This window comes from Paramormyrops kingsleyae, chromosome 10 (genome assembly GCF_048594095.1).
Source record: "Paramormyrops kingsleyae isolate MSU_618 chromosome 10, PKINGS_0.4, whole genome shotgun sequence".
NCBI lineage: Eukaryota > Metazoa > Chordata > Actinopteri > Osteoglossiformes > Mormyridae > Paramormyrops > Paramormyrops kingsleyae.
Genome location: NC_132806.1, coordinates 14,397,516 through 14,537,654, shown reverse-complemented (window position 1 = coordinate 14,537,654; position 140,139 = coordinate 14,397,516). Strand labels below are relative to the sequence as shown.

The window sequence follows — 140,139 nt, the reverse complement described above, 5'->3', positions numbered from 1 at the left end:
GGTGTAGGAGCCCTGCCAGCCAGTCCAGAAAGGAGCCCCATCTCTGGCATTGAGCTTTGCTGACTAGGAGAACCACAAAAGATGCAACAGCTTACAGCATCTGTAACCATATAAACAACTAGATAAATTGTAGAACAGTTTAAGGCTACAAAAGCAGAGTTACTTATGGGACTCAAACCAACAACCTTCAGGTAACATAGTCCTGTAACCTTAGCTGAGTAACAGTAATATTACTGTGTGTTGCACACTGTACAGCTGTAGCTACTGAGTGGACAGGTTATCCACATGGAATAGCAAGGACCAGTGGCAAAAGAGGAGTTTTAAATAAAAATGATACAATTCCTGTGCAATACAGCAAAATATGTATTATAAATGTCAGGGAGGGAAGGTAAAGGGGAAGGAAGGAGAGCAAAGGAACAAAAAGTGAAGAGGAATGCAGCAAAAGAGGAGAGGAAGATGGAAAGGAAGGAAATAATGAGTGAAGAGGAAGGGAGTGATGGAGTGGAAGGGACCAAGGAAGGAAACAAGGAGTGAAGAGGAAGGGAGTGAGAGGGAGCGGAAGGGAAAAAGGAAGGGAACAAGGAGTGAAGAGAAAGGGAGTGATAAGGAGCGGAAGGGAACAAGGAGTGAAGAGGAAGGGAGTGATAAGGAGCGGAAGGGAACAAGGAGTGAAGAGGAAGGGAGTGAGAGGGAGCGGAATGGTGCAAGAGAGGGGCCTAGTGCCCCGTGTGTTCAAACGGCAGGTGTCAGCCCCCCCCCCCCCCCCTTCATAATTTAAATGCTGAGCACAGGCTGCATTCCTTTGCCCCCTCCCTGGAATCCCCCACTGACACTCCCTGCGGAGGAGACGCAACGAAGTCAGGAAACTTTCCCCAGCCATCTGTCCTAAAACACCCCCCGACAGACACCCCCTCAGTGCCGCCCCTTCCCACGCCGGCCCTTTGTCAGTGAATCCTCTCCCAGAAGGGGGCGTGGCTTGTGCAGCCCACAGGGGGTGGCACTGGGTGGCTTTCACTGGCACCTGCAGGGGGAACAAAGGCCAAGCCTATGGGGGGTGGGGGGGGGGGGGCAGAGACTGACTGGGGCTTTGTGCACTTAGGTAAGGGTGTTCGTGCGTTCATGTGTGTGTGTGTGTGTTTGTGTGGACATGCTAGTAAACTTGTGCAAGTGCAATTGTGCATACATTCAGTAGATGTGTGCATTCTTAAGAACATGTGTGCAGATGAGTGTTTGCTCTGTGTGTGATTTTTGAATTTGCCTTTTATATGGTTCTGTGTCTCTTTGTTTTTGCCTACTCTTTTAGATGTTTTTGTGTGTTTTATCTGTTTTGTAGTTTTGGGGGGGGGTCGTTCCCCTGTGTTCCTCACCCTCGGACACTGATGTCTTTTGTCCAAGCGCTACAGCAGAGGGGATTTGGGGTTGAAGGCAGTGGGCCGTGGGCGGGGGGCGTGGCTTGGTAGGGACCCATGGCAGCATCATTCAGCTCTGCGATCGTTATTCATCCTGCAGCTCCAGAGCGTCGGCAGTCAGCAGGCCGAGGCTGCACAGCCCTATCGCGCTTTATAGGTTGTCAGTGCCACAGAGGCCCCATTACACCACAACGCAGCGTGTAGCAACACGGTGAGAATCACTACAGACCAGGTATGATACTCCATGAGGGTCTCTAGCTGTTATCTTCAGCTTAAAATCTCCCTTTTCTTCCATCACTTTCCATCTCTCTTCCTATCCCTTGTTTAGCCAATCTCCCCATCTCTCTCTCTCTCTCCCTCCCTGTTTCTCTCTCCCCTCTATCTCTCATTCTCTCTCACTTTCCCTGTGTCTCTCTCCCCCTTTCCCTATCTCTCTAGGTTCTCTTCTCTCCTCTCCTTATCTATCCCTCTCTGTCTTCCCTCTTTCTCTCTCCCTCCCTGTCTCTCTCTCCCCTCTCTCTCTCCCTCTTGCTCTCTCTCTCCCCCTCTCCCTATCTTTCTCCCCCCCTCCTGCATCTCCTTCTCTGTCTGCTTGTTTGCTGCTCTGCTTTCAGCAGTCTCTGGCTTTTGTAAACACAGTGGCTCTCAGTCACCAGTCTCAGGCTCAGTAATGTGACTGTGCTGCTCCTTTGCTCAGAGAGAGGGACCCATCCATCTGTGATCTCACATGGCTGCCGTGTCATCTTTCGACCTAAAGCTCCTCCTCTGCCCCCCCCCCCCGCACCCTCTTACCCTACCCCACCACACCATGCCCCCCCTCCTCACCCTGCTCCTCCTGAGCCGTAACCCCCCCCCCCCCGCAGCCTGCCCCCCGCACACCCTGCATTTTGCAGTATGACCCCATCCCTCAATAGACCCCCCCAGCATGCCAGGACACAGGGTGTCTACCTGTGCATCTGGGGGTGTCACCCCTTTCCTGCTGCTACATCCCCACACCCCAAAATTGACAGATGTCTCACCGTCCGCGCCACCCCACCCAGGGATTTAGGCCATGATGGTGGGGGCTAGGGGTGTGGGTAAATCCTTACTGTCCCCAGGTGGTAGATGTGTGCACTGTGTAGATGCCCCCCCCCCCCCCCCCCCGCCCAAGAGCACGGTGAGTCTGGTCACACAGACAAACTGCCCTCTGACCCCCCCCCCCCCACACACACACACACACACCTGCGTGCGTCACCTGAAGGCAGCCAAGCTGAGGATTAGCAGCAGACATTCTTCAGCAGGCCTCGAGCCTGCAAGCGCGGGCGGGGGCGCCAGCGAGGGCAGCACCATGGCAACACGCGTGTGCAAGGTGTGCAAGCGGCCGTGCCTTTACACGTCACTCTAATTAGAGGCTGTTAGGATTCCTCGCGCACCTCCAGGCTGTAACTGAAAATGAGCGTGACTCATTCCCAGGAAAAACAAAGTTAAACTGCTTTGCAAACCAGACCAGAGCGTCATGGCTGTAGAGCTTCTTCATCACGCGATACGCAAGTATCTCGAAATCGCATTGGCTTTGCATACATGTGCACTGCGCATTAGCTCAGGGGCAACTGAACACTTTAAGTATGTTTTATGCATAAAAATCCAAGATATTTTTTATTTCATAACAGTTATTTGTTTACAGAGCAGGACCCTTTAACTGGGATCCTCCAAACCAGTAGCACCCCGTGACTGGAACCCTTCAAACCCTTTAACTGGGAACCTCCACACCAGCAGGACCCTTTAACTGGGATATTCCAAACCAGCAGGATCCTTTAACTGGGATCCTCGTAAGCAGTACATTGCACCGGGCTCCTTCAATATTTCATCAACACCAACAATCTACAAGCCAAGAAATGCACAGGACAGTCTTTATGTCACACAAGCAAAGGCTGTGACGGTCCATTTGCCTTTCTCTCACCATCCTTCCATTTTTCTCAGTGACGGACTGGGACAGAGTGCGGTTCCTTTCCTGGGGAAGTGCTTGGCTGAATACGGGGGCTGTGATACAACGACAATGAGCATGAAAGTCTTGGGACTGACGCATTGAAAGTGAATTGACAGTGCACAGAGAATTAGGGCCATTACCCTGTGAATAGGCGCCTCCATTAGTCTTGTTCGAGGAGCTGTCACATCTCACAGAGGAGGTGAAAACCGTCTTTTATCCGTCACTCCCAGGCCAGGAAGGTCAGGCCATCAGTAACCAGCCAGAAGTCAGGCCCAGTAAAAATGTGGAGTATCTGTCAAACTGGCAGAAAAGCAAAGGGTTAATGTTTTGGCACAAATCTGTCTTACGGCAAATAAAACAGACTGTATGTCTTATTATACACATGTTACTGCTTTGGTGAAGTACAGGACCCTCCGGAATTATTAGCACCCGTGGAAAATAAAACCGAATTGGGCAGGACAATGATCCTCAGAATCGGCACGGAAATGTTTCAGTGATCGCTGCCATCTGAGCAAAAACTCCACTGAAAACCTATAGGATGAGATGAAGAGGTGGTCCCACAAGTATGGACCTCGAAATCTGATGGATGTAGAGAGATTCTGCATGGAGAAATGGTCTCATATCCCTTACCATGTGTTCTCCAACCTTGTTAAGCGTTACGGAGGGAAATCTTCAGAGCTGGTATCTGCAAAGTATTAAACAAAGGGGTACGAATAATTGTGGCAGACGTGTTTCACAAAAAATGGTTTCATGATTGTAATTTCTGTTTCCTTTTAATTATTCATTTTCAATTAAAGGTTGGATTTATGTCAATATTTTGCAGGAAATATCAAGAGGATAAATAGTAAGGACTTTATTTCGCAGCCAGTTTTGTTTTTATTTACCAAGACTGCCAGTTATTCTGGAGGGCCCTGTAGCCTGTACTGTGCTGTAGTAATATCTCTTGGGTGTCCACCGTATGTGTCCTCACGCAGTAAACAAGCCAAAGTGCTGGGAGTATGTCAGCACTAAGCCGCAGAAGCACTAAGGAGGCGCCCCACTGTGAGAGCTGGAGCACTGCTGATTCACTGGCCACTGCACATCTCTGCGCCTGTGTCACTGTAAAATGCGAGCGGAGGTGAGGTGCCTCTGTGGAGAATCAGAAAACATGTTTGCGTGTTGACGCACGCAGGCCGTAGCTGCAGGTATAATTAGTTGGCTAGAGTATCTGACATTCCTACTCACGTAAATCCCCCGCATCCAATAAAAGCGACAATGTAGTTTTATTCCTCATATATAGTTTCAAAGCCGCAAAGATTATTATTTTTTTACCAGTTTATGCATCTTCAAGTACATAGAGTATGCAATACCCAAGCAGACGCAACTTGAAATAAAGAGCTTTGTAAACAAGACTTCAACAAGTAAGTTCAAACAAACCCTTTTTTTGTGTCCAGATTTGCAAAGCTCTCTTATACCCCTTAATAAATCACTTTTAATAAGGGCTCTGGAAACCACTTTCAAGATATTTAAAACATTCATCAACTGGTTTCTGTATTGAAGCTTCGATGGTTTTTCCGCTGGATGGAGAAAGTGAATCAAACCATTTGGCCTCATCAATCAGGCCTGCAACGGCGGCTCCAGCTGGTGACAGTGTTATACAGTTAAGTGACAGCTCCAGTGCTGGGCCTTCGTTGTTCTGCGTGTCCAAATGTTCTGCCCAGCAACAGCTCAGGAAGCTGGCGGGGGGACAAAGACCCCCCCCCCCCCCTCCCAAGATCCAGGGTTTGCTTTTCTTCACTCAAATTCCCAGGATCTTTCTTCATTTCCAATTTTTTTAAGATATAAAAAGAAAAACAATAACTTTACAAGTGGTGGACAAAATAACAGAAACACCTGAGAATGTATTAATATCAAAGATCCGAGAAGAAGCAGGGGCAACCTACCCCTGATACCGAGTAGGGTCACCCTATGCCCCTCTAGCTAAACCCCCAAACACATCCTGAACCATGTGCAGTAGGATATGGGACCATTATTTAAGAAGAAGAGTCTCTTGTTCCTTGAGGGAAATGTACTTCATACCCTGAGTTCCAGAACTTACCATAAAGTTTCAGAGATGTTTAGATCTCATGATTAGCCTACAGAAGGTGTCCAACTTCCTCCTGATCTTTCTGAAGCTGCACTTGGATTTATTTAGCAGCATGTATGGAAGGTAGGAGCAGGATTCGTACCACAGGGCTCATGACTCCCATGAAATGGTCTCGTATCCCATGCAGAGAAATCATCCTTTGTCTTCCTTCAAAACCTGTGATGGACTGGCATCCCATCAAGGGTGTAGCTTTGCATCCTGGGACAGGCTTAATGGCCCCCTGGCTGGTTGGTGGATGGGTGGATGAAAAGTTTATTAGTTTAGTTATTTAAAAAATACCTCACACAGGATCTACTGAGCTTAACAGAAACCCGATACAAACCAAACAAATCCTGCGTCTGCAGGCAAGCCAACCTGTCATGTCAAAAGACCAGAGCTCACCAACCGGCTTTCAGTCCTATCAGGTCAAGGTCCCGCAGTGAATTTTTTTTAATGCTGTTGTTACTAGTTATTCACTAGTTCATAAACCCCAGTCAATTGGCACGATGTCTCCCAATCCGGATCCATGTTTTTGCTCCCTCCGAGTTTTCTGCCAGGCAGTTTTGCTCCCTGGGAGAAATCAAGAACATGGACTGCCTGTGGGTCCCCAAGGAACGGATTGAGAAACACTGAATTAGCAGATTTCACTACATTCCACCTAATAAGGCAGGACTGTCCACAACAGCTTACACCTAGACTTCACTTTAACCACAGACACTCAACCTTTAGCTAAGCAGCATCTTTCAGAGGTTCGTGCTGCCTTTGCACCACACACATCACACCCATTTTCACATTTAAATATTTAGCAGGCGGTTCTGTCCAAAGCAACATACAATTGAGGTAAATAGCACATCTCAGACATACATGCTGTCAAGGAGTTGGCATACGTGCAGATAGGGTGAGCTACCAGTTAATGCCCAAGTGTAAGTGTAAGCAGTACTGGACCAAAAATACAACACAAGAACATTGAGCGAATCAGGTTAGTAGAGGAATTTTTGGAACAAATGGCTCTTGAGACATTTCTTGAAGGTATAGAGGACATCTGATGACTAAACGTGGTTCAGCCGCACATCAGGGAACCACAAAAGAGAAACATCTAGAGTGCCCCTTATTGAATGGTGGACGGATCTCCAAGCGCCGATGGTTTTCTGACAAAAATGGCACAGGTCTTGGAGAGCCTTTGGGTACATAAGGCTGTCTGTTCATTGAGGAGCCTGTAAGTGAGCTCCAGATTTGTGTGTGTTTATTTTCTTTTTCATCACACAGTCCTCCTCTCAGAGCGCAGGCTTGGCTAACATGCTAAAGACTAATGATGATAATGAGCAAGGAGGGTGACAGCCCCCCCGTAAAAGATCGTCTTTATCAGGTGGTCAGTCGATGAGAACCTGTCAGTACACCGGCAACCAAAGGCGCATCTATACAATCAGGATGTGCACTGAAATGCACGCTGCTGTTTATAGAGGACTTTATGAAATTGGAGGGAAAATAACTAGTTAGGCTTAATAGTGTAGAGGCTGAAGGCATTTTGGCTGGAAAATGAAGAGTTAAGCTGCCAGTGATGGGTGTGTTTAAAGCCAGGATGGTGGACAGGTCCTTTCTGGCTTTGGGTTGGTGGTGGAGGCTATGTAGGTCCACAAAGCCCCATCACCCGGGTGCAGCCTTGGAATGCAACCACACACAATGGGGGGGAGGGGCAGGCAGGGCTGGGAGGGGCCGGGGGCCTGGAACCACATTAGAGCCTCCGCAACATCTGCTGAAGATTCAGTGGAGCCTCCTGATGTGGTGGCCATTAATCCCCCCCCCCCCCCCCCCCCCCCCGAGCCCTGAGAGCTGGAGAGACAGCAGTCACTGATTTGTCAGGGGCACCATGGGGCCCTGAGGGGGTGTGTGGGGGTGGAGTGTGGAGCTCAAATTGCCCAAGGTGCTGGAGGGCGTGATGGTGCAGAGACTCATGGGAAGGGGAGCTGCCCCCCCCCCCCCAGCACAGCAGCCATAGGCACGTGACTGTCATCCGTCACTGTCACTCATCCTGGGTTACACCTGAAAACAGTAAAAGGCTGGTTGTCATGGCAACCACACCCACATGACGCTCAAATTTAAAGGCACGCGACCCAGGAACGAGCTGGTGCTGAACTGGGGGGACATTGGTAAGGCTCCTGCGTGCCCCTGTAACATTAGCTGACATCGGCAGGCCATATCTGCAGGGCTGTCGGCAGTGATGCCACAGCACGGCTCCCATGGCTACACCCCCACACTCACGCCCAGCATGAAGAAACACACGCCACCCCCATAAAAACATCCTGACGTCAGTGGGGCAGGCAGGGGCGGGGCAGGTGGGGCCAAGCAGGTGCAGCGTCACGGCGAAAATGGGAAGAGCTCCCGGCTACAAGCCCGCGGGCTCCGAGACAGAGACAGGAAGAGCAGGAAAAATCAGGAGAGGCATCGTGGAGGTGAGCCAACATCCTACTGGTGCTACCTGAGGATCATTTTCTGCAAAAGGGGTTTGGGGGCAGAGGGACGTGACTACCTCACACAGACAGTTTTGTTTAGAAGTAAACCATTTCATGGGCAGTTAAATCCCGGAGGGTGGTTGGTCTTGGGGGGCTGAATAGAGCTGCTTCCTCCTCACTTGGACCTGAATTGTGAATACCTGCCTCTCCTCATTCCTTCAGGTGCAGCCAACTGAACGGGACATAAGCCTCAGGACACAACTCACGTGCAACCAAAATTCACGTGCATCTATACACACGGAGGAACGCTCGACCCAGCTGAGAGGGTCCACACTGCCCACTGGCAGAGGAAGCTGCCTCACTGCCTATCAAAAACTACTCAGGACCGGGCTGAGAGGGTCCACACTGCCCACTGGCAGGGGAAGCTGCCTCACTGCCTATCAAAAACTACTCAGGACCGAGCTGAGAGGGTCCACACTGCCCACTGGCAGGGGAAGCTGCCTCACTGCCTATCAAAAACTACTCAGGACCGAGCTGAGAGGGTCCAAACTGCCCACTGGCAGGGGAAGCTGCCTCACTGCCTATCAAAAACTACTCAGGACCGAGCTGAGAGGGTCCACACTGCCCACTGGCAGGGGAAGCTGCCTCACTGCCTATCAAAAACTACTCAGGATCGAGCTGAGAGGGTCCACACTGCCCACTGGCAGGGGAAGCTGCCTCACTGCCTATCAAAAACTACTCAGGACCGAGCTGAGAGGGTCCAAACTGCCCACTGGCAGGGGAAGCTGCCTCACTGCCTATCAAAAACTACTCAGGACTGAGCTGAGAGGGTCCACACTGCCCACTGGCTGGGACCGTCACTAATTTTGCTCTTTGGCAGCTCCCATTTGTTCTTGCTGACGAACAGACATTAGGCTTTTACTATCTGCTGCATCTATTAATCCATTCACAAACCGTCTCCATCCTCCAAAGAACTGTCCCTGAGCAGCTTCCTCTTCTATCAGTCAATGTGAAACGGCCTCCTCCGCATATTGACTCACTCAGGCTACCTAACCCCCAAGCCGAGAGATTCTGTGTGTGTGTGTGTGTGTGTGTGTGTGTGTGTGTGCGTGGATGAGCCTGGTAGAGTGCGCACTGTAGGGTTTCCTACTTCACTCACCCGGAACGGAAAACTCACACACACCCTCTTATCAGGCCGAGCAGGAAAGAGCTGCCACAGGTTTGCGTGACTCTGTGACCCCTAAGCCATCCACTGGGTTAAAGTGCAAATGCAGGAGATTTGAAAGGTTCACCTTTCCCAAGCTGATGTTATCTACACTCCTCAGGTAAGCCCCGAATGACGGCCATAAGCCCCTCTGAGGCAGCACTACTGACTTCCAGAGGATGTGATTTCCGCTGCCAAAAATGAAATCTATCTTATATAGTAACAATATGGTAGAATATCTCTCCTAAAGAACCGCAATGACCTAAATTAATAGGGACCTGATCCATAGGCGCAGCAGCAAGCTAATGATGCTAATAGGCTAACATGCGTAGGATCATGTGGGATTCCTTGCATCTGCCCCCAATCAGCTCACACACTCTACACAAGCTAGTGCCACTAACCAAGGTGGTGGCATGTGGCTCAGCAGGATTGAAAATTGCATCAGTGATCAGAAGTTTGCTGGTTCAGATCCAAGGGCTGGTAATATGATTTCATTACAGGGCTGTTGCTCCAGGCCCTTAATCCCCAAGTTTTCCATGGACCAGCTGACTCTCCTTCCTGGAAAATCATATGTCACTTTGGATGAAAGCATATGCTAAATAAATAAGATATAAGCTATATATACTGTAACTAAAGGGATGTTTCAGGGTCTGCTGTCTCTGTGAGTTTTTTCCTATTTAAGAAAGGCACCCCCCCACCCCTCCCAGACCATCCCACCTGAATTCCCTGTACCTGAGGAGGAGGAAGGACAGCACACCCCCCCCCCACCCTGTGCAGGTGTGTATGTTTTTGTTGGGGGGGGGATTTGCAGTGTCAGATCCAGGATTGATAACACCACCCTATACTGCTCCAGAGGAGGGGGGCACCTATCTCAAGGAATCTCCCCCCATCAGGAAGCAGAGTAAAAATAAACATCTCCTTCTTCCATCCATCTTCCAGCCACTTGGGGTTGGGATGGGACCTGGCACTTCGGCCAAGAGGCACAGGACGCATGGCGGGGTGACGCATGGCGGGGGTATGTCCCACATGGGGCGTCAGTCCATCGCAGGGAACTCACAGACAGAAGTATGTGCCAGTTAGCCCCAAGGTATGTCTCAGGACTGCGGCGGAAGCCCCAGGGAAAACCCCAGCGAGAAAGTGGAAGTGGGATTTAAACCCCACTCCTGGCGGTGTCAGGCTACAGTATTACCCACCGAGAAGCTAAACAAGCCAAAACGCCTTTATTTTTGTATAACAGCCTTTCCAGCATCACTTCTCCAAGGGCTTAGCAAGAACAGTAGCTCCAAATGAGAAGTCCATATGGGGGGGCAGGGGGTGCTACATACCCATTATATTTGGAGTTTTCCAGAAAATGTTATTTTTCAGGTCTATCTGACCATAGAATTTGATCTGATTCACTGCATGGACGACGACGATGGCAGGATGATGACATGCCCCCACCCAAATGACTGATTTAATGGTTCTGTGCCAAGGCCCAATTGCCCCCCTCTCACACCAGGGTCACACCACAGACTGCCCAGTAATCCTCCCCCTACCCCACCTCCCCCTCCTTCTGCCACCGTGCCCTCGGGCCAAACCCGTGTGATGGTAACTGGTTTCAGTTTAATTTGCTGACGCTATAATAAAAAAGCGAGATACCAAATGGACAAAAGTGCAAACCTTCTAAAGGGGAATTTGTGTCATTACATTTGTCTTCAAAATGTATACAAACAGGTGTATGTTTACAGATTTATACAGACAGGTGTATATTGCCAGGTGTATGTTCAGATTTGTATATAGACAGATGTATATTGCAAGGTGTTTGTTCACAGATGTGCACAGACTGGTATATACAAACAGGTGCATAATGCCAGGTGTATGTTCACATATGTGTACAGACAGGTGTATAGAGACAGGTGTATATTGTCCAGTTGTATGTTCACATATGTGTACAGACAGGTGTATAGAGACAGGTGTATAGAGACAGGTGTATATTGTCAGTTGTATGTTTACAGATGTGTACAGACAGTTGTATGCTGACAAGTGTATAGCAACAGGTGTATTGCAACAGGTGTATTGCAACAGGTGTATTTGCTGACAGGATTATACAGACTTAATTATCACCATGTGGATGCACATTAAAAAAAATGAAAATGAAAATGAAAATGAATGACATGGAATGGGGAAAGGCAGAGAAAAAGTAAATTATGAATTAAAGGTATCTTGCTGCAAAAGTGCATAGCATGCAGTACCCAAGCTGTCCACAGATGACAGCAGCAAATTAGCTTCATGACTGATGCTGAAGCCAGGCCTGAAAAACCACCAGAAAGGTGGGTATGGAGAAACTGGGAGAGAACAGCTACCAGACCAACGGTCAGTGACACAGCACTCTGCTGTCAGATGAAATAGCACGGTGCTCCTGAAAGAAATGTAGGAACTCAGTCAGCCCAAACTCTAATACCCTAAGCCTAAACCCTGTTTGTTTTTTTTCCGATATGTCAGTTGGATATTTTTAACATATATTATGGCAGGTATTGATATAATTTTTTCAATAAGCAAATTTCTCTGATCTCGAACACTACATTCTAACATATACATTTCTTTAAGAATCAAATAAGTGGCAGATTCCAACGTTATGCATATTCATAGCTGAGTAATAAGCAAGTGTGGGATGAGTTTTATGGGTAAAATCATGCATCATTATTCCATTATAAGCCATGTGGAAAATAACTTAACAGTGCAAAAACTCTGCTGAATCAACAAAAATATTTTCATGATTACCGACTAACAGGAAGTGAACTTTGTTCTAACTTCAGTGCCTGAAATCATATTTCAAAAGCATAATATGAAATATCGAAAGTCCCATTTGGGATTTTGATATCAAATGTACATACTTTGGCAGCAAATGGCATTTCCTTGTTATCAAATTTCAAACTCTTGATATGTAGTAAAAAAATTATATGAAATGCTGTTATCAAGATAAGCATTGTTTTCATTGCAGACAAGTTATAAATAGCCTCATTGTAAGCAATGCTTTTCACATGGACGATTTTCTTTTCTAATATAGCTCCTTTCAATGGGGCCTTTACCTCAAACCAAAGCACAGCGCTCATAGTACATTTAATTTATTTAGTAGATGCTTTTATTCAAAGCAACGCTTTTTGTGTCTGTCAGACCCTGGACTAACTGGGGGTTAAGGGCCTCGCTCAAGGATCCAATGGGGAAATCACTCTGTCAACCCTGGGATTTGAACCAGCAACCTTCCAATTACAGGCATAGTGCCTCATACCCCAGAAACTGACACCAGACCTGCGTTACTGAACCATGCTTGGGGTTTTCTGCACACCCAGGACAGGAATGCGACCTCTCACTTGGCCTGAGTGCTGTTCACATTTACTTTCGGCGTAATCCGCGGTACAGATGCGGATGTAAACTGTAATTAGAGAGCGGTGACATGGTATTACCGCTCATGGCGACATCAGACAGGCTCCCCCTACCCACGGCGGCCCCAAGATGAGGTGACGTGCACCCGCATGCGAGCGTGCGTGTCTCCGTGCAGCGTGTCCGCTGGGCGGGGCAGAGTGTGAGGGTGTGGGGCTTGCCAGGCTGCCGTGTCAGGCAAGATCCGACCTGTTGGACGAACCGGAAACGACACAGAGTCAAGAGAGAAGGGGCTGAAAGATGGAATGGGAGTGAGTGCTTGTTTCATTTCATGCCAGGAAGGTAAACAAGACTCATCTGGCCTGTAGCTTAATTATACAAGTGGACTTTAGGAGGTGCCTGAGACTTTGTGAGAACTTCACGTATCTCAGATCAGCATTTAATTAGGTTAATAAGGTAGTTGGCACAGAAAGATACAAAAACCCCGGAAACTGAGCCAATACACTTAGAGGACCCTCTGCTCCACATTGCCCCCTATTGTCAGATGGTGTCCCTGAATCCACATCCCTGGGCAAAGCTGCAATCACGTCAAGCCTTCAAGATCTCCAGGGCAGTAACTGCTCCACCATCTGACCCACTCAAGCAGGATCAAACAACCCACAAAGTAGAACTACCCCTTTTTTCCTGCCTTTTTAGAGCAGGAACTCCATCCTGGCACCTGGTCCTTCCACCGTTCCTCCTCGGCCATCGCTGGCCTCTCTGCTTCTCCTCCTCAGTCGTCTACCTCCACACAGGTGAGCTACAATCATCCAGGGGTTCAGGCATAAGACCTGAAAGTCTGGTTCGCCTTGTGTAGTCAGTCTCACATGATGCCAGCCTTGGGAGGGGGGGGGGTGACCATGCTGGGGGGAGGGGCGTCCAGACAGAGATCAGCTACCTGCCCCGGGGCCGAAAATTTACACCGAGAAAGGGGTGCGCAATCCCTCCACAGGGCAGCGGGGCACAGTGCCGGCTCCGAGTTCCCATAACAAGACGCTTCCCGCTTGCTGCCTTCCAACCCGCTCCTGCTCTCACAGCCACACCCTGCGTGTGCAACACCCAAGCCGTCGGGCACGACCTGGCAGAGGCCCCATTGCAGAAGCACGCCACCGCCTTCCATTACCCACAATCCCTCTGCTCTGGCCCCAATGACCTTCACGTCCACAGGCTCTGCTACAGAGGTACGCCAGCCTCTTTATTTACCCACAATCCCTCTGCTCCGGCCCTGTCAATCTTTTTTTGCTGGACTCATGAACTTTTTAGTGAAAAATGAATCTTCAGCCCTACAATGGCCTCTCCCTCTTTGGCCCCATTCAGTGAGGTTCATCTCTCATTATTTGTCACAGGGGCAGTTTAGCTGACTTTTCAGTTAATAGTTTCCATTTAACAGGCACTTTTTTTCTAGGGTCAGTCCATTCCTGGAGTGAACAGGGCTTAGGGGCCCAATGGTGAAGCCAGCCTTTGGACTAGTCACCTACCCATCACAGGCACAGCATGCTAACCTGATAGCCATATAGCACCCTCCACTTAGCAGCTTCCTCTGAATTAAAAAAATTCTGTCTCTTTTCAAATGAGACACTGAAGCATAACTGATGTAACACTGGACATTTTACAGGTATCACATGCTGTCGTTCAGCTGAGAGAGACATGTCACATTGACTTTGTGGGAGGGGCTTCCTGAATGATATTGACCACCAGGAGTAGCACTGAGGGAGGGACAGGACAGGGGGATTACTGAGAGCATACTTAGAGCACTGCACTCACCGGCATCTCCTCGATCCTGTCCCAATGGTCAAGTCGCCATTTTCACAGCTGGTGGTCCAAGGGCCGTGGGTGGGGGACTGGCATCTCCCAGCATGCAGCAGGAGATGAAAGGGGTAATCTATCCCCCAGCACCGGACACAACCTGTACCGTGGGGGGGGGGGAACGCTCATAATCAGGGCCAAATCAGCTGAAGTACAGTAGCTCTCTGGTGAGGAAAGTTGCTGATTGACTGGGGACATGGAGGGGCAGAAGGTGATAACAGCCTGCTTTTCATTGGATGTGAACCAGGAGCCTACCCATCAGCCACCTGGGCGATGTGGGCCACACATGGTGACAGCTTACTAACCTCCACACATCTGCCTTACAGAATCAGTGGCCCTGAACCTAACCTGAAACTGCCCAGAGGGGTTATGTACATATGTCCTACTGTGTGAAAGAAGAATCCAGAATGCTTGGCCATGCTACACGCGTGACTGTGAGCTCCTGGCAGACAGCAAGCGGTAAGCTTTGGCCCATGGAGATAACTTGAGGAGCTCAAGGACCTGGGAGCCAGGGCTCCTATGATGTGGGAGGAGCCAGAGGGAGCGGCCAGCTGGGGGCGCCATTGGGGCGTGACGCAGGAGCGGCATGTGAGGAATCCGTAGCATGATTCAGAAGCGTTCCCTGCAAATAGCTACCTGTAGTTCATGTGCATCTTGGCGCACCCTGAACCACCCAAAGCAAAAAGCACCGAGGAGGGCAGGTGACGACATCAAAGGATTCCACGCTGGCGTTTATGTGGCGCGACCCTATAACCAGGTGGCGCTACGGGTAATTTGATTGGTTTTCATCGTCAGGTCTCGAGGTTTCTGTGATATGTCCCGGTGACCTTCTTCACACTATGTGGAGTGTATGTTATTGCTTAAGGTGAACCTTCTCAGTCAGAGCAGGAAGGATGGGAGGAGGTTGGGGATGCATCTATTGAGCCTCCAGCAGACCCCTCCCCTCCATTCCAGCCGCACTCCCCTCCCCCGCCTTCGTGAGCCTGAGGCTCATTCCACCCCTTTCTGCCACCTGAGCCTCCTGCCTTGGTTAGCACACAAAATGGGCCCCAGACCCTGCCAGGATGAGGTGGGGGCCGTGGGAGGGGGGAGGAGGGACGAAAGCCTCCACCTGGAGGTCACATGACCACCCGGAGATCACATGACCACAATCCTCTACAGACTCTCAAATCTAAATGGCAAAAACAGTGCGACTGGACCGTTATGGTTATCGGCATTATCGATTATGACCTGCTTTGGTCAGGTTAGGTTTCTGTCTCAGCTGACATGATTTAAGACAAAGAGCAGCTTCAGGTATCTGAACTGTTGCGGTTTATCAGTGATTCTTCTGCCTAACGTTTGTCACCAGTGCAAGTTGAATCTGACACCTGTGCTGTGTGAAACACACCTGCTTCAGATGCACCTGTAGACTCCGCCTTCTGGGAGGCTTCGAACCATGGGCCCTCGTTTGCTCGGGGTTAGAGTGCAGGCTCCCGAGAGCACAGAGGAGCAGTCCGAACGAGCCGTTCTGGGGCCGCAGCGTGGCCCAGCGGGTCAGCACTCTGTGCTAGTGATTGAAAGGTCGCTGGTTCAGATCCTATGGCTGGCAAAGTAATTTTACCATTGGGCCTGTGAGCAAGATCTTTAACTCCAGTCTCTCCAGGGACTGACTGGCCCTGCTTTCTCATAAACGTGTGTCGCTTTCAATAAAAGTGTCTCCCAAATACATAAATGCCAAGTAAGGTGACAGGCTTCCTCAGATAACTGGCCTCTCCTCCTTATTGAACCACACACACACACACACACACACACACACAGATTTGATCCATAAAGGATAGCCTGTCAGAAATGTGCAGAAAGTCCTCATCCCCGACAGAGTGCTGTAGACAAAGAGAGCAGGAAAATGTTGGACGTTTGGCATTTGGCACCTGTGGAGACTGAGTGTGAGTGCCCCCTTCAGGGCGGAGGCTGCAATCACCCAGAACATCAGACAATGGGCTCCACTCAAATAGAGAGCAAAAGCCAAACATTGCTCAGTCTTACGTTACTGTCTTTCCACCATATTTTATCATATTCTACACCACAAAACAAATGTGAGGGACATTTGTGGTGATGGGTTTGTTGTCATGGGGAGTGGGCTGGGGGGGGGGGGCGGTCATGAAGAATATGCAAATGGACCCCAGAAGGGCTGAATTTTATGGGTTTAGAATTTAGTGCAGACAACCAGAATAATCGAATGTGGGAACCAGAAATCCCTGCCCTCTCCACCCCCTGCAGCTCCTTTCCCACATCCCCCCCCAACCCTACCCCCATGCCCCCCCCCCCACCCCCGAAGCCCACACAGGGAAAACTCTCATTAACGTCTCCTTACAGGAGCAAGGGAGGGGAACGGCTGGGGGGCAGGATGTGGCAGACTTGATCAGGCTGAATGACCGATGCCTGATTACGACACCATTTTCCCAGCGGGCAGCTGAAGGCCATCCGGCGGCGTGCGGATCGGGGCGGCCAATCCGCACAGCGCTCTCACGCGTAATGACACAGAGCCATTCGGGGCTGCCTCGCTGCCCTCCCCGGTACCGTTATTCCTCTGATACAGATCCTTTCAGGGTGCTGGGCCCTTTCCTCCATCTTCAGTGTCTCTCTTCAGCATTCTTCCTCTGTGTCATCGCTCATCCGTCGATCAGTCACCACATTCTGCATTTACACTTAAAACCTCCCTCTGTTTGGGACGTCAAACTTCGTTTATCGTTGTGTTAGTTGCTGATCTCATGCTCCCCCCCCACCCACCCCCATGTTCACAATGACCCCCTCCTCTCCCACCCCCCCCCCCCCCACTGCCCCCTGCAGGGGGAAAAGCTGCACTACTCTTCCCAAACACACCCCAGAGAGAAAGTGATGGCAGCTCTGGGGAGACTCTTATCCAGCAGACAGACACATGGGGGAAAATCACATGCATTTCACAGCCATTGCATGATGCATCGTATGGAATTTCTCAGATATGATTGGGCAGCCCAATCACATGACCTGGCATCTCGTTTGTGTCACCAAACGCTCCTGTTCCCCTATAAACCTTGGGCTACACCCCCACCCCCAACATCTCACATCACTTCCTTGACCCCCTGACCTGTGGGTCATAAATGGGACCCCCCCCACCCCCACAGGGTCAGCCCTGATTGGTACATTTGAATATGAAATGATTCCCACTGACCCTGGGAACTGCAGGAAGCACAAAGGTAAGCCACCACCCCCCCCCCCCCCCCCAAATGGGGGGCCTCTAATCACCCCACGTCTTCACTAGAGTTTTATAGCTGTTCTATTATTAATAATATCGTGCAGGAATATTACTCGTTTCTCTAACTTTTTTATGCAGATTTGACAAGTGTGTCATTAGACTGATGTGCTTAGGATTTCGGCATCGTTCACACAAACACCCCAGACCAAGGGTCACAGTGGAATTAAGGGAGAGTGAGGGAGGCACAACAGAGCAGGAGATGAGTAGTGGGGGGGTATGAGAGCGGCACAAGAGGAACAGGAGGAGGGTGCATTAAAATGAGGGTCAGGAGGAAGGAAAAACAGAGCAGGAGGCGAGAAGAAGAGGGGCATAAGAATGAGGGCGAGGAGGGAGGAAAAGCAGAGCAGGAGGTGAGGGGCAGATGAGAATGAGGGAGAGGAGGGAGGAAAAGCAGAGCAGGAGGTGAGGAGCAGATGAGAATGAGGGAGAGGAGGGAGGAAAAGCAGAGCAGGAGGCGAGGAGCGGGGGGCATGAGAAGGAGGGGGAGAGCCCCGTCGTGTTAGCATGACAAAAGCTCTGCCGCCGGCGCTACTGATTGGTGTCACGGCTCAGTGCCGAGGCCAGGCCGCCCCCTGGGTGGCTGAGGAGCGGCTATACGCCTGGGGTGTGAAACTCCGGGCCAGTGGGGGTCACAGGGGGGCAGGGGCGTGGAGAAAGGCCCCCTCACATTGTAATTTTGGGGACTGGGACCAAAATGATTTTCACGGAAGGAAAAACGGGGCAGAAAATGAGATTCAGCCTGATGATCGTTGTCTCCAGCAGAGCTGAGGGACCATCATGGCCGCATGGTCACATGACCGCGCGGCCTTCTGATACGGGGAGCTGCCCTGCAGCCGTCACCTTGCCTTTGTCCTCGCGTTCTGCCACTCTCGTGATGTGTCACGATGTCCCTCGACACCTCACCCCGCATAAGAATAGGTCACCCCTGGATGGGGCCATTGGCAGAGCCGTTAGCAGTGCAATGGGCCCTCGTTCCTGGCTACCTGCAGCTACTGTGCAGGGCCGGGCTGACAGGATCACCAGCAGGTCACCTCATTAGCAGGAACAGACCAGGCAGGGGATTAACAGGTTGACTGGTGAAAGCCAAGGCTTCTTCAGTGAGCACATGTTGCGTTACACGTGTTACGGGGTCACATGATCAGTCTTCACAAAAGCAGAACTACAGCTGATGCCTCGGGCCTTTTGCAAACTGTATAGTCTAGGGACAGTGTAGTGGGTGTGGTCAGGATTAACCAATAGGAGACCTTCAGGATTCCTCCACAGATTCCTCTCAGGGGAGAGCCATGTTTTGCCCCATACATCCCCCCCCCCCCCCCCCCCCACCGCTTAACCCCTAAGCTAGGTGACAGACTGGGACACACATCACATTTATTTTGTTGAACACAAGTGAGGCATGGAGCACATCACAAACATACGACTGTCAAGGAGTCGGCCAGGCGTAGTTGCAGCTGGGCTGAGTTTCCAGTGAGTAACAAGGTACACAAGTGAGGAGAAGCCGGCTGGTAGGAGAGGAGAGGTGCTGATCACAGAGACACTCAGCAAAACACGGCCGTACAGGGGAACACGGCTGTCCTCTGCAGGGTCTGGCGTTTAGAGCAACAGATGGCTGTAAAGCAGGCTGAGGACAGTCAAAGAGGGACGATTCAGAATGTGCCGCAGCAGCACCGCCAGCAGGGGGCAGAATGAGGCAGGTGAGCCCCCCCCACAGTAATATCAGAGCTTCCGTGACGACCACGAGGCCCCAGCAGAGCTGTCCCCGGCCTGGCCACGCCCCCCCCCCCCCCCCCCCCGCAGCGTCCTCTAAGACTGACGCAGCAGGGGGTGGTGTGTGCGTGTTTTATACAGTAAAAATGCACCTCTTGACCTGTTTAGCAGGGGTGGGGGGTGGTGATTCCCCTCCCGCACAGAGAATCCACCCATAGCTCCAGGCCTACAAGAAAAATCTTCTCTAATTACCTGTACAGGTTGGTCTGGAAACCGGAGCCCTGAAACCTGTTTTTTATCGCTGCGCCCTGTGCGTCATATCATCTATAATAATCTGCTGGCATGTGGACAGCAGCTGGAAACACTCGCGGATCACAAAGGCAGGGAAGCCAACGGCATCTCTCCAGCGGCCAGACCGTGGCTCACAAATGCTGCCGCTGAACAGGGGCTTCGGCAACCGCCGCACGCAAATGGCCAATGACGAATCTCGAATCGTATATCAAAGGAAACTGACATCCTAAAACATGACTTTCAGAAACACATTTAATCAAGACCCTTGAATTGTAAACTAATATTCTATTCACTGTGACATTAGAGCCAGGGGCTTCTGGCTGATTGGTCAGTGTAGGCAGGACTGACGTTCCAGCACCTTCTGCTCAACTGAACTCAAATGAAACCACGGTGAAGCAACTGCAGCTATAATCAGCCGGAGACATCAGGGTTATGACAGCCTTGTCGTGATGTCCGCCCTATCCACCCTTGGGATCTTGCAGACGGGGATGAAAAGCCTTGGTGAAACTTAAAAGGACGTTGGGTTTCACTTCAGCAGCTCCTCCCTGCCCAGCAAGGAGAAGCATAGAGGGAGAGCATGAGGCACTGGGAAGGTCATCAGAGGTCAGTGGGAAACCCAAGCCCCCTCCCCCCCCACCATCTTCCGCAAAAGGGGCAACAGTGCTGTGAAAGCCTCTGTTTGGTCAGCTTCTTCACTGCATGCCATCCATCTCACCCTGCTCGAAATACCCCACTTCGCCAGCAGGAGGATGGTGTTTAAGGACACATATTGCTAATGTTAAGAATGCCATCATAAATGCAGAGAAGTTCCCACACATCGTCCCTGTTGCACTCTCCACTGTGTAACTGGGAAGCACTGTAAGAAACACTGAATATTGTGGCATCTACATCAGAGGAGGCTTTATTCTCAAACTGCTTACAAGCGAGCTGGAACTGGAGAAATTCCAGTACAAGGAAATCACTAGAAAAATGTTATGGAAGTTGAGGGATGGGTGGATGAATTGATGGAAACCACAGGTAGGTTGGGGTTATGTGGCTGAATGACAAAGGTCATGGGTTTGAATCCCATGGCCTGCAGAGTAATTAAATCACCAGTTGGCCTTTAAGCAAGGCCTGTAACCATGGGATGCTGCCAGAGCCTGTGCTCTGACTCCAAAGTTTCCTCACATGTGCAATGGCAAATACATATAATGTAAACTGTGTGATCTTGTCCCATTACATCATACTCATATACAGTCTTGTTTCTTCTGAAACTCCTGGCAAAATACCATTTTCGGCCGTCTATACGGAGAGACAATGACTTCAGCTCTCCATATATTAGTGGTTTAGCTTCAGAGATTTATTTCACAAATATTTAAGGCAAGCGTTTGTTCTACACCTGTGTTTCTTGACCTAGCACACTTGAACCATACAATCAAGCAATTAAGAACATGGAATACCTGGTACAGGTGTGCTGGGAGCTGGGAGGGTCCCTGAGGACTGGGATGAGAAACCGAGATCTAGACCAAACTGAAAGACTCGGTCATACAGTCATTCCCTGCACTTTATTAGGCTGCTTCTGGTCTAGTGAGCCCCAGACCCCCCCCCCCCCTCCAGTTACAGTTCCCAAACCCTGATGCCCAAGGCCAGACTCTACTCTTTCCTATTTCCAAATTCTTTTCCTGCTCTTTTTCTTTCCTTCCCTCCATCCTTACGCCTCCATGACCAGAGTACTTCATCCCCCCCCCCCCCCCCCCCCCCCCGTAATGGACACCACCCCACCTTGTCCTACAGGATGGAGCCATTATTTAGTCTCACACACCATTTTTGTTTCTAACACATATAATTATTGTATTAATAGCAAAGAAATTCCTCTGGGTTCCATCAAACCAAAAATCTTTATGCCACACAGTTCCGGAATCATCAGAGTTGCGATTTCCTAGCTTTAAATGCGCCTCAATGCGTTATTATTTGAATGAAGTCAGCCTTCATAGCATCAGTATCCACTATCCACTTCAATTTAGGAGGCCAATTAGTCCTTCTTGACCAAATTAAAATGCTTGAATGCTTATCATTAAGGGGTTACACACATTCAATGAAATGTTCTTGGTCTTTTTCTTTTTAGGTTGAATGGTCAAATCTCGGGGGGGGGGCTCAAAAGATAGGCATTTGGGGAAAAACACTCAATTTGTTGAGAATTCAAGTTGCAATAAAATAAAACTGCAGCTTAAATTTCACTTCGAAGCAGGTGAGGAATATCATTATTATTGATGTTTCCCCGTCTAAAACCCACAAGTGGAATAAGATCAGATTCTATCTTATTTTGGTGACATGTCTGTCTGCATCACAGTACGTTTTATTTAGCTATAGATAAAGTCTGGCAGAAAACAGCTGTATTGTCACTCAGTGTCTCACAGCCCCACGGTTGTGAGGTTGATTCCCATGTGGAAGTTGTATGTTCCCCCTGTGTTTGCTGTGGCTTTCCTCCGATTTCTCCAGTTTCCTCCCACGGTCCAAGAACATGTGGTTAAGTGAGCAGGTCTTTCTAAATTGCCCATCGTGTATGAGCGTGAAGTTGTGCAAAATGGATGGGTTTTGTCATCTTGATGGATGGTGCATGGTACCCCACTCATTTCCTGACCTCAGACACCCCATGAACTAAGAGAACAAAATGTCAACAGGAAGGTTATCTGTTAGGCTGGACACAGAGCGTATGATGTATCAGAACTGCGAACAGCGCTGACAGATGGCACGGAATTGAACCCCCCCCCCATAAAAGTCACTCCCAGCCAGCTGAAAAGAGGCGCTCAACTGTTTGAAAAAGGGACACGCAGGATATCAGCATGTTCTGCACGGTCTCTCACGGAGCCCACATTCGCAACGTCTGAGGGGTTTTTCCAGACACGCGGAAAGCTCATGTCTACAAATAAGCCTGGATCTTTGGACCCAACCCCCATTTTTTTTAAACCAAGAACATAGGCTAATAAACTTCGGCTTCCTTCTATTAAACATTACTTTACAAACAAAACTTAGCAAATCATTAATGCGCGCCATTAATACTTTCAAAAAGAAATCCGAAAATAGATTTAATGAAGCAGGCGTGATTTCAGGAACATAAACTTAGAGACTCGGTCTCCACAATCCGTGAATGAGCTTATCTAAAACCCCTAAGCCCAAACCTACAGGCGGCACAGCGTATGTATTGGGCTACCAAAGAAATAACAAAATCTTCACCTGCCCTTAAGATACGGGGAAGTCTGCACCTGTATGTTGTTTTATATGATTCGATAATACCTTAAATTACACGGTCTTAGACCGATCGATCCAGACTTATATCCCAGCAGCGTCGTATATTTAAATTAAACAATGTAATGTTTCTAATTACATCACATATGTTAGTAACCACGGAGTTAGGGGATGAAAACGAAGCACATCCGCTCAACTTTTGTTATGTGACAAATGAAAGGGGAAGAGACCTCCACCGCAGTGATATTATACACCGCCGATTTGCAGAAATAAACCCGGGTCATCGCGGACACTGAAACCATTATCACATAGGCCGCAAGGAGAAAGCAGGACATGATTTTGTACAAATTTATTCATTTCAGAAATGTCTTCAAACATGAAGAAATCGGAGCCGCAATGTCTCCAAGCCTGTGATAAGCGCGTAAAAAAATATCACAGACAAGGTATACAGGAACATGGCGAAATTTAAAAAAGTTTAAAAAAATACTATAAATTAAACGACTCTCGTGGCGCTTTCGTTTAAAAAACTAGTTCATAAAAACAGACAGTACACAGTAGTGTACACCCAGGTGGAGTACTGCCGAGACAAACATGCGTGAACAGTGGTAAACTCCCTCATCACAAAACTACCGAAAGCAAAATGCCCCCGAGAGACACCATCCTTCCCGTAACAGCATTACAATTAATTTTGACAGACAAGTCCGGCTTCCCCCAGGGAGGTACCGCTGGATTTCAAAGTCCATGGGTAGCACGGATGAACACCATTAAAACACTCAACGGGATTAAAAACCATCTCCAAAGCAGTTCAGAGTTTAAGAGTTCAGGTACTGGAGGTGCGGAGTCTTTAGATGTGGGTGAGTGGGAGCGTCGCCGTAACGCCGGCAGCTGAGCTCTGGTAATGCTGGTGGACAGCGTGCAACCTGCTGCTCTGCAAAGCCGGGTGCTCCGCTCCCTCCCCACCCGGAGGGAGATACATGCTGATCATGTCCCGCAGGTCCCCCAGGCAAGCCCGCTGCGAGTGCGAGGTTATTGCGGGTGGAGGTGAGCTAGGCTCGGTCTTGCACACAGAGGGCATGGATCCCAAACCCATGGCGCTGGAGGTCTGTTGCGCGTACGCGGGGGTCATGCTGTACGTGGACGCGGCGTTCATGTATGTCTGGGTGGAGGACATCATGGGGTACTGGAGGCCAGCCATTTCGTACCGGTGCATCTGCTGGAGGTGCGGACTGTTCATGCTGTGCGGCTGGGAATAGCCAAGCTGGTCCTGCATAAGGGTGTAGGCACTGTTGGTCCAGCCGTTCATGTGAGCATAACTGTCCATCCGCTGTCCCATGGAGACGGCGCTGTTCACGGCGCTGGCACCTGGCGCTAGGAGTCCACCGGACAGGGAGTACTTGTCCTTCTTAAGAAGGGTCTTGGTCTTCCTGCGGGGTCGGTATTTATAATCCGGGTGCTCCTTCATATGCATGGCCCGTAGGCGCTTGGCCTCATCGATGAAGGGTCGTTTCTCAGCATCGGTCAGGAGTTTCCAATCGGCGCCCAAGCGCTTACTGATCTCCGAATTGTGCATTTTGGGATTTTCTTGAGCCATTTTCCTGCGCTGACCCCGGGACCACACCATGAAAGCATTCATTGGACGCTTAATCCGGTCCTGGTCGCTGTCCCCGCTGTTCTTGCCGCCCGCGTTGGGCTGCGGTAGCGACGTCTTTATCTCGCTTTCCATCACGTTATACATTTAGCTGTTCTTTAAGGGCTGGATCACCCTTTTAATAAAGGTAAAAGTAAAACTTAAAAGCAGAGCAATGTGAAGCGCCTTGAGCTCGCTGCACCAGGATAAACACGACCAAGCAACTCGGCACCTTGCTGGACCCTGAAACAAAACTCCGCAAACTTGTCCAGCGAGCTCAGCTGTTAATAGCAGCCCGGCGTGTGATGTGATTGACGGCGTAACGAGGAGCGGCACCGCAGCCAATCAGCGGCCGCCTTTCGCTTCGCCGTACAATCCGAAAGCGAGTAAAGCCGCACTCACTGAGTCTCAATTCGGATAAATTCAAATATACTGGCAGAACTTTAAGACTTGATTTATGAATTCAGAGTTTATTGTCTCCATAAATATCCTGTTTTAGGGAACTGGTATGACTTAAAAAACAACACATTTTTACGAAATGTTTAAAAGTCAGTTAATCGGCATTTTTGTACCATCTGTATGATAAAGACTGGTGTAAGATTAAAATGAAAGGCTGATTATTTTCCACAAAGACAAAACTTAAAATGTTATATTATGCAGCCTAATCATAGAACAAATTTCCTCTTCGTTTCTGTAATTAAGTTCAGACCACCTTGAAAGTCCATTTTTGCCGTTCCTATATCAACTGGGTCTAATTAAACTTTAATTGTTCCGAAAATTTGCGTGTTACTGCGAACTGATTTATTTTCTATGGCTAGAAATAGCGATACCACTAAATTATTCTGCATTGCTATTTTTCAATACCAGGTAACCTGATTAAGTTAGACGCGTAATCACGGTGTATTTGTAATCCTCTGTTGGAGAAATAGCTTACTACATAATTACCGTGTAAGTATACTAAATTACATTTAAATTGACTGAAACTGGAATGTTTCCGATCGGGAATAGGAATAACCTGATTTTAAAAGCCACTCACACCACCTAGTGGTGCAAGCGGTTCCCTACAGCACCAGAAAATACTGCTGTTGTCAGTGGGAATAGTCTGCTGGGTAAGACGTCCGAGGCAAGTTAAGATCCCGGGGCGGCGCTTAGACGATGCATTTATATTTGATATGAGAAGGTAATGTAATATAATAGAATTAATGCAATTACAAGGTTTGACATTTATATTCAATGAATGATACCTAAACTGCTTAAAATCCACACCGGGCGTTTGCATCGAGGCATCGTGATTCCTGTATGCGCCGACGATTAGCATAAACTCTTGTTAAACACTTAATCCGATGTCCGGGTGAGTGTTTCAGTGGAGTCCCGCAGATCTTCTCACCTGTTAATGATTATAACGATTGCCCGCAATGGCGCTACTAGCCCATTAACACGCTGGCCATTAAATAGGTGTCAAATATTTCATCATCCTGAAGAAGCAGCGTTTTTACGCGGGCCTCGTTTTTCTTTTTTTAACAACAGTATAATTCTTTATTTGTTTTGTCATCTTTTACCAAAAGCAAGTATGATAAATGTCGTAACAACTGCAGAAAAATGTAAGTACACTGGCGATATTAAACAGGAGTAAAGATTTATCACATATTTAGGTTACTGTACGAAGAGGCGTTAATAAGGGTTTATGGGTTTCATTGGCAGTAAAATAATTGTTTTCTTGGGCATGTTTGAATTTAGGTCCAGAACAATTGATTATTGTCGAATGGTGATTATTTATCCATCCATCGATCAATCCATCCATCTTCTGTAACGGCTTGTCCTGTGTAGAGGTGCGTGGATCCAGGGCCTATTCGGGAAACTACAGGCACAAGGCAAGGAATAACCATGGATGCGGCGCCATCCCGCCGTAGGGCACACACAAAACCATTTACACAAAATTCCACGTGCACATTCATGTAAATGTTAATTTACTTGCAATCCAGCCACATCAAAAAGTCTAATGGCTTTGTAAAACCTTTTTTTTTTTAAATACGGCTGGTAATGCTGTCGAACCATCCGACTGCTTTATACATTTTTATTTATAAATTGAGAAAGGAATAATTATTTGAGATCTTAATGCAGGGTTGGTATCAGGGGGGGGCATTCGCGGGCCATGCCCCCCCCAAGAAGGAGCTATTGAGAATCTCGAAATCCCGCCCAATAAGGACACCGTCATTTATTTGAGCTGAATTTTATTTTACAATAAAGTCGTTCATTTTAAAAGAAGAGGCGCGGCTTCCGATCACAGACGAATTGTTTGGCGCCAACACCGTCTTAATTATTTCTGCCAGGTTTAAATCTAAATCTACACTTTGTCACGCATAAAATCATTTTTCTTGCCCAGGGTGTTATCACACCCTTTCGTATTATCAAATCTGCCCCTTTGTTATGTAATGATGCTTTACGTAAAGTTTCGGTTTGAAAATACGTCACTAAAAACATTTATTTCACTCACACAGGCCACTTACCCCCGCAGGATAAGCAGATACAGGAAATGGACGGATGGAGATGCAGATCACAGCATTTACACGCAGGAACAGTGATTGGCTAGTTACCAGAGCCTCAGTAGTGTGGTCCAGTTAGAAAGCTCTGTATTGTAGACTAACCTGATCACTGGAAAAGCAAATATTACAAAAAGATATTTACTGGTACATCACACTTAACATATTTAAAACCTGTATGCCAATATTGTGTGTGTGTATGTGTGTGTGTGTGTGTGAGAGAGAGAGAGAGAGAGAGAGCCTTACATTTAAAATATGGAATTACGCAGGACAGTGCAGTGGTACAGTGCTTAGCATTCACACGTCTGGGACTAGGGCTGAAGTCTCCACCCTGACTGCATGCTCTCCCCAAGTCGTCATGGGCTTTCCTCTGGGTACTCGTGTCACCCCCCCCCCCGTCCCTAAAACATGAATTGGAGTTGCCTGTAGGTGTGAGTGTGTCCTATGGCGGGTGGGCACCTCACCCTGGGTTATTCCCTGCTTTGAGCCCCTGACCTCCTGTTACCTGAATAGGATGAGCTTGATGGATGCACAGATCTTGGACCGTTTCATAAAAGACAGTAAAATTGACGATTAAATCCTGTCATAAAATGATTCTGGACTTTGATTTGAAATAATCTGTCATGTTAAAAGGCTAATATTGCAATATCTTCATGGGCCAGTAGGAGGCAGTGTGAATTGTCTCAGATTCACAATATGGTACATCACCAGCAGATAAAATGTGCTGGTAAATTAGCTAGTTCTGTAAATAAGAGACAGATATTACATGTGTTACGGATGGGCATGATGAAGGACGAACGATCCACATTGTGGCTCACAAAATAAGACTTAGAACTTGGAAAAAAGAACAGAGAGACCATGAAGGGAGTCAAAAACAAAGTAGGTAAATGACAAAACTAAGGGAGGGAGCAACACGAACAACCGTGGTAAACAGCAACAAACACACAGTGACCAACTGAGGAAACGGGGCAAGGGCAGGCACATATATATACATATGAGGGCTTCAACAAGGGATGGGGGGTTACTACAGAAGACTAAGGGCTATGACTAACAAGAAACCGTGAGCTTAATCAAGAATCACTACAGACGCAAACACCAGGAAAGACTGGAAACATGGGTACAGAACATAACTACAAGCAAGAGATAAGGAGCAAACACAAGGAACTATAAGAGGAAAAACACCAACTTATACAGGGGTATATAACAAATTTATAAACGTTAAATTGTAAGTAGTCGAGGTTGGCCAGTCTAAAAGCACAGGTGGGAGGTCGGCCTCCCTCATAACCACACACTCAGCCCATTGAGCTTAAAGAACAAGAACACAGACAAGGGACTAACAAACCTGGGACATAACAGGAGATGGGTTGCCCAGCGACATGAATGGATAAATGACACATGGACCAGGGCAGGACAGAGACCCGAATCGCAGATCCTGCTAGACCCCATCCCAGCCACATTAGCGCCTTTCCCCACTGTGTTGAATCAGGAACGAGCCCTTCCCTTTACTGTCCCTCCCCCATAAGGTTTAACTGTGATTCCCTCCATCTCAGAATCATTGCTAACCGATGTGTGAGTGACACCGCTGGAGACAAATCAGGCACAGCACCAGTCACCTAAGACTGCAATCAAAGATTGGGCCTGTAAGCCAAGAGGGACATCAGAAAGAGGAAGGGCTGCCATTGCCATGAACATGGGATTCAATGTTAGTCTTCAGTCCGGCTCAAAGAACATGGTTCAATTAAAGGTGAACGTGTCCAGGTGAGCAGAAGCTTCCCGTCCAGGACCTGGATGGTCCTTTGTGTCCCAGTTTTCTGTGCAGACCCATCTCTGTCGTTCCCCATTCACATTTCAATACTGGTATCTTCTCACTGCATCACTTCCATCTATGAGGTTGGTGGCCAACTGTTGGAATGAAGCAGAACTGCTTAGGTAAACTCACAGAAAATGCATTGCTTACTGTACAACCCACTATGCAATACTATTTATTTGAGTCATTACTGCACAATTCTGTGCAATACTGTTACATTACAAAGGTGAAGGTAGATGGAGAGAACCTCAGGCCGAATGGCCTCCTCTCGTTTGTAAGTTTCTTATGTTCTTATGGCAGTTGTGAATGGGGAATTCCCCCAAAGCAGGCTGCGATGTATAATACATGGAATAGGACAGAACCTTGCGTGGACCTGGTGGGGAATTGGGGCAATGACAGAGAACAATGACAGAACGGGAAACACAGGCCTGGGTGGCTTGTATATACAGGACAAATGAGGGACTGACATGATTCAGGTGTTGATGTTACCACATTAGTGGTTATTGGGGATAACGAGCAGAACACAGCTGAGAAGAGTTATGAGGGTTCCGAAGGGCCAGGAGTGACCCCTGCTGGTCATACTGGGGGATAGAGCAGACAGGTCATGATATATTTTTTGTTTCTTTGTTTAACTCTTAAGCAAAGAAACTCTTTGTTTGTCTTAAAGTCTTTGTTTAACTCTTTATTGTTGTCTGTTAATTTATTTTGCTGTCAATTAATGTCTAAATGTCTTTTTGTGCATAGTGCTACTGTAAACTGAGCTTCCTCCAGAAAATATAAAATGTAATTAGCTATCTGTCTATCGGGGTTAGGGCAACTAAAATATTTTTTAAAACAATAAGATATGAATATAAGATGAAATAAATGGATGGGCATCACTAGACCCCTTTTCCTGGGGCATGTGACCCAGCAAGATCTCGTGATCAACTTTCAAAAATCATATGGGTAATGGGAGTCAGGAGCCGTAACTCAGTAGAGCTTTATGTCTAGCAATGCCCCTGTATAAATGTAAATAAATTAAAACATGTACTTACATAAGTTAGTGTGAGTCAGAAGGATGCAAAATAAGCAACTCAAAAAGTGTAGTAACAGTGTAAAGTGAATTTAACATGTTAGCCATTAGCTAAGTCTTCCGTCAGTATGCATGTTGGTGGTATTGTTAATTACATTATTACTGTAACATCATATCATAGTCTAATAAAACACATTTTAGTTTTTGTGCTTATTTTAGAGAATAACATTTACTCCCATAAGTATGCATGTATGGTTAAACTGAGTCACTAGAATAAAACAATAAGAAATACGTGTTAAAAAATATAATCCTTTAATACACGCATAAATGTACAGGGAAAGCGAGAATGAACTTCGGAAATGTTTCCAAGCTGAAGGGGATGGTTCCGAATCGGCACCTGGAGGCTGTATTTCCCCCAATTGACCACAAGAGTGCGCAGACAGTGCGCAGACAGTGCACTTTTGTATTTTGCAATGAATGTCTTTTCACAGGTATCCTTGAAGCTGCTTCACTGTACACGGGTCTTATTTCTAAGATTAATGCAGATTCTTAGGCTATATTAAGCTCCCAGTAGCAGTCATTAATTACTATACATAGTCGTTTTTATATAGCGCCCTTTCCAATATAGTTGCCGATAGCAACAAGGCACTTGTAGATAAATATCTATGTTACAATCTCTGTTGTCAATGACAACAAAAGTGAAGAACAATAAACGGTAAGTGCCAAGGTGAGGTGGGGCTGGGAATGGAGAGCCGACTGATACTGATGCTCAGTGGTTCAGGTTTCCATCTGGAACAGTCTCACTGCAGTGACAATCTCCATATTCCCAACAGGAAGGGATCTGCATTTTTGCCTGCAAGTCATACAGGCTGGAGTATGGTGGTGGGGCTCCTCACAAAGCTGGCTCTTGGTTCTGTGTCCCCCCCCCCCCCCCCATGAGTCATATCAGTCGCCATGACGATGGAGATCACACCCCCTGACTTCCCTGTTTTGTCCTGAGAGGTCCTACCTTTGAATGTTGGTCTTATCACAGAACTAATTTGGGCACAATGGGACAGCATTGAGGATGTTGGGTCAATTTCCTGGACAGAGAAGGGATGAGAATGTCAGAACCATCATCAGCCACCGAGTATGGTGGCTAGAGTGGACGTCAGCTCTGAAGGCTGCCAGTTTAGGGTCCTGGTTCTTTACATGAACTTCCATAGAAGCTAATATACACTTCCATAGAGAGTAATAATATGGGATGTGGGAGAGTGGAGATCTTGTCTGACCACCCCCCACCAGTGTTCCGCCCACCACTGTGCCATCTCTCTGCATCCAGCCCAACACAGCTACTGTTACTTGGCACTGATCATGTGATCATGTATCATATGATCTGACACGGCCAATGCAGAAGAGTCTTCCTCTGTTTCAAAGCAGTTGTGCTAAGTTTTATATCAGTCATCTCCTACTTGGTCGGCTCTGTCTCCGAAATATAATCCTTTCAGGGTCCCCCCAGACATCACACATTTCTAGATAGAAACAGCTGTGTGACTCCTGCACAGGAAACAGCTGGACCAGAGCATGAAATAAGCCTCAATGGAACTGGAAAAATAAAGCAGGCCCCGCCCCCGCACTATGTCCTACACTGTGTCCATTACCACATCCTACAGTTTGTCCATCACTTGTCCTATACTGCGTCTATCACGTTTCCTACACTGCGTTCTTCACTGACTCCTACACCATATCATAAATGAAAATCACAGAGCATCCTGTAAACAGCCTCCTCCTCAGCACGGGATAAACAGGCTGTGTCTCCAAGCTGCAGAGTCTGTTTTGTCGGTCTGCATTAGGCCAAGAAATTCAGCTTAACGCCTTCACCGCCAGAAGAACGTTAGAAAAATAGATCACATTTCTGCAGAGCCTAGGACATGTTCCTCTCACACATGGAGGTGAGACGTTTGATTCCTCATCATGGGTGACACACTGCTCCTCAGAAACACTCAGAACACATTCTATGATTCAGCATGGTCCAGGGAGGGCCTCCTGGGAGGGTTGGCTTCCTTGGTGCCTCATTCGTGGATTCTGCCTTTTCCTGACTCACTTGGCAAAGGAGCACCATGAGCACATGGCATTGTGAGGCATTTAACCCCCCCCCCCCCAGATCAGGGAATGTTGGAAATATGTGGATTGAGAGATCTGAGATCTTCCCAGCGTCATGGTGCCGCATGCGTCAACCAGCTCTACTGCTCAGTGGTCCTCTGCAGCTCTGAAGTATGGGTTTGTTTGGCTGAGGGCGATGTTATTGTTAATGGCTGGCTGGGGCAGGGTACCGTTGGTGGAACGCTTGGTTGCCTGCCTCCGCCAGTTGATGGCCTGCAGTAGCTTGGAGCGGTAATGATCTCCAGCCAGGAAGTACAGGATGGGGTCAATGCAGCTGTTGATGCTCGCTAGTGGCCGGGTGATCTTGTAGGCGAAGTTGACGATGTTAAGCATGGCACACTGCGCATTCAGCACCCGGTACGTGTAGTAAAGCGTCCGCGTAATGTGGAAGGGCACAAAGCATATGGCGAACACCACCAGTACCACCACGATAAGCTTAATGGATTTCATGCGTGAGGCTGCCCCCTTCTGGTTGGAGGACAGGCCGCGCCTGGGCTGGCAGAGTGCCCACGCCATCAGGCAGTAGCATACCATGATGACCAGAAAGGGGATGCCAAAGAGCAGGACCATGACGGCCGAGCAGTAGTTCACGTACTGCTCAAAGTCCTCTGGCAGAGTCGTGTCGTGGCACAGAGTGTCGTTGTCCCGGACACTGGTGGTGACAAAGATGAGGTTGGGCACGAGGCAGATGGTTACGACCGTCCACACCAGGCCGCATGTCAAGTGGGCGTGGCGTGGCTTCAGCACGGCACGGCTGCGGATGGGGTGGCATATGCCCAGGTAGCGGTGGACGCTGATACAGGTGAGGAACAGGATGCTGCAATAGAGGTTTACGTAGAACAGGAAACGCACAGCTTTGCAGAGGCCCACCCCAAAGGGCCAGTGACTGCGGTTGGCATAATAGTAGATGAGCGTGGGCAGGGAAAGCACGTAAAGCGTGTCGGACAGTGCCAGGTGGAACATGTAGACGGCGCTGGCGCTCCACGGCCGCATCCGGAACAGGAACATCCACAGGGCCACCGAGTTGAGCGCCAGCCCAATGATGAACACCAGGCTGTAGGAGACGGGCAGGAGGATGTACTTGAACTCCTCGTCAAAGCGGCAGCTTTCGTTGGCCTCCGGATAGGAGTGATTCCCCTGGGGCGGCTCGGCCAGCATGGTGGTCGTTTTCTGGGGCTGGACAGCGTGCCGCTCACAGATGGTCTGTGAGACACATGAGGCCAAAGATTAGGGGAGACGGTACTTGATGGGTGCCAAGAGGCCAATGAAGATGTTACAGCGGCGCAGATTCAGATGGTAAAAACAGACAGACCGAGGAAAGGCAGCAGAATAAATAAGGGTATAAATAAAGGTACAAATCAATCATTAAACATACCAATGTGTATATAATATGTAAAGGATGTAAATAAATAAAATGTACCGATGTTCATGTACATAAAATGAACTTTGTGCATATAAATAAAATATGAAGATGTGAATAATTACAACATACAAATGTGCAAACATAAAAAAGTATAAAGCCAACACTGTAACAATGAGTATCCATGAATAACCTCTAACTTAGCAGGCTGAGCCTATGGTTGTGTCTTAAACTCTAAGGGCAGCCGAAATGAATGACCTGGAAAGAAAGGAGACCTCCACTGATGAAGCTCCTCTTTACCAGGACAGTCTCGTAGAGCAGATGGGGGGGGGGGTTCTGGTAGGACAAAGTACCAAGCATATCACTACAGATTTGGGCCCCATGAAGGCATATCATATTGAGCCCCCAACCCAGACCAATCCAATTATGTCACCCCTGTCGCTCAGGGGTCCTTGGAATTGTCCTACCCCCTTACATGGCCCCTGCAGTCTACAGACGCCACACGGCAACAGCAAAGAACGATCTTTCCCAGAACATGCACATATGGACTGTATTATCAATACAAACTGCTCAGTTTCCAAGCAGGAAAACAACAGTAACGGGAACATCGGCTATGATGAAACTTTCCGTCAGTTGGTATGATGTTAAAAAATCCCTATGTATGCATGTTACGTTATTTAACAGGGAATACGTGTCTTCTGTCATTTGAAATTCGTTTCTGCACTGAATCACGAACAGCCGTGCTATTACGCTTTTCCTCAACTTCCCAACAAGTCCGTACTACTGCCGTGGGACAACGCTGTCCACTGGCTGGTGCTGGTCAATGATTTCCCAATGTCTGTATATATGTGCAGGACAGATCCCGGTAAGAAAGTACAATGTTCTACAGCGAGTTTTTTAATACGCGGAGCACAAATAATTAGATTCAAGGAGTCAAACAGTTCCTATGATGCCGTAAACATGTATTACATATAGAGAAATAAAACACCCCGTAGCTTTCCTCTATTAGTCCGAATAGTTTTTTTCACCTTGTACTGACTTGTGTCGTTTTCGAGGCGCACAAAAAATTGAAACAACGCGAATAATAATAATAGTAATAAAAAATAAATGCGTTACGATTACTAAAGCAACGAATTCAAGAACTTTATCAATTTCGCCGTATTACAGGGACTTCTTAACTTCTTGAGGAAAATTTAGATATATTGCCCTACTAACGACTTTTTTTCCAGAATAGATAATAAAAGTGCAACTGTTACCCCATGCAGTGACTCCCAGTCGGCCGGCGCTCTCCGCAGTTGTCCCGGTGTGAGATAGCAGACTCTGCGTAAGCGTTACCCCTCCCGGGCGCCCCGCCCTCCGCGCCTTCCGGCTTCTCACGTGTGCTGGTTTCGGGGAGCTGGCAGCATGTTCCGGCAGATTTATTTAGAATTTGTCTACGAATGTCATTTAATGCTCCCCTGGCCAAATGATATAACTCAGCTCAGACATCATTTGATGGTTGTAAATACACGGATATGTTATTTATCGTTATAGTCTATTAATGTGTAAATGTCATTTTTACTGTCTAATGTGTGTTGTGATCCTGTAAACCTGCAATTTCCTTGATATCTATCTGTCTGTCTGTCTGTCTGTCTGTCTGTCTATAAATCCCTAAAATACAATTAAACTTTCTTTAAATGGATAAGCTTGCACCCCTCTTTCGTTTTCCATCCAAATGATGGTGTGCTTGACCGCCTCCTTTCACATTATGGAGCGCTGGTATGCAGCCCTGATCCTGGAGTGTCGGTATGCAATCGGTTTTCCATCCTACCTGATGATCTCTGTCTGAGGTCAGCTGTGGTTCATCAGAGACCCGGTAGGATGGAAAACCTGCTGGATACTGGCAAATAAAACTGAAAAGATCAACATAACCTTTTAAACCTGGCAGGGTTACATGGGCAGCTATATACTGTCAGAAAAAAGGGTACCAGTTTGTACTTTTACTTGTCACTGGGGTTGTATCCTCATGGATCTGCCAATACTACCTTAACTATAGGTATTTGTACCTTTTAGTCTAATGTAAGGTACAGAAATTGACTCTAAGGTAAAAAACAACATGAATACACCCCAATGTTACAAAAATGTTCCTCATAGTTCATTTATGTATTTTAAAAGGTACAAATACCTACAGCTATAGGGTACAATTGGCAGACCCTTGAGGGTACAAGCAAAGGCACAAATTGGGGGTTGTTTTTGATCAGTTATTAAGCCTTGATTCACATATAAAGTCTGTCAGTCACTCTTCTTTTTATCATTTGACAAATCTTTCTAAACTGAGGTCAGTGGTTTCAAAATCAGAATTGGAGATGCCAGTGCATGCTTTTATTTCTTCACGTCTAGATTATTGTAATGTTCTGTATTCAGGTCTGAAAAAATCTCTCTTTTCTCTCAGCAGTTAGTTAAAACGCTGCTGCTAGGCTTTTAACACAGTCTGACCCGAGAGCACATATCACTCCAGTTTTGTATTCTCTGCATTGGCTGCCAGTTCTTTTTAGAGTTTGTTTTAAAATCCTGGTTCTCACTTATAGAGGGCTGCATGGTCAAGCTCCTAAGTATATTGCTAGTCTACTCCAATGCCACACAGCCAGCTGGGCTCTTAGGTCTAGTCAGCAAGACCTTCTAGTCGTCCCCCGCTCACGACTTAAGACACGTGGGGATCGTGCTTTTCAGCCAGCTGCACCTAGACTCTGGAACGCTATTCCTCTAGCTTTGCGCTCTGTTGACTCTTTTAAAATACATCTTAAGACTTTCTTGTTAAAGAAGGCCTTTGATCAGAGCTGAGTTACCACTGCTTGGGCTTTATTCTCTAATATATTTTTAAGTGTTTCTATTACTCATGTTTTTTCATATTGCGTTTGGTATGTTTTTTTTTTTGTTACATTTTTTTTTACAGCACTTTGTGTTGTGTGTCTGTGAAAAGTGCTTTATAAGCAAATTTTATTTACTTACTTACCCTTTCTTCTGACAGTGTATAGCTGGGGCTTGCCAGGAAACGCCACCCCACACCAGGCTCCTGGGTGCATTCTGATGTCCCCGGTCTGGGTTTGATACTCTGCTCTGTATCACTACCTTTCATGGAGGTCTTTCATGGAGCTGATCTGGTCACCAAGGGAGGCTCTACCAGGACCTCAAGCTCCATACGACACAACTCTGCAGATCATCGAATTGCACAGATGCCTTCATCATGCAAAAGACTCAATCTTTGAAGGTGACCTCTGCGGGGCTGCTGGACTCATGCTAAACAACATGGTAGGGGGTTGGAGATACAGAGGAAAATATAATCGTTGCCCCTTTGGTTTGAGAAGTTGAGGGGGGTTAGGGCACCTTATAATAGTGCCACTGGGCAAAAGCCAGGAGCTGCTTGAAGCATTATGTCTCCCAGTTGGTTGGTGGAAGCCTGAGGATTTCCAGGAAAAAGTGAGAGCGTGTGGCCTAGTCTGGGTCTGGTCTGACCTGCTCAGCATGTTTCAGGATCAAGTTCCAAGTTTTTATTTGTGACATACAGTGTGCTCGACCAAATATGTAAAACAACGAGAAAAGCAAAACAGTTTAACAAGACAAGTATGAGTAAGAAAAACAGAATCAGAATCAGAATCTGTTTACTCCCCAAATGTACAGAGTACACAGGAATTTGACCTGGTGATACAGCACAGTAAAAAATGAGATTAAGAATTACAAAGGTTATAATAGGTCTTCAAAAGGAAAAAAAAACAATAACAGAACAGCAATAACAATAAATAGAAAAATGGCATAAATAGCTCAGAAAAATGGGGTTAATGGTGTGAATGTAACCCAGTCCATTGTGGTATCAATGAAAGATTATTAAGAAGGTTTATGGCCTTTGGAAAAAGGCTGTTAAGGTGCCTGGAGGTCCTGGTGCTGACTGAGCAGAACCTGCGGCCAGAGAGGAGCCGGCTAAAGGGGAAGTGGGCCGAGTGGCGCGGGTCCGACACATTCCTGCTGGCCTGCTTCCCGGGTCCCACTCACAGGCACCAGCTCTGGCCTGTGAGCCTCCAGGCTACTGTAACCATACGTCCAGGTTTCCCCAGACACGTCCTCTTTCTGGTCCCTGTCCGGACATCTGGGCGGCTTTTCAAAAATCGACGGGTTTAGCGCTGCAACCTGTATGACTTCAGTGGAGTGGCAAGGGAAGGAAAAGGTACCAATTTTCAATATATGGCAGTGACTCAGTATCAACACACAGTGTTTGCAAGGCTCCTGTACACATTTACTTTAAAAGTTAAACGATATGCCTGCGTGTCACGCTGCTGACGAGTGATGTCAACTTCCAGAAACCACTGGGACTTCCAGAAGCCACTTTACTTTTGCTTTCATATGAAGCGTGGCTTACCGTTTCATAACTTTTGTTGAAAAAAGACTTGTGTACACATATATTGTGTCAATTGTGTGCAGATTGTAAAACGAGAGTTAAGTGTAGGGTTACCACATGTCCGGTTTCCCCGGTTGCGAATTTCCATTTTACGTGGTGGTTAGGGAAACCTCATTAATATTCACAAGAGAAGCTCAACCTGATTGGCCGAAGAACACAAAGTCTCATTAAAATTCATGAGAGAAGAGCTACCTGATTGGTCAGTGAACATGAAAACTCCTTAATATTCTGATTCCCTGACACATCCTCTTTTTCTTCTCACCAAATATGGTAACCCTACTCCTGATTGTTTGCACGACACATTCCAGCCTATGTTTCATTGCAGCAGTGGATAATGGGTACCACACAGAGATAAATGAGGTGAGGATGCAGTGATTCCTGTGTTGAGAGTGAGGTTTGATGATGTGTGTCCCGCCACTTGAACAACCTAGGGCAGGGTTCTTCAAATCTGGACCTCGATTCTAAATCCAGGCCTTGTTTTCAGTTCTCCCGGGTAGTTAGTTTAATAATTACTGATTCTGATTGGTCAGAGGCTTCATACCCGGCTCACAGGTAAAGAAAGACTGGAAAACCAGCAGTGCTCGGACCTCGAGGACCATGATTTGAATAATAGGGACCTAGGGTCTGCTGATCAAAAAGTCCAGGGCCCAGTGGCATAGGTTGGTGGTCAAGCCAAAGTCTCTGAGCTTGCTGATGAGCTTCTGTTAAAAGCAGAGCTGTAATCGATAAACAGGAACGGCACATAGTTCTCCTTCCTGTTATCCAAGTGCAGTGTGCAGAATGAGGGATGTTGCATTTTCTGCTGGTGTGTTTCAAAGATAAGCAAATGGAAGGGAGTCCAGAGTGTTGGGTAACAAACGGCAGGAAGTCATTTGGATGGTCGATGTATCTGGTTTGCTTATCGATAGTGGTATCACTAAGCATAAAAGGTGTCCAGTTTGTTCGCTAACTCTGTGGTCACATTAGCTATAGCATTGGGATGCCCTTTGAAATCCACAATGGACCAAAAACTCCGCCACATGTTTCAAGTCGGATTGCTGGAAACGACGTTCCACCATTACCTGTCTCATCTTTTGCCATCCTTGTTTTGTCCACCCACGGCTTCTGGTTGGGGATGATTTCGATGAGGCATGATCTCCTCCACCAGTATGTGTGGGAATGTGGGGTCACATGACCGCGCTGGGAATCTCAGCTGCAGGTGGGGCGCTGCACCCTTTGTGAAGGTGAAATCCAAACTGTGGGAGGGTATTCTGTGATTACAGAACACAAGCTGCACGATAGACACAATGAACAGCGGGTAAGATCCAAAAAGAGGATTGACGTATGTGTGTGAAGGTAGCAGTTTGCTGGATTTGAGAGTAAAACAATGTACAATACACATGATTGTGGCAGCAGGAAAAAATGAGACAGGCCCCATGGCATTATGGGAAAATGACAAACATCCATCATCAGACAACAGAGGCAATACTCTACCCTTTGTGCCATATAATGTATGAGAGGAGATTGATATCATGAGACATTTTAGGGACTGTGGATTTTCATGCTGAAACAGCTTATCACTATAACTGATGCAATGAACAGCTGAGCTTCTGTCTGTATAAAAGACACATCCAAAGTTTGGTTTCCCAGAGACAGCTTCTGCTTTCGGGTTTTTGTGACGTTTCAGAAATAGGTCTGTTATGAGTTGCAAGACAACTGTGTGCTGCGTTGCATGAAATTCGTCTCTGAGTAGCTTTAATGATTATTTTTCTGCATTTCTCTAATGAACCAAAATCTGACTACTAACAATTATGGGATTCAATAGAATTATAAAGAACATACAATGAATAGAGGAAAAGGAGAATATAGCTTAAAGCATGGCATGATGAAATTGAGGGGTTAATTATACAATAATGCCAATACTAATTTACTAATGTCTAATAACACAGTGTTGAATATAATGCAGACACTGGACAGGGGAACTGATACTGGGCTTGCAGGATGGGGCGATCTCACTTCATGAAGTTGGGAGGAATCAGGAATTGATAGCGAGATGACCTGCGCCAGAGAACAGGTCGAACTAATACTTTTTCTAATTCTTGTACAACATAGGAAAAGGGGGGGGAGACATGTACTCACTGGCTAACTAGAGCAAATGTCAAAATATGTTGTAGTCACGTAGATAGAAAAGTACAGAAAAGGGGGGCCACACCCCAAAAGGCCTATAAAGACCTAGAGCCGACACCTATGGTTCAAGCATCTTCCTGTACATGCTGAATGTGTGTCAGATCGTTGCTCCCTGATTAATCAGAATAAACTGGTGACTTGCAACTACTCCTCGACTGTGCAGTGAATCTCTTCTCATCAACGGACCCGGCGGAGTTCAGACTCTAACACTATCCAATAGAACAAAAATCTGTTCAGGTTTATACACGGAAAGAAGTTCGCCTCTGAGAGGTGTGAGGTGAGCATGCGGCTTCTCCAAACCCCAAGTGACCTGAGAGGTTGAGGGCCCCTTTCCCACAATGCCCCCCTCCCCCCGACCGTAAGCTGCAGATATACCCAGAGGTCAGCCTGTGACTCACAGACATGGAATGTGAGTGGGATCTCAGGGTGGGGGGTGGGGGTGCTGATTGGCCCGTAACTGTCCTGTGTTTCGTAACAAGTCAGTGGCTCCAGCCATCAAGGTTCTCTCTGTTTAATCAGAGAGAATTAGACCATTGGGTGAGCAAAAGGCACTTGTGTAACAAAATCTATTGCCTTGATACGAGGAATTAGGAGGGATGTTTAACATGAAGTTTTGATCACTGATTTCTGAGAAGCAGTAAAGAGTTTTCCACAAAATATGCAAAAAGTGACTTATGTCCCAATTCCTTATTGTATTGCTTATACAAAAATGATTATTCAATGTGCAATATACAAGTATGTGTAATAATCACTTGTCACTCCTGCACTTTACATTAATGTTATTGTTACTGTATGTCTCTTTATTATTTATCTCTTTTATAGTTTGACTATCTCAATATATGTTTATTTGTAATATGTAGTTTACTTCTTCTGTATATTGTTTATGTTACTTCCTATTTGCATTGCATGGAGTTTGGAAGTTAACATCCTAATCTCGTTCTGTGTAACACAATAGCAATAAAACCTTTGAATCTTGCATCTTTCTATCATGTGGGTATTTGGTCTGCATTGGTTGGGCGGGATCCAGGAGTGAATAACCGAAAGCTCACCCGCCAAACCAAGTTTCGTCACATTTTAATAACTAACCAGGAAGTATCTCACGCTACAATTTATACAGAAGCCTTAGCCAAACCGCACACGCACACCCATACACACACATGCACACACATACACACACACACGCGCACATAACAGAGAACAGTCATTTGAAGGTTCTGCAGTGTAATTTCAGCAGGTGAAGGATCAGGATTATTGCTAATATAGGTTTCATATGCAAAAATTGGTCATTTCTGAGTGAAACGTTTCAACATCATTTCCAGATACAGAGCTGGTGATGTCTAACCCAGATACCGCAGTATGATGGTGCTGTATGACGGCAGTATCGTCGGGCAGCTCAGTATTTCTGTTTCTAGCTTCCACAAAAATTCCCCCCGTTGGGTGGTCACTGAGGTCTTAACCCATGCATGGAGAATGTTCACGCAGGGTTGATTGGAATGAAAACATCACACGCAAAAAACCAAAAAGCACAGGAAATGGATGCTTGGGTGGTGGACTTTGGTCCTATGGAACACCATGGCGCTTCCAATGTCTATCACACATTTAGAAAACTGATACTGGCTGCCAGGGTCTAGGATTGGTAGGTTGATGGACAGAAGGATTAAAGGAATGATTATTGTCTGGCTCAGCATGGGATGTGGGAGACCTTATGTTTGTTCTGTGTAAAAATACCCAAGGCCTTCTTTTATTAGGGAGTGCATAAAGTCTTTGGGAAACAATGAACGACATAATCACAACGAGTCTCATGCGAAAACAAAGGGGCTTTTACCAAAAGGAAGCGGGTGGTTTGCTGTAAGTTTGAGACCACAGGGGTGGGGAAGTCCAACCTTGCTGGCCCGAAGGGAATAGGGAACAAAAACCAACAAACACCCGCTCACCCCCAGGGTGAACCATGAAAAGTGCTTATAGTAAGCAAGCTTAGGAGAAGGAGAAATTGAAGTGTCCATCCAGGAGAAGTGAATGTGAAACGACAAGTAGCAGGAATTTCACAACACTTCATGGGCTGGCTTGGCTTCTGTTGGCTTTAAACTGTGAGCTCAGCCTGCAAGGTATAGACCAGTGTGCAGAATAAATATCTTTTTATGGCTTGGGAAGTAGGTGCGGTGCTCAGTGAGAAGAAGCAAACATAAATTTTCAAAGCAAGGTGCTGGATCGCTTTCCCCCTCAGGGGCTTGGATTGAGCATCCTTAACCACAGCAGACACCCAGCACAGCGAATGTGATGCTCTGCGTGTGAATGTGGTTTGTCTACAGCATATAAGGAGCTAATGTTGCATAAGTGAGCTTTACTACTGCTTTCAAATTGACTTGAAAATACACATTGTGGTCCAGCACTAGGCTCATCGATGTAAGAATCTCACACCCAGCTGGGACTCCACTACAAGGAGCGTAGCCATCATCACTGCTGTCTGCGCAGAGCGTCCATGTAAAATCAGATGCGGTGCTTGCAGTGAATCTGATCAGTATTTTACAATCCCGCTCTTATCTCAGTGGACTGTGAACAAATAGCAGCATGACTTTGATGTGTATCTTTAATTTAAAAAAACCATCCTAAAATATAGCCATCAAAGTGCTGTCTGTCTCATATAAAGACAGACTATCTTCAGCAAATAAGCCTTACATGGGTGAATGAAAGAATTGGAACAGAGAATGCAGAAAGTCACATTGTAATTTATGCTTGAAAAACAACAAGACGTACCTTTTACAAACAGTTAACGCCAAATCACTCGCCAAGTGCCATGTCAGTATTGACCAAGCAAACCCATTCAGCTGTAAACAGTATTGGTTCCCATAGGCAGACGGGTGAGTGGCGTCCTAAACCCGACGGCACAGCACTTTATTTTAGAAACGAAGATGGTTTCAGGAGGGTTCTTTAATTGTCTGGAAACAAGAACACGGGAATGTATCACCAGGAACGTCGCTGCCATTTTTCTGCTTTTCAGCTCTTTTCATGGATGCAGTCAGAAGTCGCTGCCGTCACACTCCGGCCTGCTGTGGGATCACATGACCTGTGGAGAGGCTTGCGAGACCCTCTGTGATTGAGGCTGCTGACCTGGCCTGGGAGCCGACCGCTAGACCCAGCAGCCTGGTCCTCATTCCCAGATCCTGGGCAGGTTCTCCAGGATCCGTCTGCGGTGAGCAGGGTTGGTCACTCCAGCTGCCCGCAGGTCCTGCTCTGTGATCTCACTGAGAAATAGGGAAAGTGTTACTTGCTATAACTGTGGCCAGGGGTGGTTCTGGGGGGGCCTGGGAGGGCCGATGCCACTGAGACAACATCCACAACCATCCCATGGCCCCCCTAAATATGCATGCTACTTGGGTCTGAAATGTATTATTATTATTACTATTATTTACATTTATATATGTGGGCTAAAGTTTGGGGACTGCCAAGTAGCAAAACAGTCTAAACCAGAAGTCAGAGTGAGTTACATATTTGTAAAACTGCTAAATGTGACTGCAAAGCATTGCATAAATAACTTATTGGTTTTCAGAATTGTCTTTTGCTTCTTAATGTTGGTAATCTAGTGTAAGTAATACTTCTAAGTAATACTTATGGTCAAATGCATCTGGCCCCCCTAACAGATCACCTGGCCCCAGTCTGTGCCCCCCAGTTGAAATGCCCTAGAACCTCCATTAGCTGTGGGGACCCAAGGTCTGCTTTATACAGAAAAGAAAGCATTCAAATAAATAGCTTCTCATACATGAACAAGCGATGGCAGAAAATTTGATATTTAAAGTCAGTGGGTGGAACCTGTTACTCCATATGCTCTCTCCTGCCTCACCTAAAGTAAAGCAGGTCATCCCAGCCATTGAGACTGAGCCCCAGGGTGTAGCGCTGAAGCCCCAGGCTGCTCAGAAGCTCCCACACGGATCCCGGAGCAACACGCAGTACCGGTGCCTGCAGACAGGTTGGTGATAAATAGCTACAATAAAAATCCTTGACGACAGGCCTACTTTAAGATCATAATTTTTCAGACGCATTGGAACTACAGCATGTTAGTCTATGATCTACCAACCTCTTTCTCTGAAACAGTGCTGAGCTCGTAGCCCAGATTCCTCTGCTGGGCTCTAGGAATGGCTGTGGGGATTTTGTGGTCTACAGGCAGGAAGTCCATCTCACTGAGTGACTTGGCGATCTGCAAGGCTGTCAGAGAGTGGTCCCCTGGGGGGTCTGGCTGGGGTCCGACCGCCCAGGATGCCGCTTCCCTGTGGGGCACCCTGGTGGAGGAATAGGGGTAGAGTGCTGGAGTCTTATGCATGCCAGATGGGGGATCCAGGCTCAGCCGGGGGCTGGTTTTCCGGGGCAGATTCCTGTATGCCCAGGGCATTTCCCTCGCCACAGCTGAACGGTTCCAGTACAAGTTCCTTTGTACAGCAGGGGACCGCGGCTGCAATACCACATCATCCCTGTAGGGGAAGCGTTCTGGGGAATGTGGAGTGCTGTTCAGAGACAGCCTTGAGGAGGGGTTCCCCGACCCCCTGTCCTGGGCTGGAAAAAGCTGGTAGGAGGACGGAGCCTCCCCAGACGGCCGACAGTGGGGAAGGCATCCTGGAATTTCGATCTCCGTAAAGTCAGACCTGCGGGTGGACTTCCCCTGCTGACTTTGGTTCGGGGACACCTTGGGAAGCTGCAAGACAGAGTCCCTGGCCCATACCACCCGGGGGTCCCGCTTCGGGGTGGGGTCCTCCGTCGCGAAACGCTGAATGGGCATCCCCTCAAAGATGAAGTATGCAGGGTTGGTGTAGCTGCTTGGCACTGATGCCGAAGGAGCCTGGGCAGGCTGAGCTGGCACTGGTGTAGATGGTCCAGCTGGGGACCTGAAGGAGGCCAGATGAGGCTAAATGCAGCCTTTAGTGGCTGAGCTAACATCATCACAACCGTTAGCTGAGTTATTAGTAGGAAGGATTCAAAACTCAAGAACTTTATTGAAATGCTTAGTCATTCTGCTTCATTCAATAACGAAAATCTAAAGGCAATTCAAGACAGTGTCAAACTACATGATGATGCAGTCTGTGGCTGATCAAGGCAATAACAGATCAATAAAATGCATGTGCCGTGGATATGACTGTTATGTTTACCAATCCTTAAAGCATGGTATTCTCACCGTGCAGAAGGGCCACCAGTCACTGGGTGGGATGGGCTACCTCTAGCCAAGCTGCTCTCGTCTTTCTCAAAGCAGAACCACTCTGCAAATGACAGGCATGACACCGGCTCTCAGGCAGAATTTTCTCAGGACTCCGCAATGCTGCCTGCTTACCATCTGCGTGGTGCCACTAGGCAGCTAAAGAGATGCCCTTAGCGTATGACCTGGAAGCAGCTCAGGATGCATCTGCTTGCGGTCCGCCAAAGGGGAAGTAGAACAGGAAATCTTGAGGAACTTGGCGAGGAACTAGACAACGCTTACAAGAACGCGAGAAGGAGGGTTTGCCCACCGTAGGTCCGTTCCCGCCTCTGTCGCCGGTCCTTGGGCACATGGACTCGTAGTCTGCCCCGAAGGGAGCCCATCTCCTCACCACGGTGGGTCAGGAACGTCTCAAACGCCTCCGCTGTAGAGCTCAGGAGGCTTCGGAGGGCTACACAGCATTCACCTGCAGGAAAAGCCATGCGATAGGGGTTAGACAATCAAGAACCCCACAGAGAATCCACATCCCCAATGAAGCACAAGAATCAGACAGCAGGAGCTGGAGGAAGTGGAGACTAACCATAGGATTCGAGACCGTCACATGACTTAACCGACAATAGCAGGTGCTGGTCCTGAAGATGCTCCATGTCTGAGATGACAGGAAAGAGCTGATGGAGAGAGAGAGAAAGAGAAGGAAATAATAAATAAGATGGAGGTAAACATATCATGCCATTTCTATCCTTCAGACAACACAAAATTCATAGTTAGCATTGAAGATCTATTGTGATATAACCAAAAACCTTTGGCAGCTGTCTGGAAGACCAGCCCAGTTTGAGGAAGCCCGGTACTTCACAGATCTGGGAATCATTCTCGCTGGAACGCCGGAATTCTGTGGAGAGACACTAGTCCAATGATTCAACTTGGCAATGTTGGCAAAGACTCAACTTTAAAACTGAATGTTTGGCGAGAATTAAGTCTAAACAGAGATCAGAAAGAGTGTCAGAGCACCTTCCAGGCAGTTGGAGTGAAACTCCAAGGAGAATTTGGCCTTGCTGGCTGTCTTGACGATGACCTCCACGCCCTCCAGCTCTATATATGCCCTCTCACTTGGCCCTGTGTCTGTTTTCAGCAGAAACCCCCACATTAAAAACACATAGGCTGTATGAACTTTGACCTTTGACCATTGCTCAGATGTTGGGAATAAGTGTGAGTAACAGGACAGAATAAGGTATGTAAACATGCAAGAACATTGTGAAGAAAGATGTGTTGTGAGCAAGTCAAAAGTGTTATCCACCCTAGGTGTGCCCCATAATGCACTGTGGTTATTGGAGTTGCAGATAAAATACTGAGGACTTGACCTTTGTGTCCTCAATGGTAGGTATGGGCATGGTTGTGAGTAGGGTGACCACCTAATCCATGTCAGGAGGGACACTATGAGCTACTTCAGCTTTTACGAACTACTTTAAAGCTGAAAGGGTTCTGTGCTCTGCTAAAATGTTTGGTTAGTTCCTAGATTGAAAGACTCATCCAGCTGTTTCGCATTAACATTACTGACACATATGCATGATTATAGGAGACTGACCAATCAGCACACGGCAAGAACCCAGTGCTTAAGTGAAATCCTGCTCCTTTTAATTGAAATGTATGAAATGGTGGTTTACAAATCCTGTTGTAGCTCATAGTGTCCCTCCTGACATGGATTAGGTGGTCACCCTAGTTGTGAGTGACCAACCGCAGTCAGGTAAATCACAGGTGGCCTCACCTGGTTTTGAGATGATTGGTGATGCCACCCCAACCTGGAATGTGGCAAAGACAGGGGAATGGTCGCTGGTTGTGATATCATCTGTGCAGCCTAAACAGAGCGAGACAACCCCAGTGGACAGTCACAGACAGTCACAGACAACCACAGACAGCCAAAGTTATAGACAGTTACAGTTACAGACAGTCATAGACAGCTACAAACAATTACAATAACAGTCACAGATGATCACAAACAGTTACAAACAATTACAGACAGCCACAGACAATCATGGACAGTCACAGACATAGATAGTGATATTCAGAGAGAGTCATGAACAGTTATAAACAGTCACAGTCATAGATAGTCACAGACAGTTACAAATAATTACAGACAGTCATAGGTCATCACAGACGGTCACAATCAGTCACAGACAGAGACACTTATAAAAAGTTACAGACATGGAAGCTCATGAGTAAACAGGCTTTATGTGCCATTGGCCTCCAACCAAAACTCCTTCACTTTCACTAGTTTTGCATTACTGACACGCCTCCCGCAGGCAGTGTGTGAAAGACACAGCGGGGCCGTGCAGAGCGGAACTGCAGCTCGGGGTGAGTCACTGTGTGAGAATCAGGCCCAGTGCCCCCGCCCTGCACAGCCGGCCAGCTCAGACATTATTTAATCCCAGCAAATCTGCAGCAGATAAGTGAAGAATTAAAAGTTAAAAAACGGAGTGGGAAAAAACAGAGATGGAGGATCAGATAACAGGCTGAACCCCACGGTATGTGGCCAACCGGACCACCATCCTCCAATCCATCACCCCTGACCCCACAACCCGACCCTTGACCCACCATAAGCAGTGCAGACTAGGTGTGTCTGCGGGTAGGACTTCCAGAGCACGCGGTCACACCAGGAAGGCACGTTGACGCGAACCTGTGTGCACAGGGGTTAGTGCTGGGAGGAGCGAAGGGAACAACAGCAAAACTTTGCACTTTTACTGCTAGTAAACATAACCTTTATTTCCATGGCATATGCACTTTATATATCTGTTACTCTCACATTTTTTATTGCAACTGTCTATTAATGTGTGTGTTCATGTCCATTTATTTGTGTCTGTATCTCTGTGTCTGTCTAACTTTGTCTGTCTGTCTATCTTTGCCTATCTGTCTATCTCTGTGTCTATCTGCCTATCTAACTTTCTCTGTCTGTCAAGTGGCAGAAGAGGTCATTATATAAGGGAACAAAGGAGCTGGCCTGCTTCACTAAAGATAGAAATGTACATAAATACATAAGAATATGAAGAACATAAGAAACATGCAGAAACGTAGCAGTAATTCATAAGGTGTGAGGTGTGGTTGTTTGTACACAGGCGAACACGCAGATATGATCACACATACTCAGAAAGGCTACAAATTCAGGCGAGCATACATGACTGTGCATTTTTACAAGTCCCTCAGCACCTGGCACTGTTATTCAGTGAGTTCTGGTAGATGACAGAGGCCCTATAAACCCACAAGCTTCACCGATCCCACTAACAGCCACATATATAAATAGAACTGGAAAAGTAAGGGTATTTTTGGACCGAACAGAGCCTGCAGCTCCCCTAAAAAAAGACCGTCTTGCTGGGACCTGCTGAAGCTTTCAGCCTAGGTGGGTGTGGCAGCCGTTGGCTCCAAGGCACCACCTAGAGTCCAAGGCCTGCCCCAAGCTCCACCCCGAATCCCACCCCCATGATGAGCATCAGCCTTACACCCGAGGTCTTGTACTTCTCCCACTGGTAGCATTCCCTGGACCCGCGCTCGTACCGGTAGGTGGGAGGGAACAAGATCTTCTCTTCATCTGTGAAGAAAATGCTGGAGAGATTAGAGAGGAGAAGAAGTGAGGGGAGGGACAATAACTGAGACGACCATGCCTGCTCTGGCCTGTGGGTGGTGCAGTGGTCAAGGGAATCGCATTTATGTGAGCAGGGAACTGATGTTAGACAGGGTCGCTTACTGAAATGAAGGAAGACCTTCCTCTTGTGGCGCTCCCGGGTCAGCTGATCAGCACACATCAGAGCCTCAAATTCCCGCTTGCAGACGTGCTTCAGGATGTCCTGCAGGGGAAGACGGGATCAGGACCCCAAAGCACCCCCACAAAGAGCCATGTTGGGTCTAAATCAGGATTTCTCAAGCTTCCAACCACATGGCCCAACTACTCATTATTTATCCAGCCATTGCCCTTGGGGGTGGGGTGGGAAGTGTGTGTCGCCCTCAGTAGAATTTAGATATGGGGGGGGGGGCATTAAAGTGAACTTCACTGATCAGGGGGAGGGGTTCCCAGTTGATGTCGATAATGATCACTATATAATTCAAGTGTTAACCCCCAATGACACCAAAAACAGATCATTGGGGGTATGAAGGCTTAATTTTGGCTTAAACCCTTCCCTTACAATTCAGAACATGAGAAAAGACTGCAACCTGAAATCTACTGCCTTGCTGTTTGTTCCTGGGATCTGGCTTGACATTGCTGGTAGAGTTGTCAATCATCCCATAATGAAAAATAAAATCCTATCACCCGTTTTAAGCCAATATGGGAGGTGATTTGTCGAGTATTTCTTTAGATTGAAAGCAGAAACCCTATTTGCTGGTGTCTGTGACTGTAAGCACTTGCATTCTGTATGTTCTACTGGATGGCAGTGCTTCAAGGGGTGAAATAAACTTGCAGTATTTCCACTGTTTCCGCAGAATTTACAGTGCATCGCACCAGTTTGTTGCATACTGTACTTTGAACTGCAAAAGGTATGGCCACATCAGCCACGTCTTTATCTTGATTAACCACAATATCTCCTTTTTACAGTTTCTTTTTGATTGCTTTGGTGCATTTCTCAAATTACTCAAACTAACTAGTGTAGTCCCAATGCCACAATGTCACTTGTACACAGCAGAACAGCATTTCTCAATGTTTCACACAAACTTCCAAAGGTTTACATGAAATGTGCCAAAGCAAATCGAAGAAAACTGTAAAAGGATGTTGTGGCTGCTGAGCTGTCATTTTTTCACCTGAAGTTTCCCCTGAGCGAGCGTGAGTCTCTCCCATGACTCCTGTACCCAAAGGAAAACATTAGCATGTGTGTCAACTCAGTCAACATTGCTGTGTGTCTGTTGGACGAAGGTTGTCAGTTCTTACAGTTTCTCGATTGGCTTCGCTCATTTTATGAAACATACTTAACATTCTCAAGACCGTAACAGCATTTCTCAAAACAATTAATGCATATAGCATAACACTATGGTTTAGCTGCAAAGGCCTGTAACTTACCAAAAACAATTGACTCATGTCTAAAAATAAATAATTCCACCAATGAATTAGTCAGCAGCACCAAAATGAAAAGTACAATAAGCATTTTAACCATGTCCACGAAAAAGCTTAGATATATTGCCAGTATGTCGGTGTAAGTCTGCTCCTGAGCTACACAATTCTGAATGGTAGTTTTTAGTTGGTTCCCACTTTCTCATTGTCACAGACTTATAATTTTTCTCTAGAAAACTGGTACTTACTCATGTCAAACAGACTAGTTTCAACATCGCAAGGTTCACTGGCAAGAGAAAGCGCTCACATGCACATGTAACTTCCTCAGATCTCAAGACACACTACAATAACAAACAAAAAACACACTGCATAACACAAAAACAGCAAAACAGTGACACAAGAACAAAATGATGTACTCTGGCAACCAAAAACACAACAATGCTGTAAGCAATCGATGGACTGTATCATTTTGACAGCTTGGCTAGCTGTTTTGCATGGGGTGACAAACACAATGATCATACACATATGTAGTTTTGGGTGTAAATTATTACAATGGGAAACTACATAATCTATTCTGACCAAGAAGATTATAGCAACTGAGAATTATGACAAATTATGACAATTGTACAAAACCATTTGCATATATGTACTAAAACATTTGGAAATTTGTGTGAAGCGATGATAAATGACATTCTGCTGAGGTGTGGGGATTACACTTGCTTTGCAAATGTTAATTGTCATTTGAGAAATGCTCCAAAGCAATCAACTGTAAAAAACTTCTATGTAAATGGATAGAATTGCATTTGTTTCTATGACTTGATAGGCTGATGTATGCTATCAAGCAATGTTCATTATTGAATTTATAGAAGTTTCTCATTTTCTGAGAAAGTCAATATATCATTTATACCACCCAGCATGATCCTCCCAGTAAATTTCACCAGCCCGGCAATTCCCGAGAGTGGTGATCCGGTTTGCGTCCCGATATGAATCAAACCTCATTTCCCTGGCAAAGTAGTGGGCCGTGGACTTGTGGCTGAGAAATCTTGGTTTGAATAACCACAGACACATTGATTCTCAGTGTAACTACGTTCACTGTTCCCAAACATAACTTCAAATAGGATAACATGAACTTTTCTGATGCAACAGAGAAATTCTTGAAGAAAACATCAATTCAACTGAGTCAAGGCTCAAAGCCAGGGCTGATAACACCATAACACAATCACTAAAGGGCTGAGGTACTCAGGTCTTCTCAAACTACCAGCAGATTTACCTTGATAGAAAGATAAAGGTTTAAAAAAAAGCCTTTGCTTTGTGGGCCATGCGTCTGTCTTTGAGCAGGTCCGCGGTCTGTCTCAGATGAGTCACCCCCTCACCTGAACCTCCAGGTCCAGCCGGTAGTTGAGGTCTCCACACCAGAAGAGGTGTGTGAAGCGAAGGCTGACGTCGAATGGACTCGGCTGCCAGTCGCCAAGGGACAAGAGCCGCAGGATGTCCTGGAAGTTCTGGTTCCTCCTGATGGAAAGATGGTGTGACCGGAGGAGCCTTGAACCCTACAACTGAGGGGCACTGCCTGGAACGCAAACTAGCAACCTTACAGCTAAGGCAACCATCAGGCTGCATCCTCTGCACATTGGTGTCATCTTCTAAATAACTTCTAAATATGTTTCTCGCTGAGTCGCTTATTAAGACTGGACCTTTTGACGGACCATACCTATCATGTGTCAAATGTCTTCCCTTTAAGATAATTGTTTGTAACTTTTGGAAAGATGGGTTAAAACGGACTAAGCGGCGGCTCAGAGGTCAGTGCTGTGGTGGCTCAGTGGCCAGAGAGAGTCCTCCCTCTCCACATGATGCCAAAAACAGACCATCATGGACGGTGCGTGGCTCCGTGGCTTAAGCCTCTGTACCTGTGATCAAAAGGTCACTGGGTCAAAGCCGATGTTTGGTAAATGCTACTGGGCCCTTGAGCAAGACCCTAAACCCCCTGAAAAAAGCTTAAGGCTGGATAAAAGGCTGACCCTGGGCTCCAGGCTTCTCAGTCACTTGTATATGTCTGCATGTCTCAAAGGAGAGCAAATCGGAAATATAAAAATTCTAGTGTAGTTGTGCAAATAGCAAATACTGTGTCAACAAATACCAGCAGTATGTGTAGTACCTCACAGTCTTCTCACTCCCAGATGACAGGTGACAATTGACAAAGCCCAGAGATGTGCCACTGAAGAGGAAGGACACCCCCACTGCTCCTTTGTGTCCTGTAACCATGGATACGCAGTTCAGGGCTCTACCTCAGCAATGGGGATTCATGAGAATGACATTGTTCGTGTTTCTTTCTGGGCTGTGGGAGCTCGTACCCAGTGTGTTCCCAAGGCCTGTCTTCACACTGGCCACGCTCACGTGACTGACACGCTTCTCATGTTCCGGCCTCACAAACACGGCCAGCCTGATGCTCCACAACGATTGTACTGCCACCTGCAGGACACAGATGGAAAAGCATCTTGAAAATAAGCCACACTTTTATTTGTTCAAGAAAAAATGAAAACTTTGCATCACTTAAGATTAATTTTGTGAATAATTTTCAGGGGATTTGACAGAATAGATTCCACATGACTAGATTGGCCATTATGAAAGAGAGAGGAGGACAGAGAGACAGACTGACCATTATGAAAGATGGAGGACAGAGAAATGGACTGACTATTATGAAAGAGGGAAGAAGAGAGAGAGACAGACCGACCATTAAGAAAGAGGGAGGAGGAAAGAGAGACAGACCGACCATTAAGAAAGATGGAGGAGAAGAGAGACAGCCTGACCAGCTTGAAGTCGATGTGAGTAGCAGCTCGTAGCACCGTCCTCAGATGCTCCACCCAGTCCCTCTCCCCCTGCGGGTTCTCCTGAGTCCCGAAGGCATAGATGTCATGAGGGAGCGTCCTCGTGGTCTCGTCTGGGACGTTCCCCAGGCCACAGCATTTCACCCAGGACAGGAGGCTCCTGGGCGAAGGGGACCCACCTGCAGCAACACGGGACCATGTGACCAGAGTAAGCCTGTCCTCTGGCCTTTGCTTACTAGTTCAGATAAGATAAGCATTATTGATCTTGAGCAAATTCTTCAAAAGGCAGTCAGCCTAACTGTAGATCTTTGGATGAAGAAACATTCCACACACAGAGAGCAGAGGAGGGACCCAAATCTACACCTCTGGAGACATTATCAGAGGCGGACATTTCAGGTCCAGAAAGTAAAAATCCAGACCAAGATTTTGTTTCAACCAATCAGTTGAATATAAAGAGTCACAGTCACAGTACTCAACTGGTTGGTTGAAACAAAATCTTGGTCTGGATTTTTACTTTCTGGACCTGAAATGTCCACCTCTGATTGCTACTGGGCCATTCAAAAGGAATCCTTTATTACCAAACAGGACATGTGGATATGAAACAAGACAGCTCATGGGCTAATGCTTTTCAAAAGGATTTTTCAGAATGGCTTCAGCACAGTGTTTTACTAGAAGGTTCCCTGCTGAAAGCTGTGACAAGATCACAGATCAGATGAGAAGATTCGGGTACTAGCAAACCGCCCCTGAGCCGCATGCCGCTGTGCCCTCACACCCCTGTGCAATCGGGATCCCCCACACGTACACTGACCCATGTTCCAGGTGCCCACGAACACGGAGATGGCGTCCGGGTGGCTGTGTGGGGCCCGTCTGGCCTTCAGCAGCTGCAGTAACTGCCAGAAGGCCTCACACTTCTGTGGATGGGGAAGAGGATGAGGAAGAGGATAGGCGAAGAACAGCAGCCATCGGGGAGAGTGTGTGTGTGTGTGTGTGTGTGTGTGGAGAGGTTGTATTTACCACATTGTGGAGATCAAATGTGGTAAAAACCTGTTACTTTTTAGCCTATTGGGACATTTTTCAGGTCCACACAATATAAACTAAATTAAATAAATAAATAAATAAATAGATATATAATCAGTGACTGTAATCAAAAACAACAAATAGCCAAAAGTCTTGTATTTTGATTGGTTACTTATAGTTAAGGTTGGGTAGGGGTTAAGGTTGTCATAGTTATGGTTAGGATTAGGGTTTTGCCCATAGAAATGACTGGACAGTCTTCACAACGATAGGACTATACACTATAAGCAGGGATGGACGTAACTGGAACGCAAGTATGCATTCACCTTTAAAAACGATACGTGCGACAATCAATTGTTTGTAAAAGTGCAAATCTGTACTTATTTTCTGTGCATTTGCACTGCTATGTCAAGAAAATACCTTACATTTTAGCCTATACATCACAAATGAAGGAGATTTAGCATAATAAGATTAAAATGCATATTATTATTATTTTGTTTTCATATCAGCGCAAATGCACATAAAATAAGTTTGCGTTTACACTATTACCACAATCAATTGTCGCACGTATTATTTTTAAAGGCGAATGCGTACTTGCGTACCAGTTATGTGCATCCCTGACTATAAGGACAGAAGTACTGGGACACCTGGCCATTACACCCACAGAAACTTTTATGACATCCCCTTTCTAAATCCATAGGCATCAATATGGAGCTGGTCCCTCCTTTGCAGCTATAACAGCTGCCACTCTTCTGGGAAGGCTTACCACAAGATTATGGAGTGTGTTCGTGGGAATTTTTGGCCATTCATCCAGAAGAGCATCTGTGAGGTCAGGCACTGATGTTGGATGTGAAGGCCTGGCTCACAATCTCCATTCTAGTTCATCCCAAGGATGTTTTTGACGGGGTTAAGGTCAGGGGTCTGTGTCAGTCAAGTCCTTCTACACCAAACTCACCTAACCATGTCTTAATAGTCCTTGCTTTGTGCACTGGGGCACAGTCATGCTGGAACAGAAAAGGGCCTTCCCCAAACTGTTCCCACAATGTCGGAAGCATAGAATTATTCAAAATGTCTTGGTATGCTGAAGCACTAAGAGTTCCCTTTACTGGAACTAAGGGGCCCAGCCCAATCCCTGAAAAACAACCCCATACCATTATCCCTCCTCCACCAAACTTTACAGCTGGCACAATGCAGTCAGGCAGGTAATGTTCTCCTGGCATCTACCAAACCCAGACTTGTCTATCAGACTGCCAGACAGAAGCGTGATTTGTCACTCCACAGAAGACGTTTTCACTGCTCCAGAGTCCAGTGGAGGCGTGCTTTATACCACTCCATCTGACGCTTGGCAATGCATTTGGTGATGTGAGGCTTGCATGCAGCTGCTCAGCCATGGAAGCCTATTCCATGAAACTCTCATTGCACAGTTTTTGTGCTGGGGTTAATGCCAGAGGAAGTCTGTAGTTAGTGAGTCAACAGAGTGTTGGCAACTTTTACGCACTATGAGCCTTGGCACTTGGGGACTCCGCTCTGTTACTTTACATGGTCTGCTTGTTCCTGAACACTCCCACACTGCAATAATACCACTTGCAGTTGACCATGGAATATCTAGCAGGGAAGAAATTTCACAAAATCTCTGATTGCAAAGGTGGCATCCTATGAGAGTGTCATGCTTGAATTCTCTGAGCTCTTTTGAACAACCCATTCTTTCACAAATGTTTGTAAACCTAACTAAATGGCTAGGTGCCTGATTTTATACACCTGAGGCAATGGGTCTGAATAAAAAACCTGAATTCAATAATTAAGAGGTGTGTCCCAATACTTTTATCCATACAGTGTTTGAACTGAGTGTGTGTGAGCGTGCGTGCATGTGCAGATTAGGTTTAGATTACATTGTGGGGACCAAATTCCTCCACAATGTAATAAAAATCTGTTTCTTTGACATTGTGGGGACCATTTTTCAGGTCCCCACAAAGATCTATGAATGCAATCAAAAAAGAAAAAATGCCAAAAGTCTCGTATTTTGTTTGGTTCCTTATGGTTACAGTTATGGCTACGTAGGGGTTAAGGGAGTCATGTATGGATTAGAGTTTTCCCCATAGAAATGAATGGAGACCCATGATGACAAGAATATATGAAATGAGCGTGTGTGTGTGTGTGTGTGTGTGTGTGTTGGCGAACCCCCCACCTTCTCACTCTCGAACAGTATCTCCCGGGGGGGGTGGGTGTGACTGTCCACCACCATGCACAGTTTCCCTGGATTAGTGTGGAACCTCATCAGCTTCAGGACTGACACACACACAGACATCAGGATTAGCACACGTCCCGCTGCCCCATGGCTGACATGAACCACACCGGAAAGCCTCTCACTGCGGTCATGTGACACGGTCTCCACGCCGAAGGCCCCTGACTTGCGGTCAAACAGCAGGACCCCGTTGTCCACGTCGATCGACAGTAGCTGCCTGCCCGAGTGTGACACCTTCACCTGGATACACACACAGAGCTGAACACACATGCTGGCGTACACAGCTGCGGCGCAGGCCGTGCGCTGGGGGTCCGCCGTGTGAACATGCTGTTACCTGGAAGCTGCATACCGGGACGGGTCTCGCCCACGGCTTCGCTACCATAGCAGTCTCAGGGGGTGGGGCCGGCTGCACGGCCAGATTGTGATTGGCTACAGCATCCTGCAGAGCCTTAAGCACCTGTCCAGTAGGAACAAAGGTAGACAGAACTATTACTTATTCATGAGAAGAGCCTTAGCTAATCATGTAGCGCAGGGGTGTCAAACTGCAGTCCTGGGGGGGCACAGCCCTGTGTAGCTTAGTTCTTTCCTTGTTCCACCACAAATGATTCAGCTCAAGAGCTGTGTGTTAATTAGCACAAGAAGTTGAATCAGATGTGTTAAATGAGGGAAAACCCAAAAATGTGCAGGACCTGTGATATAGAGGATGATCAGCTTACCCAGCAGTAAACGATATACTCCTCTGTAATCATAAGCAGTAGTAATTTTGCGGGTTTATAGTCTGGTGTGTGCAGTCAGCTAGCCTGAGCAGTCACATAAGTCAAGTATTTCTAGGTCAGGGGGTTGCTGGTAGTTATACATAACCAGCAGCACAGAGATATGACACCAGCAGGGGCAGGACAGGGGGTGTGGCTGGGGGGGCGGGTCATGGGCAGGGTATTGTTAGGGCATGGTGCAGCGGGGTGGGGTTAGGGCGGGTCTTGGGCAGGCATATGTACCCTCTTTTCCAGTGAAGACAGCAGGCTGCACAAGGCTGAGATCTTACACACCAGGCTGTCCAGCCCTTGGTCTGACAGCTTCCCTGTATTCTGGAATACAGAGATAGAGACATTCAAGTGAGGAACCACTGGCAGAATGGAGCAGTGACAGCCGATACACTAGGGGGCAGTGTGACCCCTGGACGAGAGGAACACAGTGTCCGATCCCTAGAGGAGACACAGCTCTCCACTGATCCTCATTGGTTAAACTGGAAGAAGTCACTGGGCATGAGGCGACGTTTACCTGAGACTTGGGACTGAGTAGAGGACAGGTGGGGTGGTCAAACACTCTGGCCAGGGTCTCCAAGCTGGACAAAGTCAGGTCTATCTCACTGCATCATGAGAACAGCTTTAGTGTTTAATGGCGAAAGGCCATGTTTCCTTTGAAGAATTCAGCTCATTAAGAGTTTCATCCATGATGAATTAACTCTGCAGCAGGTTCTTTTATTTAAAAATCCTTCTGTTTTTTTTACCATTATAAGTCTCATGTACAAAATTGCAGGTGGTCTTGCATACCTGCGCAGACCCTCGCAGGTGCTGCCCAGGATCCTCTGCAGGCTGTGCAGGCTTGTTCCCCCCCTCCGCAGGCTGTCCATATCCTGAGGAAGCTCAGTGCGTAGGTACTCGCTGAACAGGGCCACCATGTCACTGGCCACACTGCGGGGAACAGCAAGAGGTCAGTTCCATCTCATTTTCTAAAGGCGCCTTCTCCTAATTGCGCTGCCCTACCTCTGGCTGGAGAGCTCCTGCAGTCTGTGCAGGAAAAAGAGATGGGAGCCTGGGCTCATGGTGAGGCCAGGGGGCGGGGCCATGGGCGGGGCCGGGCCGGGGCTCCACCCTGACGACGTCACACCCAGCCTTTCGTCTTCCCCATCTGCAGCCAGGAGGAGAAACAGGACATCATAGCACCACCAGCAGGTCATAATCCCCTTAAACGGTGATGCTGAGATACAATTCAGCAGGATTTATTACATGACCATCCATCTTCCAGTACTTGAAATCTGGGAGGCGTGAGGCTAAACTGCCACCTAGTGACCCATTTTTGAATTACATACTTATACATTTTTCTCCTGTTCTATAGAAATATAATCTGATCCATCCAACTGGCCCAGTTGCTCTCACCAGAGCTCTCATCTCCCAGCTCGGCCTCCTGGCCCACGGGGTACAGCAGTGGGGTCACCAGGCCTTTGTGGGGCTGCTGGTACCCCAGCACCAGGTCCCCCAGCGTCCGGAAACAATTCACCTGTACCCCTTGGGAGGTCTGTGGGAGTGAGCAAACAGTCAGAGCCATCACAGAAAGGAGGGGCCCCAATACAGAAAAAAGAGGCCCCACCACAGAATGGAGGGCCCCCAGTACGAAAAGGAGGGCCCCAAGCACAAAAAAGGGCCCTCCAGTAAAGACAAGCAGGCCCCCAGCACAGAAAGGTGGGCCCCAGCATAGAACAGAGGATCCCTCAGCACAGAAAGGAGGGCCTCCAGTACACAATTGAGCCCCCCCAGCACAGAAAGGAGCCTCACTACTTTTGACAACCTGTAGTAGTCAAAATCACAATCATCTTCACAGCCAGCCTACAGGGACAGAGAATCAGACAGACAGAGACAGAGACAGACGGATACTGATGGACAAGCTTTTCCTGACCCTTAAGGCTGCCTGGTGGGATCTTTGCACTTGAAAGGCATTTTGTGGGCATAACTCCTTGCCAGAAAGGGAGCGAGAGATTACTTGCCTGTTGTAATCAGGCAGCATTGGTGAATTTAGAAAAATATGACAGAAAGATTAACAAAAAAAAAAAAGATTTCTGATGAGAACGAGCTGTTCGATAAAGACCAAGTGAGAACCGTAGCCATGCTACACAAGATTAGTCAAGAGGCTGAGAAATGGCTACCATTTCCAGCCCATCAGTAGGGGAGCTCTGTCACTCGCCACTGTGTGAGGCATCACACCTATACGCATTTACATTCAACTGGAAGACAACCAAAAACCTCAGGAAGAAACCCTCTGCCACACACCCGACTGGTGTTTAAAATAAACAGGTATCTAGATAAATGCACATAAAAGCACAGACATTAATGTAAATTAATTACTCCTAAATACTCCAAATACGAATTACAGACTCATTGGTTACACACGAAAGTCCCCCTCAGCACAGGAAATGATGGCACCCCCCACCGTGTTCCCAATGATGTCATACCACCCACATCCTGCCCCATACTACAGCTTAGCGAGGCTGCATGCTAACTCTGTGAGTCACTGAGTCTGACCCTGCAGTGAGCCCACCCAGTCCAGAGCTGTTTGACTGCTTGCAATTCTGGTTCTGGGATGGTTCGCTTCCAGCCAGAATGACAATGAGAAGCACAAAGAGCGAATCAGGGAGAGGGCAAGGGGGAGGACAGAAGCAAAGAGCAGCAGACATAGAAACCTCTGCTGGTCAGTTAGGTTGTCCAAACTCAGCTCAAAATGTCGAAGACTTAGAAGCCCTGCAGAGTTGAGTGTGAGAGATCTGAAGTCTTAGAGGGCTCCTCCAGGAAGAGGCCATGTTAAACCTCCCTGCGGTTTGAGACGGTTCTGGTTTCATTATACACTCAGCTCCAGTTCCGAGGATCCAAACCAACGGGTGGGGGGAGGGGCAGACATTTTTCTTAGAGCTATGCTAGAAGGTTAAGCTGCTTCTTAAAGACTCAAACACCTAGACAGACTCACTCATAGCTGTGCACAGAGATATAGATAGACACACTCATGACTGTGTACAGAGATACAGAAAAACACAATCATGACTGTGTACAGAGATACAGACAGACTCACTCATCGCTGTGCACAGAGATACAGACACACTCATGACTGTGCATAGAGATACAGACAGACACACTCATGACTGTGCACAGAGATACAGACACACTCATGACTCATGACTATGTACAGAGATACAGACACACTCATGATTGTGAACTGAGATACAGATAGACACACTCATGACTGTGCACAGAGATACAGACACACTCATGACTGTGTACAGAGATACAGACACACTCATGACTTTGCATAGAGATAGACAGACACACTCATGACTGTGCACAGAGATACAGACAGACACACTCATGATTGTGAACTGAGATTTAGACACAATCATGACTGTGCATAGACACACAGACACATTCATGACTGTGCACAAAGCTACAGACGGATATACTCATAACTGCATATAGAGATACAGACAGACTCACTCATAGCTGTGCACAGAGATACAGACAGACACACTCATGACTGTGCATAGCGATACAGACAGACACTCATAATTGTGCACAGAGATGCAGAGAAACACAGGCAGTTTCACTGGTATCCTTTTAACGCAGAAGGTGAAGGTCCTGTTTCGAGCTGATCACAGCGGTTAGATCAGATCCGCATGCAGCAGCATGGTCTGACACATGATCACGACTGGATGCTTGGTTTAGGTTCAGTGCTTTTTTAACCCTAAAACAGCATCATCACTCATTGAGCTACACCTTCATCCAGAGACTTGGGGCATTCCTTACCTGCACTGCCAGGAGCCCATCCGCATCAGGCAGGATCCGGTACGTGTGCACATGGCGCTGGAAGCTGCAGGTGAAATAGTAGGAAGCATGTGAAGTTGTCTAAGTGCCCTTGCGTAAAACAACGCTGATAATGGGACACCCTGCCCACTCCACTGCAAATTGGGCACCCTACTCACTCACAGTCACTCGGTCACTGCATTTGGGAGCAAAACAATAGAAGCTTCCTTATAATTCCTGAGCATACCATTTAGCAGCGCAGGATTTAAGTTTTCAGAAACTTTAACACTTAGTACAGTACACAGCTGTCACGCATTTGGCCTGTTAAATACACTCATGCATGTAGTGTGACAAAGCGAGGAAAAAATAGGCATCTGACTAAACTGCCGCCTTCAATGGGGAGGAGGAGGGGGGCAGCCCTGGGAGATCAGCGCTCAGGAATGTGTCTGCTGCCGGCGGTCAGGGAACCCGGCAAGGCATGGGAAGCAGAGCCCCCTTTCTGGGGCCGGTTGGAGGGAGCGGCCTGGCCAAAGAGACGTAGCTGGGCCCAGTGCCGGCTCTACTGCTGCAGTCTTTGGCACCAAAATTTTCTCTCTCCCTCCCTCCTTCTCTCTCTCTCTCCCTCCCTCACTCCCAGCCTATGTGGAGATCTGCTAAATCCATCTGCTGCACTGATTCACTGCCCCATTTCCCTTGGCCAGAGGATCGACCAGTCGGACCGGATGAGATCACATCCCCCGTCTGTCAGTAGCCAGGCATTTACATCTCGTCCCCTGAATTCCTGGTGAGAGACTTTGAGGTGTGACTCTCTGATGGAAGATTAATAAAATGGCCACTTTTAGCAAACTTTTTCTAATTCATTAGCAGTGGCAGGGAGTGGCTGAATGACAATTCAGCTGGATAATCTGATAGCATGAGGCTGGCGCTGGAGGAGGTGCTTGCCAAAATTTACTCTGGTAAAATACCCAGCTTATCTGCAACTTGTTACTTGTGACCTTAATAAGCGTCAATCACCTCACAGGTTTCCTCTCAGTCACATTGAATTTTGACTCACATGTTTTTTTGGTACATAGGAGATTCAGACTTTCTGAATGCATTATTTCCTGCAGTATCTAACCTAAAACCAGCAGAAAGACAGACAGGGGGTGCAGAGAGTGGGGTGTGTACTCACAGCAGACACAAGGCGTAGGCTTCCGCCACTGACTCACTGTTCCGCACTAAGAAGCTGCCGTCTTGCCCTGCCCGGGCCAGAAGCTCCTCGGCCTGCACACGGCTGATGTCCCGGTGGTACCAGGCCGGCGTCGCCATGGTGACGTGGGCCTCAGGGCCAAAGAAAAGGCCAGGTGAGCGGAGACTCTGCCCCGAGATGCTGTCTCATAGCAACAAGAAGAGGTCTGTCAGAAGTAGGGTGTCCTGGTGAAGAGAGAGAGCATGTGGAGCTCCTCTCTCATTCTGAGGCGGTGGTTCCCCTGGGGGAGGGGGTAAGAGCGACCTCCGGGGCAGATGTGCCGGCGATGAGGTGCAGGCCCAGCGGCACCGCTCCACCGGGGCCGGTGAGCCACAGGAAGACGCCGGGACTAGCAGGCAGACATGACGGCAGTCTCCTCTGACACCAAGGCTCCTCTTGTCTGGGGACGGGGAGCCACAGTCCAACAGAAAAGAACAACAAAGCACGGCCCTGAACAGCCCTCGTGAAGTACCAGAGGAGAGGACCTCTCAGAGAACCACGGGGCAGCAGCAAGAGTCACTCCAGAGCTTCAGCCTTCTGCCGTCCATATAAGGGTGAGGCCACGCCTCCCTGAGCCCGGCCCACTGCTCCGGTTCCCCTGCCCGTGACCTCCAGGGGGCCCTCTCAGTGACACGTCGCCTGCGGAGAGTACCAGGGCTCCCCAAAGCATTCGTAACCTTCCCAAACTGTGATCTCCGACGTGTGTAACAGCACCTCATGTGGAAAAGAGTGGTAATGGCAGGTGGCCCTCCAGAAAACCTCAAAGCAGACAGAGGAAGCAGCAAGTCAGACGGATGAGGAGAGAGTGGAAAGACGCTGACATGAGCAGGCAGGGCTCCTCTGACAGCCGAGCCCTTCAAAGAGCCTCTCTCGCCTCCCTCTCCCTGAGCTCCTCCTCTCCCTGGCGCTCTTTCTCTTCTTGGGGCTCCTCCCTCTCCCCGGTACTCTTCCTCTATTTGAGCTCCTCCTCTCCCTAAAGATGTTTCTTTTCACATTCTTGCTGTTTTGCTTTATTTCCATTGCACTCTCTCGCTCTCTCACTCTCTCTCTCTCCATTTTGCTCTGTATGCTTTTCTTGTTTATCCGGGGGGTGTGCTTCCCCCTCCCCACCAGTCTCCATATGGTTATGATCATCTCATACTTTCTGCATCTTATGCCTCGTGCCCATTCCCGGACCCCGCCCCTCCCCACCCCCTCACCTCTGCCTGCATGGAGTTTTGTCTGAAGTCAGCTGTGTAACCCTGGTTTGCTCCTATCACATCTCACAAGTCAGCAAAAAAAACACCCACATCTACACACACACACACACAAACCCCATTACACCCCAGCCAATGCAGCCCTTTGTTTTCCATCAAAACAAACTCCCTGTGTTTACTCTGATGATGTCATTGCCTTTTACAACTTCACAACCTTGTTGGTGTTTTTTTACAAGAAGTGACCTCACACTGTGAGCCCATTCCACTCTGCCTGTATCAGTGAGCCCCATACTGAAGGATACAGGCGCCGTTCGACCCCTCTGTGCGACAGCACCCCTTCAGAGGGGCTTGTGCTGCAGCTCCGAATGACAGGAATTTGCTTAGCAGGCAACTTTATCCAAAGCAAATTACAACAAATTAAAGAGAGCAGCATTCCTAAATTTAACTGTTTAAAGCGCTGTTCTGAGCTGAGAGCACACAGGGTGGAGCTCCTATTTGAAGGAGTAAGAGACTGACTGCTGTACTGAAATTTGGTAATTAAAAATGTCTGCCTCTAAAATTCGACTGAGTCTTCCCTCTTATCAGGCTAGTCAGGGGGGCTGGATAGATAGATAGATAGATAGATAGATAGATAGATAGATAGATAGATAGACAGACAGACAGACAGACAGACAGACAGACAGATAGATAGATAGATAGATAGATAGATAGATAGATAGATAGATAGATAGATAGATGGACAGACAGACACTACTTACAGAACGGTTTCAGCTCGCTTCAGTTTTCAACTTCAGAAAGGTCAGTTTCTTATAGGCGTTGCCGGCTTCAGAGTTGCCAGCTCTCACGCAACTGATGTGACAGTCATGCTTTCAGACGACTCTTAAGGCAAATCTATATTATTCAATTATAAACCTAAAATTAACTACATCAAAAGTGTTGGGGTAGTTTACAAACACTACACATTATTTACAAGGTAATAAAACTGTTACATACAGTGGGGAAAATACACTATATTGCCAAAAGTATTGGGACACCCCTCAAAATCATTGAAGTCAGGTGTTTTAATAACTACCATAGCCACAGATGTATAAAATCAAGCACCTAGGCATGCAGACTGCTTCTACAAACATTTGTGAAAGAATGGGTTGCTCTCAGGAGATCAGTGAATTCAAGCGTGGTACGGTGATAGGATGCCACCTGTGTAGTAAGTCCATTCGTGAAATTTCCTCGCTACTAAATATTCCACGGTCAGCTGTTAATGATGTTATAAGAAAGTGGAAGCGAATGGGAACAAGAGCAACTCAGCCACGAAGTGGGAGGCCATGTAAAATAACAGAGCAGGAACACTGCATGCTGAGGTGCACAGTGTGCAGAAGTCAGCAACTGTCTGCAGAGTCAGTAGCTACAGCCTTCAGATTAGCTCAAGAACAGTGCGTAGGGAACTTCATGGAATGGGTTTCCATGGGTGAGCAGCTGCGTCCAAGCTTTACATGACCAAATGCAATGCAAAGTCTCGGATGCAGTGATGTAAAGAATGCCGCCACTGGACTCTAAAGCAGTGGAGACGTGTTCTCTGGAGTGACGAACCACGCTTCTGACCGCATTGTGCCAAGTGTAAAGTTTGGTGGAGGGGGGATTATGGTGTGGGGTTGTTTTTCAGGCATTAGGCTTGGCCCCTTGCATCCTGCTTTGTGGGAACAGTTTAGGGATGCCCCCTTCCTGTTCCAACATAACTGTACACCAGTACACAAAGCAAGGTCCATAAGGACATGGATGAGCAAGTCTGGTGTGGAGGAACTTTACTTGACTGCATAGAGCCCTGACCTCATCCTGATAGAACACTTTTGGGATGAATTAGAGTGGAGACTGTGAGCCAGGCCTTCTTTTCCAACATCAGTGCCTGACCTCACAAATGCTCTCCTGGAAGAATGGTCAAAAATTCCCATAAACACACTCCTTAACCTTGCAGACAGTCTTCCTAGAAGAGCTGAAGCTGTTATAGCTGCAAAGGTTGGCCAACTCCATATTAAAGCCTATGTATTAAGAATGGGATGTCATTAAAGTTCATGTGTGTGTAAAGGCAGGTGTCCCAATACTTTTGGCAATATAGTGTAAGTATTTTTCTCAGTAAATATACTTCAAATGGGGCTATTGACATGAAGTTTACACCAGATGTCAGTAACAACCAGAGTAATTCACACATACAAAGAAATCAAAACAAATAAGTCCATAAATTATGTGTAATAAAGCGAAATGACACAGGGAATAAGTAAAGGAGCTGCAAAAAGGCAGGAAAAACCAAGAAACCAGCTGAAATCTGTCAGTATTTAGAAAGCAATCCTGCCCTCTATCAGTGCAAACTGATATCAGCTGGTTTAGTCCTAATTGATGGCCTATAAAAAGGTTTCTCATTACCAAGAAGCATCTCATGATCACATCTGGTGTAAACTTCATGTCAATAGCCCCATCAGAAATATATTTACTGAGAAAAATGTTAACGCCTTCAATACTCATTTTCCCAACTGTACATGTAAATGCATGTGTATATGTGTACAGACTTGTCTCAGATTGAAAGTCATACTTCAATCAGCTGACCAAAGTTGGCAACCCTGTGAGTTTGGAGAACGACAGTAACGTCAAAAACAGAAGCATTTGTAAAGTTTAAGTACTTTTTGACTACTTTTTTAAGTAGGAGGTTTGAAATTTTAAGGTTCCAAGTTATTGGGAATGCATTGATACTGCGCGATACTACTAATATTGAATCATATATCGAATATGCCTTTTTTTACTTCAGAAAATCCATGCATATTGACGCAGAACACCGGTATCTCTATGCATTTCAACCAATCAGATGGCGGTGGTGCAGCCAGGACAGATTGGTCTTGTTTTTGGCACTGCTAGTAAGCAGAACCATATCAGCGCAGTTACAATTTGGGTACGTGGTTGGATAATTTACAATGGAAAACCATCATTACGTGGTATGGCTCAGGTATGGCTTGGTTCCTGGTGGCAGTGGAAACACATCTACACTTTAGGTCTCTCTCAAGTTAAAAATAACCTCTGTGGGGGACTGATCAAGGTGAAGACCAGGGCCGTGTCAAACTGACTGTGGCAAAATTTGCTTGCTCATCTCAAAACCTCAGGCATGCTGTGTCTGTGATGTTTCTCTCTGACTGAGAGCACATCTGTCTGACCATCAGCGGGAGTGGATCATGGACAGCAGCACAATTCATAAACAAATAAACTGCAGTCTGTGGCTCACTGTGGGTTAGGATGCTGTGCCTGTGATCAGAAGGTTGCTGGTTTGAATCCCATACAGAGTAGTGTCACTACTGGGGCCCTCAGCTTCAATTGTTCTAGGGACTGGGTGACCCTCCCTTCTCAAATGTAAGTTGCTTATGATGAAAGCATTTAATGCATGAAATGCAACATATTTTCTTGAAAAATTAGAAGTTAGTTTATATATATATTATACTATGTTATGTATGTTTCGACAGCCTTCTCCCTGCAGTGGTGCGGCAGTTCCCCCAGTGGAGGGCAGAGGATTTGCAGCTCATGCTCAGCTGAAAGACAGATGGGTCATGCGAAAACAGCCCCTGTAGAGGTTGTCACATGATCCTTTCTGCGGCCTCCGTCTGACTGTGGCACATCTCTAAGCCCAGGCGGTGACGGCAAGCGGCTTTTGTGGTTTTGCGTTTGTATGATGTGGCGCTCTGGAGAGTTAAACTAGAATTGAACTAGAATGAGTAAAAGTAGTCAGTTAGTTATCTAATCAAAGGCTGTTAATCTGGGCCAAAGCAACATAGAATCACAAAGAGTGCTGAGGTGCAGCTTAAGAGATCGAGGCTCTGAGGCCGGCGTGACGCGGCCTGGGGAGGCGCCGGCATCCCAGCCCATCCAGATCGAGGCTCTGAGGCCGGCGTGATGCGGCCTGGGGAGGCGCTGGCATCCCAGCCATGCTGGAGGCTGCCACACTGGTGTCACCGCAAGGGATACAGCCCATTCCAATAAACACAGCTTTGGCTAAGGCCCTCAGTCTCTGCCTTCTGACACACACACACACACACATGCATACGTTTCTATTTCCGTAACCCTAATCCTCCTGTGCCCCCTATTGATCTTATTTTTAAACTCACTTGTGGGCTGATAGGACGGTGGGCAAAGAACAGCAGGGGGGCAGGGGGAGGGATAGGAAGGCTATAAAGGCAGAGTGGAGGCCTGTTCTGGGGAGCACACCCCCTGGTCACAAAGAACTTGCTCGCTGCGTGTGGATCTGTCATACTACTGGAGTGACAGCACGTCGGGGCAGAGGTAGGTGTGAGATTCTCAAAGTGGTGTGAAATGAGGGGCCTTGGTGGGAGTAGGTGAGGCGTCTGGCTGCGTGCTAATGGCAGGGTGGTAAAGGGTGGGTGCTAATGAAAGAGTGCTAAATGGCTATGTGCTAAAGGTGGGATGCTGATGGCAGAGTGATAAAGGCTGTATGTCAATAGCAGGGTGCTAAAGCCTGTGTGCTAATGGCAGAGTGCTAATGTCGGTGTGCTAAAGACAGAGTTAATGAAAAAGAGCTAACGCCTACATGCTAATGAAAGAATGCTAATGGCAGGGTGCTAAAGGCTGTGTACTAATGGCTGCATGCTAAAGGCAGGTGCTAAAGGCTGTGTGCTAATGGATGCATGCTAAAGGCAGGGTGCTAAAGGCTATGTGATAATGGCTATGTGCTAAAGGCAGGGTGCTAATGTAATGTGTCAATAGCTGAGTGATAAAGGCTGCGTGGTAATGCCAGCATGGTAAAGGCTGCATGCTAATGGCAGAGTGCTAATGCCTATTTGCTAATGGCAGAATGATAATGAAACATTGGTATGGGTATAGCATGACAGCAGTACTAGCTCTCCCCAGCAGACAAATAAACACGCCCTACTAACATGCGCACATGCAAATAGTTATATCACACAAAAAACCCATTGTGTCATTACACAATTGTGGAGGGATTTTAACATCCATCTTATACACACAGCTGCATGCCACACTACAACCACATCCATGTTATCCTCTACAACTCCATCTGAAGTTCCAGTCAGATTCCTCTCATATTTACAGGTGCATCTCTTACCCATCATGGTTTAATCTCCTACTCCATACAGCCGCAGCTTCACCGGCCACATTATCCTTCCAGGTGTATAAAATTCAGAAACATTCTGGAGTTTTCCATCACTATTAAGATCAGAACAGACTTACAGGTAGTTTGTTTATAGGTATCATTTTACCTTCTCTGGCCCCCATGACTCAAAATTAATGGAAGGTTCCTTCCTAGTTTGGGGTGCGTTTCGGTCTTCTGCCATCTTCTGCCATCTGGTGCCATCTTCTGCCATCTTCTGCCATCTGGTGCTCACTCTTGCTGGGTTTTTTACAGGAATCTCCAGCCCATGAAACACAGCAATGGCTAAGTAAGTCCAAGCCTTGGTCTTATTTCTTAAGAATGGGAACAGAACTCTTCAGTTTGACCTGAGCATAGTATATTAACATGTTTTTCTGGGTAGGCTGGATTAGGTCTTATTTAATGTGATTCAGAAGACAACAAAAAATCCTTAACCTGCCTATTTACCAAAACACACAACAAATTTAATTCCTCACAGGTCAAATACATTGATTATAAACCCAACGAGGAAATACACACAACAAACTGAAGAACCATTACTGTCACAGCTACGCAAAATAATAAATAAACCAAATTTAATAAGTGCGTTAAATAATCCAAATAATCCAGAAACAACATCATTTCATGAATGATTTTACTTAGTGGCCTGAAATCATTAAGATCATAGTAATTGACGTGGTTCCTCTGGAATCTTCAGCATTGAATATCAGCATTCTGTCCCGTCTTTTCCTTCTCAAGAATAACCAGCAGGGGGAGCCCACCATCAATTTTACTGGTTGCCTTTCATTGAGTCGGTACTCTGTAACTCTAATATGTGTATCAGAAGCTGCAAAAGTGAGACCTCTTTAAGAATACGCCCCAGAAAGTTAACAATCAATTAGTCTGCTATGATGAGAAGGGTGTACTCAGCCATCATCCACTGAAGTGAAAGCACAGTGACACAGAGAAGCATGCCCTGCTTTTGTGTATCTGGCCACCCATTGGTGTAGCACGGCTTTCTGCAACAGGCAGTGCTTTCATTAAGAAAAAGAGCTCATGAACAAAATTACACGCAGATATATCCCAGCGTGTTGCCTCCAGAAAGCATGGTTATCAACCATCCTGCCATGATCAGCAACCACAGCCTCCAGCCTACATAATCTCTCCATGGTCACCAACCTCCATCATCACCCTTCATCATCTCTCCATAGTCACCAACCCAACCTCCATCATCACCCTTCATCATATCTCCATGGTCACCAAACTCTCCAGCCTTCAGTATCTTTTTCTGAATCAATGGTGATATGTGATTGAGTGACTAACAAAAGAGATCCCAACATCCACCCACCTAACAGTCTCCTTTTTGCCGTCTCTGTAGGGTCTTCAGGAAAAGGAGTGTCAACGGGTCGGTATGGAAATTCTAGTCATATCATGAATGCTTACTGTACTACACATCTTCAGCCTTATGAATAACCATCTAGCCATATTAGTGTCTTGTTTGGCATGCACGTAATTTTAACTTAATATCTTCAAATTGTCCCATCTGTACACCTCAGCATTTACTGATATAAGTAAGGTCTACAGTAATTTCCTCTCTGGATAGTAAAACCTGAAAACTTCTGATCAAAGTCCAATTGCTTACCAGCCTGCCTGCAAAACAGATGCAGAAAGTGTAAGAGGCTGTTGTTTCCCAGCCCAATAAAACACACACACAGCTACAGTCCGCTGAGCTGATTCACTCTGAACCAGGTCATAACTACTACTCCTTTCTCCTTCTTCTCCCAGATCTCCCTCTACCTGGGCAGGAGGGACTTTGTGGACCGTATAGACACAGTGGACACTGTGGGTGAGTCCTCACTGGCTTTTCTTCTAGTTCTATAAATGTTACAGTACCAGTCAAAAGTGTAGACATGCCAAATCGCCTACAAAGGAGTGTGACAGACTGTTGCATCACATAACCTGGCCACCTGACCTAAACACTGTAGAAATAGTATTGGAGGAGTTTGAACAGAGAGTGAAGGGAAAGCGGCCAATAAGTGTTCAGCATATGTGGGAACTCCTTCAGAGCAGCTGGAAAAGCATCCCAGGAGGCCACCTCATGAAACTGGCGTAGAGGGGAAAGTAGGGTCAGCCAATCCCTGGAGCAATTGGAGTTAAGGTCCTGGCTGAAGGGCCCAATGATGGCATCACTCTGCTGACCATTGATTTGAATGACCAATCTTCTGAGTCCCAACCCACAGAGCTGCCCCCCAACAAGTCAAATCTTTCTTTGATTATTACTTTTTTGATCAGTGCATAATTCCATATACAGCTCTGGAAAAAATGAAGGGTACATGCCTGTGTAAAATATACATATTTTTTTTGCAAACTACGGCCTGGTTCTTCTCTGTTTCTCATGAATGAGGGGCTTCTTCCTTGCTTTATGGGGCTTCAGTCCTGCTTCTAGGACCCAGTTATGAATTGTCCTAGCAGTGCATTTTCCATCTGCACTTAATCTTCTCCATTCCTTTTGAAGGGCACTTGATGTGATCATCTGATTTATGAGGCACTGTCAGGTAAGTTAACGATCATCTCTGGCATTAGAAAGTCGCTTCTGCCTTCTGCCTGGCTGGTCTCTGGTCGTTCCCAGTGTCTGCTGTTGTACCTTGTTCTTGTGTGCTGCTGTCTTTCAGTCTGGAAGAAACCTGCTGCTCAGTGTGTCCTTCTGCCAGCAGAAGCAGGATTACACCAGGATTCAAAACTGCAGATTTTTAAAAAATATGGAGTGGTCTCGTCATTTTTTTTCCACAGCTGTATGTTTTTTACATATAGTTTTGATGTCTATATAATTATTCTAAGATGCAAAGTATAGTAAAAATAAACTTTTCTGTGTGTTGGTGTGTCCAAACTTTAGACTGGTACTGTACTTGTTATTGCATCACAGTCTGTTCTTTTTTTTATTAACAAATCTTAGCACTGCCATGTGTAAGACAGACAAAGTCATTTTTATTTCATCTGCATAAAAATGTTGTTTCCACCATATGCATCTGTAGAATCTGATGACCTTTAATAGCTTAACCTCCGCTTGGATCCCAGAGTCAAGACAGACTGAATTCAAATCCACTGCTATTTGATTAGTCCATTTGGTCAGTTTCTTTATCTACATCTAATCATGTGACCACCCGAAGCCAGTCCTTTGTACTTTCCCATAACTCCCCGTGCTGTAGTAAGCAAGGATGGCAGAGTACTGCACCAGTGACTCGGACGTGGTACTGGATAAGATTGCCTTCTGCTTGCATCCTCTTTCTGTTGAGGATGGTGTCTGACTCTGGCTTCTCTCCCCCCTCTGACAGATGGGGTGGTAAAGGTGGACCCAGCAGAGCTGAAAGGGAGAAAAGGTATGACAGGCAGTGAGGAAGAAACCCGGAGGAGACCCGGGTTGCATGATGTATAGTTAAATATGTGCTCCTGCAAAGCAGCTCGTTTGCCAGCTGGCACAGTGACAGCTAATGACATTCAGAGCTCACTTGGTCAGTGATCACTGCTGTTGCACTGAAGGACCAGAGTTCAAGTCCTGTGGTTGGCAGAGTGAAATCACTACTGAGCCCTTGAGCAAGGCCCTTAACCGCAAATACTTCACAGACTGACTGACCGACCCTGCTTTCTCAATTGTCTGTTGCTTTTAATGAAAACGTCTGTTACATTACATTTAAATGTAATTATGCATAGTGAAACTGCAGGCTCAGCTGTTTAACTGCTTTACCCCACTCTAGCCTGATGCTTTACTCCCACCAGAAAGCCCAAGGTACAGCTGTATGACCTCTGGTTCCCCCTAGTGTGGATACAGCTGTATAACCTCTGGTTCCCTCTGTAGACTGAGAACAGCCATATGACCTCTGGCTCCCTCTAGTGTGGGTATAGCTGTTTGACCTCTGGCTCCCTCTGTAGTCTCAGCACAGCAGTATGACCCCTGGCTCCTTCTAGTGTGGGTACTGCTGTATGACCTCTGATTCCCTCTAGTGTGGGTACTGCTGTATGACCTCTGGCTCCCTCTAGTGTGGGTACTGCTGTATGACCTCTGATTCCCTCTAGTGTGGGTGCAGCTATGTGACCTCTGGCTCCCTCTGTAGTCTCAGCACAGCTGTATGACCTCTGGCTCCCTCTAGTGTGGGTACTGCTGTATGACCTCTGGCTCCCTCTAGTGTGGGTACTGCTATATGACCTCTGGCTCCCTCTAGTGTGGGTACTGCTGTATGACCTCTGATTCCCTCTAGTGTGGGTATAGCTATGTGACCTCTGGCTCCCTCTAGTGTGGGTACAGCTATATGACCCCTGGCTCCTTCTAGTATTGGTACAGCTGGCTTGTGCTTTCCGCTATGGCCGAGATGACCTGGATGTGATCGACCTCTCCTTCAAGAGACACATTTGGAGCCAAACGATTCAGGTCTACCCTGCGACGGGTGAGGCTGATCTGGCTACCACACCTACTCAGGAGATCCTGGTGAAGAAGGCTGGGGACCAGGGACACCCCTTCACCTTCACAGTACCTCTTCTTTCCTCCTTCTTATCTTATAGTCATTCTTCGCTGTTTATCAGTCACTGTTAATTTTTGGTTCTTTAACTGAAATCCATACATGAAGCCAAGTCCAAGAAAACAGTTTCTCCTGCCAAGACACAATTCTCTAATCAGCCCACTGCTTGACAAATAGCCAAACAACATGGGTCAACTGCTAGACACTAATGACCCATAACACAGTTTTTTTATCAGAAGACAAATAACACAAACTGTTGTTTCTCTGTTTTTCAGCTTCCAAAAGATCTGCCCTGCTCTGTTTCTATTCAGCCTGCAGCACGGCATGCTGGGAAGGTAAGCACCCCCAACGCTCTGGGTGCTGTCTTGCTCACTGACTGACATGGGCCCTGACCAAGTGATTTCCACAAGATGAAAACTGACAGCCTTTATTCCTATTGCTCCAGCCTTGTGGCGTGGACTTTGAGGTCAAGGCGTACATTGGAAATGAGCAGGATGGCCTGAAAGAGAAAGAGGACAACATGTAGGTAAACCTAAGACAAGCCGTAGCCTTGGTAGAGGGTTGTAGAGCCTGCATGGACAACCAGCAGAAAATGGTTCATGAAGCTTCATTTGGCCATTATGCCCTTTCATTCTCCCTCCCTCACCTTCTCGGGTTCTCAAGTTCAAGTTCCACAGATTTTTTCACTTCATTTGGCATCAACACGTCTCTGTCTGCAGGATTTTTGATCAAACTCTGGATCTACACTGTGATGGGCAGGAGGCTGGGTAGTACTGTGTGGTCATGAAGGGGTAGTGAAGGGGTACTAAACGCCAGTGTTTGGAGTTTTATGTTATTGCAAAGGTGTTACTCATTAAAAATCACCCAATGATGCTCGTCAATGAACTTTTTAACTCAGAGCAGCTATTTTAGAACTATAATTTGGATTTCAATTTATTACTACATGGAATTAATGCTTTACTTAAAACTACTGGTTGTTTCTAATGTGACATATTTTTTGTATAAGTAATTTATTTTTGTTATAAATCGCCAATATTTTTACTGAATTAAGCAAGTGTCCCAAAATATTCTGTGAGCACAAAACGGTGAGATCAGCAGTCTTGGATCTGGGAAAAGAATCTAGGTTTGTCTTAGTGCCTGAACTCATTTGGGGCTCTCCACAAAGATAAGATTAGCTTCTAAAGGCAAGGACACGTCTAAGTGTTCTTCGACAAGACTTGGACTTTACTTAGACCTAACAAACTTAATGGGACCATATTAAAAACAACCAGTCAGTCCATTTCAAAGGTCCACAAAGTGTGGAGAACAGTGACCACAAGTAAGGGAGAAAGACAAGGTGCGAATGACATAAAAGCAGCATAACCAAGGGTGTATGCTTCATATTAACACTGGGGGTTCAGGGGTGTGACATCACATCGCATTATAGGGCGATTCTGTAGTTAAGCTAAATACAATCCATATTTGTGAACTATTACTGTTACAATTATATGTTAAGTGAAAATCTTTCCATTTTCACTGATATTCACTAAAATGACAGATTAAGTGTGGTAATTTTCCACATTATATATTTGCATGAATTATTAAAATTATGCACAAATCACGAGACTTCTCCACGACTGTCAGGCAATGCGCTGTGGAAAAACGACCTCACTTCTGGCTCCACTATAATGCCCCTGTCACTCTCCTGCACCCTGTCTTCTCTTACAAACCAGTCCTGACTTTCCACAAACAACACACATAAAATAGCAAGTAGGAGATCTTCTCTTAGAGACCCATAAATATAAATATAGGGGATTTACTGGATCTCTTCTTAGTGATAAATGGGACTTTCTGCCAGCACTGTTTATGAACGGAATGATTCTGAGTTTCTAGTAACTGAGTAACTTTATGGCGTTTTCCATGTACATGCCAGGTCTGGCCCTGTTTTTTAATAGACATCTTATTCATTCTTATGCCCTGACAGCAAACACAGTGGGATGAGAATTGTGACTGACACAAAGGCTATTTATCACTGCGATATTATGCTATTTGTGCTATTGTTACAGCGGGGCATGACAACAGAGGGAGAATCTACATAGCAGCTTTCAAACAGGGTTTTATTAACCCATATGGAACACAAAGGGAGAAGCAGGAAACAAAGAAACCACAAGGGGTCAAAACGAGTAGGCAGGAGCAAGAACTAAACTATAACAAACCGATTGTAAACTAACACTAAAAGATACAACTAAGATGACACAGCAATAAGACATGTGGGGACCAAGCAAAGAGCAGAACACTAAAAAGACAGAAACTAACGTGCAATGAGCAACCAAGAAACAGAACAAAGGCAAGTACTTGAATAAACTGATAATGAGGGACAGATGAGAACCATAACCAATTAACCAATCACTAAGGACTCAGGGTGACAAGGAACAGCTGGGGTACGTTTACAATCAGAGGTCCAAATTCATTCATTCATTTTCCAAACTGCTTATCCTTCTGGGTTGCAGGGGGTCCAGAGCCTATTCCAGAAGCTATGGGCACAAGGCAGGAAACAACCCAGGACGGGGGGGGTCACCCCATCGCAGGGCACACTCACACATGCACACCTAATTTAGTAACTTCAATTGGCCTCAGCATGTCTTTGGACTGTGGGGGGAAACCGGAGTACCCGGAGGAAACCCCACAACGACATGGGGAGAACATGCAAACTCCACACACATGTAATGTAGACGGAGACGCGAACCCTGGTCCTAGGGGTGCAAGGCAACAGTGCACTGCACCACCGTGCCACCCCCTCAGAGGTCCAAATACCAAGGAAAATTAAAACAAGGAAAACTAAACATACTACAAACAGGGAACGGAGAGCAAAAACAAAGGACTGTAACTGAAATACGGGAACACATAATAAACCAAGAAAACACACACAAAAAAAGTGAAATAACAGCTAGTTGCTCACAATGAAAGGGGAATCTGGACAACAGCTAACCGCTTAGCCTGTTAAGCCATGGGGCGGCCAGGGAAACAGGGAAACACTAGGAGTGAAGGATCTGGGACGGCCAGCGACACCTGCTGGCTAAACAGGGAACATACATAACAAAGAGGCAGCACGGACCGATCCTGACATCTATGCTATTAACTAACCAAGTTAGTTCCAGCACAATCAAATAAGACAATCTTTATAAAAATTGTTCGACACTAGACGATTAAATTCCACCATTTCACATAATCTTTTATTGATTAACTGTTGGTTATGAGTTAAGTTTATAAAGCTGCACTGTGCTTTTCCGCCCACCACTCTCTACGTCTAATGTCTCCAGGGGCCAAATTTGGTCAGCTGGTTGGAGTGAAATTTTCAATTCAAGAGAAGTATGCACACACATGCACACGCTTGTACTTGTGGGCCACAGTTTCATGACCTTGTAAATAGTCTGAAAGGTTTGCAAACTACCCCAAAGCATCTGTCATAGCTAATTTTAGGTTTATAATGAAATAATACAGATTTGCTGTAAGATTTCTTGTGTGAGTATGAGAGTCTGAAAGGTGTCATGCCAGATGCGTGACAGTCTCTTTGCTTGCAGGTCTGGCTTTGGAAACACACCCTGGAGCAGAAATTTAGACTAAACCATTTTAATGGAGGGTAGGGGTTCTCTAGGTGATAACATAATTTAAATTATGTGTAAATTTATCATGTATATTTTTTTTAATAAACCAAGCATTATTTTATATATGATGTTATTGAAGGAGATACCCCCACATCTCAGCTTTGGAGGGGGGGGGGGGGGTGGTGTCCACAAGTCCCATCCTAAATCTACGCCTAGAAGTGTAACAACATATTGCCAAGAATATATGATTAAAAATACATACAACTGTAAAGACCCAAGTTTCACTGGCCCAGCCCAGCACAGCACCCCCTCTGGTTCTCTTTCACGGTTAGGGCTGCACTGTCTGCGTTAGGGACACCCCCGGACATGGCCTTGTCTTTACAATGTTATTATGGTCGGTGTATGGCAGTCCGGGCCTCCCTTCGGGACTGAAAATATGAGGAATGTTCTGCTCTGTGCTCATTTTTCTCCAGCTGGACCATGAACTGTTACCATGGTGATGTTCTGGCTGTTTTCATGTTTTTATGTTTTCATACTAATTGGACACTTAGTGGCATGGTTCTCTTTCCCAGCAGTCCAGTGTGCAGTGAGATCGTCGCCCTTCTCCGTCTGCCTGTTGTTGCGTTCCAGTGTTTACCCAAGAAATTCTCTGTGATCAGGATTCTCTTTATCACCAGGCCTAGAAAAGTCATGGGGTGCATAATGGATGCCCCTCCCTTTTCAAAATATACCGCCCCCCCCACCACATCTCTAAACTGGACCACTCATATAATTAATTAATTTCACTCATATAATATGGGTTCCGGTCCAAAACACAATTTAGTCTGAACTACATGATTGCAAATTTTATCATGAGGAAAACCCCCTCCCCCTGCAGCTGGCAATTTATATTTTGGAGAACCCCCACCCAAACATATGACCCCCACTAACTCCCTTGAAATACTTTTACATCTACATCACTGATTATAATACATGCCTCCACAATGAACCAGGAGCTAAATTCTCTCTCTCTCTCTCTCTCTCTCTCTCTTCTTTCCTTTCTTCCAAACCTGCCTGAATTTCTCTCTCTTCCCCTTTCTCTTCTTTCTCTCTACTTCTCACTTCTTCTGTCTCTCTCTCTCCCTCTTTTCTTCCTCTCTTCTCCCCCCCCCCCCCCCCTTTTTTTCCCTTGGTCCTCTCTGTCTCCCTCTCCTTCTGTCTTTCCACTGCTGCAGAGATAGCTGCAGCTTCATCATTCGTAAGATCCAATACGCCCCGAGCCGGACCAGCGCGGGACCCAGGGCCAGCATCAAAAAGAGGTTCCTGATGTGCACCAAGGCCGTGTTCCTGGAAGCGTCTCTGGATAAGGAGGTACGTCATCCTGCCTGATGGCCCTGCAGACGCTCCTGCAGGGGACCTTGTGTTCTGACTTCCACGCAGTGCTCGGCTCTAGCAGGCTCCCAAATGCTCATTAGTGAATTGAGCGCCCCCGATGGCAATGACAGCACACTGCACACAGACTGCTTCAGGTGTTAGAGATTGAAAGACATTCAAAAAAGTCCCTTAATGGGACTGCTGGTTTACAGAAATCATTCCGGCTTCCTGTGTCTTCATAATAGCACTGAGTGCAGGTTTCCTGTGTCCAACAATACCAGGTCTACTGCCATGGTGAGCCAATCTCCATCACAGTGAAAATCAACAACAACACCGGCAAGGTAGTGAAGAAAATCAGAATAACCAGTGAGTATGAAATGGTGAAAGAACCAGGCGAAGGAGCAGAAAGATCAATGTTTCTGTCACAACATGTACCAGAATGAATGGGAATCTATTCAATAATACAACACCAGTCAAAGGTTTTTGCACATCACAGATTTTTACCACATTTAAATTTATTTCATAAACTGCAGATTTTTTGTTCTTGTTAAGCATTGAAAAGTTGAATCAACAAGTATAAATGAAAATCAAATAAAACAAGTTTCCTTTATATCATGGAAAGAGAATGTAACACTGCATGTCTGACATCCTGTTGGTTGTGTGATGATGGCATAGTCAAATTCTAGACTGTCCTTTAACTTTAAACGCACTAGTTAATTGTTTCATCCCATAAAACACAGAAGTATTTAATGTCCCTTGTAGAAAGAATCCCTCAAATTTTCTCTGCCATTATTACTTGCTAGAGATGGTTACTCTGATGAATAAAAGGTATGACATTTTCTTGCTAAAAAGATACTCAGATGGTGAACATACTGTAAATTGAGTTGAGTATATTTTTAGTAAATGTTAAGTATATCTTTAGTAAATGTTAGGTGAGTAACATTTACATGTAGAAAATCTCAGTGTGTGCAAAGCTTTTCACTGGTAGTGTTTATGATTTTCTAACCTTAACTCTAAAACCTAAATCCTAAGGTGAAGCTGAGTGAGGCAGAAATAAAATAAATCTGTTTTGTGCCTTAATTTAGCGCAGGACCTGTAAGTGTGTTAATCCCGTTCATTGCTCATAAATTCGAAACATGGTGAGCATGATTATTTTTACATTTTTACCATTACAGGCAGGTCTTGACTGACGTAAGTAATCTGTTCCACAAACAAGTCAATTTTTTCAAGGCGGATTTACTTCCCCATACCATTCAGGACATCTTATACAAATGAAAAAATAACATGTAAATTTACGTAGAGGCATATGTGGCCCTTTTGCGTAAACTCTATGACTCTCAAACTTTTTTTTGCATAAGACGATTTTACGTAAGTCAAGCGCAACCTGTATACTTCAAAAGCACACCATATATATTTACTCATGCGTGTGTACATGCATGTGTGTGTACATGCATGTGTGTGTTCAGCTGTGAGCATGACATGCCGCATCCTCTGTCAATACAGTTGATCAGACCACAGATGTCCTGCTGTACTCCGCAGACAAATACACCACATCGATCCTGTATGAGGAATTTGCGTAAGTGGCATCCAGATCATTCCGGAAAGCGTTATGGGGGCGGGACTTCCACTGCGGGAATCAAAAACCAAAAACAACACCGATCAACCACAGGGCATCCTTAAACCACAAGACATATGAGTCAGAAAGCATGTCACAGGGTGAGGAACGCCCTAGGTATGAAGGCATTCCATTAAAGGTCACATACATACAACTGACTGCCTTCCTGTCTTTTAATTGACTCCACAGTGAGGGGGGGCTGGGAGGATTTGGCCCCAAAATTATAAGTCCACCATTTCATAAGCTTGACCTGCCTACCCTGTCTGAGGGAAAATCTGGTCTGTAGATTTATCCATCAGCAGCACCCCCCCCCCAGGCCCCCTAGCTGATCCTGCGGGCCACCCACCAATTCAATTAGAATTAGTTCATTCTTAGCGGACACTAAAAAGCAAGGTTAGCAAGATTGTTGGAGCGACTGGGGGTTAAGGGCCCTGCTCAAGGGCCCAACAGTGAAATTGCTCTGCAGACTCTAAGATTTGAACCAGCAACCTGCTGACCCACAAGCCGCTCCCCACACAATTCAAAGCTGGAGCAGGGCCTGGAATTAAAATAAAATGCCATTTGTCACAGAGACCAAGTCCACGGCAACACAACTTTCGAGAAGGTTTATCAAGTAACTCCTCTTCTGGGCAACAACAAAGACAAGCTTGGCTTGGCCCTAGATGGCAAACTGAAGGACGAGGACACCGACCTGGCCTCTACCACGCTGTGAGACACTCACCTTTCATACCCTCAGATAGAACTGAACTGAATGTCAGTTAAAAAGGATTTTGTTTATTGTGTGTTCTGTTCTAACGTCACTGCATGCTCTTGGAGGGAGTGACACACGAGAATGAAATGCTCACCTTTGTGCCTCTCTGCTCCTCTCACAGCCAAACGGCCTGGCATGGATAAAGAGATCCTAGGAATCCTGGTGTCCTACAAAATCAAGACCATCCTCATGGTGTCTCGAGGTGGGTGAGTAACACATTCAGAAACACCTGAAATAACCAATGCTTACTGACAGCCTGCATCTCATGGCCTTGTCGTGATGTACAGTCTGTGGGGGTCCTTCTCTAAACACACTTTTCTGTCATCTTTATATCCACAGCCTCTTGGGAGACCTCACAGCAAGGTAAAGCATAGTGTTCATCACAAAGCACACAATGGGCAATCAGCTGTGTGAAAATCAGGACACGAGTATGTTGTTGAGCTCACATGGTATTACACTAATATGATGTCACATGACATTATAGTCACATAGTTTTGCATCCATCTAATGTTATGGTCACATGGTGTTACACTTCTATTACATTATGGTTATATGGTGTTGCGCTCATATGATGTATATTGGACTGTAACACGCATGCAGTGTTACAGTCACATGGTTTTCAGTTCACCTGGTGTTACACTCGACTGGTGTTACTGTCACCTGGTGTTACACTCGACTGGTGTTACTGTCACCTGGTGCTGGGCTTACAGGTTCTATCTTCCTTGTCCAATCAGAGATGTGAGTGTGGAGCTACCCCTTGTCCCGATGTCCCCCAAACCAGCAGGTGAGAATCTCTCTTGTGAAAATCAGGGAACCTGAACATGGATGTGCTTTCAACTGAATAAACAAAATGTCTTTGAAATAAAGTATATACTGAACGAGAAATACTGTGTTAGTGTAGCATAATAGCACTGAGTGCAGAGTGTTCTTTTTCATTCAGGCTAAAAGTGTTTCTGTTTTGTTATTGTGCAGATGCTTTTTGTCTGCTGCTCAGCTATTGCTAGTGGTAACCATGTGCTCTCTCTCTCTCACTGCTGATCACTGCATGAAGATATGTAAGTAAAAATTCCATATATGGCAAAGCTGTCACACCAACGATGAAGACATTGACGACACAAGGCATCAGGATATCAGCACACCTGACAGCCGTATAGCATAGCATGATTGGGCATCTTAAGTCATAATAATATGACGAGTATTTTATGAAGAGCAAGGAGACTGCAGAAGACATAGCTGCCCCCTCCTGTGTGAGCCTCACATGACACGGGGGGAGCTGGAGTGTGGCCATCTTCACTCTAACCTTCAGGCACAGGGAGCTTAGAAAATTGAAGACAACAGATGGAGAAATGCACATCAAACTGCAGAAGCAAAAGAAGAGCCAGACACCAAGCGGGGGGCAGGCAGAACGCCGGGCAGTACTGAGAAATGAAAGCAGCCACACACCCTACGACAGGGCTGCCAATTCTCACGCATCTGGCGTGATACTCCTGCTCTCTGGCTCTCATGCTCAAATCTATATCATTCAATTACAAACCTAAAATTAGCGACGTCAAAAGTGTTGGGGTCATTTACAAACCCTGCCGACTGTTTTCAAGGTAATAAAACTGTTACATACATGTAAATGCGTGTGCATGTGTGTGCAGATATGTTTCGAACTGAAAATCTCACCCCAACCAGCTGACCAAAGTCGGTAAACGTGCCAAGGCAGAACGTAACCAAGCCACATCTGTTACTCTCATTCTCACCTGACAGATACAAACAGCCAACACTGTTTCCTGTACAGCAGGTGGAAAGCTGCAGTCCGGTAGGGCCAGTTTCTCCAGAGCTGTTCAGACACTGAGTGTTGATTTTCTAGTGCAGACTGAAACTCAACATGAAAAGCATACTGACTGTATAATTCAAAACAAGGACCGTGGTGAAGGCACTCAAATATTTATCAAAAATATCAACCAAAAAGGTATGCCATGTAAATATGCCTTGTACATCTATGAATCGTGTGTTAAATAACTGTGTTGTGGATTTAAAACAAAATAATATTATCATAAAATCTACATTTATTTTATGTTGTGGAAATATAACGATCACAGATGAGCCAATGTCTGGGTTCCTTTTGATTTCTTTGACTATTAGTCAAACTGAGGCTTCTGTCCCCTTTATCTTTACTTGGGAGTGCATAATGGGGTACATGATGTAAGGCTTCCGGAAACAAAAAAGTCAGGAATACCCGCCCCTTTTACGTGTTACGTCACACGCTATGACATCATCCTTTTATTACCCCGCCCCATGCCCCGCCCCGCCTCCAGTGCCACCCCTTATTCAAGGTGACGTGATGCTTTACGGGTTCCCATCGCTCCCTATCTCCGCTCCTCCGGCATCTTTCTGACCGTCTCTGCACACCGCTCTCACCCCCGATTAGCTGCCAAACAGCTCTAACGGACTAGTAAAGATGACCAGCGGCGTTGGCGGAGGGGAGCTCGGCAGCCCCCTGCGGAAATTCAAGCTGGTCTTCCTGGGCGAGCAGAGCGGTAAGTGGCCTGGGGATGCCGACCGGATGCGACAAGTCCCGCAGCACCGCGGAAAACATCCGCAAGCCGCTGCTGTGCCTTGCGAGGGCGCCCCCACACGGCGCTGAATGCGGGCGTCGGTGCAGCCGAGAGGCGCTTCCTCGCTTAACTAACTGGCTTTGATTGTTATTAACGGTCCAGTGACTGTACCGGAGATGCCAGTACGGTACACTACATATTTTCAGCAATTCCGGTCACACCGGTCGAGTGAAGCACCTATGTGCTGAATGCGTGTAAAACAGTTATAATAATATATCATATAGATGCATAAACGCATATCCAATGTAGGGCGACGGTGAACCTATAGTATTTCCCAGGAACACCCAGGACAAGGTGCCAGTTTACGATGTCATTGGAAGCTCACGTGTAATGTACTGGATATGAGAAATGCTCTGTCCATGTAGGGTCAACCAGGAATTAGAAACAATGCCTGATTTAAGTCTAAAAATTCAGGGCCTGCCTCAAAGTAGCATGTTTTGAGTGCAGCAAGCTCATGTCTCACAGAACCATAAACAGGGGCTTGATAACGAGGCCAAACCACAGTGACAGTCAGCAATGATAGTAACCCCAATCAGTTAGATCCAAGCGTGGATGGATTAACTTAAGGAACCCTGTGTCTGAAAAAGTAGGTGGACTTTGCCCAGTGATTCGAGTCAGTTAAATTGTTTTAATGAATTGATTTTTCTGTAATTAGGTTACAAATTTAAGACAATGTCTATGAAATGTTCCTGGGAAGCAGAGAATGTGGGAGATCATTGTTATAATTACATAGTTGCCATATTTAATAAGATGCATGTCTCCTGTACTGGACAGTTACCTCAGCCATTTGTCAATGGTCTGTTCAGATTCACCTGATCACCTCTTGTCTCCTTGCAGTGGGGAAGACCTCTCTGATCACCAGGTTTATGTACGACAGCTTTGACAACACGTATCAGGTAACTACGGCCAGTGTCATCTCTGTCGCTTTGTGGACCGGGCCCCCGTTGAGCCGTCTCTCAGAAGATGGCCTACGTTTGCACTAATCCTAGGTCTCCGTCTCCTCTTGCACTGCAGGCCACCATTGGTATAGACTTCCTCTCCAAAACCATGTACCTGGAGGACCGTACGGTACGGCTACTTTTTTCTGTATATTTTTGCTCTGTACGGTCACACTTTTTTCAAAGTCATAATCACCCCGTGTTTCGTTATCATTAGCTGTGCTGTCTCTTGTTTTGTTTCCATGTTTTGTTGTTTCCCAGTTGTCATGTCCCTTTCTTATTCCCCATTTTAAGTTTGTCCCTGTCCCTCATGTCCCCCATCTGCCCCACATGGTACAGTCCATGAATTGCTGGTCAGCAAGTAGGCAATGAGACCCCCTTGTGTTGACACCGGGGTTCCCATCCCTTGGTGCCCCTTAGCTGTCCCCAAAGAGTCGTGCCAAAAGTCAAAGACGAGTCAAAGTATCTTTTGTTCTCAACTTCAGGTATATGATGCATGGAGTCAAACACTGAACCGAAATATTGTTTTAGTTGGTCATAGTGGAAATGAGAAAGTGATAGAGTATAAATATTCAGACATATATACATAATATAAACATGACATTTTAAGACATGGACAAAAGAAATACAGTTTACCACCTAATAGGTCCGGAAAGATGCTAATTTGGCTTGGAAGTTTGCCATGGAAGCAGAATGTGCAATAAATAAATAGATGTAGTTTCGGAGTTCTGAGTCTGTAGCTAGTTGCCCTTTGTGGTGTTTGTGTCAGGAGGGACAGGAGTGTTTTCATTTCCACAATTTATGTAAGGCACAGTGTCCGCTGTAAGCGTGAGCAAGGCGAACCGTATGTCTGTACGAGACACATCCTGGATTGTGTAAGTCGTGTCCTGAGGACCTGTTTAGAGAGGCTGAGGCTGATAGAGTGCCAGCCTTCACGGAGATCCCCACAGGTCGATTTCCTGTTGCCACTCTTTAGCTTCTCCCCTGCCGCCATAACCCCAGCCTCTTACTGTACATCCATGCCTTTCAGGTGCGGCTCCAGCTGTGGGACACGGCCGGCCAGGAGCGGTTCCGCAGCCTCATCCCCAGCTACATCCGCGACTCTACCATCGCCGTGGTGGTCTATGACATCACCAGTGAGTTGGGGCTGAGGTCACAAGGTCACGGGGTCACCCTGGGCGTGCCTGGCGGTGTTCCAGTTGCTGTCGCTGCTGGGTCACCCTCCACGCTTGTCCACCCAGACTCACCCCTATTAGTTTGTGCTTCAGTGCCCCCCCCCGGCACACCTGCCTAACTGTATTTCATTAAGGAACATGAGGGGGTGTCTCTCCGCTTCTGACCAAAGGTCATAACACCCGTCCTGTGGAGAGACGAGTTTGCTTGGCTGGAACCTTGAATCGGACCATTTCTTTCCTCCAGACCTCAATTCCTTCCAGCAGACCTCCAAGTGGATTGATGACGTCAGAACGGAGAGGGGCAGTGACGTCATCATCATGCTTGTTGGGAATAAGACCGACCTGGCAGACAAGAGGTGGGGGGGTCTGCTTCTGCATTCTGTGAGAGTGTCTACAGGGAAGTTCAGTCCCCACTGCTGGTCCTTCCCCTTGTCCTGGTGCCCCCCCCCCCCCCCCGTCCTGCTTCACACACCACCACTCCATTTAGACATCCTTTCCAGTACATTAGTCACTCACAATCATTCAGCTTTATTTTCATTTTTTACTTTGTAGACCTTTCTGCATTTAGTCATATTGTTTGAAAGTTTTGATTTTTTCCACATCTTCTCTCTTCCGCTTTTTTAAAATACCATCCATGCCACCACCACCACCCCCCCACACCCTCCCCCCGCCCCTGCGGACCATGGCAGATGGGTGTCTGTAGCGGCTGCAGAGGGAAAATCCCAGGAACTCACTGTGATGTACTTAGAGGCCATTGCCAAGGTAGGATGTGACGTCAAGCATGTGGGTGTCCACCAATCAGAAACCTGTACAGGGGGGGGGGGGGGCGTGTCTCATCCTGATGAGAGCCCACCCTTCCTGTGGACACACACGGGGGCCAGGAATCACATCTGCACCCAGCAGGCAGCTGAACCAGTATTCCTTGCGTGTCTCCTAGGATTTGAGCCCCTCCTAAGTGACCTTTCCTTTCTTTCTGTCTTGCCCCCCCACCCCCCGGAGCAGGCAGATCACCACAGAAGAGGGTGAACAGAGAGCTAAGGAGCTAAACGTCATGTTCATTGAAACCAGCGCAAAGACTGGCTACAATGTCAAGCAGGTAGAGGCTGAGATGGGCGTGCCCCCCCCCGCACCCCCCCAACCTCCCCCAGTCCCTTTTCTAAGCCTCCTCTCCTCACCTCACTCTCTCTCCTTTGTCCACCGCAAACCAGTTTCTTGCTCTCTTTGTTTGTAAGGGGTGTGAAGCAAGCATGAGCAGAGTTGCCATTCTGCTCCTCCATCACTGTAACCAGAGCCATAGCAGAACCATTATGAATGCAGTCAGAAACTCTATTCTTTTGCGTTATTATCTTAGTACGTAGATTCGTAGAAATATGGCGAAATACGGGGAAAGTGACAGGACTCCCCTCATCAGGGGCCAGTGTGTCCCCCTGTGCCACCGTACTGTACCCTGTCCCCTCCTCGTGCCACCGTACTGTACCCTGTACCCTGTCCCCTCCTCGTGCCACATACACGGCCCCATCTCTGTCCTGTATCTGTCTCCTGCAGCTCTTCCGCCGTGTGGCTGCAGCCCTGCCTGGGATGGACAGCACCCCTGAGAAGAGCAAAGACGACAGTATCCTTCTTATGGAACGTGCCGGAAGGGACCGGGCTTCCTTTGTACCCTGGCGCCATTCTGCTAATCTAAATATATCGAAATGAGTATAGAATGGGCAGCATGGTGGCTCAGTGAGCTGTGGTGGCTCATTTCACAGCTCCAGGGTTGGGGGTTCAAATCCCGCATCCCCTTTGTTTGCATGTCGCTTGCGTGTTCTTCCTGTATTATAGGGGTTATCTACAGGTTCTCTGTTTTCCACCCACAATGCAAAGCTATGCATTTATGCTGATTGGTGTGTGTGTGTGTGCGTCCGTGCGTGCGTGCATGCGTGCATGTGTGCACCAATCCTGTGTGTACCCCTGGCATCAACTCTAGGCTTCCTGCATCCCTGACCAGGTTAAGTGATTAAAAGATGGATGGATGGATGGATGGAGTCCATGGACATTTTCATCCATCCATTTTCTATTCCCCCTTGTCCTGCTCAGGGTCACAGGGATCTGGGGCGTATCCCCGAAGCAAGGCAGGGAAGGAGGCGCCAATCGCAGGGCATGCACACATTCATACCTAGGCAACTCCAACTCCCCTTAGCATGGCTTTGGACTGTGGGGCAGAAACTCCATGAGAACATGGGGAGAACTTGCAAACTCTGCACATGTGGGGATGGAGCAGAGAATAAAACCCCATCGACTGTGCTAACCACTGAGCACCACGCCAACATAGACACGTGAAAAGGTATATTGTATTAAAAATGGCGCTGGGTAATGTTGAATAATAATGAAGCGAAATACTGACTAATGAAGCTACTGTGTTGTGTAGGTATTTCTCCTTAATGTCCCACCTACAGTGATTGATATCAAACTGGAGAAGACCCCTGAGCAGCCAATCACAGAGGGCAGTTGTTCATGCTAATGCCCACCACACCTCCTACCCAATCACCTTCCTCCCTCCCCTCCCCAGGAGCTTGTCTCTCAGTGGATGACAAAGCTCCATTGGCCGGGGCCAATTTGAAGCCAACTGTTTCCTGTTGAGTCAGTGATTTTTGGAGCAATTGTGTGTGCAATTACTATTAAACATTTTAAATGCAAAAAGGTTATGGTGATGTTAAAAAAGAGAGAGAGAGAGAAGAGACTCCACAAGATATGGTGAGAGTTTCATGGCCTTTATTGGGTCTCGCAGCTGCTCTTACTGAACCATTTCCCTGTCTGCTTTTGTCTGCAGATTTGCCACTGTCTCACATAATGTGGGGAAATCAGAAACGCATCGCTAGGGCCCAGCCTCACCGTATGTCCCAGTGCCCTAATACTTTATCTAAGGCACGCTTCTAACCTGAGATGTCTTTTAGTGAGTAATGTGATACACTATATTCAGGGTTGAATCGTTTCTTGCTTTTTAGTGGTTCATTTTATTACGGATTATAAAGGAGTGTTTCCTTTATTCGCAGCTGTGACGGTTTGCCAGGCTCTGTACGCCTGATTAAATTACCAAGACCGCTGCTCTTGCCTGGGGCCCTCCAGTCTGAACCATTTTAAACAGTGCAGTCCTGCCAGCCTGACTGCAAGCTACGCAAACTTCTCTATGCGAATACCTGATTTTCCAGACTATTACAGCTAAAGCTGTGTTTAAATTTCATGAATAATCTGGGAATGAGTCCCAGTAGTGAACCTATTGCTATTATGGTCTGTGTATACCAAATCCTCCCAACTCACACTACAAAAATGCTAAATAAGGTCCCCGTGTGTTGAGGTCCTGTCACCATGGCGATGAGATTCTTTGGCCTGTTTGTCCTTTGCCATCATATGCATGCGTTTCAGCAGAGGTGCTGATCGATTGCGTGAAGATAGAAACAAGCCTGCTGGAGATGCTAACTCCTCTGTGTAAAGCGACACTTCTGTAAACCCGGCACAGACCGAACATTCAGCTTCACGGTGTCTGAAAGGGTTTGGCTCTGAAATATGTCTGTTGGTGTTTAGTAATGTTTCTGTGAATAATGTGTTATCTCTAGTGAAACCAGGATTATTAATTAAAACATGCTACATATAAGATGAAATAAAGTTTCAACAAATGGCATCTTGCTCCAGTGCTCCTTCTGTACGTTTCTGGTGTTGTGGGTACTGAATGATCTCACCCTCATCTTCGCATGATACTTTGTGTAACGTGGTTCTGAGGAGTCAGGATCAGCAGTCCTGCACTTTGTCCCAGAGCCCCGGTCCTCATTGGCACGGACAGGGCTGTTTGGCCGGGACATGGCATTTCTTCACATGCCTAATTTTGTTAGAGAAATGTCCACAGAGCTTTGATTACAAGGGCTTGCTGCTTTAACAATACTTCTCGTTTTTTCCCATTGCTGTATATCACTGTTGAGGAACGTGACACATCAACTTTTTATACTAAACCGGGGTCTAGACTTTTCCACATGAATGTCAAACCGGTTCTGCCAGTCCACCGCTATCTGAGGGAAATGCGGGTATTTCATGACTCAGGTTTCACGCGTATGGGGATTATCGCGACTATCGGGCAGGAGAGTAATTGTGAGCCCCCAGCAGACACGCCTCGGTTTCGATCTTAACGCACCCATTGGTGTTAGGAGACCCACCTGCCAGTCGCAGTACTCTGGAAATCGCCTAATATTTTCAAACAGACATTGTCTTTTGATGCGATAATAATTACATTTTTCATATCTGGGCATTTACATCTTTGCTTCTTCGGAATGCCTGACTACAACTATCAAAAACTAATACAGTATTCCGAGGTGATGTTTAAGGCAAACAACATAAATCACAAGTTATCGCCACCCACATAAGAATTTCTCTAAATGATTATTATTCCATTATCTTTCGCCAAACAAATTAGTCACGCTATCAGTTTTTCTTGACATTAAGAAGCTTGCAGTGGGGCGGTATCTTCATCCCCGGAGATCATGCCGAGAAGCCGTGAAGCGAGCGCGTTTTGCGGCGCCCTGACGCCCAAGGTGTGTGGACACACCTCCGAAATCTGGAGGTATGATGCAGCCCATCCGGCAGCTCAGGAATGTCACAAACATCCCGTCTGTCTTGATATGCTAATCTGGGTGTATAACGCTGATTTAGAAATATCTGTTAAAGCCGAGAGGGCTGGCAGTCGTGGCACAGACGCAGAGGAAACGAGACCTTTACTCTTTTATCTCCCGATCCCGGATCCGACGGTCATTTTAACCAGACTGCTGTGGAAGCAGCCCGGCGAGCCGGGGCCATGTCGCTACAGAGCACGGTGATCCCAGACGAATCCGTCTTTGCGGAGTTCAGAGCCCAGTGCCTGTCCACAGAAAACTGGCTATGCAAATACAACACCTGCGACATGGAGGTGTGGACAGAGATGGCGCCGGGGAACGGGAGCAGCGCATCCAAAGTGCACAAGATCAAGGTAGGTGATTAATAACTTAGGTTGAAATATACTTCGACATCAACAGGTCATTAATGAACACCGGAACTCTTAAAATGTTCAACTTATGTACGATGACAGGAGTCTGAAGTGTTGTTAGCGTGTTACGGGGGACAAAATTAATTCCAGGAACCCGCTGCCGAGTTTATTCGGTTATGCAAGAAATTGTTCATTTTTTAGAATAGGCTGCATTATAAATGTACATTTATAATAAGGAATAAAATATTGTTTCCGAACTTCGGGCGCTTGTTTTCTTCCCCAAATGAGCACAAACTGTATGAAATCATCTTCTTGAGCCTTTCACTTGCTTAATTTTGAACTAATAAGCCTATGCCCAAATGTTTAAATAGACCAACATTTTGAATGTATTTAGAAGTGTTTCTTTGCTTCAAAGTTTTGTATTTAAAACAGGCTATAGCCTCCAGACCTTTATTCAAGGTGAATTAGTAGTCAGCTGAGTCATTCAACTAACCTGGGACAAAAGCTGGGTTGGGGCATAAAGTAAGAAGTAAATTGTTCTGATGAGGGTTTTGACGTCACCTCCTTGTCCTGCGTCCACCACAGTGCAGGAGAGTCATTCAGGACGTTTCTGCGGCCACCATGTATGACGTTCTCCACGACTCGCAGTTCCGCGTGAAGTGGGATCCCACCATGCTAGAGAGTTTCGACATCGGCCGCCTGTCCGCCAACACCGACGTGGGATACTATTCCTGTGAGGCACTGCACACAGAGCTTTATTAAAACTAATGGCTGTCATAGAGCTCAGCTTCTGGGTGTTTTATTGACACTTTGCAGAAATACGTTAGGAAGTGAGTGCCTCTGACTGTCTGGCCATTCCGTTCCCGCTGTCTTTTCAGGGCTGTGCCCCAAGCCACTGAAAAACAGAGACGTGGTTACACTGCGCTCCTGGAGAGTCAAAGATGACGAGTATCTGATCATTAACTACTCCGTCATGCACCCGGTAAACAATATCCTCATGTTGTAAATCTAGATTTATGCAAAAAATATTCAAGTACTGTTAACGGATCATTAACACAAAAAGACCCTTTAAGCAAATTTGCATCTTTTTATTTATTTGATGTGTTTTCGTTTATAGGCCTACTTATTACTATTATATTTTGGTTTATGTGTTTTTTACTATAAGGTGTTCTGAATTGTATGAGAAGGTTAATCTAACTTTAGTAAAATTTCACTTCTGTAAGGCTTTGTAGAACGGATTATTTATGTCAGTTGAAAACTGCCAGTATAATATATCTACTTAAGAGATGTTTCTTTACATGGTAGTGATTCTAGGAGGACTTCAGCAATTATGTTCCCCTCAGAAGCCCATAAACTTGTATCTGTGACATCAACGTGTGAGTGTGACTGAGTTGCAGTTCTCTGGTGTTGTTCACAGAAGTACCCTCCTCGCACGGACCTGGTACGCGCGGTCTCCATCATCACCGGCTACATGCTAAAGGTGACCGGGCCCAACAGCTGCGTCTTCTTTTACCTGTCCCAGGGTGATCCGAAGGGTGAGAACAGCCCCCCCCCCCCCCCCCCCCGTATGCATAGCTGGCTGTGTTAGTGTCATCAGACTGCATTTCACCTGGTATGAAGATGTTTTTTTTCTAGGACTCACAGTATTAATTTATAACTGCATAGTTACTCTCAGGAGTGCAGTAGGGGCATGGAAACCCTGGCACATTCAGGGGCCCGGCACATTCAGGGGGCCCAGCACATTCAGGGGCCCAGTACATTCAGGGGCCCGGCACATTCAGGGGGCCCAGCACATTCAGGGGCCCGGCACATTCAGGGGCCCGGCACATTCAGGGGGCCCGGCACATTCAGGGGCCCAGTACATTCAGGGGCCCGGCACATTCAGGGGCCCGGCACATTCAGGGGGCCCGGCACATTCAGGGGCCCAGTACATTAAGGGGGCCCGGCACATTCAGGGGCCCTTGAATACGAAACATTATATAATGTAAGGGGGTCGGGTGCCCCAGAATCTCTAGCTCCGGCCAGATTCTCCAGTAATCTGTCTGAATTTGGGGGATTGGATGCAAACCATGTTTATCATGCCTCCCTCTTTTATCTTTCTCTCCAGGTTCCATTCCAAAGTGGCTGGTAAACAAAGCCTCGCAAGTTCTGGCTCCCAAAGTAAGACCTGCACTTTATACCTACTTCCCATGCTGTACCATGAGGGCTGTCGGGAGAGGGGGAGAGGGCATGTTCATTGAGTATTTTCACTGTACGCAGCATTTATTCTGTTTGAATATGGGCAGTTTTAATGACAATGTAATGAGTGACACCCCCAGCGTACATATTTACTTTTATCTGACACATTTATCCAAAGCAACTTACAGTACAGCAGTGGTTTTCAATCCTGTTCCTGATTCCCCCCCGGCAGAATGTTTTCATTCCAGCCCGCACTGCTTTTAACCTGCCTGATTAAGGCAGGGTTGGAATGAAAACATTCTGGCACGGGGGAGATGCCAGGAACAGGATTGAGAACCACTGCAGTTCAGGGATTTGAACCCACAGCACTTCTGCTGTTAGTGCAATTCTCTTCTTGCTGAGGTACAATTAAATATTTGCATATTTAGTTTAATTGTGTGTAAAAGACTTGGTAGAGGAGGACGTGAGACTGAGCCACCGGACAGGTCCTGCAGGTTGTGTGTCACATGGTGCACTGACGCGTCACATGACGCACTGATGCGTCACATGACGGAAAGCTGCTGTCTCCTGCTCCATGTGCAACACTGAGATTTGCGCAAGAGACCGGCGGGCGGGAAGGCAACAACCTCCTGATCCATTCATGGCAAAGTGTAACACTGTTTTCCTCTGGGGCACGGTTAAATTACAGACTGTCTGGTATGACAGGGAACAGACAGATAACAGGAAGACAAACAACAATAACAGCGACCGACATTTTAAAATGTTTTGTTAGGTGATTTAAGAAAAACAAGTGCATGTTCTACACTTCTTCATGTAGTTTCAGAATATGGCTTCCAATTTGCCGCCACACGTATGGTTTTGTCACAATTTACAATTAAAGTTGAACATAAATTATAGCAAATGTTACATTAAAGAAAGTTCATCATGTCTTTGCTGGTCAATTAGCTCTGTAAAACTGTTTCCGGTATGATTTTCTTTTGTATGAAGCATCAGGATTTTGTCTTACATACTCCAACAATAATCAGCCATCACATTTACATTCCAACGTCCTTGGTATCTTCGCTCCATTTCACTAATATATCGGTGAAATCTCTCGCCTTGCTCCTCAATATACTCACCCAAATTTTCTGGAAAGTAATCAAGGTGCGAGTCTAGGAAATGCATCTTGACACTCATTCTGCATCCAAGATCTTGAAAACGACATATCATATCCTTGACGTGAACCTCATAATCAGATGACTTCATGTTTCTGAGAAATCCATCAACGACTTTACGGGATTCTTCCCAGGCTTGCCTCTCCACTGTCACCATTTTGGCTGCAAATACATTGTCCTTCAGCAACCTTCTTATCTGTGGTCCAACAAAAATTCCAGCCTTTCATTTTGCATCACTGATTTCTGGAAATTCACTGACTAGGTACTGAAAAGCTTCATCTTCCTAATCCAATGCTTTAAAGAAGTTTAAGGTCGGCGTCAGTGGACCTGCAGCAGCATACCTGTAAGTTTACATAACTGCAAGCTGCCTGTAAACCCTGCTGACTAGTTTGTACAAAAAATGAGCAAAACTAAATATACTAAAAATGTTTGTTTATGAAGGGTGTTTGAAAAATGTCATTTGATATTATTCACCAAATTTGATGCCGGCTAGTATAATTATACAGGGAAGTGCACAAATAACCATCTCAGAATTGACTTGAGAGGACCGGATGTCAGTCTGAGGCGCATTAGCAGAGAGTCAGCAGAGATTTAATTAACCTGATAATCAAAGTTTATCTTCCAAACTAGTATAAGGATTTAAATTAATGTAGTTTTGTCATTCCATGGAATTTTGGAGTCAGTTTTATATTGACCCTGGTGAAGGTATCTGAAAGACAACATAATGAAATAGGAGAATTCTGGGTCAGTTTTCTAGCTGATACTGCATTATAAAGTCCATCCATCTTCTAAACATTTATTCAGTAGAGAGTTGCTGGCCCTGATGGGCAGAAGTACTCTGTACAGGATTGTAGAGTATGTGTATATTACATTGTGAGGACCAAATATCCCCAAAATGTGATAAAAACCTGTGATAAAAACATTGTGGTTACTATTTTTCGGTTCCTTCAAGGGGAAACTCAATTTTATAAAAATATGTGACTGGACAAAAAAACAGAATTGTCAGAAGTCTTGTATTTTGTTTGGTTACTTATGGTTAAGGTTGGCGCTGGGTAGGGGTTATGGTTTGCATAGTTGGGATTAGAGTTTTTCCCATAAAACTGACTGGACGGTCCCCACAATGATATAAATAGAAACATATGTATATGTGTGTGGGTGTCATCACAATGGTTCAATGCTAAATCACAGACATCAGCACTCCGCTTAGGTTTAAGGCACTGTAATTATCCAAAAAGATTAAACGTCTGTTCTGAGATTGATGTTACTTCCTTTAGTTATAGGATATTGCACTGTTTCAATGACTTGGGGGTGTGTTAGTTGACACACACAGTATTTTCATTTGTCTCTGTCTCCCCCTGCAGGTGATGATGTGTCTGCACAAGGCAGGGCAGTGCTACCTAGACTGGAAAGAGAACAACTCTCCAGAGAGGAAGCCTTGGCTGTACCCCGAGCAGAGCGAGTTACCCTGGATGGATCCAGCAGAACTGGTGATCCAGCGCAGGGAGTCGCTGGAGAACGTGGACGAGAGCTCATCACAGAATTCTCCGGGGGGCGAGAAGGCCGAGGACAGTAGCTGAGTGGGGGGGCGGGGCCACCCCCTCACCATCATGGCCCCAAATCACTTCCTGAGCCCAAACTGTAACTTATGGGACGATTCCCCCTCCAGGCTGCCTGCTGGAGTCACTGAGTTATGCAGTGTTTTGCACTCAGATGTCAGGCAGTATTGCTCTAAGTTCCTGTCAACATATTAACCAGATGGGTACAACTGCAAAGAAAAGGTGTCTGCTTACATCTCGCAATGATCAGTTATGGCTCATTTGTACCCATTTCAGTGCCTGACAACGAAGCCTGGAGTTTCGTGATTTTATACGCGGCCATTTGCCTCATTTGTCGCGGATTCAGAAATGAAGTATTTGCGCCCAGATCTTAGATTATGAATAAGATGCTGATGGTGGTAAAAGCTGATCTGAAGCACGTGAAGCTGCTCTTGGGAGGAAAACAGGACCGGTGCATCGCTGAACTGCAGTCTGGGGGGCACACTTTTCTGTGGGGGGGGGGGGGTCTCCATTTCTGAAGCTGGGGCCTTTCTTGAAATCTGATGAGTCTGGGGCTCAGAATAGCCATCTGCATTCAGTTAAAATTATTCATTTGTATGTAACTGTAACAACAGGCTACTTACTGTTTTATGTTATTTTTATGAACTATGCAACTCCCATAAACTGTAAAGCCTTTGATACAGAGAAAAGCCCAGTGAATCAAGGCGGAGCTTGAAGACAGACTCTGTTAGCACCTAGACGGTGGAGCTTTTGAACCTGCTGTCAGACTTTAGACAGCTGTTGGACTGAGATGTCCTTCTATACTGCTGGGACAAACAAAGTCTTGCTGCTTTTCCTGTGTGATTGTGTGACACAGCTGTAGCGAATGTTAACACACAAACGACTATGCAGATGTTGTCATGATTCTTTCATTGAAAGAGGAAACCACTATATTTATTAACATACTCAATAAATGAACCCGAGTAAAATGTTCTTGTTATGCTGTTCAGAGTGTGTATGGCCACTTGTATCGCAACAAACAGACTTTATTTATGATCCCAGCTGGTGCCTTACTCTCTATGAGAAATTAACACTAAGTTACATGGTTTCACAGGTTATTCCTTTGATTTAATTATTACAATAACTGAATGGAAAACAGATCTTTTTTTCTTTAAATAATAAAGGGAGAAACACCCCCACTGTGCTACACACAGTTGCAGGAATCTGTACAAACCCTCCCTATAAACACACTGCACAACCTTAATGACAGTACTGTCCTCTTAAACATGCAGGAGCCTCTTTTGTCTCTCAGTCTGAATGTAATCTGCTCCCACTTCACAGGAGGTCCTTAAATTCCTGGTCCACCTTTGCCTAATATCCTGACACAGCACAGTAGTGATGGGCAAATGAAGCTTCATAAAATAATTGCGGTATTTTTTGACCCCACTAGATGGCGTCCTTGCTTTGGGGCATGCTTTGAGCCCTTTTATGTACAGAGAGCGCCAGCTAGTGGGGTCAGGAAATTCAGCAAATGGTTTGGGAAGCTTCATTTGTCCATCACAACAGCACAGCAAGGCCTTTAAGCCCAGCTACTACAGCGACACTAGCTGACCCTGCTCCATGATCCCCAAGCATTCCTCACCTCACTGTGGATATAAACATCTGCTAAATAAATGTAATGGTTAATTCTTTCCTGTGTCTATACACAGCGCCGTTCCTGCCCGTTAAATGTTTGTTAAGGTAGATGCAGTTGAGCTCGGTGCCAGTAGAGGGCAGCAGTAACAACATATAAAGTTCAGATGAATCAGAGGTCCAGAGTGTTTCTTTACAAACACTTAATGAGCTAAACAGGCACCTTAACCCAGAGTTAGAAGATGTGGCTCACTGCCACAGTGACAGCGAGTGCACAGTGTCCGTGTGCGACAGAAAACAAGGTCACTCCAACTCCACTGTGGCCAAGTAACCCCTTCACACATTGGCTGTCTAGTGGACGGTTCTCTCCTTCTGCCGCTGGTAGTCTGGCGGGGGGGAGGGTAATGACAGATTAAAATCATTGCCAGAATACCTGCAGGCCGGTATCAAAAAGGGAGAAAACAAAATACTCACTGTAAGGGAAGAATCGCACTTTCATCTGGATTTCCCGTGCAGTCTTAAGAATCTCCACCGCCTGTTGGAGGAGCACAGCAGTCACATTACCTAAGATCAAAGCAAAGCTACTGTATCTAACCAGCATCCCATTCCTAGAAGGTTCATATAACCCCAAAAGTTGGGCTTTTCTTTCTGGTACTCACCCGAGAATGCTCAATATCCTGAAAGTCTACCTCATTGACAGAGAGAACCTGGTCACCTTCCTGGAGCCCGGCTCTGTGAGCGTCCGATTCTGGTACCACCTAATGAAGCGCATACAGGGAAGCAGTAAGGGGAGAATCATGGACGATCCAAACAGGAACACTGCTAGACACAGAGAGACAAGAGACCGACGAAAAGAGCCAAATGGACAGGAGTGTCGGCAGCAAGGAGATCACCTTGGAGATGAAGATGCCCAGCTGAGAGGCCTTCCCCCCACGGATGTTAAAGCCCAGCTGTGCCCCCGGGGGCTTCTTTAACAGCACAGTGCGAGGCAGGAACTGAGTCAGCTCGTTGTTGTAGTCTGGGTGGTGGATGCGCTGCTCAAGTACAGAGACACAGGCAGGAATAGTGAACTTCTAAACCCTCCGCTGAATGTGCCTGTGACCTTGCAGCATGCGGGACTGACTGGGCAGCACCTACATCCTGAGGAGGAATCCAAGCTGGTGGATTCTCATAGGAGGGCAGGAACACCACCGGCAGCTGGTAATCATCATAAGGGATCTTCTGGTCCATGGATGTGAGGTTGCGCTGAAATCGAAAGGCCAGCACACAGCCCGATATCAGTCAGAAGAGCTCAATCAGATTTAATTCACAAGACAAAGCAGCAGCAGAATTGCAGGCTATTTAATCAACAGAGATTACAGTACTGCGGTACTCACCAAAAGAATCAGTTTTAAGATGGGCAAGCGGATGGATAAAAATTTCAGCCACTTGAAATGGTGAATTTTGAAAAATTACACTGAAAACAACCATAAACACACAGTGTACCAATCATCAAATAAACACTAATCTGCTTCTGTGAGATTCACATGAAATGCCATCATTAGTATTTACCACACAAACTGTAATGAGTAAGCAGCTGCTTCAATGAGAAAAACGTGACTTAAACAAAGTACACTACCAGTAAAAAGTTTTTGCACACCACAGGTTTTTACCACATTTCCAATTATTTCATAAACTGCAGATTTTTTATTCTTATTAAGCATTTTAAGCAATACAAAGTTGAGTCAACAACTATAGATGAAAAATTATAAATGAAAAGTTAAATAAAACAAGTTTCTTTTATAACATGGAAAGAGTATGTAACAGATGCCTTACATCATATTAACTGGTTGTGTGGTGATGGCACAGTCAAATTCTAGGCTGTCCTTTAACTTTAGATACACTAGTTAACTGTTTAATCCTATAAAACAGAGCAGTATTTAATGTCCATTGTAGAAAGAATGCCTCGAATTTTCTCTGCCGTTTTAACAGCTAAAGGAGGTTCCTTTGTGAATCAAAGATAAGAACATAAGAACTATACAAACGAGAGGAGGCCATTCGGCCCATCAAGCTCGCTTGGGGAGAACTTAACTAATAGCTCAGAGTTGTTAAAATCTTATCTAGCTCTGATTTAAAGGAACCCAAGGATTCAGCTTGCACTACGTTATCAGGAAGACTATTCCATACTCTGACTACACGCTGTTTAAAGAAGTGCTTCCTTAAATTCAGTTTGAAATGTTCTCCCGCTAATTTCCACCTATGGCCACGAGTTCTTGTATTTGAACTAATGCTGAAGTAACTATTTGGTTGAACAGCATCCAAACCTGTTAGAATCTTATAGACCTGGATCATGTCCCCCCTCAGTCTCCTTTGCTTGAGGCTGAACAGATTTAGCTCAACTAACCTTTCCTCGTATGACATTCCTCTAAGACCAGGAATCATTCTTGTGGCCCTACAGTATGCTGCACCTTTTCTAAGGCCGCAATGTCCTTTTTAAGATATGGTGACCAAACCTGCACACAATATTCTAGGTGAGGTCTCACCAAGGAATTGTATAATCTTAGCATTACCTCCCTTGACTTAAACTCCACACACCTGGAGATATACCCCAACATCCTATTGGCCTTTTTTATTGCTTCCCCGCACTGGCGAGAATGAGACATGGAAGCATCAACATACACACCAAGGTCTTTCTCATAATCATCTACCTTTATTTCATTGGGTCCCATAAAATACCTGTACTTTATATTTCTATAGATAGAACGTTATCTTGCTAATAACGGTACTCAAATTAACATACTGCTAATTTATTTGTTAGCAAATAATATCAAGTGTATTTTTAGTAAATGTTAAGTGAGTTACATGCAAATGTAGAAAATCTCAGTGTGTGCAAAACGTTTTGACTGGTAGTGTAAGTGGTTATTTATTAATGGGCAGCCCCGTCTTACACATGATCTGTCAACAGTGAACTTAACTAAACTCTAACGGTGGGCAAATTTCCCCAAAACAGTACTTCTGCAAATACTTTTAATAGTTCCTATTCTAGGTAAAGCCCCAGCCTCCGCCCGTACAACAGAGGATCACCACCGTAAAATGCCACCAACTCCGGGGGTGCGTTTCCCAAAAGTATAGTTGCTAACAACGTTAACAGCTTGCTGAGGGGGGCTTTGGGGAAACGCACCCCGATATAGTTGGTTATTTAGCAAGCATTTACTTATTTGCTTAAAGGGGGTTGCTAGTTAGTTACAGTACATATATTTATCTACCTAATCGGCGCCATTTGTTAATATGTTACAATCAATGTGTGCGTTTATCTAATTAACCGGTACCTTTAACTAGTTACACGACATATAATTTACCTAGTTAACCGGCGCCGATAGTTAGTTATATTGCAGACAAATTATCTACCTAACCGGCGTCGTTATGAATTATTCAGACTCAGACATCAGCCCAGACGCTAGCGATTTAACAAAATGTCGTTTTCGTTACCGCTGTACATAGGCAAATAACCAGTATGTAACCCAAACTACTCTACACCTCACCATTTCTCCACGAATTTGTATATTTTAGTTAATGTTTTTAAAAATCAGTCCATATTTACAGTTACTTACCGGAAATAGACAACTCCTAGAAAACACTGAGCCCCGCCCTCTATGGTCAGCTGACCGGTCACATGATCACATCCATACGCAACTCAGAGATACACTTTACTGATCCCAGGGGATGTAGTGCCGGTGTTCTGACAAAACGTCCTACTTTATCAAAACATCCTACCGTAGTGCTAATCGATAGCCCTAACCCTAACCCTAACCCCCCAAATCCCCCTAAAACGCTTACCTTAACCCTAACCCTAACCCCTAAAACCTAACCCTAATCCCAAAACGGTGGAAGTGCACATGCGCAGAAAGGCTCGATAGCACGTCTCGATAGGTAGGATGTTTTGTCAGAACACCTGCACTGCCGGGCAGGGTTCTCAAGTCTCACGCATTGACCGTGAGACACACGCATTTCAACCAATTCTCACGCCACACTTTGTCTTTCTCACGCTAAGACGTAATGGATAACGCCTATCAAGGCGTCCCCTTATATAGAATTATTGGACGATGCACAGGCATACGTAGTTTTCCGTTGAGTACATAACTCCCGATCGAGTTATACTGAGTTAACAGACACCTACCAGCCAATCAAAAGTAGAATTTCTTGTTTCCGGGTAAATTCCAAAATAACTTACGTGTGATCCCGCTGCAAGCACGTTATTACATGGATGCGCTCACAGATGGATAGCAGAAAAGGTGGACCGAGAGACACTGGTTTCGCTCCTAATGTAATCTCACTCCAAACTTTTAATGAAACGTGAAAGTCTTGCAAACAGGCAAGGTGTAAAGATAGTACACATAGTGCAAACAAATTCAAAAAAGAGCACCCAGTACACAAATAAAATATCCTGGAAAAAGAGACTGTGATACTGCAGAAACAAATATTTAAAGATAATAAATTAATGATGTTATATTTCCAGTTACTGAAAAAATACCAGGGCAGCATGGTGGTGCAGTACGTGGTTAGCACTGTTGCCTCACACATCTGCCAGGGTTCCATGTGTGTGTGGAGTTTGCATGTTCTCTCTGTGTTGTTGTGAGGTTTCTTCTGGGTAATCTGCCCCCCCGCCCCAGTCCAAAAACATGCTGAGGCTAATTGGAGTTACCTAATTGCTCATAGGTATGAATGGTGTGTGAGTGCCCTGTGATGGGTTAGTGCCCCATCCTGGGTTGTTCCCTGCCTTGTGCCCTGTGATGGGTTAGTGCCCCATCCTGGGTTGTTCCCTGCCTTGAGCCAGTAGCTCCAGGATAGGTTCCAGACTACCCATGACCCTGAACAGGATAATTAGTTTCAGAAAATTTATGGAACAAATAGCACTGGACTTTCACTGTACAAGATTGAATGATTTCCTGGTGTGGGGTGGGCAGTGGCCTGTAGGAGAATGTGGTGTAGTGTGTGATGGCAACAGGCAGGAATAATCACCGGTAGCGTTTGATAGTATACTCTGGGGGAATGAGCTGGTGGCTAAATATGCTCCAGGATAGTGCCTCCTCTAGCAGAGGGACAGAATTGTTCATGAAATTGTCCAACATCCTCTTCTCTTCTGCTGAGTCCAATGAGTCCAGGGTCAGCCCTGTGATGGAGCTGGTCTTCCTGATGAGTTTGTTCAGGGTTAGTCCTGTGACGGAGCTGGTCTTACTGGTGAGTTTGTTCAGGGTCAGTCCTGTGACGGAGCTGGTCTTCCTGGTGAGTTTGTTCAGGGTCAGCCCTGTGACGGAGCTGGTCTTCCTGGTGAGTTTGTTCAGGGTTAGTCCTGTGACGGAGCTGGTCTTCCTGGTGAGTTTGTTCAAGTTCAGTTGCTGCACACATCAAAAGACATGAGCTTCCTCAGAAAGTAGAGTCTGCTCTGGCTGTTTTTGTACAGCGCCACCATGTTGTCCGCCCAGTCCAGTCTGCTATTCAGGTGGGCCCACCTCCACGTCCTGGATGGTGACTGCTCTCAGGAGTTTGCTGTTGCACTGGAAGTCTACCACCAGCTCCTTTGTCTTGCTGACGTTGAGCTGCAGGTTGTTCTCTCTGCACCACAGGACAAAGTCCTCTACTAGCCATGTGTACTCTGACTCATCTCTGTTGCTGATACATCCTACAATACCTGTCTAACAACTTCTGTAGATGGCGAGTGCTGAGGCATATTCAATCTGAAAATGGTGTGCAACCTTTTCTTACATTTTCTGGGTTGAACGTCATGTTTCCTTGAAACGGTGTAAAACGTTGTGCAACGGACTTACGGTATGATTTCTCGTTAGGTAGGTGCGTCTGTGGTGTTTACTTAATCAGCAGTGACATTTATATAAACCCCATCAAATTTAAAAGGCTGTTCTCACAATGGATCTTATACCACAGATGCAATGCTTGCGTAACACAACAGGGTGTTCAACGCACCATTGCTTCTGTTTAAATACATATTTTACAATGTTTCATCAGGGCTGAACGTAACCCTGGCATTATACTGCAAGTCTGATGCACAGAGGGTAAACAGGAAGGGAGATAGGATGGTTCCCTGTGGTGCTCTAGTGTTTCTCACCACCATCTCTGACACCCAGTTCCGAAGCCTCACAAACTGCCGTCTGTTACTTAGGTAAAACATGATCCAGGAGACTGTGGGGGCAATAAGCTGCTTTGTCCTGAGCTTGTTCCCCGATCAGGGAGACTGGATGGTGTTAAAGGCACTGGAGAAGTCAAAGATCATGATCCTGACTGTGGTGCTGTCCAGGTCTGGGTGGGCATGGTCTCTGTGAAGCAAGTGGATCAGAGCTTCATCCACACCTGTATGTACCTGGAAGGCAAACAGCTTGGGATGCAGCTGGTCTGCTGCCAGGGATGGAAGCTGTTTTAGTACCTGCCTCTCAAAGGTCTTCATGATGTTTTTTAGTGAGAGCCTCTGGTCTGAAGTCCTTTAAGGGAGCTGGAGTGCCCTTTCTTGAAAGGGGACCACATAGGATGTCTTCCAGAGCTGGGACACCTTCTGCAGACTGAGGGAGATGGAGAACCGGTCCTGTAGGACCCTGCAGAGCTGGCTGGCACATGCCTTTAGCCCCCTTGGGGTGATTGCATTAGGCGCTGCATCCTTGCCTGTGCGGAGTTTTCCCAGTTCATCTGGTCAGCAGAGACAGGCAGCTCAATTTCTTCATTGTGCTAAATAATTAATCAGTAATTAAGTGAGAAGTTGTGCAGTTTATAATATCATGTTACCATGATGTGACACTACTGCTGAGCCCCAAGCAGTTCTGGAAAGTCCGATCATAGCCAGTAATGTTTTATGAAAGTCTATCACTGTTTATAGTCACAGGTTGAGTTATCAGGGGGCACTTTCTAACTGCACGGACAGCAGAAACCCTAACAGAACTGGGCTTTTTATGCTCATGTCCCAGAGAATATTGTGATCTTGTACCTTTGAATAGAATATGTGTGCTAGTCAGTAGGGGGCAGCATGAATCAGTAGATAGCTGTTGGTAAGATGTTGACTTACACCTCCAGGATTGTGTGGGTGGAGTTTGCATGTTCTTACGGTGTTGCATGGATTACCTTCTGTAGTTTAAAGGCATGCAGTGCACTGTATTGGCATCTCTGAATTCCACATAGTGTGTGTGTGTGTGTGTGTAGTATACCAAGGGCTGTCTTTCTCTGCTTAGCATTGCTGTGTTTATTTAGCACATCTATGCTGAATCACTGTATGAAGCAGACATCCCACCTCCCACAAATTCACAGCAGCCCCCTGGCACCCGCCAAGGATGTGCAATGTCCTGAAAATCCGTCCCCAGAGACTTGAAAACGATGGAATGCAAGGGCATGGCAACTGATGGTCTGCCAATCCCCCCTCCCCTCTTACATTCGTAAGGTGGGATATCTGATGGAGGAGGCTACCTAAGCTTTACAAAATAAGCGAGAATCTCGGCTGTCTATCTTTAATCACAACCATGAGAAACTCCAGCACCAGCATGTTACACATGATGGTGGACCCTGCATGAGGGCATTTTTTTTGGAAAGTGTTTCAGAGGAGCAGGATTCTGGGGCTGATAGGGAGCTAATGACGGATGTGTTTAATGCCAGCATTCCTGGCAAGCAGGGCAGAACCACGACTGCAGCACTCACGACATCAGGGCCTCGGGGTAGAATGTCTCCGGTTCCAGCTAGTGCTGCCTCCTCCGGGGCGGACACATGTATTGTGTCACTCCTGTTGACATGTTGCATCGTGGGTTCAAGAAAAACATAATTTTTTTTTTCGTTGTGCATCCATGGCTGAGATTACAATAAATTCAACATTACTTGACTATCCTTGACTTTGTTTATTTTATATATTACTTGCTTCTATAGTTTCAAATATAGCATTAAATAAAACTACAAGCTCCAGGGTGGTGTGTGGCTCAGTGGGTTAGGACAGCATGCCTTTGATCGGAGGGTTGTGAGTTTGATTCCTTGGGTCAGCAGAGTGGTTACAGTCAAGGAGAGCCTGTAGGAAGGATAAGGTTGCTTGGGCATCTCATGATGATGTTGGTTGTGTCCTAGGGGGCAGGAGTTACTCAACTCAGTTTATTTTTATTTAGTGCCTTTCACAACTGAGTCATCCCAAAACACTTTACATGGATACATTACAACATCATTAGAGAGACTAATACAGAACGGGGAAAAAGGAAGTAAAGAAATTATATAAAGTCAGATGACAGTGGAGGAGAGGAACCAAAAACCTCTGGGGGTCCAAGGTCAACTGGCTGCCCAACCCCCCCTGGGCACTAACATCACTGAAAACAGAAAAGATTGGACTAAAAGCTTGGTGAAAGCTGTGATTGAGGATCAAGGGAAAGTCCAGCAATTAGTCCGTTACCCACGTTGGCCTGTGTAGGGTGGCACTGAAGGCTGCACCCACGATTGATACAGTTCATAGGTCCCATTTGCGATGTCACCCCTTCCTGGGACTGATCCAGGAATCCACGTCAGATGGTGCCCGCCCCAGGCACCATCCAGACATGTGGGAAGGCAGAGAGTATGGATGGTCAGAACATGCATTGACACATAATCGACAAGCATAATAGATAAAAATGACATGTACAGCAGCACCAGCAGCCACAGTTATGGTGTGTTAGGTTGCGGGTAAGCTAAACTGTACTATAGGTAATAGGTCTTCAGTCGAGAATAGTAATAGACTGGTAAACCATTCAACAATATAAGGGCCCTGTAGCAGAATGCTTTATATGTGGAACGACAAGGAAACCTGCATTCTGTGATCTGAGTGAACGATGCGGCTTGTAAACTTGAAGTAATTCTGTCAGTTAGGCAGGTGCTAGGCCTTTAAATGCCTTATATGTAAGGAGGAGAACTTTGAAGTCAGCTCTAAACCTAACAGGAAGCCAATGCAGGGAGCTAAGAACAGGGGTTATGTGTTCAGACTTCCTGCTCCTGGTGAGAATTCGAGCTGCTGCATTTTGAATACGCTGCAAGGTGTTTAATGTGCAGTGTGTGCTCCCAGATAACAGAGCATTACAATAGTCTAACCTACCGTATACAAAGGCATGTATCCATTTCTCTGGGTCTTGAATAGTAAGAAATTGTCGCAGTTTGGCGATGTGGCGTAACTGTAGGAAGCGCGCCTTCGATACTGCATCCACTTGTGAATTGAATGAGACGTTTGTATCTAAGATGACACCTAGGTTATAGGCTGTGCTGCTGATGGAAAAGTTCAGCCCTTTGGAGTGGAGTGCAGAGATTATAAACTTCCTATCTGCAGACCTACCTCCAAGCAACAGAATGTTTTTCTGAGCATTTAGTGATAAAAAGATTTCTGCCATCCAGGTCTTGACTTTGTTAAAGCAATTAGCTAAAGTGACAAAAGATGTGGTGTCGTAAGGCGTAACCGAAATGTATATTTCGGTGTCGTCTGCATAGGCATGATAGTTCACATTTTGTTTTCTCATTATCTTTCCTAATGGCAGCATGTAGAGATAAAACAATAAAGGACCAAGCACTGACCCCTGTGGGACTCCATATCTGACTGTTGACATTGAGGATCACTTCAACACCGTTCCACACAACCCAACCTCAAATTGAAATCTTTGTAATTGGATAAAATGGTCAACCGTATCAAAAGCAGCACTAAGGTCCAGAAGCATTAGCACAGTCACGCTGTCAGCATCAGTTGCCATTGTTATATCATTTATGACTTTAGTTAAGTCAGCAGTTTCAGTGCTGTGTCCCGAACAGAAGCCCGACTGGAAACAATCCAGTATATTGTGCCTCTCCAAGTATTAGTGAAATTGAGCAGCAACTATCTTCTCCAGAACTTTTGACAAAAATGGTACGTTAGAGATAGGCCTGTAATTGTTGAGCTCCTGTGGATCCAACCTTGGCTTCTTCCTTAGTGGCCTGATTACTGATTACTTTAGGTTGGTCAGAAACATCACCCGATAACAGGGACACATTCATTATGGCAGTTATAGGTCTTGCCAGAACTCCCAGGGATTCTTCAAGAAGTTGAGTGGGGATTGGGTGCAGTGGACAAGTGATTGGTTTGATTTTAGTTATTATAGTTTTTAACTCCTGTTCATTGATTAGTTCAAAACCATTATGGATGTGTGTAAATTCTGTTTGCATTGGAGTTATTTGTGGGCCATGTGAACATTTTTGAAGTCTAATGTTTCTAATTTTATCATAAAATGTTGGCTACTGAAATTACTCAGTAGCTGAGGTTGAGCCTTATCTGTTAGATGAGGTATTGTTTTAAAAAGGTAGTAAGGGTTATGTCTATTGCAATCAATAATGTCAGAATAACAGACTGAACGTGCCCTACAAAGGGCTTGCTTGTATTGCTGCATGCTGTCATGCCAACTTGAACACCTCTAACCCATAGATTTCCATTTGCACTGTAATCTGCGACACTCCTGTTTGTAAGAGTGTGTGTGATCATTAAACCATGTCTGGTACTTTATAGCACTTTATTTTTCAAAGGAGCAGTTTCATCTGAAATCTCTATAACCACTGTATTGAAGTCATGGGTGACTTCATGACTTTGTACTAGACACGAAGTTCACATTACTTACTGCATTAATAAATCATAGGGAATTTCTATCATTTAGGTGATGTGTCCTAATAATCTTCTCTGACATAGTCAAAGAGGGTGGCTCAGTCACGAAGGTGATTAGAAAATGGTCGGAGAAGGATTTATTCAATGCACAGACAGATACATGATGAGCAGAAACTCCATGAGAAATGATCAAGTCTAGTGTATGATTGTGAACAGGCGTTGGTCCTGTTACATGTTGGTGACATTCAACAGGAGGGACAGGAAGCTTTTGCTAAAGGCATTAGTCTCTATGTCCACATGTATATTGAAATCTCCAAGTATTATAATATTCGCTAAGTTAATAACTAATCAGAGAGAAGTTCTCTCAGAAACAAAGTGAATGATCCCGGTGGTCTGTATACTATAAGAATATAGATGGGCTGGTCGGACACCATGTGAATTAACATTGCTTCAAAAGTTGTAAAATCTTTTAAAATCTTGGGCTTAATTTTTAACAAAGTAAGAGATGATAACTCGCAGCTGGCTTGGTAATGACCTATGGTGCTTTTCAGCTGCCATAAAGAACTGAGTTGAATGGTGAAAACACAAGTTTTCTATTGTAAAGTATGCAAGTTGTAACTGCGCTGACATGAACCTGCTTAGTTAGCAGGGCCACACGTGTAATTAAGCTGAATTGGTTGCATCACCACCATCTGATTGGTTGAAATTCACAGCAATATTGGTGCTCTGCATCAATATGCATGCATCATCTGAAAGAGAAAAATGGCATTTTCTATATATTATTATTCATTATCAATAGTTTTGCACATTGCGATGTATTGATGCATGCTCTGAACTTGAAAATTTCCAACTTCCTACTTGAAAAGATACTATAGAACAGCTGAACGGAATGGATTCACAATGCAAATTCCTCTAGCGTTTGATGCTAAAACAACACAGCGATTCTCACAGACATGCTAGCAGAAATGAGCACATAGTAAATCGTGATGTACTCTGTGTGAACAGGGAATAAGCATCTTTTCGGTTTTATGTCACTGTCGCTCTCCAAACCCAGCAATGCCTTTACCGAGCGGAACCTTCTGCAGTGGAAACCCGAAGTGATCTGTAACCGTGCTCTTCATGGTACAGCTCAGATACAGCTCAGGTACGGCCTGGTACCTCTATGCCAGTGATAAGGCACCATTAGCATATGTAGCCTTGGAAACAGAGGTGTGTGGACTAGTCAGCCCCGACATGCTGCCACAGTGAGCCTCCTTAGGAGAAGCATAGGGAGTGGAATCTGCCTACCTGTTCACTTTTGATTTTCAGGATTCAGTCACCTCCTTCATAGGATGAGGGAATCCTTCTCATTTTTCATATTACACTTTGAGGTTTTACGCTTTCTGAGAAAACCAGCTGTATGACTTATTAACAGAATTTGATATCTGTAACGCTAATGCGAGAGAATGTAAGACAGTTAAACTCTTCCTAAGCGTGTAAACCTAGATTTCTGGTTTCAGGTTTCAAGCTTTTTGATTGCTAATCAAATTGCCTGAGCACTAGAAGTCTATTTAGGTAAAATTTCTGCCCATACAGTTTATTTCCTTACCTGTACTGTTGACATTATTGGCATAAATGTGAGAATAATATGTAATATGATATGTGATGCATTGCTCAGAATGGTTCAGAGCCAGGGATTTTCTGAATGTTCTAGCTGTTTCGAGACCCTGGCGAATAGGCTTTCTGTCTCACCAAGAGCCTGCAAATCAGGAAAGAGAAAACAGGCACTCGCTATGACCCAGTGAATCCTCTTTAGATTAGGTTGCACATCAGAAGCTACAATCATGAGAGAAGGAATGTCTGAATTTCTGTACGATCTGATCAGTAAATGTGGCCCATTCTTCATCATAGTCATTGTAATAAACAGTAAATGAGGATATAATAATAAAAATCAGCATTATTGTACCTTTATTGAACAAACGGTTCAATAAACAAAGCTGTATAATTATTATCGATAAATACAAAAGGAAAGGGAAAGGAGATACACTGACTACTGAAATACTAAAATAAATGATGAAACAGATGTGCAAAAATGCATGCAGAGTCAGTGGGGGAGGGACAGAGGCAAGGGCTATGTTATTGGGGGTCAGGGGGCTCGCTGATGATGACATAAACTGATGACGAGGATGATGATGATGATGATGATGATGATACAAACTGCTGAAGGGAATAAGCTGTTTTTGTGGCGTGCGGTTCTAGTCTTGGTTGACCTCAGTCTCTTGCTGGAGGGTAGTGCAGTCCGTGTCCAGGATGGGAGGGTAGTGCAGTCCGTGTCCAGGATGGGAGGGTAGTGCAGTCCGTGTCCAGGACGGGAGGAGTTGGCCGCAAACGTTTCTGCCCATGTCAGGGTCCAGGAGGGACAGCAGATTGCAGCCAAACACTTTCTCTGAATGTACACTGAATGTGAACTTGAAATTAGGGTGACACATGGGAGTAGGTAGGAAATACGATGGCCACAAATCTCAATTCGCCCCTATAGCTTACCGATTTTTGAATATCAGTTTAAACGTAGGTTACCTTAATTATGTTGGTCACCGGGGTTGGACCTTGGTCGCACGCATTATGTGCGTGCGATCATGCAGCATTGTGAGAGTGTGAAGGTAGCATATCACTCAGTAAGACAAAACAACGATTATTATCTGTAAAAAAACACTCCAAAACAGCGACCTGTCATAGTGGCTGGAGTAAAGATAATTGCAAGAAACATGTTAAATCAGGGTTGCCAATACTTACACTTTCAGAATCTCATGCTCATGCAAGAAATAATCAGGCAAGTCTATATTACTCCTTCATAAACCTAAAACTAGCTGCAGTAAAAGTGTTGGGGTAGTTTGCAAGCCCTATAGACTATTTACAAGGTCATAAAACTGTTACATACATGTAAATGCGTGTGCATGTGTGTGCAGACCAGCCAGCTGATCGAACACGGTGACATTGGTAAACATACATATAGGCTGCTGCGTTTCTTTCAAAATAGAGCAAGTTGAGGGAGGCGTAAAGACAATTTCCCCACGGGGATCAATAAAGTATAGATTATTATTATAACTTTTTATTTATGTATTTATTTAATTATTATTGGATAGATTGGGCTAACTACCATTTCACATTACGTTATTAATTAAAAAAGAAATAATAGACAGCTTATGAAGGGGATGGCATCAGTAATAATGTCCATAGAAACATTTCAAAGCCAAATTTGGATATCAAAACAAGTGTATCTAATGTTATCTTGTTAGGGTGTGTTAAAATCAAGCATTTCTCTTTCATTTTTATCTGTATATAAGGTTACAAATAACCTTAAATAACATCCTTCATACCCATAATATCTTACTGCTCTGTAATGTTCTTATGATATTGACCTAAATTCATTCAGTAAGGCATTATAGGGCATATAATACCTCTACATAACTTGCTATAACCTAAATGATCAATTCATTGATATAAACTCACTGCCTATCCCTCAGAGAACAAGATGTCATTTATTGTCATTTCAGTGTCCTGAAGACTGAACTGAAGAAACCAAGAATTTCACACAACACTCACACAGACACACACATACAACACAGACACACACACACACACAGACACACACACAACACTCACACAGACATACACACACAACACAGACACACACACAACACAGACACATACACAACAGAGACACACACACATGCTCACACAGACACACACACACACACACACACACAGAACACTCACACACACATACAACACTCTCTCACACACACAACACTCACACAGACACACACACACACTGTAGGGAGGGTTAGTTTGGTATGCTTTTGCTCTCTTTAGGTCACCCAGAGTAAACCATTTAAGTTTAAAACTACTCTTACTCTTGACACATACATGCTGTATAGCGTATATTTCAAAATTTGGGTTTTCCAGATTTTCAACAACGATAAAAATGTGCTTCTTACAAATAGAAATAAACCTCCTGGGAATATAATCTGATTGACAAGACCCATCCGCTCCACCCAATCCCATGTGCAAACATGGGAAAAGCTATACATACACTCATTCTGAGAGACAGGGAGCGGGACACACTTACCGGATCAGGTACCATGAAAACCAGACAGAGAGGAGCTTCACTCATTCAGGAGGAAGCAGAGGCGCCGAACACTCGGATGCTAGACACAAGTCGACAATCCCTCAAGCAGAGGAAACCGGCTGAATTGGACCGGCAATTAGCAGAAACTGAAACTAAATGAGACACAGCTGTCAGTATTCAAGGGAGAGACTGGGTGTGTGTGTGTGTGTGTGTGTGTGTGGGGGGGGGGGGGGGGGGCATAGCAGCAGTGCAGGGTCCAAGTCAAACTTCACAGCCATTTGCCAAATAGGTTTTAGATTTAGTTTGTTCATGAGCATCGTCATAACAGCTTACTGGTGAAAAGCTTTTATTGACCTTCATAAAAGAAGGTCTGTGATGAAACACCTCAACCTGGTCTATCCATCCATCCATCAGACCAGGACTTCTACCCAAACACTGCTGATAACAGGAAACCAGAGGAACTGACTGGATGGACGGCTCCAGGATGAGGTGAGCCAGAAGACAGACTCAGATGATAATAACAATAATAATTAATACTTTAGTGATCCCCATTGGGAAAATTGTCTTTACATCTCCCTCAACTTGCTCTTTGTAGAGCAAGCTGTCTGCAAAGGGCAGCCACCTGTTGGAGCACCCAGGGAGCCGGGGGTTAAGGGCCTTGCTCAAGGAGCCACAGACATGCTGAGGCTGGGTTTGAACCAGCGACCTTCAGATTACAGGCACACAGGCTTAGCCCACTGAACCACACACTGCCCACAATGCAGTTGGGCTGAAGACTCTGGACCAGGAAGCAGGTAACCTACAAAGGAGAAACCTAAAACCCAGGGGTGTTTCTCAATAACAAGAACACAAAGATTGCACTTGTAGTCTTTGCAAGACCGGTCTTGCTAATTTGCCTCCCAAGAACAAACTTGGGGCACAATGAATCATGAGATTGGTCTCATTTAACTAGGACGCAACCGATGTATCCTTGATCTTTGGGGCAGGGCAAGAATGACATCTGAGGATTTTTACAGTCCTCTGTACTTCTGTTCTTAGTACTGGAACTGGTCATCGGCAATAGAAGATGACATAAAACGGGTACACAAGAAGAGAAGTACACATATTGGGAAACATCCCACGACATGCATAGGACACCCCAAAGACGGGACACCAGCAACACGGCACAGCACATCAGCTGTGGGACGCCGGCTACTTGGGATCATGAATCCCCACTGCAGGAACTGACCAACCAGAAGCCCAAAGCAAAATGCCGATCAGCATGGACCATGAACCTCAAGCCAAAAACCAACAGGCAAATGACAGGCACTGAGGAAACAGCGGTACTCAGTCTAGCCCCAAAACGAACCTCTGACTGAAAGCCAAGTGAGCCCTGTACTCCAAGAGTAATGGTGACGACTGAACTGCTCGCTGTTAAATAGGGCTAAGCTGTAACTGGCTGCCCAGAGCCGGTTCATTTACCTGATTGGTGAGTCCAGTGACACATTCAACTTCTATTTTGTGAGCAAGGTCATAAACTGACAAAAGAAGAATGTTGGTGGATTGAAACCTTGTTTGAGTGATGTTTGAAAGAAATTACAATGTTTGTCAGTGTAATCAAATTAAAATATGTTTATTTTAATAAACATCGGCATTTTCTGTCATCACTGCAGAACACATACAAGAGAAATAACTCCATAACTTGTGTAGGATGGTTCCAAACAGGAGGGCCCCAAACAGGAGGGCCCCAACCAGGAGGGCCCCAAACATGTTCTCCTGAATGCAGGGGGGGCTTCGATAAAAAAAAAGGTTGAGAACCCCTGCTATAGGTGACATAGGCAGGTGCCTAGGGCGCTATCTTCTGAGGGGGGCGCCAATTTAGCAGATTGCTGGTGGGAGGGGGCTGCTGGCAGTGAAGCTTGCCTAGGGCACCGCATTGGCTTCAGCCAGCTTTGCTGCTTCTAAGTGTTCTCATTAATGAGTGCGCATATGCAGACAGTTTCCAGCCGCCTCTCAATTTAAATCCCAAGTTTGCCCAAATTTAATAAACAGACACCTAGACATGAGTATGGCTATTAACGGGTTCACGGTTCGGTTCGGTGTAATTTCAGTACAACAGGGAAACTGAATTTCTTTTAAAAAAATGTTGTTATTAAAACTGCAGACAATATAGGAACAGTTGTAAACCAAACAAACGGCAATTTGTCTGTCAGCATGTCTGAATAACAGAACCCAACAGCCTATATGCTGTCAGAAAAAACGAGTACAGTCCTGGTATAGTTTTGTACTCCACAGCACATAAACATTATCGTACCCCTAGTAGTACAAAAATGAGTCCATTTCTTGTAACTTAAAAGGCCCATTTACTTACAGCTAAGGGTACAACTGACAGACCCTTGCGGGCACAGCCCTGGTTACAAGTTATTACAAAGTTACAAATAGGTACTTTTTTATGACATTGTAGTCATTTTGTAGCCGGTCAGAACTTTCTGGTAAAAGGCTGTTTCTGCTTTTCTCCAGTCATACACACATTTGGAGGACGTCTCAGATGAGTTTGTGGGACAGCTGTGCTTGCTCTCGCTCTGGATTGTGTAGAATTTTTCTACAAAATCTTCTATATAAAAAGGCTTGGAATATTCAAATATATTAAAATTGGCACCTGAATGAAAAGAAAAGAAAACCTCAGGCAGGGAGCAACCCAGACGCATACAGTTTCAGTTCAATAAGACATGTAAAGCACATTTACAACCCCGTGTAAAACAAGATTTGCAGCAGCCGTGAAGATATTTATTTAGCCTGGGGTGAAGTCCAACATTAAAAATAAGCTACATCCTCTTGCTTACTAGTTTGCCAGCACAAGGTGCAAAGGAAGCAGAGGGGAACACAGCAGGAGAAGTTAAAGTATCCCAGCATGGGAACCTATCCATGTCACCCCCCCCCCCCCCCCCCCCCCCCAAGGGAATGAAAAATCCAATGCATGGGGAAATTCAGAGACACCTTCATAATCCTGTTACATTAGTATGTTGCACAAAGCCCAGTATAATGGGGTTTCCTTGATTTTCTCAGCTACTCTCTCTCGTCAGTGCTGATGTAATATATTGGGAAACCAAAATGTTCCCAAACCACTGATTACGACTAACTGACTCTCAGTGACAATTACAATAATATTTTCCATGTTGAACATCTACTTGTGAATTTAGGTTTCACCTGTGTCAAGAAATGTAGACCTATCCATTCCTGTCATTGCACATCCCAAACCGAAAATGATGTAACCGACCAGCACCCGACAGATAGGTGTACCATTACAGCCCTCAGTCTTCACTTTAAATGTAGACCTAAACTGCTCTTCCACAAAAACTATTTTTAAAAAATCACAATACGAATCAACTCAGCATACAAATATCAATATAATATCAATTCGAGAGGGTCTCTGCCAGTCCCTACCCTTAGTGTCACCTTAGAATCTACCATGATCTCTGCACTTAGTAACCCGAGTCTACAAAAAACACTGAACAAGACTGCTGTTCATGGGAGGTCACTACGATGGGGAACACAGCTCCCCAAAAACAACACCGCTGTCTGTCTCAAATTCCACAGTGCTACTAAAGCAATGCACTGCAGACAGATGAGACAGAGATTAAACTTTCTTGTAAATGTACAGTGTTACGTCTGAAGGAAAGAAAACATAAGAACATAAGAACATAAGAACATAAGAACTATACAAACGAGAGGAGGCCATTCGGCCCATCGAGCTCGCTTGGGGAGAACTTAACTAATAGCTCAGAGTTGTTAAAATCTTATCTAGCTCTGATTTAAAGGAACCCAAGGATTCAGCTTGCACTACGTTATCAGGAAGACTATTCCATACTCTGACTACACGCTGTGTAAAGAAGTGCTTCCTTAAATCCAGTTTGAAATGTTCTCCCGCTAATTTCCACCTATGGCCACGAGTTCTTGTATTTGAACTAATGCTGAAGTAACTATTCGGTTGAACAGCATCCAAACCTGTTAGAATCTTATAGACCTGGATCATGTCCCCCCTCAGTCTCCTTTGCTTGAGGCTGAACAGATTTAGCTCAAATAACCTTTCCTCGTATGACATTCCTCTAAGACCAGGAATCATTCTTGTGGCCCTACGCTGCACCTTTTCTAAGGCCGCTATGTCCTTTTTAAGATATGGTGACCAAACCTGTACACAATATTCTAGGTGAGGTCTCACCAAGGAATTGTATAATCTTAGCATTACCTCCCTTGACTTAAACTCCACACACCTGGAGATATACCCCAACATCCTATTGGCCTTTTTTATTGCTTCCCCACACTGGCGAGAATGAGACATGGAAGCATCAACATACACACCAAGGTCTTTCTCATAATCAGCTACCTTTATTTCAGTAGGTCCCATAAAATACCTGTACTTTATATTTCTGCTCCCTACATGGAGTACCTTACATTTGTCTATGTTAAATTTCATCTGCCAGGTGTCAGCCCAGTCACTAATTAAATTAAGATCCCGCTGTAGCTGCTGAGCCGCTAGTTCAGTATCTGCTACACCACCCACCTTGGTGTCATCTGCAAATTTCACCAGTTTACTGTATATATTGGTGTCTATATCATTTATGTAAATTAGGAACAAAAGTGGTCCTAAAATTGAACCCTGCGGTACCCCACTATGAACGCAGGCCCACTGTGACATCGAGCCTCTTATAACTACTCGCTGCTTCCTATCCGTTAACCAGTTATCAATCCAAGTCGCTACAGTTCCTAAAATACCTGTCGCTTTGAGTTTAAGTGAGAGCCTCTTGTGGGGAACAACATCAAAAGCCTTTTGGAAATCTAAATAGATGACATCATAGGCCTTCTTATCATCAACTTCCTGAGTAGCTTTCTCAAAAAACTCCAACAGATTTGTTAAACAGGATCTACCTCTCCTAAATCCATGCTGGCTATCCCTCAAAATGTTATTTGAGTCCAGGTAATCTACCATTTTCTCTTTGATTATAGCCTCCATAACTTTACCAGTTATACAAGTTAGACTGATTGGCCTATAGTTTGACAAATTACTTCTATCCCCTTTTTTGAAAATGGGCGTTATGTTGGCATGCTTCCAATCAGAAGGTACCACACCTTCAGATAAGGATTTTTGAAACAGTAATGTTAAGGGTCGGCAAATAATATCCCTCATCTCTTTTAACACTATAGGTAAGATGCCATCAGGGCCCTGTGATTTATTTATTTTGAGCTTAGCTAGGCTTTGCAAAACATCAGTTTCAGTTATATATATATTAGTTATAGACGATGTTGAATTAGTAATAAGAACTGGTAAGTTACTAGTGTCCTCGACAGTGAATACCCGTGCAAAACTATCATTGAACTCATTTACTATGTCAATGTCGTTTTCAATTATAGGACCCTTACTATCCTGCAGATTAGTAATTTCAGCTTTTAGAGCTCTTTTAGAGTTAAAATACTGGAAGAAACTTTTAACGTCATCCTTAGCCTCCAATGCGATCTTCCTTTCGACATTCCTTTTAGCTCGTCTAATGTCATTTTTTAATTCAGCCTGTAGATTTAGATACTCTTGCTTTATTATGTCATCATCAGTTATTTTCCATCTCTGGAACAAAGCCCTTTTCCTCCTTACTTTATACTTTATGTCCCTATTAAACCACCTAGGTTGCAATTTCCTAGATTTATTCTTGCTAGAAACAGGTATGAAGTCCTCTTGTACTTGCAATAATGTGCTTTTAAAAAATTCCCATGCCTCTTCAACAGTTTTGTTATTTAACTCCATCCAGTTCACGGTTTCTAGTTTTAATCTCATACAATTGAAGTTAGCCTTCCTAACATTATATATTTTTGATTTGGACTTTGCTCTTCGGGCACTAAACTTAACCTCAAATTTAACCATGTTATGATCGCTACTGTCAAGTGGTTCTAAAACATCTAATTTACCAATCCTGTCCTGGTTATTAGACAAAACAAGATCAAGAATGGCATCTCCCCTGGTAGGGGTGTTAACAAACTGAGTAAAAAAACAATCCTGTACTAATTCCACCATCTCAAGTTCATTTTCAGAAGAGCCAGCAACAATGTCCCACTGTATCCCCGGTAGATTAAAATCACCCATAACTACCACATCATTTTTATTGCTCATAATCCTAATATCACTGTATAACAATCTGCTTTCCTCAGCAGCTACATTGGGTGCTCTGTAACAAACATTGCATGCAACACCTTAACCTGATCCCAGCTGGGGGCTTTTCGGAGGGAGTACGATGGCATAGGGCTGTTGGATGACAGGAAACCACTGAGAGACCCATGTTAATTCTTTTTAAGCTGCATCAGGAAATTCTTCAGTGTCTTGTCTGTCGTGACAATGATCCAAAACACTAGAGTAAATCAGCGCCAGAGCAGGTTTACCTGAACAGCTGGAACTCTGTATATTAGAAGGGTCCTTACCAGTCAAAATGCTGTAGTGCGATTGACAGTTAGAGATCTCGTTTGGCTGAGATGATTACCAGTAAATGGAGTACCTACTGTACCCACATCCTCATCTATCTGCTCATTATCTTAGTCAGAGTCACGGGGTGAGGAAAGCACAGGGCACGAGGCAAGGATGCATTCTGGCTGGGAAATGACCAGTCCATAAGTTAATCATTGCAAGGGTACACATACTTTATCCCGTAAGATTTCGTTTGCACTTTTCACAAACTGCCCAGAATAAGTAGTTTTAAGATGGATGAATGGGAATCCATATGTATGTTAGCAGTTTGTTTAAAAGCGTTCCTTTGATGACTATCAGGTCACCTTTAAGACGCTTGCATGCAAAAATTCCTTGTACAGTAGCGCGCGATAACCTTTCCTGGATTGTTTCATGTTTAGAGTGTTTTGTAAACGTGTTATTCCTTTAGCCCCACGAGTGAGATTGTTGTGTTAGATACTTTATCCATCTAGGGAAAGTTATCCTCCTCCCCTTCTTGTGCGCTCCTCCTCGCTTCGATTGCTCTCAAAAGCCGGTCTTTCTTATAGCCGGGAGATCATTAGCATTCATCTCACATTGTCCGTAGTGTGAAAGAAAAGCGAAAACAGGCGAGCCGGCTCATAGAACATCGCCACGGCAGAAAAACTTCAAATTAAGGGTAAGCTGCACCACCTACGTGGTTCCTCTGCTTACGTGTACCTTGTTCATAATGGTATAACTCGACGTTGTATGACCCATTCGATTCAAACCACGTGACTTTACTATTTGCGAGACACGAACTTGCACAATTCATATTACATTTATGGTGTGGTTGTTGCCCCGCAGACACGAACTGCTGCCATAATTAAATTCTTATTCTTATTCTTATAATAAGAACAATTTCTATTATTTCTATTATAATAAGAACAATTTCTATTATATTGTACTTCGGCATTTTTGTGTGGACAGCAAAGTAAGAATTTCATTGCACAGAGAAATGCACTTTCTACTGTACATATGACAATAAACGCTTTGAATCTTGAATAATTATAATAATTGTCATATTAATAATGGTTATATTAACAATGGTTATATTAATAATAGATCCCTTTTCAGCCTTCTAATTTTTAAATATTGAATGAGCACTTAAACGAAACGTTTCCTAGAAATTGCATTTTGAGTTACTTTTTTATTTTCAAATAAGAAAAAAAATGGAACCGTGTCAGTATGAAACTGTCTGTCGGGAAATAAGTATACTATATGACATAGTTATCGGGGTGAGTATTTAACAAACGCTCTCTTCAGTTTATTTTGTTATCATGGACTTAAATCTAGTAGTAATGTTTCTCATGTGTATGACTGATGTTTAATTAAAAGAGATGATCTGCGGTTCCTTAGGTAACAGAAAATGGGGATGGTCGATATCACTGATTGATCCAATACCAATCTTGGCAGCACCATTACCAATGCCTATATTCGGTGTCAGTCTTCCCTGACGGTAAAATTTGCTGAACGGGAGCTGGTGGGGAGATTGGTCATGACCGCAAATTATGGAGGGGATGGGGGGGTTTACCCCCCCCCCAAATAATCAAAACCAGGTAATACAACCCCCTGGACTCCCTTAAGTGGGTGGAGACCTCAACCTCCCCGATGCTCAACACAAAGTTATTCCCTTGGGGCTGGTGAGGATAAAATATGATGACCTAATGTTAGAAATAGATGGGTCACAAGCTTTTAAAAGCCTTGCTGAGTTTCTAATAGGTTACAAGTTTCATACCTGATCTCCGATAGCTGCATATTTGTACCTGCAGCACCTGTTTAATGTGGATACTTAAATGTGAATATGATTTGAAAAATCTGAATTAAGGTCTGTTAGACTGTTGTAAGTCCAATTCTAATATCGTGCAGTTCTCCTCAGACATTATATTCTGACATGTTTTGGTCTTAGTATCCTGGGAAGACTCTCAATAGTTACTTCAACTTTATGAAAGGTGTTACACACGTGGCTGCGCCAGCTGTCTGGAATACCAGGCATGTTCCTGGGGAGCCAATGGATATGTGAACCTGCAAAAAGGTTTGCTTACTGGGGTGATGAATGATGTCAAACTAAAAAATGGTAGCGTGTTATCAGTCTGTGAATGTGCATTGAAATAGCCTGCATTCTGGAGATGTCGAAATATTTCACCTGTTAATTAAAATATTTTGGCATCCTGTTTGCCCTCCACCAGACCTATCATTAAACATGTATGGTCTTGTCTCTACAGTTTTCTTTTTTCTTTCTGGTATTTAGTAATCATGGGGCTTCTGGTTTGACTTGGACAAGAGAGGATTGGCTGGTTAATATGCACTTAAAATTATCAGAATATTTGATTTGTAATTAAAATATGAAGTTTCTTCTGATGTTCTGGTCTCTGGATTATTGTCTCAACTGGTTTTGATTTTTTGTGAGGAACATGCTGTGATGACCTTGGTGATTGCGAGCCTGGAGCAGCTTACAGTTCATCACTTGATTAGAAGATTGCCATAAGTGAGCTTCTGTGGGTGACCCCCTTAATTGTCCAGGATATGGTCTCAAAACTTGTGCCTAGAGATTCTAGATAGACAGGGGTGGATTAAATGAGAGCACATTCATCCTCAGATTTTGTTGTTATAATCTTAACTTTGGTTTGCCAACGACCTGAAACATTCACCCAAAGCCAGACTGGCTCATAAGCTATTTGTCTGACACCAACCTCAAGACAGTCCTATAGACTGGGGAGCCAATCAGCAGCCAACAATGGTGAATAAAATTTGCCAGAAAACTAAAATAAAAAATCTATCTAGAGCAGCTGACTGTGTCTTAAACAAGTGAAGTTTTTCTTTTCTGGAAGTATTAAAAAATCTTAAAAACTCATATCAAACTGCAGCCGTACCCCTGCCTTCCTTTAGTCCAGTACATTTCCTCTGTCGAATAAATTTGTAGGTACCCCAGTAAAAATGTTATTTCTTAAAGCTGACTGTTACCAATTTTATATACCATCTATCAAGGAACCTTCCAGGACAGGTACATGTTGTCTGCAAACATGCAGACACAGAAATGGTTAAGATACAAGACAGCCCAAGAAGAACCTACAGTGTATTTATAATTATCTAAAACCTGCAACCTAATAAAGCACAAAGTAGATTTGAGAAATCAAAGTTATATAGATCAATATGTAAAAACCTAATCAATATAAATTCCCAAATCATAGCTGATTAGTTGAATTATTAAAATCCCACGTTAGATATAATCTATTGTATGTTGTATCTTTATGTTATTATATAAAAGGAGCTCTACAGCGTGTGTAGATGCATAATCACACAGTGCCTTTGTATTATTATATGCTGATTTAACGTTGCGTAAATATACCTTTAATTAAGTCGATATTCATGGAGAAAGTCATTGTTTAGCCTGAGCCAGATTATCAGAAAGATTATCAGCTATATGTCCAAACTAAGAATATGTGTCCAATTTCCTTTTGGCTTGGAAATCTGGGTGGGAAGCTGGCTGTGGACTTTGGGAGTAATTTGAGGTTTTATCACTGAGGTGATTAAATTTTAGTTTCAATCAGCTGCACTGGCAGCTGCTGATTGTGGAAGCGGTCCAGCTTGTGTTGTCCTCCTCTCTGTGCTCCTCAGAACCAGGATCTGCTCTCAGGCTGGTTGATATGCCGCTGCGGTAATGTCATAAAACGGCTCATTGATTATGACTAGAGGTCATTAATGATTAAGGGTGGTTAAGGGCTACAGTCACTGGTGTAGAAGCAGCTCATATAAAAACGGTCATCAGAGGATGAGGACCCTCTCTATCACCTTCAGTGCTTTCAGGCCAAAACATGCAGCCTGGAAGTCAGAGCAGTGATGCATGATCCAGAGTGTCAGGCACGACGTTCAGGCAGATACTTAAAGTTTAACATCAAGAGGCCGTGGGAACTTAGAAGAAAAGGATGTATGCATCAGGTTTATTTTGGCATGTATGGACCATTTTTAAGATGCTGGATTCCTGGATTTATGACCGAGAAGGGAAAAGGGGATCGATAAGATCATGTGTCAGCAATCGCTGTCACACTGACACAGACGTCACTGGAAGACGTTCTGTAGGTGTGACTGAGGTCTGGCATCTGCATATGCTTACTGGGACAAGTAAAAGTAGGACAGTAAAGCCTACCGTTGTGCGTGACTGAGTATGAGGAAGTGAAGAGATTAATGAGCGAGCTTCTTACCTGACTTCACCCAGTCCGAGGACATCTACCCCCCGCCCCCCCCAAAACCACACTCCTACCCACAACCTGGATTTAATTCAAAATCAAATTCCAGAACAACCTTGTAAAGTCTCCCCAAAAAGCTTGTTTATTTTTGTGTTTAGACACAACCTGTGTCTAAACACATCGGTATTGCGCAATCAAATGCCGTTTTGCATCTTGTTGCTTTGTGTGAGAATTTTTTCCCCATGGAGTAGTGCCTAATCTTCTTTGGACGGAAAGTTCCAGAACTGGCACATCAATGTCACCATGGCAGTAGGAGGCTTTTGGGAGATTTGTGAGGACATTGTTCACACGTCGGCAGGTCTTTCTTGCATTCCTTTATGTTACCTTCTCGTCCAGGGCTGGGCTTTGAGGAGGTTCCCATAGCAGAAGCATTATTCCGGCTATTTGAAGTCCAGCTTCTCAGTGAGGGGGAGACGCAGAGGATCACACGGCGCCGAAAAGACTCTGCTGGAGTTTTTCCTGCACCTCCTTCAAATTCAGTCAACAAAAAGGTAAAAAAAAAAAGAGGAAAACAAAGTTTGAAAAACAGCCAGCGATTAGCGGGGGGCGGGGGTCAGTATTTATTGTGAAAGGCTGTGGGGCTTTTCATAGAAGTCATAGAAATATCAAGAGCATAGGACTGCAGCAATGAGCCAGATAGTCGTCACATAACAATATTTACTGACATAATTACTGCCCTTTGACATCCTGCACTGATGTTTCAGCCACAGACTTGTAACTGTAGGGTGATTGTAGAGTTTCCCATTATTGATACAAATGTTGGTATAATAAGGGGCGTAGAATCCGGGGGAAGGGGGAGGAAGTGTCCCCCCTAATTTATCATTTGGCTTCATCAATCCTCCCCAGTTTAAATGCTTTAAATTTAAATGCTTTCAATTTAAGTTGTGTTCCCCTTAATATCAAACTTCTTCCTATGCTGTTGGGTATAATGATATTTTATTTGCAATTTGTAGGGATACATAGGAATTCTTTGGTTTTGCCTAAAATGACTGGGGAGGTGTCACAATGGTAAAAAGGTAAAAAGTGTTGACCGGGAGGGGGGGGGGGGGATTGCCTTCTCAGAAGATGCCTCCCTAGTTGCCCTTGTAAGGACCCGCCACTGGATTTATTATATACTACTATATATATATAAATATCTTTTTCTTCTATGACATACACATATACAAGGTGAGAGCAGAGCTGTGGGTGAAAGCCAGGTCAGCCATTTATTTGATATCCATACAGTACTTTTCAGGGTTTAGGGGAGAACTGCGATATCATTAATCTGCTGGCCACAGGATTCAAACAAAGAACCTTCTGGTTATGAATCCCAACCTGCAAAGGCACATTCGGTCCCACGCTCCGCACAAGATGCGTGGGACCGGAGACTGGGTGCAGCTGGGATCCTGGCACAGGAACAATCAACAGCACCTAAGCTAGATGACAGCACCTTACTTGTGTTCATGTGAATTCACTTGCTGTACGTCTATGAATGAATCATATTTGACTTTTTTTTTTGTTGCTTGTTAATGCTTAAAATGATATTGTGGTGTGTTGTTTGTGCAGAGGACTTTGTGGTTTGGAATCTGGCTGTGCTGCATTAGCAGTGGGGTGTGATCCACAGTACCTGTTTGGGCTCTTGAGCCATCGCGCCATTGCTAACCTGTTCGTACCTGCTTCAGCTTACCTGCAGGCTAGTTAAGACTTGAACCAGCAGTGACTCGAACAAAATGACAACTTTCACACATGAACAGAAGGTCTTGAGGTCTTGGTGCCAAGGTAAATGGCAACAGCATGACAATCAGTAAGATTCACCCGAAAACATTCACACATACAGCTCCATCATGACGTTGTTGACGTAGCTCGTTTTACTCACAATTTTTCAAGTTTCTACAGTTTTGTATGAAGTCTGCAGAGCATGTGACTGCAGATCTGTCATTATCGCCACAACTTATGTGCACCTTTTGAGCTTTGAACTTTGGTTTCCTTTTAGATATTGCAAGGTTCACTTTCGATGGGAGTGGTATGGTTTCCATGGCGATGGCCTACCTGTACTTTGCAACTGGCACTTGCAATTATAACAATGTCCAAAACAAACTCGGCGTGAAGGACCGTGAGTCTGTGAGGTGGAGGTCAGCTGACCAATTGCCTGTTCCTTTAAAATGAGTCAGCCCATTATAGCTAAAGCCAGGTGGGACATAAGAACATAAGAAATTTACAAACGAGAGGAGGCCATTCGGCCCATCAAGCTCATTTGGGGAGAATTCTACTATTCTACACTCCAACTACACGCTGAGTTTTCTCAAATTCATTTTAAAATGTTCTCCCGCTAATTTCCACCTATGGCCACGAGTTCTAGTATTTCAACTAATATTGAAGTAGCCATTTGGCTGAACAGCATCCAGACCTGTTAGAATCTTATAGACCTGGATCATGTCCCCCCTTAATCTCCTTTGTTTGAGGCTGAACAGATTCAGCTCAGCTAACCTCTCCTCATAAGACATTCCTCTAAGACCAGGAATCATTCTTGTGGCCCTGTGTTGGAGATTGGGGTAGTATTGGCGTGATCTAGAATCTGTCCCTGAGAAGCTCTGGCCTTGGTGAGGGACACTCTAGTTCTGTTCCATTATATAGAGCAATAATGCTACAATGTCTCAAACATGTTTCAAAAAAGTTTCCTCACAAACTCAAGGATAATAACGGAACGGTTAGTAACAGAACTAATGAATTCAACGCCCACTCATATTTAGGCGTCCTCATACATCTGTGATGCTTGTGGCTGTGTGCTACCTACCCCTTACTCTGATTTATACCCCACAGGGTAAAATTCAGTACTTTAGATCCAGCCGCTAAAAGATGGGGGGGGGGGGGGTCAACGTATTTCAGATGCTGTCTACTTCTGTCTTCGCTGTGTTAGCAGCACTCGATTGTAGACGTCAGTAGTAATGAATTGTTGTTGACCATGTGACTTTGCCCCAGTGCCTCCGTCTGGCTCACTAATGTCCTACTGAACTCCTACTGCCTACTGCCTCATGACAAACAAACCCATACTCACACCCAATTGCGTGTGGAGGTCATCATCTGCCTGCGCACATCACACAGATCACAGGACCGCTATCTCTGAACGTCAGCTCCATCCGATCCGACTTGGACCTTCTTCCTCTTACAAAGATATCGGAGCACCACACACCTCTTCCCAGTGACCTCATGACCCCCCATGCTCTTCCAATCTATGGGGGGTCTTCCAATTCATCTGCTGGCTTCATAGGATGAATCAGCAGAGACTGCCGACAGCTGTGCCCTAGAGGTCATTAAAGGCCAGGATCTTGGTTCTGATACAGGACACCCGCAAACCCAGACACTCAGACTTCTCCCTCAGTCACTATATTCAGAGCCGCCAGTGAGTCTCCGAAAATCACTAGAATCATAATGCTTATTGTTCTGAGCTTGGTGCCAGAAGGCTCTTTATTTTTCATCGCTTTTGTTCTCAGGGCAGCTAAGTCATGAGTAGCCTGGCAGAGGTCCAAAGTCATTGTCCGATATGATAGTCCTGAATTATGAAAGCATTATACTTCTGGGTTATAAGAGCATAATTTTGTGAAGGTTTTATGGGCTCTGGTGGGGAGGCGGAGTTATACTCTGTCACAGGACCCAAAAAGTGCCATAAATGATATGTCCCCTTTAGGGTTTCCACTGTTGTTGCATACCTGTCACACTGAATGGCTGCAGATTTTCAGGCACAATTAAACATCAAAGGGAACCTGTGTAAACACAACACATGAAACACATTATTTCATTGATTTAAGGAACAAAGATACCCAACACAGTACTGCCCATGTGTAAAGGTAACAATTTAACCAAATTTTATAGATAATTAAATTCTAGGCTATTCAGTCTCTGCTTGGCTCTGCCAGAGCTCCTGCTCCTGTAATGTGTGGAAGACTCACGCTGGGCAAGCCGCCATTTCTGACTTGGGACTGGGATGAAGAAACTGGGCCTTTAGAGTGATGTAGGCTTAAGGAAAGCAGTAGAAGAAGGTGGTCACTTGGACACGTGCCTGCGGAAGACAGTGAGGGACCCTGGACAAGCTAAACACAGCCATCCATCGACTGATGCCCTGTCGAGTAACATCCCATCGCACTTACGTCCCATAAGAGCCTTAAGAAAAATTATCAAGAGACGTCCAAAGCAGACGCAGTGAACTTTAATGGACATATTTTGCCACTTGCGCGGCATGCGGCAAGAAGCAAAACAAACCGATTGTTCTGCCACTGTAGAGGTTCAGTTAAATATGTTTGACTTTGTAATTTATATTATACAGTATATTTGACTTCTCCCATATAATGACCGAGGTACGTCCAATATGACTGACGTCCGCCTTTCTGGGACAAAACCCGGACATGAGTAGATGGATGCATGTAGTCCGTGATGTTGGGAAACAGGCACACAACAGAGGTGTGTTCATGACCGCAGGACATCTGCATGGGTCCTCGTACGAAGCGCTGCTTCATGGCCTCGGTTTGCTGCATTCCTCTGCTTTGTCACTTCGATTTACTGGATTAATGGCCACTTCTTACAGTAATGCTGTTAGATTACTTAAGATATGCCCCAGGTTACTATTTCAGTATATTTACCCGTATGGCATAACTCTCGTTGTCTCTAGTTTTGTGCCTTTACCCAGTTAGCCTTAATAGCAATCCAGCCTGCTAGTTTTAAATACGATTGCTTCAGTTTTCTGTTCCTCAAGTGCCGTAAGTTCACCGAATTTGTGGAGCTTCACATCCCCAGCAGGGCCGTAAACCGCCTGGGTCACTCCTCTTCCTCTAGTGCATTGATGTCTGCTAATGAGAGTTGGCGTCTCCCAGAGTTTATATGTAAGGTAATATTTTCTCAGGGAGTGCAGCGATACGCTCAGTATGAATCATATGCTCTTGGATCTTCAAAGGCGAATTTAAAGGACAGGTGTGTCCGGTGTGACAACATATGCACCTGCAAAAAAAAGTCAGAAATATTGCACAAACAAAGGGGAAGAAATGACAGAAGAAGGAAGAAATGCATAAATAATGAATGGATTATAGAAAGTCCAGTTACAGTAAGGCAATCGAAACCAAAACATAATCCTAAATCATAACCGGGAAAACAGGCAATAAGTGAAGAGCAAATCAGGACAAGTAGAATCCAAGTCACAATACAAGAGCAGGAACAAGAAGATCAGGGAAGGGATCACAGCACAGTAAGATATTGGACGGTCCTTCATGCTCAGCATGGAGAAAACTCACTAAGCACTCTGGTGAGAGTGGTACGTATGTGACTGGTTTCAGACTTTGAGGATCAGGGTTGAGTCGCTGGTTCAAGCTGGATTTCCAAGCCGGAGTTGCCGATGAGTAACAGATTTGAGATGTCCCCTTTTGGGACCTAGGACCCTTTCTCGGGCCTGTAGCCCTCCCAATCGGCCCAGTTTGGGAGCTATCAATGGAAATGTAGGAGCATTTCTACGGTGTAGCCTTAGGAGGTACAATGGCAGAGGAGTTTCAGTCTGAGGTACTGGTGAATGTATCAGGCTGTAATGGACAAGCTTTAGCAGAGAGACTGGGAATGTAGGAGAGACGCCTTAGTGGGATGGTAATGGAAGGCGGTAGGTGACTGGGTCAATGTGGTGGAGTACCTTGAACAGACTGAGGAACCATGGACTTGCAGAGGAGGCGGAGTTATCTGTCCTGGGTGGAAAGCCAGACCCTCTGATCTGGACGATAAACCACGGTGCTGCTCCGCGACTGTCTTCTGACAAGCAACTTTTTTGCAGGTGTACATGTGATTTTCAGACCTGGACGCTCCGTTGAATCCATCAGTCTGTCTCTAGAACATCTGTTGATCTTGTTTCCCACTGGTATGGGGGGTGGTGGGGTGGGGGTTTCTATTCTAAAATGCAGTGAGGTGTGTATAAGCAGGGATTTACATGATTAGTACGCATTTAAATAAGAAAGCACTTGCAATCTTATGACAGAAAATGACCCTTTATACCGTGCATATGTTCTCGCATATCAATTACGTCATTCCCTGTGAATAAGAGAGTTTTTGAGCGTGGCCTACTTGGGGGGGGGGGGAGAGGCTCTAATTCACCTGCATTTAATTGTCTAAAGCAGGGGTGTCAAATGTTTTTGCTCTTACCAGGAGCTGGGAGGGAGCAACAACATGGACTGTCTGGAAGGGAGCTGGGAGGGAACAGAAACGTGGACTGTGACTGTCTGGAAGGGAGCTGGGAGGGAACAGAAACGTGGACTGTGACTGTCTGGAAGGGAGCTGGGAGGGAACAGAAACGTGGACTGACTGTCTGGAAGGGAGCTGGGAGGGAACAGAAACGTGGACTGTGACTGTCTGGAAGGGAGCTGGGAGGGAACAGAAACGTGGACTGTGACTGTCTGGAAGGGAGCTGGGAGGGAACAGAAACGTGGACTGTGACTGTCTGGAAGGGAGCTGGGAGGGAACAGAAACGTGGACTGTCTGGGGTCCCCGAGGCCTGGATTAGGAAACACTGGTCTAAATCACTAACCCAGTAATCTCTTAACTCTGAGAGCCGTGTTGATGACAGAGCAGTGAGCAATGATGGCTGGGCATTTTGTTTAATTATGTAATTAGGAAGAGGTTTTCATGTTGATATGAATAAGGGCTAAACAAGTGTGAAACTAAGTTGCTAAAAACTGGGATCAGCTTCTCAAAAGCAATTATAATGGTTTGACACCAAATTTCGTCTTGGTAACGTTGTGATGGATAAAGTCAATCAAAGAAACCCTAAACAGTTAAGGTAGAGGCATTTAATTACATGGATGTATGATGTATGTTTGTATGTGACAATGAAATTTGAAATGGAGCTACTTCCAATACCGGTCCTAGCCGATGTGGCACCCTTGCAAGCATCACCGCTGGCGCCCCCTGTCTGAGACAAAGTGAAATTTCCTGGCAAGCTGGTGCCTCTTGTAAGTTGGTGTCCTAGTCATGTCATCTATAGGATTGACTGGCCCTGGCTATTCAATTGCAATGCACTGGAAGGTACCCTGAATGGAAAAGCCCATCTCTCAGGGCTCAGCAGAGATGACCCGGGTGTCATTGGTAACTCATCTTCATAAGTGCCAAATGCTCTTAAGCGGTAGGTCTAGGCCGTGTAAATCAGCAGTGCGAGGTGCACTGCAAGGTGCACTGCGTACTGATGAGCTATAGGGCTTCTGGTCTTAAGGTGCGCCGAGTCACCTTATTGGGCAGCACTGCCCACTGATCCAATCCCAGCAAGCTCCAGAAATGCTTATTCAACTCTGCAGGAAGCCCATCCATATGCAAGCTGTCCTACAGCAGTGGTAAGTCCCTCCAGGCTGATCTGCGGGTCCAGGGCCGCACACTCCTCCTGTCCCAGTTGCGGTAGTCCATGAAGAAGTTCAGCAGTGGCTCACATTCATAATCCTCCTTTCGGTAAAGGGCAGTGCAGTATTCCACTGCCAGTTACAGTGTCACCGCGAAGGTCATCAGCTTCTTCTGCGACACAGTCCTCTCCAGGTTGAAGTCGTCATCGGCAGGAGCGTCCATGTCTTGATAACCATGATTCTGGATCCTTCTGTCAGGTTCAGTGCCTGTCCGACCCTGCCCTTCATGCCCCCTCCCATTTGGGCCAGCAGGTGTTACTGGCCATCCTGTCCTCCTCCCTGTCACTTTCTTCCCTTATGTTTTGGTCGCTTTCTGGATTGCTGCATAGCTCAGTGGGCCAAGTTTGTAGCTCAAAGCAGTTGGTTGTGGGTTCAGTCTTTTCCAGTGTCACCTGTTTGTTTAAATATTAGATTTTGTTCCCTAGTGTTTATTTTCTGTCTTAGTTGTCCGGCCCTTGATCCTGTGATTAGCTTTGCTTTGTAACCTGTGTCAGGTAATTTATCCTAGTTTGTTGTCTGTTTAGTCTCTTGGTTCTGTGCTCATCTTTGCTAACTTGCTCCACTCGTTGCCTGTTGACCCTGTGCGTCTTAATTGCTCCATCTGTTGCTCGTTGTCCTGCACCCTCTATGATTGGCTAATTGTCTAATGCTCCTTCACCAGCCTTCTCATTAGCCTGGTTGTTTGCATGTACTTAAGAACCTTTTTCCAGTCTGTTCACTAGTCTGTCATTGTTCATATTACTGTGTGCTGTTGCTCTGTTTTGTTTTGATAGTTACCACCTTTTGATATTTTTGTAGTTGGTTCTTATTTCTCCCATTTGATTTCAACCCCATGTGGTCTTTTAATTTTGTGCTTCACTGCTTGGTGTTCTGTTTTGTTCAATAAACCCCTTTGTCTTGGAGCTGTAAGTGGGTCATCACCCTCCTCTCATTTGCACCATGCCTTGCTGCTGTAACACCTTCAACTGTTTTGTGTAGGAAGAGTGCCAGTTTTGTTTTTCCTCATTCCTTTAGCATTCCTTGTCTGGAAATGTCATCTAAAGTGGTAGTTGGTAGTTTAGTTTCTAGGTTATTGATCTCACATTCTAATGTATGAATGACTGTTTTCATGTGTACTGTGGCATAAGCTACACGCTGGTGACAAAGTTGTGGGTTTGTGCTACTTGTCACCATTGTTAGATTAAAAGTCTTTTTCTTTGTGTGATAGGAAAGAAGTTCTGGATGAGTTGGATTGTTAAAGTACCAGAAAGAGTCTTGTTAGAAATGAATGGGGGAGGGGGGCAGCCAGAGGGGAGACATGCACAAAAGCATCGTTAAGAGTATCATCACTCTCCACCAACTGAGTCACGAAGGCATACAGTAGACGAGGGGTGTCAAACTCCAGTCCTGGGGTGCTGGGGTCCTGCACAGTTTTTGGTTTCCCCTCATTTAACACACCTGATTCAACTCCTTGTGCTAATTACCACACAGCTCATTAGCTGAATCATTTCTGGTGGAGCAGGGAAAGACCTAAGCTACACAGGGCCCCGGCCCCCCAGGACAGGAGTTTGACACTCCTGTCGTAGGCGTTTGGGACCAATCCACTTAGCCAGTGCCAGGAGAATCTCCTCCACGGTAACAAAGGGTTTGGCAATGACTCTCACCCCATGCCGGAGGCAGAGGGCGGCTGGATCGAAAGCTCTTCCTGGCGAACTCTGACGCCAAAACAATAAGCAACACAAAAAGGAACACATCCAACAACAAAGAACTTCTACAAAAACCACAAAATAAGACGGGAAAGAATAGTCACTCAACACGTACTCCGTGTCTCTCTGTCACATGCGCAGGATTGATAGGTGGGTGGACGGCTGGCTGGCTGAGTAACTGCTTGTTTTTCTGACAGAGCCTCTTCAGACCAGCCTCAGAGCCATGGTGATCCCACCATCGAATGCCAGTCTCTGGCACATTTTTTGCCGTGGTGCCTATAGCTGTGACTGGAGCAGGCGGAGGACCAGGGAGCACAAACGCAGCAAAGTAAGTGGCTCTGGCAGCTGCCCCACCCTCACCGCCCCCCCCCCCCCAGATGCCTCCTGGTCACGTGACTCGTTCTTAGTAGGTATCCTGGGGAAGAGCAGGTGAAAAAGGAGACACAAATACATAAATATTGCATGTGCATGAATAATACTGCCAACCTCTCGCCTTGCAGCAGAGGCTAAATGTAGCCCAAAGGTTTAGGAACAAACTGCATGTAACCAGCAGGCTGGTGGGTCCTGACACTAGGCATTGGCTCTATCTTTGTGTCATGGGACTTATCAGAATTTGCAGATAAACTAGAAGTGGTTAAGTAACAGTGGAATGTGTCCGTGGGGGGGGGGGTCTGTGGATGGTGTGTGCTGAATTGGCTTTGAGGATTGGATGAGGTTCTACTAGCTACGCCTGTTTCAGATGAAACTGCTGGGTTTCGGCCTGTGCAAAGCTAGGCAGGATGGGGCCTGTACAGAGCGGGGGGGGGGACGTCCCCTGTCACAGTCTGCTTGCTCCGTTTGACGCTGGCTCCCTCCGTCTGCAGCCTCTAAAGAGTGCTAGCCGTATGTCTTTGCTGCATAAGGGTGGGAGCTTGGGGAGAAGCTCAGGTGGAGGTGTAAGGTTAAGGAGAGGCTCAGGAGCACCACTGCAACGTCTTCTGTGCAGTGATACAGTTAGTGTGTGGAGTTTGGTAGCAGAAAATAATTCCTACATTAAATTGCTCATTATAAAGTCTGTGGATTATCACAAGTAACCAGGTCATGATTTCTAGTCAGAGACATTACTGTTGAATTTTTCAAATTTTTTGGTGCTTAAATCATCCCAGAATGAATGCCATTCAGTCCCATTGTATTTGAGAGAAGACCAACATTTCTACCACCAATATCTCCAAAACTGAGCAACTGCCAGCATAACAACTTAGATGGATAGAAAGCACTAAAGCCCATCTAAAACATCACTCTTTTAGTTTAGGGGTGAACTGCCCTTTAAAGGAGAACCCCAGCTAAATGTAGGAGGTCACAAAAAAGCCTGTCAGATTTACGGAGCCGTGTTCCAGGCAGGAATTCACTAATACAGCTCGATCAAGGGTACAGCAGCCTGTCTGTGCCGCGGGCTTCAGAATACAGCGCTTTGATAACAGGCCCGGCTCTTTATATAACCTTTGTGTTACCTTAGTGGCTTGTTCTGTAGAAACCTGAACATAAAGTATATGTATTGCTGCAGAAATACATATATGACAGACCCGCTTGTGTGCAGCCAGTCCCCCTCAGAGATCTCTGACCTCTGACCTTTCCCCTGTTCTTATTAGCATGCATGGCTCTGCATTTTCACGCTGGTGTCTGCATTCACTCTGGGCTGGCTGTACATCTGCATGATGGCATACAATGATCGCGATGATGTCAACTGGTGAGCTTCGTCCGTATATATGTTCACACACACACACACACACACCTGTACTCATATCTTTGTGGGGACCGTTCATTCATTTCAATGGGCAAAACACAAATGTCAACAATGATAACCTTAACCCCTACCCAGCCCTAACCTTAATCATATGCAATGAAACTTAATACAAGACTTTTTGCATTGATAGTTTTTTAATTGCAGTCACAGATTTGTATAAAATTGGTCCCCTATTTGGGACCAAAAAAATTATCCCCACAACATCAAAATAACAGGTTTTTATCACAATGTGGAGACATTTGGTCCCTACAATGTAATGGAATCTGACACACACAGATCAAGGTCAATAACCGATCAGTGGCTCAATAACCAACACACCAACATGATTTTGTATCTTACGTGGGAACACCCAAGCAAACACACGGCAAGCAAAAAGCAATCACTGCAGGGTTTAAGAAACAGATCAAAGCCTTTGACAGTCATTCTGAGCTCGTCCACAGCCAGCACGATGACGCTGTAACAGCAGAGTGCTGAGAAACCTCCATACATGCTGCCCCTGCACCCTGTCTGCTGCTGACCTCTTCTTTATCCCCACCGGCGTTGTGCATTTAACATGATCACACATGCGTCTGGAAGCCGTTGAGAAGATCTGATCTTTTAAAAGGTCTTTCGTTTATGTCCAGCTGGAGGGTACAGTGACACTCACAACGGTGGGGTGGTTTTGGGGTTGAATCTACAACCCCTGATTAGCACCCCAGACCAGGCATGTCCTCTTTAAAGATTGTGTGTGCGTTGCGTAGAGACCTCCCAGCTGCCAGAGGGCGCCGTGTACTGTGCTGGTCATTGAAGGGTATATCAGTTTTAAAGCTGTTCTGTGGAAGTGAATGATCCCTGAAAGCTAGTATCTCTTATTTTTTTGCCGTGTTGCTTTATTCTCCTGCACAACAGGAAGGCCTTCAGTTGCCTGAAGAAATGGGTGAACTGGTTCATGATTGTGGTGGTCTTCTCTTCACTGTTGGCAGTGTACTGCTGCCTCCTGCTGGTGAGACCCTGAAGCTGGGGGGTGCATGCACCACAGACTGACAGCAACTATATGAACAGTATTGCTGCCACCTAGTGGAAGGAGCTCAACTACCTTGGGCTACCAAACCATTTTTATTGCTGTGAAGTTACACAAGCCTTTGTGTTTTTTTATAAATAATGTTTTTAAATGAACCTTTCAGCTGTTTTCGCTGTTCCTTGTGGCCCTGAGGGAGCCCTTAAACCACCTTCACGTTATTCATAAGGTACATCTATTTGTTCCAGAAAAATTATTTTTTATAAGTGAATGATTTTTCTTCTGTCTGCTTGCCTGACTTACCCTTGTGCCCGGCCCTGTTGTCACATTTCCTCCTGCTGCTGCTCTCTGCGCTTTGAAAGCTGTGTTTGAATCTTCCTTTCTGCTGGAGTGCAGGTGCTGCTGGTTTTGTCGGCGTTATTCATCACTGCTGGGCTTTTGGGTATCACCATTAAGTGGAAGGTGGAGTGGCAGACTGTGTCCCTGTCTCTGCAGGTAGGTGGCGCAATTGAGCATCACACATGTACATATGCGCCTGTGGTTGTGTTTGTTCCACTGAGCCTTCCCTGTGTCCTCTATCCCCATCTCACACAGGCCACAGGTCCCTTTCTCCAGCTTGGCGGTGTACTGGCCCTCACGCTGCTGAGTGGATTAGTTTTCCGCAGCTACCACAAAACCCAGAGCAAAGGTTAGTGAAGGGACAGGCTCCTGACATGCTCCCCCAGTATACAGTGCCCCCTAGCAGCCGGGAGGTCTATGCACGACGCACACACTACTCCAAACCAGTGACATGCTTTCAGTAAGATGCCAGTGGGAATGTTCTACTTTAAAACCTCAAGAAAGCCACCTTCTACAGAAGGCCATCGCTGTTGTTATTTCATCCACCGTCCAGATTAGTGTCACGGTGAGCCAGAATCATAGCCCTAGAAACACGGGGCAGGAAGCGGGTGAAGCCAGGTCTTTATAGAGTGGAAGCCGAACACAAGCAATCACATATTAAGGGCATGTTTTCTAGACTGTGGGAGGAAACCAGAGTATCTAGAGGAAACCAGTGTGAAAATGAGAACACACAGGCTTGTGAAGTCCTGATTCCATGAGGCTACCTGCCGCGTGCTGGTGTGTGGTTTCTGTACAGCTTCCTCACACACCTGATTACCCACATGCAGCTTCCAAGGCCGTCATCATGGGCACGTTCACGCTGCTGTCGGCTGCAGTCTTCCTCTCCCCACTTTTGATTGAGTCTCCATGCCTCTGTGAACATCTCCCTGAAAAACCAAAGCTCATTGGCCACAGAGGGGCACCAATGGTGAGAAAGATCTCCCAGTTCTGTCTACTTATATGAATCAATTTTTTTTTTAATCAAATCTTGATTATTGGGATCATTTTCAGTATTAATTAATTGATTAATGACGTTGATTCCCAGTCTGTTTGATTTTGTTCTTTTTCCTCTTTGATCTGCCTCATTTGTGTCGTTGTCATCAACGGTCCTCGATCAATGTGTTTCACATTAGCTCGCCCCGGAGAACACAATGATGTCGTTCTACAAGAGTGCAGAGTGTGGTGTGTACGCCTTCGAGACCGATGTTCAGATCAGGTAGGTCCATGAGGAGAAACATGGGTATCCAGCCAAAGACCAGGCAATGTAGGAGGAGAACAGACACAGGAACCAGCAGGTCATTTGGCTAACTGACATTGCTGTACCTCCTATGCACGTGCCAACATGCTGATGAGACCAGCAAGGATGGAGTTCCCTTCCTTATGCATGATGAAAGCCTCCGTAGAACAACTGACGTTCAGGAGCATCAGGCTGATAACAACAGCAGCAGCTTCACCTGGCAGCAGTTAGAGAGACTGAACGCGGGAAGCTGGTTCCTGAAGGTCAGTTCTGTCATGACCTGCTCTGAGTTGGTATAATGCCTGAGTTCCTTCTCACTACGTGAAAGCAGCTCCTATCTCCCAGACAACATAATGGTGCAGCTTTTAACACCGTGAGAGCTGCTGCTCTGCTTTGTAGTTTTCAGCAAAGCTCTACTGTCCAAGTCCTACAGCACATTTCTGTCTGTGGCTCTTTTTCCAGAATGATCCATTCCACACGGTTTCATCGCTCTCAGAGGAAGAGAAGGCGGACGCAAAGAATCAATATATTCCACGCCTCTTTGATCTCCTGGTGCTGGCTAAGCAGAAAAATATCTCTGTAATGTTTGACTTGAAGAAGGACACAAATGACAGCAATGACACAGACTATGTGATTGACACCATCTTGAAGTCCGGCATCCCTCCTGAGCTGGTGAGCTAGTTTTCAGCTACCCTCGTGCTGTCTGTACCTCATTCATGCTGTCTGTACCTCATTCTCAGTGACTGGGTCTCTCACTGGCTGTACCTGACTCTTAGTGTCTTTGTACCTCATTCTCAGTGAATACAACAGACACTCCGACTGTACCTGTCTTTTAGGGACTGTGCCTGTACCTTGTTCATGTCCTCTGTAGCTCATTCTGAATGACTGTCAGAAACTGACTGTCTGTACCTTACTCTTAATGACTGTCTGTACCTCATTCATGCCATCCGTACCGCATACAGAAACTGAGCTGTACTCGACCCATACCACAAACAGAGACTAGTTACACTAGTTTTCAAGTTCTGAGTTATCAGGAATGCATCAATGTGTGATACTACTAATAATTGCTGTATGGAATATACATTTTTTCCTTCAAATAATACACACATATTGACTCAGAACACTGGTATCTCTGTGCATTTTGACCAATCAGTTGGCAGTGGTGCAGCCAGCTCGGTTTGGTCACGTTTTCAGCGCTGCTAGTAAGCAGGGTCATGTCAGCGCGGGTACGAGCTTGCATAATTTACAATGGGAGAGTGCCAGTTCGTGATACGGTTCTTGCTGGCAGTGACAGTGCTGATTTTTGGGGATCGCAGTGTCCCCAGCCCACTTAGAAGGCCAGTAGGTGAGCTGGTGGTCTTGTGCTGATCTCCTAGGTGCTATGGCTGCCCAACCTCCACAGGAAGAGAGTGATGACAAAAGCCCCAGGGTTCAGACACGTCTATGACAACAAGACGGAAATGTATCTCCAGGGCGGAAACCAGCTTAACTCCAATTATAACATGATTCCCACCCAGGAGATCAGGTAGGTGCTGAAGATGGGCAGCGGGGCCACAAAGCAGATGCACATGTCTGCTATCCATGGCAGCTTTACCTTTGATTGAGCTACTTAATCTGATCTGTATGCGTAATGGTCCAAGTGTCATCATCATTCACAGTCTTCTGAGGAGACTGAAGGATCACGTAATGAATGCTGGGAACCATATTTTATTTTCCTTGTATCACATGATTTGATTTTGAATAGCCAGAGTAAAAAGGTAGAAGTGGAAGAGAGCATTAATGACAATACCAGCACCTACAGGACCAGTCAAAAGTTGGACACACCAAGCTGCCTACAAAGGAGACTGATAGTGTCGCATAATTGCAAATATGTTACCTTATAGTTTTGATGTCTTTAAAATTATTCTGTAATGTAGAGAATAGTATAAATAAACCTTTCTGTGGGTGGGTGTGTCCAAAATTTTGACTGGTACTGTATTTGATAGTTTGTGATGGCTCCACACAGTGTGGACAGTCAGAACTGTTAGTTCATTAGCTTGGGATAGCTCCATGCAGTGTGGACAGTCATTACTCTTATTGTATTAACTGATCCACGTATCCTAAGTGATGTACAGTTTAGCCATTTATGCAGCTAGATACTTAATCCAAACGCTAACTACCATGCCCCCTGCTGGCTGCATCGACTGTCAGTGAATAAGCTCCGGCTGCCTGTGCCTGGGGGTGATAGCTGCAGTGCGTAGCCCTTGTACGATGTGCTTTTTGACCACATCCCTATGATATTCATCCTCTCACCAGTAAACTGCAGAAGAATGTGTCTGTGAACCTGTGGGTGGTGAATGAGCCCTGGCTCTTCTCCCTGATGTGGTGTGCTGGGGCCCACTCTGTCACCACCAATGCCTGCCACCTTCTGAAGGACATGGAGAAGCCCGTCTGGCACTTGGTGAGAACCTGGGGCTGTGGGCCGAAGCTACATCATAAAAAAGCCTTTAAGCAGATCTGGTCATCGGTTAGTGTGTCCATTGTGTTTAGTATGCAGATATTGAGCCATCCCATTAAACTTTGCGTCTGTATCTGTTTTCAGGCACCTTCTACCTATAGAGCCATATGGATATGTGCAGATGTGGCATCACTGCTGGCCACGACGGTGGTGTTTTTCCTGCAGTAAGTCTATCTACTGTCCGCTGTCCCCTGAAACACTGATTTCAGGAAACAGTTCACACCATATTGTAGTAACACAATAATTCTTTTCAAAGATGCTGTATCAGTAAAACACTTTATTGGTGCAGGTAGCCAGGAAGTAAGTTTTCATTAAGATATGCGGAACTTGTAGTACGGTCACCCCACAAGGAACCTAAAAAGTGCTCTATAGTCAGCACAGACTGTAAACGAGTGTAGCAGTCACTTACAACTTCATTACCCACAGGAGAAGATGGAGAAGTGAGAGGAGATATGACAGTCCGAGCCCCCCACTCATCCTCCAGCCTTAAGAAAACGACTCGCCAACATTCCACTAAACCCTCTGTCTTCAGATGATTGACGAAAGATATGACAAACTATTTCTTATACGGAACCGCATCATCTGTATTACAGGAGACAACAGAATTTTCAAGCATTTAGCCTGTTAATACAGATACAGGAAATACAGATGAAATATGCAGGAAATGACTTGAGAGACCTGGTGTATATTTTTCCATTTCAATTTTTTATTTCATCTTACTGGTTTTTTCCCCCCATGTGACATTTCTGAATCTGTGATGTATGACACTGTGATGTGAATAGAGTAATAAATTCAAGGGTCATTTATTTTTAAAAAATAAAACTTTTATACTGTCTAAACACAAACTATTAAATGTAAGTGTACTCAATGGGTTTATAGCATGTGTGAATGGTTGTTTGTGTGGTGTTATTGTAGAGCAAAGGTAATGATGGTCTGCTTGGAGCGATTTTGAATTCAGTTAAAATGTGTCTATTAGTCTACAGTAAGTAAGTCTACAGAATGTGACATTCCTTATCCAGCATTATTCGCTGGTGAGAATACGCCCACAGTCCCTGGGTCTCCTCATTATGCCCCATGCAGGTATTAGGGGTTCAGTGTTAAGCATTAGAGTGTCTATGGGATAAATAAGCACAACATGACACTTTATAAAATCAGTATGTATCATGGTGTTGCCAGTTTGATGTAGACACAAACTAATCAATAATAACTAATAAATATTTCTGTGGATACTGGTTGAATACATTGCTGGGTTTGCTGTCTTTTCCCCATGTCACTTACAGGGCATGTCACCTGCTTGACCTCCTGGGCACTGAGAGGGAAAGGTCACTCCTGAGTGAATTTGTGATGCCAGTCAGTCAGTGTTTCCCAGATAACAAACAGAAGAGATGAAAGCTAAATAATACATTAATAGACTCTGGACTGATCAATTGATTCATCCATCGTTTAGTGTTTGATTGGTCAGTCACTATTTTAGGGCTATTTCATAACTTCACACACTCTCTCTATAAAATGACCCAAAATAGCTACACTCTGGCTGAGCACTTTGTCGGAGATGGGGAGGCTCAGAAACAGGCAACGGTCCCCCCCCACCTCAGAATAAACCTAAAATGAAACAGGCAAGAATAAACCTAAAATGAAACTTCACATAGTTACAAAACTAGATGGGCGTTTCCGACCTTAATGTTCATAGACAGCTAATCCGAAGGATCGAGTCCACCAACATGCAGAATTAGAAGAATTCACGGAACCGGTATGACTCATAAATATAGTAAGATGGTTTTCATCTAATTCAGTTATTTTTCCACAACTGACACTATGATTTACAAGACACATTCTAGTGATTGCTCTATTCGCAACTTTTAATAAGTAACGGTGAACAGCAAAGCTCGTGTCTTTTTGTTGCGAACTGGATAATATGGGTATTTGCCATGCTTTACTGGGATTTTAAGCAAAGCTTCCCGGTATCCGAGCGCCGACGGGACCGAGATCCGTCACCTGCCTCAAACGCGAACTTCACGAGGTTTGCAGTGCTTCTGCGTCGTGTCCCGCCAGCTCACACAGGCCACATCGCAGGTGATTTCGGAGCCAAATCTTACATTACTCTCCCGGGAACTATTTTGACTTGGATGGTATAAAGACTGCAGCTCTAGAACAGGCAGGGAGGGATGGATCACATTCAAAGTCAAGAGGCTTCCAGGCGTCTTATTCCAAACATGGACGTACTCAGAGTGATCACTGTACACTTGCCTGTTTGGAAGTGGTGTACAGGCAGGCAGTGGTTGTGACTGATGCAAGTCATAAATGCACCCAGTTCAGTCGAAAAAGATGAACCGAGCATTAAGAGACCTAGGAATCTCATCATGCCATCCCTCCCCCAGCTTCACTGCTCGTCGGGTGCAACCCAAAC

At 45.6% G+C, this 140,139-nt stretch overlaps 8 protein-coding genes across 24 annotated transcripts; 4 read left to right on the top strand and 4 right to left on the bottom strand.

Moving 5' to 3' along the window:
• Positions 1-23,163: 23,163 nt before the first annotated feature.
• LOC111835068 (transcription factor Sox-3-like) lies at positions 23,164-24,786 on the bottom strand. The gene has a single exon (XM_023794990.2). It carries the CDS (start codon positions 24,562-24,564, stop codon positions 23,674-23,676), a length of 891 nt encoding a protein of 296 aa, XP_023650758.1. The 5' UTR covers positions 24,565-24,786; the 3' UTR covers positions 23,164-23,673.
• A 5,324-nt stretch (positions 24,787-30,110) lies between these two features.
• LOC111835067 (P2Y purinoceptor 4) lies at positions 30,111-34,625 on the bottom strand. Its single transcript, XM_023794989.2, has 2 exons — positions 34,574-34,625; positions 30,111-33,160 (listed from the first exon to the last, which is right to left on the bottom strand). The coding sequence occupies exon 2, from the start codon at positions 33,113-33,115 to the stop codon at positions 32,045-32,047; it is 1,071 nt and encodes a 356-aa protein (XP_023650757.2). The 5' UTR covers positions 33,116-33,160; positions 34,574-34,625; the 3' UTR covers positions 30,111-32,044.
• A 7,997-nt stretch (positions 34,626-42,622) lies between these two features.
• inppl1b (inositol polyphosphate phosphatase-like 1b) lies at positions 42,623-63,092 on the bottom strand. 4 transcript variants are annotated; one of them, XM_072717339.1, is made up of 27 exons: positions 61,932-63,089; positions 60,764-60,827; positions 58,355-58,493; positions 57,962-58,106; positions 57,749-57,889; positions 57,477-57,564; positions 57,194-57,283; positions 56,533-56,655; positions 56,324-56,438; positions 56,142-56,242; positions 53,745-53,853; positions 52,925-53,121; positions 52,469-52,586; positions 52,273-52,369; positions 51,491-51,629; positions 48,825-48,924; positions 48,580-48,668; positions 47,681-47,762; positions 46,854-46,943; positions 46,100-46,210; positions 45,892-45,980; positions 45,672-45,759; positions 45,402-45,557; positions 45,074-45,155; positions 43,985-44,786; positions 43,751-43,866; positions 42,623-43,154 (listed from the first exon to the last, which is right to left on the bottom strand). In XM_072717339.1, exons 1-27 carry the CDS (start codon positions 62,066-62,068, stop codon positions 43,061-43,063), a joined length of 3,702 nt encoding a protein of 1,233 aa, XP_072573440.1. In that variant the 5' UTR covers positions 62,069-63,089; the 3' UTR covers positions 42,623-43,060. The 4 variants fall into 4 exon arrangements, with proteins under 4 accessions (XP_072573440.1, XP_023650756.2, XP_023650755.2 ...); XM_023794988.2 differs by having other exon boundaries at positions 53,751-53,853; positions 61,932-63,088; XM_023794987.2 differs by having other exon boundaries at positions 48,580-48,924; positions 61,932-63,092.
• Positions 63,093-67,364: 4,272 nt separating this feature from the next.
• arr3b (arrestin 3b, retinal (X-arrestin)) lies at positions 67,365-81,987 on the top strand. 7 transcript variants are annotated; one of them, XR_002836150.1, is made up of 16 exons: positions 67,365-67,495; positions 68,595-68,628; positions 69,697-69,727; positions 70,104-70,164; positions 71,651-71,695; positions 72,644-72,840; positions 73,105-73,164; positions 73,275-73,351; positions 77,628-77,763; positions 78,048-78,132; positions 79,270-79,342; positions 79,952-80,089; positions 80,254-80,334; positions 80,472-80,495; positions 80,867-80,916; positions 81,184-81,754. XR_002836150.1 is itself a non-coding variant. In XM_023795021.1 (15 exons), exons 2-15 carry the CDS (start codon positions 68,621-68,623, stop codon positions 80,949-80,951), a joined length of 1,104 nt encoding a protein of 367 aa, XP_023650789.1. In that variant the 5' UTR covers positions 67,365-67,495; positions 68,595-68,620; the 3' UTR covers positions 80,952-81,754. The 7 variants fall into 7 exon arrangements, 1 of the variants encoding a protein (XP_023650789.1); XR_011993563.1 differs by having other exon boundaries at positions 81,105-81,754; XR_011993561.1 differs by adding an exon at positions 81,885-81,987 and having other exon boundaries at positions 80,472-81,727.
• A 456-nt stretch (positions 81,988-82,443) lies between these two features.
• Positions 82,444-88,509, top strand: rab41 (RAB41, member RAS oncogene family). The gene is made up of 8 exons (XM_023795023.2): positions 82,444-82,657; positions 83,573-83,631; positions 83,750-83,803; positions 84,704-84,809; positions 85,093-85,204; positions 85,851-85,944; positions 86,394-86,460; positions 87,287-88,509. Exons 1-8 carry the CDS (start codon positions 82,579-82,581, stop codon positions 87,349-87,351), a joined length of 636 nt encoding a protein of 211 aa, XP_023650791.1. The 5' UTR covers positions 82,444-82,578; the 3' UTR covers positions 87,352-88,509.
• A 954-nt stretch (positions 88,510-89,463) lies between these two features.
• Positions 89,464-95,698, top strand: stard14 (START domain containing 14). Its single transcript, XM_023795007.2, has 6 exons — positions 89,464-89,841; positions 90,424-90,571; positions 90,717-90,820; positions 91,256-91,373; positions 91,946-91,998; positions 94,532-95,698. The coding sequence occupies exons 1-6, from the start codon at positions 89,671-89,673 to the stop codon at positions 94,745-94,747; spliced, it is 810 nt and encodes a 269-aa protein (XP_023650775.1). The 5' UTR covers positions 89,464-89,670; the 3' UTR covers positions 94,748-95,698.
• Positions 95,619-100,082, bottom strand: pdzd11 (PDZ domain containing 11). 6 transcript variants are annotated; one of them, XM_023795013.2, is made up of 7 exons: positions 99,928-100,082; positions 97,714-97,793; positions 97,475-97,577; positions 97,231-97,371; positions 96,997-97,095; positions 96,812-96,872; positions 95,619-96,723 (listed from the first exon to the last, which is right to left on the bottom strand). In XM_023795013.2, exons 3-7 carry the CDS (start codon positions 97,565-97,567, stop codon positions 96,689-96,691), a joined length of 429 nt encoding a protein of 142 aa, XP_023650781.1. In that variant the 5' UTR covers positions 97,568-97,577; positions 97,714-97,793; positions 99,928-100,082; the 3' UTR covers positions 95,619-96,688. The 6 variants fall into 6 exon arrangements, with proteins under 6 accessions (XP_023650781.1, XP_023650778.1, XP_072573438.1 ...); XM_023795010.2 differs by having other exon boundaries at positions 97,475-97,582; positions 99,928-100,081; XM_072717337.1 differs by lacking the exon at positions 99,928-100,082 and adding an exon at positions 99,859-99,879 and having other exon boundaries at positions 97,475-97,582.
• Positions 100,083-118,022: 17,940 nt separating this feature from the next.
• Positions 118,023-138,970, top strand: gdpd2 (glycerophosphodiester phosphodiesterase domain containing 2). 3 transcript variants are annotated; one of them, XM_023794939.2, is made up of 16 exons: positions 118,023-118,157; positions 122,101-122,255; positions 131,038-131,168; positions 132,469-132,566; positions 133,512-133,605; positions 133,787-133,849; positions 134,017-134,115; positions 134,215-134,308; positions 134,787-134,926; positions 135,132-135,214; positions 135,357-135,498; positions 135,698-135,907; positions 136,612-136,760; positions 137,531-137,675; positions 137,817-137,896; positions 138,159-138,970. In XM_023794939.2, exons 3-16 carry the CDS (start codon positions 131,064-131,066, stop codon positions 138,220-138,222), a joined length of 1,566 nt encoding a protein of 521 aa, XP_023650707.2. In that variant the 5' UTR covers positions 118,023-118,157; positions 122,101-122,255; positions 131,038-131,063; the 3' UTR covers positions 138,223-138,970. The 3 variants fall into 3 exon arrangements, with proteins under 3 accessions (XP_023650707.2, XP_023650708.2, XP_023650709.2); XM_023794940.2 differs by lacking the exon at positions 122,101-122,255 and having other exon boundaries at positions 118,031-118,157; XM_023794941.2 differs by lacking the exons at positions 118,023-118,157; positions 122,101-122,255 and adding an exon at positions 128,937-130,060.
• Positions 138,971-140,139: the final 1,169 nt, after the last annotated feature.

Excerpts from the sequence above, each read along its gene's own strand:
- LOC111835068 (XM_023794990.2), bottom strand. The coding sequence starts at position 24,564 with ATGTATAACGTGATGGAAAGCGAGATAAAGACGTCGCTACCGCAGCCC.
- LOC111835067 (XM_023794989.2), bottom strand. The coding sequence starts at position 33,115 with ATGCTGGCCGAGCCGCCCCAGGGGAATCACTCCTATCCGGAGGCCAAC.
- inppl1b (XM_023794987.2), bottom strand. The coding sequence starts at position 62,068 with ATGGCGACGCCGGCCTGGTACCACCGGGACATCAGCCGTGTGCAGGCC. Across the intron at positions 58,494-60,763 it reads ATGGGCTCCTGGCAGTGCAG|ACCTCCCAAGGGGTACAGGT; the intron begins GTAAGGAATGCC and ends TCACTCCCACAG. Across the intron at positions 52,587-52,924 it reads CTCACATCGACTTCAAGCTG|GTGGCAGTACAATCGTTGTG; the intron begins GTCAGGCTGTCT and ends TGTGTCCTGCAG.
- arr3b (XM_023795021.1), top strand. Across the intron at positions 73,165-73,274 it reads CAGCACGGCATGCTGGGAAG|CCTTGTGGCGTGGACTTTGA; the intron begins GTAAGCACCCCC and ends CTATTGCTCCAG. Across the intron at positions 77,764-78,047 it reads AAGCGTCTCTGGATAAGGAG|GTCTACTGCCATGGTGAGCC; the intron begins GTACGTCATCCT and ends CAACAATACCAG.
- rab41 (XM_023795023.2), top strand. The coding sequence starts at position 82,579 with ATGACCAGCGGCGTTGGCGGAGGGGAGCTCGGCAGCCCCCTGCGGAAA. Across the intron at positions 83,632-83,749 it reads GCTTTGACAACACGTATCAG|GCCACCATTGGTATAGACTT; the intron begins GTAACTACGGCC and ends CTTGCACTGCAG. Across the intron at positions 86,461-87,286 it reads TGAGAAGAGCAAAGACGACA|TGATTGATATCAAACTGGAG; the intron begins GTATCCTTCTTA and ends TCCCACCTACAG.
- stard14 (XM_023795007.2), top strand. The coding sequence starts at position 89,671 with ATGTCGCTACAGAGCACGGTGATCCCAGACGAATCCGTCTTTGCGGAG. Across the intron at positions 89,842-90,423 it reads CCAAAGTGCACAAGATCAAG|TGCAGGAGAGTCATTCAGGA; the intron begins GTAGGTGATTAA and ends CGTCCACCACAG. Across the intron at positions 91,374-91,945 it reads GTCCCAGGGTGATCCGAAGG|GTTCCATTCCAAAGTGGCTG; the intron begins GTGAGAACAGCC and ends CTTTCTCTCCAG.
- pdzd11 (XM_023795013.2), bottom strand. The coding sequence starts at position 97,567 with ATGGACCAGAAGATCCCTTATGATGATTACCAGCTGCCGGTGGTGTTC. Across the intron at positions 97,372-97,474 it reads CTTGGATTCCTCCTCAGGAT|CGCATCCACCACCCAGACTA; the intron begins GTAGGTGCTGCC and ends GTACTTGAGCAG. Across the intron at positions 96,873-96,996 it reads AGGATATTGAGCATTCTCGG|GCGGTGGAGATTCTTAAGAC; the intron begins GTGAGTACCAGA and ends CTCCTCCAACAG.
- gdpd2 (XM_023794939.2), top strand. The coding sequence starts at position 131,064 with ATGGTGATCCCACCATCGAATGCCAGTCTCTGGCACATTTTTTGCCGT. Across the intron at positions 134,309-134,786 it reads CCACAAAACCCAGAGCAAAG|CTTCCAAGGCCGTCATCATG; the intron begins GTTAGTGAAGGG and ends ACCCACATGCAG. Across the intron at positions 136,761-137,530 it reads ATTCCCACCCAGGAGATCAG|TAAACTGCAGAAGAATGTGT; the intron begins GTAGGTGCTGAA and ends TCCTCTCACCAG.